At 39.3% G+C, this 107,264-nt stretch overlaps 1 protein-coding gene across 4 annotated transcripts; it reads left to right on the plus strand.

Moving 5' to 3' along the window:
• The first annotated feature begins 202 nt into the window (after positions 1 to 202).
• Positions 203 to 101,017, plus strand: FAM117B (family with sequence similarity 117 member B). 4 transcript variants are annotated; one of them, XM_084998418.1, is made up of 9 exons: positions 203 to 576; positions 855 to 1,032; positions 50,855 to 51,006; positions 62,278 to 62,370; positions 63,611 to 63,724; positions 86,913 to 87,056; positions 88,346 to 88,571; positions 91,303 to 91,423; positions 97,088 to 101,017. In XM_084998418.1, the coding sequence occupies exons 1-9, from the start codon at positions 571 to 573 to the stop codon at positions 97,404 to 97,406; spliced, it is 1,353 nt and encodes a 450-aa protein (XP_084854544.1). In that variant the 5' UTR covers positions 203 to 570; the 3' UTR covers positions 97,407 to 101,017. The 4 variants fall into 4 exon arrangements, with proteins under 4 accessions (XP_084854544.1, XP_084854545.1, XP_084854543.1 ...); XM_084998419.1 differs by having other exon boundaries at positions 203 to 573; XM_084998417.1 differs by having other exon boundaries at positions 203 to 510.
• The last annotated feature ends 6,247 nt before the right edge of the window (positions 101,018 to 107,264 follow it).

Genomic DNA, 107,264 nt, shown 5'->3' on the forward strand with positions numbered 1-107,264 from the left:
TTTCCTCCGCTCCCCCTCCACCCCCGCCCCCCCCCGGGGGGGGCGGGTCTCTTTCTCTTTAAAGAGCAGACGGTCTCCGAGCAAACCCAGGCTCTCTAAGGCCCCGGGGGCCCGGGACCCGAGCTGCTCGCAGCCAATGGGTGCGGTGGAGCGGCTCGAGCGCGGCTGACGCTACACCAATGGGCGCTCGCGGGGGGCGGGGGAAGCGGCGGAGACACTATTGTTGATGAGGAGGAGCAGCGGCGGTGGCGGCTGCACCATCTCTTTGCTGCTGGCCGTGGCCTGGGCACCTCCCGCACCCCGGATTCCGGTTTCGTCACCCCATCGCGGGGGCCTTCCCTCCGGCTTCGAGAATCCTTCCCCCGCAACCCAACAACAACAAAACCCCACGTCTCGCCCAGTCACCGGGGAGGGGGGGGACTATGTCCCAGCGGGTGAGGCGCAATGGGTCCCCCACGCCGGCCGGCTCCCTTGGGGGCGGTGCGGTCACCACGGCCGGGGGATCTGGGAGCCGCCTGCAGCCCATGAGGGCGACGGTTCCGTTCCAGCTGAAGCAGCAGCAGCAGCAACATGGCAGCCCCACGAGGAGCAGCGGCGGCGGCGGCGGCGGCAACAACAACGGCGGCTGCTGTGGTGGCGCCTCAGGCCCCTCGGGCGGCGGCGGCAGCTCCGGCGGCGGGGCCCCGCGCACCGCCTCGCGCAGCACAAGCCCCACGCGGGGCGGTGGGAGTGCGGCCGCGCGCACCAGCCCCACGGTGGCCACGCAGACGGGCGCGTCCGCGACGTCCACGAGAGGCACCAGCCCCACGCGCGGCGCCGCGCCCGGGGCTCGCGGGAGCCCCCCACGACCGCAGCCCCCGCCGCCGCTGCTGGGCACCGTGTCGTCGCCTTGCTCGTCGCCCACCCACCTGTGGACAGGCGAGGTGAGCGCGGCCCCACCCCCAGCCCGCGTTCGGCACCGGAGGAGGTCCCCGGAGCAGAGCCGAAGCTCCCCGGAGAGGAGGAGCCCTAGCGCCCCGGTTTGCAAAGCAGGTACGTGCTGGGGGCCGCGCGGCGAGGGGAAGGGGTCCCGGGCTCCCGCTGCTACCGCGCGGGGACTGCAGCGTTGCCGCGGAGCTGGGGTGGCAGGGGGCGGGGCCGGGGGCGGGGCCCGGGCGGTGCAGCCGCGTCTTCCCGGGCCTTCCCGGCGCCCCCAGCAGCTCCCCTCCCGCCTCTTTGGTCTCTGCGTCGGCCCCGCGTTGGTGTCCGTCAGTGGAGGTGCATTCGCTAACCTTGTGCTTGGGCTGATGCGTTAATGATAAACCTCGGGGTTCTGGTCGCGCGCTGGTTACTCCTTACCCTCCCTGGGGGATGAGGCTCGGAATGGTTTGTCACTTTAGTGACATGGCTAATGTTAGTATAGCACATCTCTGTGGTTGAGTATTTCCGTTTGACAAAACAGTTTGAGATTTGGGGGCCTTGAATGCTTTAGTATAGCAGGTTTGGTTGGGTCTCTGAAGAGGGAGTGGGTTGTTTCCTAAGACTTGTTAAGTGGGTAGCAAGAAGTGAAAAATAAGTAAGATTCTTTTGGAAGGTTTTTGGGCTTTGAGGGTCTGAGTGTTTTCTGATATACTGATTTTGTGGTTAAGATGTAAAACCGTTAAAAAAAAAGATCCAAGGTTTGTCTCCTTGTTACTATTTTAGCGATCAGAAATTTGTTTTTCTTTAGATCTGGGAGCTTTTTTGGGAAAGGTTCTGAATGGAGCCGTTGGGTTCCACAGGAGTCAGTCATAAAGAGTAACTCAAAAGAGAAATTCACATTGTAGAAGTGAAAAGAGATAAAAATTATCATCTGATTGCCTTCCTGTTGGAATCTAGTGAAAAGAGAAATGGGTGGTTTTTAGCTTATGTATTAATACTGCCAACATATGCCTTTGTTTTTCTCTGGGGAATTTCTGTTAGAATCTTTCAGGCTTAATGGCTGGATATTTCAGGAAGCTTAGTACAGTACTTCCTAACCAAATTAAACAGATGAAGTGGTTTCAAGAGGTCATTCAAAAATGCAAGGCATAGGATGTATCTTTTTTATTTATTTTATCAAAGATTTTAGACAATGGATACATTTTTGGGAGAGAATTGTCCTGAAGAATGATCACTAGTGTTTTCTGACTAGAAAAAGAGTACTGTTTTAAACCTTTTGGAAATGCAAAGTGCTTTTTAAAAACTTTGTTCAAAGAAGCCCCTCCCCCTCAAATAATAGCTCTTAGGGAACTCCTATTTATGTGGGTGATTTACCTACAAGATCTCATTTTAACTTTCCCAGTAGGTTTTAGAGAGGTTAAATAACAAGGGGTAGAGTGGATATTTAAACTCTGCTGAGTGGTCCTCCAAAAACATGTTTTTTACATTATATCAAGGAGATAGCTTCATGATAGCTTCATGATGTGTAAGACTAAACCTGGGAAATATATAACACACCAAAATTTATTTATTTGTTTATTTATTTGGGCTGCACCCACAGCATATGGAAGTTCTCAGGCCAGGGACTGAATCTGAGCTACAATTGTGACCTATGCTGTAGCTGCAGACAACACTGGATTCTTAACCCACTGGGCCACAGGAGAACTCCACACGTGCTTAGTTTTTGAAGCAGCTCTTAGAGGTATCTGGTGAACATAATTGCTTCAGTTTGCCTTAACCTTCTGGAGCTGGCAGAGAGTGGCAGGTGGAAGAGGAGAGCTACTTAAGTGAGTGGTAGAGATGGAGGAAGGAGGTGGTGACCCCAGTTTGATAAGAATCTGACTACCCTTTCAACTATTTGACCTTTAAAGAAGCAGCAGCAACCTGATGGGAACCAGGTTAAATTAAGTGTTGGCAATGAGTGGTGGAAGGTGCTCTTATCTCTAGAAGGGCTCTATTTGCTGGAGTCTTGGGTTCTTCATGTGCCTGCTCATCCTGTTGCCCCAAATTTCTTTCTCTCAGGTCTGTCATTACATAGAATATTCATACTGTTAAAATTGACCCTTCTCATTAGCCCTCCCACCTCTACCCAACCCTCCCCTCTCAAAAAAAGAAAACCAGAAAAATAAAAACTCTTTTTTTTTTTCCTCTAATGCAGCATTCACACCTAGGTGTGGAAAGGGATACTGCCTGTTAATCATTAAGTTATGCTGAAATAAATATATGATAGTTTTCTTCCCAGAAATGTTTTCTTTTTTCACTGTAATGAACTTCCATGCAGAATGGGACTCATATTTTGATTGTAATTTTTTTAATAATTTATTTTTTCCATTATAGCTGGTTTACAGTGTTCCGTCAATTTTCTACTGTACAGCAAGGTGACCCAGTCATACATACATGTATACATTCTTTTTTCTCACATTATCATGCTCCATCATAAGTGACTAGACATAGTTCACAGTGCTATAAAGCAGGATCTCATTGCTTATCCGTTCCAAAGGCAATAGTTTGCATCTATTAACCCCAAATTCCCAGTCCATCCCACTCCCTCTCCCTACCCCTTGGCAACCACAAATCTTTTCTCCAAGTATGTGATTTTTTCTGTGGAAAGGTTCATTTGTGCCATATATTAGATTCCAAATATAAGTGATATCATATGGTGTTTGTCTTTCTCTTTCTGACTTGCTTCACTTAGTTTTCTGATTTTAATTAAGTCTTTCTAGCACAAACTAGACCATTTGCTGTTTTTCTCAGACTAAATCTGGGAGAAAAGGGAAAAAGTCTTTTAATCAAAAGATGCCCCTTTAAAATTTATTATCATTATTTTAAAATTGAAGTATAATTGATTTACAGAGTTTCAGGTGTACAGTAGCGACTCCATTTTTGATTAAAAGAAGATTACTGCCAGTTTGCAGCCTCATTGAAATGTAGAAATCCTTATTGGTAGAGGGCAAGGGTCTACCTCATAAGTAAACCTCATGTGACTCAAATTCCAGGGTCCATTTAGATTAGGCTGTCAGCTTCTAGGTGTCTCTCAGGTGAACTGGAAGCCCAAATCTTTGTTAGGAATCCAATATCTGAAAGCCCCTATTTTGAAGGTCTAATGACCTTTAGAGGGGTGTCTCTATTCAGTCAGTTCCTTACCCAGTTGCTTTATCCCCCCAGGGTTAGAGCTAATCATTGATCCAGAAGTTCCTTCTTTTGATTCTATAAAGTAATCCAAGCCCCATCCCTGACAGTTATTTTAAACTTCCCACCTTCAGCGTCTGCTGTCTTCATGGTAGAGTGGTTTGTATTGAGGTACTGAGATGCTTAGAGAAGGTAACTGGGCAACAGTGTTACCTGAAAATAAAATGGTGAAGATGAGGTTTTTGTGCCTTCCCTCCTTTTACCTGACTTTACCTTACTCAATACACTATCAAATAGGTATACTATAATTAGAGAGGTAGCATAAAGAGGTTAGGAACGTAGACTTTGGGTAGACATTCTGGGTTTAATACCTGTGTTCCACCACTTGGAAGCCATGTGATATAGGGAAGTGATTAACTTTCTAACCCTTAACTTTCTCATCTGTAAAACAGGTGATGAGTGTATCTACTTCCTATGGTGGTAAGGAGTAAATGAAAGAAAATTGAAAAATACTCCGCACTGTATCTCAGTATTAAAGTTAGCTATTGCAGGGGTTCCCTTGTGGCTCAGTGGGTTAAAGATCTGGCATTACCACTGCTGTGATACTGGTATCAGCTGTAGTGCCATCTTGATCCCTGACCTGGGAATTTCTACATGCTGGGGGTGCAGCCAAAGAAAAGTTAGCTATTGTGTACCTTACTGGTTTCACTTCTGGTTTTAGTGGGTATAATATAAATTGCCAGCATAGGCATAATTTTCATGGTTGTATGAAATTTCAAGTTAGAATATCCAGGACTGTTTCTCAGAGTATGGTCTGAGGTTCATCTGTATTAAAATCACTTAGGGTCTTTGTTCAAACTGCAAGTTCCCAGGTCCTACTCCAGACCTTGAAAGCATGCCCCCTACTTTGATTTTGCTAAACTCTAAATTTGAAAAAGTCAATAAAAGCATTGAAGAAAAATATTTTGAAAATTCCTCTTTAGAGAAAAGGGCATTGTACAGTATGTATAGAAGTTATTTTTGCAGTGTAGCTGGCTGATATGTAGATAGCAAGCTGTGTTTTTGCTAATTTTTCCTTTACTTTGGATGTTACGTTGTGTATGAATTTGGTTGTTTATTGAGATGGGGGAGTGGCAAGTAGCAACAAGAGATGAACTTCTCTGGATTAACAGGAAGTAGTGTGCCAGAACTTCATATATGCAGCATCTTTAGACTTCTGCTTCCTAGTACTCTGTGAAGTACACGGCTTTCAGAATTCAGTGTCTCTTTAACATTTGGAGGATTGCTGTTAACTTCACACCTCCAGGGGAATCCTTTTGGTTTATAATATATGTATTTTAGAAACATCGAAGATGAGCAAGTAGAATCTTACTGTTCAGCATCTTGGCTAGTAGAATTTATATTAAGTTCAGTTCTGTAAGCTTTGATTGAACTGCTCTATGTGTTAGTAACTGTGCAATAGAAGGATGTAAAAGAGACAACTCCAGAGACTTAGAGACCAGCGGTGCAAGACAAGAACTTAAGTATATGAGATGAGTGCTTTGGGCTCCTAGAGAAGTGAGTAATTCTATAGGGAATGGGTATAGAAATTCTGTCAGAGGAGATGACTGTTGATTTGGGTTGGAAAGAGAAGAACAGAATTTTGCAATTGGGTCATAGAGGTGTGAAAATATATTCAGTCCTGTGTCTTAAAAATGTAGAGTATGGGATGTTGGGGGGGGCGGAAAGAGAGCAAGCAGTTGAAAAAAGACTACAGAAAGGTAAGTTTTCAAAATGGTCTTGAGTAGAATGTTTGCATGAGAATGTATTCCATGGTTAATATCTCTGGAGCCAGACTGTTAGCGTTCAAATCTTGGCATTACCACTTACTTAGCAACTATTTAGGTAATTTATCTCACCTGTAAAAAGGGTACAGTTGACCCTTGGACAAAACATTTGAATTGCCCTGGTCCACTTTATGTGGATTTTTTGGGGTAAATCCAAGGTTAGTTTATGTGCAGATGTGGAAACAGAGGGCTAATTCTTAAGTTATATGCAGATTTTCTACTGTGTAGAGGGTTGGTGGCCCTAACCCCTCATTGTTCAAGAGTTAACTGTTTTACAATGGAGGATTGTTAGAAGGATAAAAATCTTTGTAATCTCTGTGTGGAGATAGGAATGAATCTCTTGAGATTAGCTATTTTCGCATTATTTTTATCATTCTCATCATCCAAGAGTTTAGGCATTAAAAGTTAATTTGTATATTAGTGGTATTTACATTCTTGGCATACATAGAGTTGCTAAATATTTAGGGTGGGTAGACTGAACTTGAGATGGGGAGACTGTAGGATAATATTCACAAAGGCACTGAGCACATGAGTTTAGGTGCAATGGCAGTAGGAATGGCAAGGATATAAGAGATTGAGGAGACTTGGATTTGGTAACCTGTTGGATGTGGGGATTGAGAAAGGGAGAGTTGAGCATAATAGTTTAGATGGTGGTACTAATTGATATAAGCAACGCAGTGAGGAATGCTAGTTTGAAAGGAGAAAAATGAGCTTCATTCTGGACATACTGAATTTGTGCTTTCAGGAAATCCAGATAATTTTCTCAGTTGTGGCAAATACAGTTTTAGAACTTTGGGTATGGTTAGAACTGGGGGCAAAAAATTGGGACTCTTATTTAGACTCAGCAAGCATTCCTTTAACCTAAACTTTGTGCTAGGAGTTCCCGTCATGGTTCAGTGGTTAACGAATCTGACTAGGAACCACGAGGTTGCAGGTTTGATCTCTGGCCTCTCTCAGTGGGTTCGGGATCTGGCGTTGCCGTGAGCGGTGGTGTAGGTTGCAGACGCGGCTCGGATCCTGAGTTGCTGTGGCTCTGACGTAGGCCAGTGGCTACAGCTCCGATTCGACCCCTAGCCTGGGAACCTCCATAAGCCGCTGGAGGGCCCAAAGAAATAGCAAAAAGACAAGATAAATAAATAAATAAACTTTGTGGTAGGCGTTTGCATGTGGTCAGTACTTGAATTGACTAATCACTAGGATGGATAAGATGATAGGAGAATGCTGAGAATAGAACTCTGGGAGAAAATAAGCATTTTAATAAGGGTAGAATGAAAAGCTAGTGAAGAAGCCTGAGAATATGACGGGAGGAGAAATAATAGAAGAGTGTTGAGAAAACCAATACTTGAAAAGATTTGGATTTCAAGGAGAAGATGGTAAAAATTTTCACATTCTGTGATAATAACAAGTAGGCTGAGCCTAGAGAATAGGCTTTTGAATTTGGGGTTTTGGTCTAGCTGCTGATCATTGAGTAGTATGTTGAGGGTGCAAATCAGATTAAAGTGGTCTCTGAGGAAGTAGAGATAATGATTATAAATTACTTTTATAAATTATAATCTTATAATTTATACAGAGTGTAAGTTACTTTTCTGTCATTGTAAGGAAAGAAGGTGACAAAACAGGATGAAGAGTTGAGCTAATAAAGTTCATTTGTTTATAGAATGGGGGAAACTCCAGCATGTTTTATAGGTTTGGGGAAAGGATTCATTCATAGGAGGATGAAAGATTGCAAATTTAAGAGAAGAAAGTAATGATGGAGCAAGGTCGTGGAAAATGTGAGAGGCAGTGGGATTCAGCACGGGTATAGTCTGGAAATCTCAGAAACGACTAAGGATACTTTCTCTGAGGATTGAGTGGAGTTAAGGGTGGGATAAGATGATTGATAACCTAGCAGTAGACAAGAAGGAGGTCGAGAAAGTAAGCTACTTAAAATCTCCTAAATACTGGAAGAAAAATTAGCATGTTTGTCAAATACAGTATTTTAAAATTTATTTTTATCAAAATACATGTACATAATTTGAAATATCAAATAGTGCTAAACTTATAATCAAATAAAGGGTTCCCCTGCCCCATCTCTGTCCACTCCCACTTCTTGCCCTTAGAGACAGCCACTTTCACCTCTTAGTAGCTTCTTCTAGTGTTTACCTACATGTTTCTAAATAACATACCCATACTGCTTCAGGATTCCTCCCCCCTTTTATGTATTGTATAATGACTTCCTACTTTGTAAAATGTAAACTTAGCTCTTTCATTGCTATCCTCCTCAATCCTCCCATTGTAGTTGTAGCACTCTTTCGGTTAAATCATTATCAATGTTTAAATTACTATATCTGTGTAAATACTGTTTACAGCAGAATCTGATGTGTTACATTTCCTTTCTTTATAACTTTTATGCTCCTGAAGTTGAAATTGCTTTTTGTTTGCTTCATTTTCTATGTACCTATCGAGGATTCATCCCCAAACTTTTGATAACAAATTTTCTTTTAGATATCTTAAAACATATCAGGTATTTTGTCAGCTTTACTTTTTTTCTTGGAGATAGCCTTTCTGGAATCTTCCATCCTTCTATTCCATACTGACTCACTGATTTCTAGGTCTGTGGCATGGCTTTTGCCTTGGAACTTCTCTGGGGATTCCTTCACTTCTCTCCTATTTTAGACACCCCGATCTCTGGAACTTGTTTGGCTAGAGCATAACCTCCAAAATTTTTTAAGACCTTGAATGTCTTCTCATATCTGTCTTTGCACTTAATGGTTTAACTGGGTATAGAATTCTAGGTTGGAGCGGTTCTTGCTGTGGCACAGCGGGTTAAGAATCTGACTGAAGTGGCTTGGGTTGCTGCAGAGGTGCAAGTTCAATCCCTGGTCCAGTGGATCCAGTGTTGCTGAAGCTGCAGCATGGTGTCGGGGCTGTGGCATAGGTCAAAGCTGTGGCTCAGATTCAATCCCTGGCCTGGAGAATTTGGCCAGTAAAAAAAAAAAAACAAAAAAGGAATTCTAGGTTGGAAATGATTAAAAAAAAAAAAAGAATTCTAGATTGGAAATAAGTTTTCTTCTGAAGATTGAAAGGACTTATAGGTTCTAGAATTGTTTGAGAAGTCTGGTGCAATTCTCATTGTTAGTCCTCTGTATGTAGTGGACATGCATGTGTTTTTCTCTATGAAGTGTTAAACTGTTCTTTTTTTTTTTTTTGGTCTTTTTGTCTTTTTTGTTGTTGTTGTTGCTATTTCTTGGGCCGCTCCCGCGGCATATGGAGGTTCCCAGGCTAGGGGTTGAATCAGAACTGTAGCCACCCGCCTACGCCAGAGCCACAGCAACTCGGGATCCGAGCCGCGTCTGCAACCTACACCACAGCTCACGGCTACGCTGGATCGTTAACCCACTGAGCAAGGGCAGGGACCGAACCCGCAACCTCATGGTTCCTAGTCGGATTCGTTAACCACTGCGCCACGACGGGAACTCCTAAACTGTTCTGAAATGATTGCCTTTGTGTAGTTTTTTCCCCCCTGTCATTTAGTATGCTGGTTACCCTATGGAATTTTTCAATCTAGAAACTCTTTGTTTCTGAGAAATTTTCTTCTGTCATTTCTCTTTTCTATCATCTTTGTTTTATACTTATGGAATCTTTGTTATGTGAAAGCTGTTGGATTGAACCTATAATTTTCTTCATTCTGTCCTAGTTTCCATCTCTGTATCTTTTTGTTATTCTTACTAGTAGATTTTCTGTCATTTCAATTGATTTTTAAATTTTGGTCATCATATTTTAACTTTTTAAGAGATGCTTACCTTGCTTTCTGATCATTCTTTTTCCTGTCAATGTCATCTAAATTATTCCTTGTCTTGTCACTGTTTTCTAAAAGTATTTAGATAAGGTATAAATACCCCTTCAAAGTTCTTTTTCCTTCTGCATTGTCCTCAGAGCTCTTTTTGTCCTAGCTTTGTCTTTCATGTTGGGAACTTTCCTTAGTTTTCTGTTATTTAAATAAGACCAAAAATTGTTAATTAGATATTTAGTCTGGGTCAGGCCGGTAGACTAGGGCATCTGAAAGTAGAATGATGATGCAAGGTCTCTCAGATGTGGGCTTTTCCCTTCTCTTGGGTCTGTTTCCCCTGGTAAGAGCCCTGCAGTACCATGCCTGAGGATATGTCTGGTGTCCTTAAGTAGAGAGCCTGTCAGGTTAATCTCTCTCAAGCAGTTTCTCCCAGTCTCCTTGCTCTGGGGAAACGCCTGGAATAATTTCCATTTCCCAGGGAACCCTCACATCAGTCATTGGTAAGTGGAGGTACAGTGATAGCGTAACAGTGTCCTTCTGAGTACAGACTGATTTCTCTGTGGATCTTTTTATTTGGCCAATTTATAAGCCTGTTCATTTTGTTTAGTTGTTTTTTTTTTCTTTTTAGGGCTGCACGTGCAGCATATGGAGGTTCCCAGGCTAGGGGTGAATCAGAGCTACAACTGCTGGCCTACACCACAGCGACAGCAATACCAGATCTGAGCCACGTCTGCAACCTACACCATAGCTCATGGCAACACCGGATCCTTAACCCACTGAGGGAGGCCAGGGGTTGAACCTGCAACCTCATGGTTCCTAGTTGGATTTGTTTCTGCTGCACGGGAACTCCCATTTTGTATAGTTTTTAACCTCTCCTCTTATTTGGCAAAAGCATAGGTAAGCTTAGTTTTCTTTTAAATTAATCCCTCTAAATATATTTCTTTTTTTTTTTAAGGCTGCACCTGCGGCATGTGGAAGTTCTTTGACCATGGATCAAACCCATGCCAAAATTGTGACCTGTTCCACGGCTGCAGCAACACTGAATCCTTAACCTGCTGTGCCATTAGGGAACTTTCATTTTTTTTTGTTTCTTTTTTCTTTTTGGCCATGTTCGTGGCATGCAGAAGTTCCTGGGCCAGGGATCAAACTTGCGCCATAGCAGTGACAACACCAGATCCTTAACCTGCTAGGCCACTAGGGAAGTACTCTTTTCATAGATTTAAAAAAAAAAAACAAAACCCATAAGGCAACTACAATTCGTTGTAATTAAATAATTGACTGAAGCCAGGGTGATTTAATTTCTCTAAAGGTAGGCTCAGTAGATTTAATTTAAGTCAGCAAGGTTTTTTTTTTTTACAATATGAAAATGTATTGGCAGGATTGTACAGTAAAGCTATTAATACCATAAGCCAAGATAATATGACAAAAATTTAGCCAGAGACAGTTTTGTATGAGTTTGAAGAAATTGAGTAACATGCAGCCTCAAATATTAGCAGAATTCTTAGGCACATATGTTGATAATCTTGGCCTCATTTATGTAAAAGTGATACTTAAAAAGTGATATTTATACTTAAAAAGTGATATTAAAAAAAAATCTCTTCTAGGTGAAACATGTTCTTGGGGGTTTTGTGTGTGTGTGTCTGTACAAACAGTTCTGAGTTGAACTTAAAATGAGATCACTCACATTTCATTTTTAAATGAACTGAAACATTTTTTTCCTAGCTCTTGATGCTTGTTAAACAAGAAAAAGTTTGCTTGTTAAACAAGAAAAAGTTTGCTTGTTCATATAAAAAGTTGAAAATGCAGCAAATTATTCATTGCTTTCCTGTGAATTACAGATACTTTTCTTTCCACAAAGATCTAGAACTTGTATCAGGGCAGATCAGGAAATCTTAGGTTGAGTTTATCATCAGACTGCCATTAAATTATCACTTATACATCTGCTTTCAAAACTTTGTTGAAATACTTTCCTGCTGTTGCCTCCTTTCCTGTCCGTTGTCCTTGTGAATGAAACCTTTTTATTCTTTGAGTATTATTTTAATTGGAAGTCTTTCTACTCTTTCTGATAAAGGCTTGTGTACAGTCAAGGGTGAAATTACCTATAGTTTATTCAAAAAAAAAATCTGTGTAAATTTTTTTTTTTTCTTTTTTTAGGGCCACCCTTGTGGCATATGGAAGTTCCCAGGCCAGGGGTCAAATTGGAGCTGTAGCTGCTAGTCTACGCCACAGCCACAGCAATGCCAGATCCGAGCTGAGTCTTCAAACTACACCACAACTCATGGCAACACCGGATCCTAGGGATTGAAGCCACTTTCTCATGGATTAAGATACTAGTCGGATTCTTAACCCATTGAGCCACAGCGTTATATAAACGTTCTTATATAACGTTTTTAATTGGCCCGTTCTTATTTATGAGCTAGTATAAAATTCTTTTGGAAGTTAAGGGTTTTTGTAGTTTTAGTTCAAGGAGCTGACTCTGGAATTGTATGTTTTACAGTTTACCTACCAGCCTGTATTCTTTCTTTCTCTTAAACCCTCTTTTTCCCCCCTTCCTTTGCCTCCCTTTCTTTCTCCCCTTCCTCCCTCCCTCCTTCTCTTTCTTTCTATGGGAGTAATATATGCACATGATAAAATTTATAAATGGTAAAAGAAAATACAATAAGCAGTCTTCCCCTGCTTGTGCTTCAAGTTCATTCATCTCAGAGAAATCCAGTTAATTGTTTGTTTTGTTGTACTCCAGGGTTATTCTATGCACATATAAATGTGTGCATATGTGACTACATATAGGTGTATTATGGGCCATATATTATTTTATCATCATTTTATTTTGAACATTTAGGTCATTTCCAGTCTTTTGCTATTAAATGCTTCTTTGTTGAACATTCTTGTTTATTCTTCTTTGTGCACTTATATATGAGCTTATCTGTAGGATACTTTCTTAGAAATGAAATGTCTTGGCTGGAGGTGTACATTTTTATTTCTATTGTAAAGTGTATTTCAGGAGTTGATATCAGTTCAGGCTTGAATTCCAAGAGCCTATTTCTTTTTTCCTATCTTTCTTTGTCTTTTTTTTTTTTTTTTTTTTTTTTTTGTTGCTGTTGTTGTTGTTGTTACTATTTCTTGGGCCGCTCCCGCGGCATATGGAGGTTCCCAGGCTAGGGGTTGAATCGGAGCTGTAGCCACCGGCCTACGCCAGAGCCACAGCAACTCGGGAACCGAGCCGCGTCTGCAACCTACACCACAGCTCACGGCAACGCCGGATCCTCAACCCCCTGAGCAAGGGCAGGGCCCGAACCGCAACCTCATGGTTCCTAGTCGGATTCATTAACCACTGCGCCACGACGGGAACTCCCTATCTTTCTTTGTCTTATTTTTTTATGATTCCATTTTATCTCTGCTATTAGTTAACAGTTACACCTCTTTTCACTACACTCTCAGTGGTTGTGCTGGAACAGCACTGTTTAGGAGAACTTTCTGGAGAAAGACAAATAACATATCACTTATATGTGAAATCTAAAACAGTGTTTTAAAAGAATGTTTTATTGTTTATCATTATTATTTTATTATTTATGATAATAAAACAGTATGTTTTAAAAACAATATGTTTTTTCAATAATGGAATCTAAAACATAAACTTATCTGCCAAACAGAAACAGACATACAGACATAGAGAACACACTTGGGGTTGCCAAGGAGGAGGGAAGGATTGGGACTTTGGGATTAGCAGATGCAAGCTATTATATAAGAATGTATAAATAAGATCCTACTTTATAGCACAGGGAATTATATTCAATATTCTGTGATAAACCAATAATGGAAAATAACACGAAAAAGAATATATATATGTATAACTGAGTCACTTTGCTGTACAGCAGAAATGAACACAACATTGTAAATCAGCTGTACTTCAGTAAATAAAAAAAACTTTCTGCAGTAATGGAAATGTTTTGTGTCTGTGTTATCTAATATTTCATGCCAGAACCTTATATTAATATATTTCCATTTCCTGCCTCACATCTTTTGTGCTATTGTTGTCCAATATTTTGCGTTTTTGTTATAAATCCTGTAGTACTTTGTTAATGTTTTTACATTAGGTGGTTAATTATCCTTTAAAGCATTTAAAAATAAGAACAACATCTTTTATCTTTATTCTCATTTTCACCATTTTTTGGCTGTCTTAATTTTGTGGAATAAGATGGTCATAATGTGAACAGAAAAAGGCTTATTTGAGAAGCAAAAAATTGATAGGACTTGTTAACCGATTAGGTTTGAGGGGTGAAGAAGATGAGAGGGCCTGATTATGGCTGAGATTTATTTATTTGTTTGTTTTTATTACTCAGTGAATTTTATTACATGTATAGGTGTACAGTGATCATCACAACCAAATTTTGTAACATTTCCATCCCAAACCCTCAGTGCATCCCCCCACCCCACAACCTGTCTCATTTGTAAACCATAAGTTTTTCAAAGTGTATGGGTCAGTATCTGTTCTTCAAAGAAGCTCATTGTGTCCTTTTTTTAGATTCCACATGTAAGCGATGGCATTTGATGTTGGCGTTTCATTGTCTGACTGACTTCATTTAGCATGATAATTTCTAGGTCCATCCATCTTGCTGCAAATGCTGTTATTTCTTTCCTTTTAATGGCTATGTAATATTCTGTTGGGTATATGTACCACATCTTCTTGATCCACTCCTCTGTCGATGGGCATTTAGGTTGTTTCCATGTCTTGGCTATTGCACATAGTGCTGCAATGAACATTGGAGTACCTGTGCCTTTTCGAGTCATGGTTTTCTCTGGATAGATGCCCAGGAGTGGGATTGCTGGATCAAATGGTAGTTCTCTTTTTAGTTTTCTGAGGACTCTCCATACTGTTTTCCACAGTGGTTGCACCAGTTTACATTCCCACCAACAGTGTACTAGGGTTCCCTTTTCTCCACACCCTCTCCAGCATTTATTGTTCATAGACTTTCTGATGATGACGATTCTGGCTGGTGTAAGGTGGTACCTCATAGTAGTCTTGAATTGCATTTCTCTAATAATGAGTGATGTTGAACATCTTTTCATGTGTTTTTTTGTCATCTGTATGTCTTCTTTGGAGAATTGTCTGTTTAGATCTTCTGCCCATTTTTTGATGGGGTTTCTTTTTTTGGTATTGAGCTGCAGAAGGTGTTTATAAATTTTGGAGACTAATCCCTTGTCAGTTGCTTCATTTGCAAAGAGTTTCCCCCATTCTGTGGGTTGTCTTTTCGTTTTGTTTAGGGTTTCCTTTGCTGTGCAGAAACTTTGAAGTTTGAGTCCCATTTGTTTGTTTTTATTGTCATTACTCTAGGAGGTGGATCTGAGAAGATACTGCTCTGGTTTATGTTCAGCCTATGTTTTCCTCTAAGAGTTTTATAGTATCTGGTCTTATGTTTAGGTTTTTTAATCCATTTTGAGTTTATTTTTGTGTATGGTGGTAAGAAGTGTTCTAATTTCATTCTTTTACATGTGACTGTCCAGTTTTCCCAGCATCACTTATTGAAGGGGCTGTCTTTTCTCCATTATATATTCTTGCCTTCATTTTCATAGATTGGTTGACTATGTGTGAGTTTAATTCTGGGTTTTCTGTCTGTTCCACTGATCTATGTTTTTGCACCAGTACCATTCCATTTTGATGACTAGCTTTTGTAGTATAGTCTGAAGTCAGGGAGCCTGTTTCCTGCAACTCCTTTTTTCTTTCTCAGGATGGCTTTGGCAATTCTGGGTCTTTTGTGCTTCCAAACAAACTTAAAAGTATTTTTTTCTAGTTCAGTGAAAAATGTCCTTGGTGATTCGATAGGGATTTCATTAAATCTGTAGATCGCCTTTGGTAGTATAGTCATTTTGATAATAGCTCCAGTCCAAGCGCATGGTATGTCTTTCCATCTATTTGTGTCATCTTTGATTTCTTTCATCAGAATCTTAGAGTTTTCAGAGTACAGGTCTTTTGTCTCTTTAGGTAGGTTTGTTCCTAAGTATTTTATTCTTTTTGATGTGATGGTAAATGGGATTGTTTCCCTCTTTCTCTTTCTGATCTTTCGCTGTCAGTATGTAGAAATGCAGTTGTTTTCTAGCTCACTCTTGAATGTAATATCTTCAGTAATCCTTGGAAAACCTTCCTTTGGGAATCCCTTTAACACTGGAAAGTTGCATTTTTTTAGTAATGGTTGATGAGATGATCCAGATCCATCTACACACTCTTGTCTGGTATATTTTTGATTAATAGTACACTTTATTTTTTATTTTGTATTAAAGTATAGTTGATTTACAATGTGCTAATTTCTGCTGTACAGCAAAGTGTACAGTCATACACACACACGTATATACACATTCTTTTTTTTTTTTATGTTATCTTTGATCCATGGTCTGTCCCAGGAGATTGGATAAATAAGGTCCTACTCCTGTGCTATAGAGTAGGACCTTATTGTTTATCCATTCTAAATATAATAGTTTTCATCTACTAGCCCCAAACTCCCAGTCCATCCCACTCTCTCTCCCCAATAATATGCTTTTCACTGCTAACTGGGTTTAAGTCTAAGTATAGTAAGAGGTTATCGAACAGTTTCCCCTTTGTAAAGCTCTATAAGTTTTGGCTCTGTAGTATAGTCTGAAGTCTGGGAGCCTGATTCCTCCAGCTCCATTTTTCTTTTTCAGGATGTCTTTGGCTATTCTGGGTCTGTTGTTCTTCCAAACAAACTTTAAAATATTTTGTTTGAGTTCTGTGAGAAATGTCCTTGGTAATTTGATAGGGATTGCATTGAATCTGTAGATTGCCTTAGGTAGTATAGTCATTTTGATCATATTGACTCTTCCAATCCATGAGCATGGTATATCTTTCCATCTATTTGTGTTGTCTTTGATTTCTTTCATCAGTGGCTTGTAGTTTTCAGAGTACAGGTCTTTTGTCTCTTTAGGTAGGTTTATTCCTAGGTATTTTATTCTTTTGGATGCAGTGGTAAGTGGGATTGCTTCTCTAATTTCTTTTTCTCCTCTTTCATTGTTAGTATATAGAAATGCATCAATTTCTGTGTATTGATTTTGTATCCTGCGACTTTGCCAAATTCGTGGATGAGCTTTAACAGTTTTCTGGTAGAGTCTTTAGGATTCTCTAGGTATAGTATCATGTCATCTGCAAATAGGGATAGTTTTACTTCTTCCCTTCCAATTTGGATTCCTTTTATTTCTTTTACTTCTCTGATTGCTGTGGCTAGGACTTCCAGAACTACAAAGCAACAATCATCAAAACCATATGGTACTGGCACAAAGACAGAAATATAGATCAGTGAAACAGGATAGAAAGCCCAGAATTAAACCCACGCACCTACAGCCAACTAATCTATGACAAAGGAGGCAAGGATATACAATGGAGAAAGGACAGTTTGTTCAGTAAGTGGTGCTGGGAAAACTGGACAGCCACATGGAAAAGAATGAAATTAGGACACTCCCTAACACCTTACCCAAAAATAAACTCAAGATGGATTAAAGACCTAGATATAAGAGCAGACAGTATAAAACTCTTAGAGGAAAACATAGGCCAAAAAACACTCTCTGACATAAATGACAGCAGCATCTTCTCAGATCCACCTCTTAGAGTACTGACAACAAAACCAAAAATAAACAAATGGGACCTACTCAAACTTCAAAGTTTCTGCACAGCAAAGGAAACCCTAAACAAAACGAAAAGACAACCCACAGAATGGGGGAAAATCTTTGCAAATGAATCAACTGACAAGGGATTGATCTCCAAAATTTACAAACAACTTCTGCAGCTCAGTACCCAAAAAACAAACAAGCCCATCAAAAAATGGGCAGAAGATCTAAACAGACAATTCTCCAAAGAAGACATACAGATGGCTGAGAAACACATGAAAAGATGTTCAACATCACTCATTATTAGAGAAATGCAAATCAAAACCACTCTGAGGTACCCCCTCACACCAGCCAGAATGGCCATCATCAAGAAGTCTACAAGCAATAAGTGCTGGAGAGAGTGTGGAGAAAAAGGAGCCCTAGTACACTGTTGGTGGGATTGTAAATTGGTGCAACCACTGTGGAAAGCAGTATGGAGATGCCTCAGAAAACTAAAAAGAGAACTACCATTTGATCCAGCAATCCCACTCCTGGGCATCTACCCAGAGAGAACCACGACTCTCAAAGACACATGTACTGCGATGTTCATTGCAGCACTATGTGCAATAGCCAAGACATGGAAACAACCTAAATGTCCATCGACAGAGGAGTGGATCAAGAAGATGTGGTACATATACACAATGGAATATTACTCAGCCATTAAAAAGAACGAAATACCAGCATTTTTTGCAACATGGATGGACCTAGAAAATATCACGCTAAGTGAAGTCAGCCATACAATGAGACACCAACATCAAATGCTTTCACTGACATGTGGAATCTGAAAAAAGGACAGACTGAACTTCTTTGCTGAACAGATGCTGACTCACAGACATTGAAAAACTTATGGTCTCTAGAGGAGACAGTTTGGGGGGTGGGGGGAATGTGCCTGGGCTGTGGGATGGAAATCCTGTGAAATCAGATTATGATCATTATACAACTACAGATGTGATAAAAAATAAATTTTGGCTCAGTTCTTCTTTTTAGTGAACATTTCTTTCTATTTTCCTTCTTATTCAATTTAGAAATAGCTTTGCGCGTGTGTGGTTTGGGGGCTGATTTAAGTGTACATTGATATGTATCCTCTTTAGTGGAAAAAAAAGGCCCCAGGACTGAGCTTACTAAGTTTTAAATAAATTAATGGTTTCTAGGCACTGCTTTCCAAAAATGGTCGAGTCCTTTTACCCTGTCACAGAAAGGAGTGTGTCTGCCTATTGCTGTGAAGCCTTGTCAGATAGACTTCAGGCCTTTCTTTAGTTTTATAAATTCATTGTGTATGGCAGAGTACATCATTGTTTTCATTTTTATTTCCTTATGTATTTTGGGAGGACACAGGGAGTATTTGAGATAATATATTTAATCACGTCATGTAGTAGCCACATAATACCATGTAATAAAAATTACTAGCTGTTAATGGATTTGAATTATTTATTTATTTATTTATTTTGTCTTTTTTTGCTATTTCTTGGGCTGCTCCCGTGGCATATGGAGGTTCCCAGGCTAGGGGTCTAATCGGAACTGTAGCTGCCAGCCTACGTCAGAGCCACAGCAACGCAGGATCCCAGCTGTGTCTGCAACCTACACCACAGCTCACGGCAACGCTGGATCGTTAACCCACTGAGCAAGGCCAGGGATCGAACCCACAACCTCGTGGTTCCTAGTCGGATTCGTTAACCACTGCGCCACGATGGGAACTCCTGAATTATTTTTTTAAATGCTCGTTCACTGTTTACATGAAGTCTGTTAATTCTCTTTGTATCTGTTGACTAATCATTTTACTCATTGAGGATGTAACTCACTTTTTTAGGTTTGCCTCATTTGGGCAGGTGTATGGGGTATCAGGTTTATTGAGGAATAATTTATATACACTAAAATTAATCCTTTTTGACATACCGTTGTATGAATTTCTTTGACAAAGAACAAGGTTGTATAATCGCAGCCACAGTCAAGGTACAGAACATTTTTATCACCTGTAAAGTTTCCTCATGCATTTTGAAGTCATTTCCTTCAGTGGTTGCTGGTATTATCCTCTAAGTACTTTTTTCAGAGTAGCATGAGTTGTACAGAACTTAGCCTCTTTATTTATTTTTAATTTTTTTGGCTGTGCTTGCAGCCAAAAGCAGAAATTCTTTTGCAGAAGTTCTCAGGTCAGGGATCAAACCTGAGCCACAGCAGTGACAATGCTGAATCTTCAACCTCTAGGCCGCCAGGGAACTCCCAGTACTTAGTCTTTTTAGTCTGGCTTCATTTGCTTAGTGTAGTGCATTTGAGATTCATTTATCTTATTGCATGTATCCGCAGTTCATTACCTTTTTTTTTTTTTTTTCCTTTCTTTTTTTCTTTTTAGGACCACACCTGCAGCATATGGAGGTTCCCAGGCTATGGGTCAAATTGGAGCTGCATCTGCTGGCCTGCACCACAGCCAAATGGGATCTGAGCCGCATCTATGATTACACCACAGCTCACAGCAACACTGGATCCTTAACCCACTGAACAGGGCCAGGGATCAAACCCACATCCTTATGGATTCTCGTTGGGTTCGTTAACCGCTCAGCCACGAAGGGAACTCCAATAGTTCATTACTTTTTATTTCTGAATAGTATTCTGTAGTATAGCTGTATCTCAGTTGATTTATTCATTCACCAGTTGAAGGATATTTGGGGGTTTTCATTCTTGATATTGGAAATTTTGTAATTTTTCTTTTTTTCTTAGTCTGACTAGAAGTTTATCATTTTTATGGATCTTGTCCAAGGACTAGCATTTACTTTCATCACATCATTACATTTCTGTTTTATTGATTTTTGCCCCTATTTTTATTATTGTCTTTGTTCCATTTGCTTTCGGTTCAGTTTGTTCTTTTTCTGGTTTCAGTGTTGTATATTTTCTCTGAACAGTTGTTTAGCTACATCCCACAAAATTTAATGTGTTTTTTTTTGGTTTTGGTTTTTTTGTTTTTTTGTTTTTTTTTTTCCAGCCATGTTGGCAGCATGTAGAAGTTCCTGGGCTATGGATTGAACCCTTGCCACAGCAATAACCCTTGCCACAGCAGTGACCATGTCAGATCCTTAACTTGCTGTGCCACCAGGGAACAATTCATTCAAGCTACTTTCTAATTTCCTTAAGGCTTCTTCTTTGACTTATAGATTGTTTAGAAAGATTTTGTTCATGGATTTCCTAGTATGATAATCTCTAGATCCATCCTAGAGAATTGCTGCAGATGGCATTATTTTATTCTTATTTATGGCTGAGTAATATTCCATTGTATATTTATGCCACGTCTTTTTTATCCAATCTTCTGTTGGTGGACATTTAGATTGCTTCCATGTCTTGGCTATTGTAAACAGTGCTGTGATGAACATTGGGGTGTGTGTATCTTTTTGAATTATGGTGTTCTCCAGATATATGCTCAGAGTGATCATATGATAGCTCTATATTTAGTTTTTTAAGGAACATCCATACTGTTCTCTGTAGTGGTTGTACCAGCTTACCTTCTCACCAACAGTGTTGGAGGGTTCTCTTTTCTCCACACCCTCTCCAGCATTTATTGTTTTTAGACTTTTTGATGATTGCTATTCTGACTGGTGTGATGTGATAGCTCTTCGTAGTTCTGATCTGCATTTTGCTAATAAGTAGTGATGTTGAGCATCTTTTCATGTGCTTTTTGGTCATCTGTCTTGTCTTCTTTGGAGAAATGGCCTGTTTAGATCTTCTGATCATAATTTTTGTCTTTTTTTTTTTTTTTTTTTTGTATCTGTCTTGTTACCAGGGTGATGGTGGCCTCATAGAATGAGTTTGGGAGTGTTATTTTCTTGGCCCTTTTTTGAAAGAGTTTGAGGATAGGCATCAGTTCTACTCTAAATGTTTGATAGAATTCGCTGGGAGGCCATCAGGTCCTGGACCTTGTTTTTTGGAAGTTTTAAAATTACAGTTTCAATTTCAGTACTTGTGACTGGTCTGTTTTTATTTTCTATTTCTTCCTGGTTCAGTCTTGGAAGATTGTACCTTGGAAGACTGTTAACCACCAGGATTTGTTCTAGGCCTCTATTTGGGCTCTTTTGGTGAATTCTTTCTTTCTTTTTTTTTTTGTCTTTTGTCTTTTTGTCTGTTGTTGTTGTTGATGTTGTTGTTGCTATTTCTTGGGCCGCTCCCGCGGCATATGGAGATTCCCAGGCTAGGGGTTGAATCGGAGCTGTAGCCACCGGCCTACGCCAGAGCCACAGCAACGCGGGAACCGAGCCGCGTCTGCAACCTACACCACAGCTCACGGCAACGCTGGATCGTTAACCCACTGAGCAAAGGCAGGGACCGAACCCGCAACCTCATGGTTCCTAGTTGGACTCGTTAACCACTGCGCCATGACAGGAACTCCCAATTCTTTCTTTTTAATATGGTTCTGAGTAAGCTGCTTCTGTGTGTATTCTCAGTTTTCATAGGACAAATGATACTCTGTTCTTGGTTCCAGTTATAATGATGAAGGAAATAGTTACTTCCAACAGCTGTGTCAAGCTGCCTTTGGGTGGTATTCCTTGTGTTATGTTTTTTTTTTTTTGTCTTTTTGCTATTTCTTGGGCCGCTCCCGCAGCATATGGAGGTTCCCAGGCTAGGGGTTTAATGGGAGCTGTAGCCACCAGCCTATGCCAGAGCCACAGCAACTCGGGATCCGAGCCGCGTCTGCAACCTACACCACAGCTCACGGCAACGCCGGATGGTTAACCCACTGAGCAAGGGCAGGGACCGAACCCGCAACCTCATGGTTCCTAGTCGGATTCGTTAACCACTGCGCCACGACGGGAACTCCCTTTGTGTTATGTTTTAGACCACTGTCAGGGTGAACCTTAGCCATTGGGCTCCTCTAGATTATTTAGGGATTTAAGCTGAATTAAATCGCTTCAGCTGGGTTATATAATGAAGTGGTATGCTGGCTGTGTTTATTTCTGCTAGGTTTCAGTCTTTTGAGGCCTTGGGAATAGTGGCTGGTGAGGAAGCAGTAGATATATAGTGAAGTGGACATCTGGCATGGCTGACCCACAGAACAGAGTAGTGCATAACGTTATAGAATAATAGTAGGGAGATAGTAGTAGAATAATTTAGAAGCAAAATGATTGTCAAATCAGCAAATACATGCCTGGTCAAAACAAGCGGGTCCTAAAACTTTTATTGCAAAACACTCGTCACTTCAGTAAGTAGAACTACCCTACATGCATAAACTTTGATTTATCTAGAGTTAAAATGTACAAAGTACAGTTTTTTTGGAGTTCCTGTTGTGGCGCAGTGGAAATGAATCCGATTATTATCCATGAGGATGTGGGTTTGATCTCTGACCTTGCTGAGTGGGTTGGGGACTTGGCGTTGCTATGAGCTGTGGTGTAGGTTGCAGATGCAGCTCCGATGTTGTGTTGCTGTGACTGTGGTATAGGCCAGTGGCCACAGCTCCAATTCGACCCCTAGCCTGGGAACCTCCATATGACACGGGTGTAGCCCTAAAAAAAAAAAAAAAAAAAAAATAAATAAATAAATAAATAAATAAAAAACTTAAGGAAGTATAATTTTAAAAAAGATTCTGTTTTATCATTTTAAAGAGAGAGTAGTAATAGTAATTCTCTTCTGACATAGGATCTATTTTAAAGAATACTATCTAATGTTTAGTATATAGCAGTGAATCCAATTTTCATTATTTGCTGTATCACCACAAAAAGAAAGCAAAGGAACCAATGTTTGAGTTCATGCATCATGCACTGGATACATGCCTTAAAATTAGGCTGTGTTTTTTTTTCCCATTTCATAAATGAGATTAATCAGGCCCAGAAAGTTAAGTAATTTAGTATTTAAGAGAGTTACTAAATGTGGGACTTCGATTTATGGCTATTTAGTATTGAGGCCTGTGTTTTTTAAATCGTGTCACAATATTATATAATATTACTTACATATTTACTCAGCATTTGAAACCTGTTATGAATAGTTATCGTACTAAGCTAGATGGTTTGAAAGAATGCAAACGTAAGGCGTAAGGCATAGCATATACTAGAAGTTCCTCCTTTCTTGCTTCTAGTTAGAGTGTCTGGTAGAGCCTGCCTGGTATAGTCTTGCCTTTTGTCTTAAGGGAAGCATAGAGAACAAATATACTGATAAATCAGTGGGTAGAGTGATCTGGGAAAATTGGTAAAACAGCTTGGAAAGTAGGACATTTTAAGTAGAAATATTTTTCAACCTTTTTAAACCCTTACCTTGGTTTGGTAAACACAAATATTACGCTGTGATGTTAGAACTTTCAATACAAAAATGATTTAAAAAATGAAGCAGTGGTGAGTCTTAGAGAAAAAAAATAATTTCTAAAAAAAACCCATACCTCTCTATGTCAGTCATGTAATGTTAGTAAAGATGGGTCTGTTTACTTGCCAGGAGGCTTGTCAATCCCACATAGTGTAGAATCTGAGGTGTTTTTTGTTTGTTTGCTTTTTTTTTTTTTGGCTGCACCTATGGCATGCAGAAGTTCCCAGGCCAGGAATTGAACCCACACCACAGCAGTGACCTGAGCTGCAGTGACAGTGCTGGATCCTTAACCTGCTGAGCCAACAGGAACTCCCAGAGTTTTTTTTATTTATGGAAATCTGATTTTATTGCCAGAAGTACAATAAAAAAATCTCAGCTTTTCAAAATATATAATCAAGAGGATAAAGTGCTTATTTGGGTGGGGGTGAATTAGGAGATGTTTTACCCTGAAATTCTCCAGATTATTTTTTGAAAATTACTTTAACTAAGTCAAGCTTAGGTTATAAACACTATCCTTGGAGATATTTTGGCCACAAGGGAATGTAACTAACAGAAATGCTCCTCACATTGTTTCAAATGGAATTTTCAAACATGTCATTGTGAAAGTATTTCCTTAAATCATCCTTCAAAAAAAAAATGCTAGATAAGTATTGCTTTTTTTTTCTTTGAAAACTTTATTGAGTGCTTCATTGGGTCAAAAATATTAAAGCACCAATTTGATATATCCAGTTTTTGAATTTTTCCTTTATTTGCTTGTGGTAGTATTTTTTTTAGACTTTTGGTTGTAAATGACAACCCACCTTAAACCAAGCAGAATGACAAGAGAATTGGTGAAATTCTGAATAAACAAGACCTTGGATAGATCTATCCACAAGGATGAAGTGCTGTCAGGATATATTTTCATAGTCCTTTAATTTTTCATCTGTATCTGTTAAATTCATTCTGTCCTGCTGTCTGAAATCCATAGGCATTTATTGACTGTCTATTTTGTGCTAGGCAACGATTTAACTTGCCAAAGAAACAGGCGATGAAATAAGACAAACTAAGTCTGTGTCCTGAAGGAGCATTCTTTCTAGGGCAGAAACTTGTTCTGCATGCAGGGAACAAGGCCAGAGACCATTACAAACTTTATTTTCATCTGCAAGACCTGTTAGGCAAGAGGGCTTCTTCCCCACCAACTCTAGCTAGAAGAATTCTAGGGAAGGACTCAGGTTGTATGCCTATTCTAGAATCAGTTACTGCACCCAAGACGGATAAAATATTATTAACTCAACCTGGGTCATTCACACACAGTGTTCAGGGACCAGAGTCTGTTACCAATAATAGAAGGGAAGGGATGGGGGAGCGTGTATACACAACAGGTGAAGATAAAAGCTCTTCCTTGGAGTTTGTATTTTATTTTTATTTTATTTAAATTTTATTTATTTATTTACTTTTTCCACTGTACAACATGGGGACCAAGTTATATATACATGTATACATAATTTTTCTACGCATTGTTGTGTTGTAAGTATCTAGACATAATTCTCAGTGCTACACAGCAGGATCTCATTGTAAATCCAGTCCAAGAGCAATAGTTTGCATCTCTTAACCCCAAGCTCCCCATCTCTCCCATCCCCCCCACCCCCACCCCTGGCAACCATAAGTCTATTCTCCAAGTCCATAATTCTCTTTTCTGTGGAAAGGTTCATTTGTGCTGTATGTTAGGTTCCAGATATAAGTGATATCATATGGTATTTGTCTTTGTCTTTCTGACTTATTTCACTCAGTATGAGAGTCTCTAGTTCCATCCATGTTGCTGTGAATGGCATTATGTCGTTCTTTTTTATGGCTGAGTAGTATTCCATTGTGTATATATACCACATCTTCCTAATACAGTCATCTATTGATGGACATTTGGGTTGTTTCCATGTCTTGACTATTGTGAATATAGCTGCAATGAACATGCGGGTGCATGTATCTTTTTTAAGAAAAGTTTTGTCCAGATATATGCCCAAGAATAGGACTGCTGGGTCATATGATAGTTCAATGTATAGATTTCTAAGGTACCTCCATACTGTTCTCCATAGTGGCTGTACCAGTTTACATTTCCACCAACAGTGCAGGAAGCTTCCCTTTTCTCCACAACCCCTCTAGCACTTGTTATTTGTGACTTATTAATGATGGCCATTCTGACTGGTGTGAGGTGGTATCTCATGGTTGTTTTGATTTGCATTTCTCTTATAATCAGCCATGTTGAGCATTTTTTCATGTGCTTGTTGGCCATCTGTATATCTTCTGTGGAGAAATGTCTATTCAGGTCTTTTGCTCCTTTTTCCATTGGGTTGTTGGCTTTTTTGCTGTTGAGTTGTGTAAGTTGCTTGTATATTCTAGAGATTAAGCCCTTTTCCGTTGCATCGTTTGAAACTATTTTCTCCCATTCTGTAAGTTGTCTTTTTGTTTTCTTTTTGGTTTCCTTTGCTCTGCAAATCTTGTCAATTTGCTTAGGTCCCATTGGTTTATTTTTGTTTTTATTTCTGTTGCTTTGGGAAACTGACCTGAGAAAATATTCATAAGGTTGATGTCAGAGAATGTTTTGCCTATGTTCTCTTCCAGGAGTTTGATGGTGTCTTGTCTTATATGTCTTTCAGCCATTTTGAGTTTATTTTTGTGCATGGTGTGAGGGTGTGTTCTAGTTTCATTGCTTTGCATGCAGCTGTCCAGGTTTCCCAGCAATTCTTGCTGAATAGACTTTCCCATTTTATGTTCTTGCCTCCTTTGTCAAAGATTAGTTGATCATAGGTGTCAGGGTTTATTTCTGGGTTCTCTGTTCTGTTCCATTGGTCTGTGTGTCTGGTTTGATACCAGTACCACACTGTTTTGATGACTGTGGCTTTGTAATATTGCTTGAAGTCTGGGAGAGTTATGCCTCCTGCTTGGTTTTTGTTTCTCAGGATTGTGTTTGGCAATTCTGGGTCTTTTGTGGCTCCATATAAATGTTTGGAGTGTTTGTTGAAGTTCTGTGAAAAATGTCATGGGTAACTTGATAGGGATTGCATTGAATCTGTAGATTGCTTTGGGTAGTACGGCCATTTTTACAATATTAATTTTTCCAGTCCAGGAACATGGAATATCTTTCCATTTCTTTAAGTCTTCCTTAATTTCCTTGATTAATGTTTTATAGTTCTCGGCATATAAGTCCTTTACCTCCTTGGTCAGGTGTATTCCGAGGTATTTGACTTTGTGAGGTGCAATTTTAAAAGGTGTTGTATTTCTGTATTCCTTTTCCAATATTTCACTGTTGGTATACAGAAATGTGACTGATTTCTGAATGTTAATCTTATATCCTGCTACTTTGCTGAATTTGTTAATCAGTTCAGGTAGTTGTTGGGTTGAGTCCTTAGGGTTTTCTGTGTATAGTATCATGTCATCTGCATACAGTGACAGTTTTATCTCTTCTCTTCCTATTTGGATACCTTTTCTTTCTTTTGTTTTTCTAATTGCTGTGGCTAGGACTTACAGATACTATGTTGAATAGCAGTGGTGAGAGTGGGCATCCCTATCTTGTTCCAGATTTGAGTGAGAAGGCTTTCAGTTTTTCTCCATTGAGTATTATATTTGCTGTGAGTTTGTCATAAATGGCTTTGATTATGTTAAGGAATGTTCCCTCTATACCTACTTTGGTGAGAGTTTTTATCATAAATGGATGTTGGACTTTGTCAAATGCTTTTTCTGCATCTATTGAGATGATCATATAGGTTTTGACTTTTGTTAATGTGGTATATGATGTTGATTGATTTGCATATGTTGAACCATCCTTGTACACCTGGGATGAATCCTACCTGGTCATGGTGTACGATCTTTTTGATATGTTGTTGGATTCGGTTGGCTAGAATTTTATTGAGAATTTTTGTGTCTATATTCATCAAAGATATTGGCGGATAGTTTTCTTTTTTGGTGGTGTCTTTATCTGGTTTTGGAATTAGGGTGATGGTGGCATCATGGAATGTCTTTGGGAGTGTTTCTTCTTCAACCTTTTGGAGTTTGCATTTTAAAGTTTGATTTCCTGCATTTAATGCTTCAGATAAACTTAGCACATATGCCAGCTTTAGTAATTTTGAAAACTTAAAAATCTTGGTCTTTCTCCTCATTTCTAAATCTAAGGTAATTGTGATCTTCAGCTTGATATGAAAAAAGCGAGACAAACGATTTAATGACTTAATATATTGCTTCCCACATAATTTGCCATGTTGATAGGAAAGTTGTAATCTTATAGATTTTAAAGACGTAGTTTTGAAAGTTAATGTTGTATGGTGTTTTACTTCAGGTTTTTCCAAAAGACGATCTGGACACAAGGACTTCTTTGGCTGATTCTGAAGTAGTGAAGAGATAGGGAAGGGACAGAAGCCAATAAGAATGTGTTATCAAGTATACTGAAATGGACAGGTGGAGCTAAGTCCTGCGAAGCACCTCTGATAGATCATGTAGGACATACCTTAGGATTGTCTTATTGAGGGAATGAGGAAACTAGGGCATTTATTTGCCATCTCTTGTCCCTCAGTGGTTAAAGGTTTTAGAGATGTTAACTCCATACCACTTCCTGCTTGCCCTCCTGCCTAATTGAGCATGCTCCTTCAGTTAGAGAAAACTCTTAGGCAGAGGGACAGTTGCTTGAGAAATGTCCATAGAAACTTCAGTGCTCTCCACAGTGGCTATGAATGGATATGGGTAGATTATTGATAGATTCAGCTATAAATGGTGAAAGGTACTGTATATCCTCAAAATAGGTAGGCTTTTCCTTTGATTTTTCACCAAAATTCCCATGTAGTGCTAGAACAATGTAAGTACCTACATTTACCTCCCACCCCAGTTCAGCTCATTTGCTCTACATTATGGTGGTTGACACTGTCTGCTGAAATACACCCCAGAAATTTCAGTGACCTAACACATCAAAGGTTTATCATGGCCAGTATAGGTTTGGTGGCTTTTTGGCAGAACTTTCCTCCCAACAGTTACTCAGACCCAAGCTGCAATTCCACTATCCTAGAGTCCTTTCTGTTTACCATGTGGACAGGAGAAAGCAGGGAGAAGGACCCTACCTGTTTTTACGTCAGCTTTGAACATGTTGCTTCAGTCATAGCTTATGCCAGAACCAGTCTCATGGCTTTGGCTTAACTGGAAGGAAGGCATTGTCTCATACCCATTTGGCAAAGAAGAATTTTTACTCAGTTGTCAAGATTTCATTAATTATTTTTTCTTTTTAGGCTTGCACTCACAGCATATGTAAGTTCCCAGGCTAGGGGTCAAATCAGAGCTATAGCTGCAAGCCTACACCGCAACCACAGCAATGCCAAATCCGAGCAATATCTGTGACCTACACCGCAGCTCACTGCAATACAGGATCCTTATGCACTGAGTGGGGCCAGGGATCGAACCTGCCTCGTCATGGATACTAGTTGGGTTTGTTACCACTGAGCCACAACCAAACACCAAGATTTTATTAATTTTAGCTGTGGTCTCTAAGACCTATACATCACATTTCTTCTTCCTTAACTGTATGTGGAACATATATAATCAATTATTGTTTCTTTTATTGGTGAACACACAAACAGTAAAAATAAAGAGCAGTTACTTAGTTTTTCACAAAATTGAAGATTCATTATCTAAGTCATTAATTTGGCATCTAGCAAAGAAATACAGCAGAATCTCTTAATTTTCTCTTTAAATAAAGTTTTGGAACCACTTGGTTTATAAGTTTTCAAAAGTATTGTTCCAGTGACTAATTTATTCAACATGATTAAAAGTACCGTTTTATATAAAACTTTTATCAGTTTTCATGGATCCCAATATATTCTCTAATCCAGTCTAACATTTCTTTTTAAAATAAGGTTTGCATTAGTTTCATCATGAGAGTTTAGATAAAGGGGGCCTGCCTGCTTAGCATTTTCAAACACAATGCTGAGGAATTGAACACCTCACTTTAGTTTTACATACATGAAAATCCTCCTTAGTTTCAGCTGAAAAAAAATGACTTCAGAAAAGCCGCCTTTAGAGGAGGACCTGTTGAACATGAGGCTTTAGCCCAGGATACATTTCTGTGTTTCTTTTTAGTTGACTTCAACATCACATATTATTTTGAATGAAAGATTTTCCATTCAAAATAGAAAATGTTTATAATTATGTTAAGAAAATATAAACTGTCAAGATTTTAGTTTCTGTAGGAGACTATGCTATATAAATGATAGATATTTATCGTATATTTTAATTACAGTATACATTACTACTGAAGAAATTCAGATATTCCCCACCACATTCAACTTTCGAATTACGGAGGTAATAGGGATACTGTGCCAGGCATTAGGCTTCCCAGGAGTGGGTAAACCTTTTCTGGAATGGGCCAGATAGTAGATTTCTTGGATTTGTGATCCATATACAGTCTCTGTCACAACAAATCATCTCTGCCATTAGAACAGGGAAGCAGCTCTGGATGAGAATATAAATAAATGAGAGTGGCTGTGTTTTAATGAAACTGTTGACAGACATTGAAATTTGCAGTTTATATTGTTTTCATGTGTCACAAACTATTCTTTTGTTTTTTTCCCCCAAACTTTCTAGAAATGTAAGTACCCCTTCTTTAGCTAGGTGGCCCACGGGTTATAGTTTACTGACCTCTGTAGTACATTATAGATAAAATGACAAAGGACACATAGGATCCCTCTATTCAAGGATGTTACAGGCTATTGTGAGAGACAAAGGGGCAAGTTCAGTAGACTCTGTGCCAAGTGCTAAAGCGTATACACAGCCTGCTGGGAACATAAAAATGTATTTGTCCCAGAGACTTGGAGAAACCTTCTTGGATATGATACTTAAATTGGTGTTAAGAGTTGGTAGGCCTTCATCAGGATAAGAAGAAAGGAAGTTAGCCATAGACTCTCTCTGTCTGTGTGTCCTGGTCATATTGACCATATTACAGTTTCTGAGTAAAGGCGCCCTTTTTGGCCTCAGGTCGTTGGCTTGAAGAGCTCCTCCTACCCCCAGATAATTCACGTCATGCTCGTTCTTCAGGTCTCAACTTGATGGTACATAAGCTTTGTAGCAATCTGTACTTTTCCTTTCTTAAGACTCATTAGGCTTCTGATTGCTATTTGGAACCTGCCTGTCCCGTTAAGGATATATAAGTAAGCAAAGGGCCTGGCATATTTTTGTTTCAAATAGTTTTTTTTTTTTTTTCTTTTTTGCTTTTTAGGGCCTCACCTGAGGCATATGGAGGTTCCCAGGCTAGGGGTCTAATCGGAGCTACAGCTGCCGGCCTCCACCAGAGCCACAGTAATGCCAGATCCGAGCCATGTCTGCCACCTACATCACAGCTCATGGCAATGCTGGATTCTTAACCCACTGAGTGAGGCCAGAAATCAAACCCTCAGCCTCATGGTTCTTAGTCGGATTCGTTTCCTCTGTGCCACAATGAGAACTCCCTCAAATAATTTTTAATTAAAAAATTGGGGGGGGCATACTTATGGCATGCAGAAGTTCCTTGGCCAGGGATCAGACTTGTGCCATAGCAGTAACCTAAGCCACAGCAGTGACAGTGCCAAATCCTTAACTTTCTAGGCCGCCAAGGAACTCCTTTTTAATTTTGAAAAACAAAAATAATACGTGTACATGCTAAAAAGAAGTTCATGCCTTTCAGAAGGATTTAAAATGGAAAGTAAATACTCTTCTCTGTGGCTCCTATTAACAGCTTTTTGGATATTGTTGTAGAATTAATTTATAGTGATAAAGACACACGTCCCCCCTATGTATTTGATAACGTTTGACAAGTTTAGTAGAATATTACCGTACTACACACAAAGTTACACCTATTTTTATTGTTAGACTTGGAAAGGTTTATATAGAGAGCTACCTCTTTATTGGAAGGACTGTATGTTTAACCTTTTTTGAGATGTAACTTATGTAAAGTAAACCTCACTCATTTTACTGAGATGGTATTTCATATGTAGATGTAACATAATTTAATAAATGTCTATTGAATGTATAAGATAGGTGGTGGCAGGAGAGGTATATATGTAGATTTAATATTTGAAATTATTTTTTTGAAATTATTACAAAATATGTGTAATATGTCAAGGATGATTCTTTTTTTGAGATGCTGCTGTAGAAACCAATATTTATATATTTATTTTTTGAGAGCTCTTAAAATCATTTTTATTTTTTCCATTATAGTTGGTTTACAGTGTTCTGTCAATTTACTGCTATACAGCAAAGTGACCCAGTCACACATACATACATACATTCTTTTTCTCACATTATCCTCCATCATGCTCCATCATAAGCGACTAGTTATAGTTCCCAGTGCTATACAGCAGGATCTCATTGCTTATCCATAAGGATGATTCTAACTGCTCTACACAGATTTTTTTATTTTATTTTTTATTTTTATTTTTTTCTTTTCAGGGACGCACCTGCAGCATATGGAAGTTCCCAGGCTAGGGGTCCAATCGGAGCTGTAGCTGCCGGCCTACGCCACAGCCACAGCAATTCGGGATCCGACCTACGCCTGTGACCTACACTACAGCTCATGGCAATGCCGGATCCAGGACCCCCTGAGCGAGGCCAGAGATCAAACCTATGTCCTCATGGATACTAGTCAGACTCATTTCTGCTAGGCTGTGATGGGAACTCCTGCATAGATTTTAAAAAACAATCCTCACAGCTCTTAAAAGGAGTATCATAATTATCTTCATTTTATAAATGGGGAAACTGCAAGCACAGAGATGTAAGTAACATGGAAAACCATGTATCTAGCAAATGATGGATCATGATTTTTTATCCAGTCTTATGATAGAGCCTCTGTTTTACAAACAGTAAGAGGAAATATTTTATAGTAAAGCAAGGGCTTAGCCCTCCAGCACTCACTAAGTGTGAGTATCTTGCTGGCTCTTTGTAGAAGCACTAGGAAAAATAGGAAATACAGGCTTGGGCAAATTTGGAAGTTTTCAAATGTCAGATAATGGTTTTATTCAGGGCGTACTTGTGGAATAATTGAAAACCTTTGAGGGAAGTAGTAATATGAACAAATGGTAGCAGAGTGTAGGATGGGGTTGGGGAAGGGAGAAGCCAAAGGCAGATTAGATTGATGTAATTGTCAAAGCATGAAGTGATGAAGCCTGACGTTTGGACGGTAAAAATGGGTATAGAAAGGAAGGAAGGATTAGAATGGTGTTGTCTTGGTGAATCTTGTGGTTTTGGTTTGGTAAAGTTTACAGGCGAGAAAAAGGTTAAGTGGTTTTGGGAGGCCAATAGTGCTTCTACCTCCAGGCTTTTTCAAAAGTTACTCTTCTTTCCAGCTGAATCACTCCTCAAATACTCTTTCCTTTCTCCTGTGTCTGTTCAAAGGTCTCTAGTCAAATGTCACCTGACCAGAAAGACATTCCGTGACTTCTGTATAGAATGGCAACCTCATATGGTATGCTCCCCAGTTCCTTTGCTCTACTTTTTCTCTGTTATTAGCACCTAACACAATGTTGGTTTTATAGTCTCCCTTTCTCTATTAGAAACATATTAGAATATAAGTTTTCCAATAGCAGAGACCTTTCTCTTGTTCATTCCTATATCTATAATAGGTACTCAGCAAATATTTGTTAAATGAATGCTGTGGAATGTAGGCAGCACAGGAGGATGAATAGAGAAGGTAATAGAAATGATAGATTTAGAATTGCATTGTAGCTAACCTCTAGACATATATGGCAGACAGTTCTAAATTTATATCTTAAGCAAGAGACAGAGAGTCAAAGCTGATGGTGTAGGTGTTAACAACGTGATGTACTGATTGGTATTAAAATTCCTAGTACCTTTTGAAATAGGAAACTTTAAGTTCTATTTACTTTTTTGTATTTTATTCCTTTATTGTTGCTCTTTAAATATTGATATTAACAAGTGTTTATTGGTTGCAAAAGGATCTATTTTACTGTTTTCTTTTTATGGCCACACCTGCAGCATATGGAAATTCCCAGGCCAGGGGTCCAAGTGGAGCTGCAGCTTTGGCCTATGCCATGGCCACTGCAATACCCCCCAGGCTGCATCTGTGACCTATGCTACAGCTTGTGACAATGCTGTATCCTTAACCCACTGAGTAAGGCCAGGGATTAAATCTGCATCCTCAAAGAGACAATGTCGGGTCCTTCACCCACTAAGCCACAACAGGAACTCCAGGACGTGTTTATTTTAGGGTTTTTTTGTGTTTGTTTTTTAAATTGTTTTTAAGAAAAGTGTGAGACTGGAGTGGAAGCCCAGAAGGGAGCTGAGGCATACTTATGAACTAAGGTAGCATGAACTTTGGTTATAGCTGGCTGATGTTGTCAGTGCTGGAGGGCTAAGTCCTTGCTTCACTATAAAGTATTTCCTCTTATTGTTTGTTTTGGACTTGGATTTAATGTAAAAAAGTTGTTAGTGCCTGCTTCAGAGTGATGAATTAAAGGCTATTTATTGCTTCTACCACATTTCTTAAAGCTTCTACTTTCTATCCCTTTATGAGGAACCTTCTTTAAAGGGTCGCATCTACTCACTTCCTCTTCATGCCTCAGCCTGTCCGGTGTGACTTCTGTCTGTTGATTTTATTGACACAGCTCTTGAAAAGGGAGTGCAGTGTCCTCTACATGCTAGAAGTTTTATGTATTTTTTCTGGTTGATCCTCACAACAATTCAGAGGCAGCCTCTTTTCCAAGCTTCTTTTTTTTGGCCAGTCCCTGAAATCTTCTTGTTTCCCAAGACTCCATTCAGTACCCACTTCTCTTATGCTTCATCAGCTGTTTGTGCACCAATGGCTTTAACCTGTTTATACACACATAACTTCTAAATTTCTCCTTCTGACATAGAACTCTAGACACAACTCTTGTGCACACACATGTGAATAAAACTGCCTATTCCTTGCCATTAGCTGTGGTGTAGGTCGTAGACTTGGCTCAGATCTGGCATTGCTGTGTCTGTGTCTGTGGCCAGCAGGATTGGCCCTCAGGCTGGGAACTTCCACATGTGGTGGGTGTGGCCCTAAAACAACAAACAAACAAAAAAACACAAAGGATCCTGTCGCCATTAAAGCATCAGCAACTATCATTGCCCTGACTGTGCACCCTGAGGATACTCAGGATGGGAAAGAACAGGATACTGGCCCTAGAGAGAGGTGCCTATCAAAGGGATGATTTAAGTGAGCCCAGATGCTGGCATTGCCCCACACATAGAAAAGCCCTAAATTCCTTAACTTCACATGTTTGGTTTTCCTTCATTAACAGTAATCTTTTCATGTTCTGACTACCTGGCTTTTGTTGCAAAACTCCTATATATCCCAGCTCCTCCCTTACTTCTTGGGAGGAGTCCCTTAGAGCCACCTGAGAGGCTGCCTCCCAGGCTTGAGTCCTCAGCAAGTCCTCTGAATAATATGTAATTCTCAAAACCAAAAAACCCTAAAACTGCCTATGAGGTCTCACTTTAATATCCTACAGTTTTATCAAACTTGAGTAGGTTTGGAACTGAATTATATCCTAGTCACCTATGCCTGAAAGGTGGGGAGGTCATAATGATGCTAGATGCTATTTACTGTGTTTGGGCTTTGTATATAAACATTCTCATTTAATCTTCACAACAACCTTATTTATTTTACAGATGCATTAAGAGAGATTTGGAATAGTTAAGGAATTTAACCAGGTGGCAGTACAACAGATGGAGTTGGATTTAAACAGAATTTGTGTAGTGGGCAAACTCTGTGCTCATCAGTTCTGCTGCACTTCTGTCCCTCTCCCTTCAACATGAATACAGCACAAATAGACACCCCTATGAGAACTTAGTACTATTGACCTCTTGAGTTGCTCTGAAATATTTCCTGATCCTCAATTCCGGTTGTCTTACTCACTTGGATTATTGGAATAGCCACTTGCTAGATCTTTTTGACTGAAGTTTTTTTACGTGAACACTGCTGTCAAAAGTTTTTTTCTAAATTGCAAATCTAATTATGTCATTTCCCTTATTGCCTTCAGGATAAAATACAGAATTCTTGGCATAGTATTCAAGACCTTCTGTGGTCAATTCATGGTCATGTGGTATAGTTCTTTTGCTTTAGCCATTATAAGGTACATGTAGGTCCTAGAGCTGTATTTCACCATTCTTTCTTGTTCTTTTGGCATGCCCTTTCCTTGTTCCATCACCGTCAAATTCCCATTTTTAAGAGTCGGACCAAGTGCCACCTCTTTCACAAAACCTCTGCTCTAATAGGCTTTCCTCTCTTCTTGGGTATCTGTCATTTGTGATCACTGGTACCATGCTCAGACCTCTTAGAGGTATGACCTCTTGTAGGTAGGCAGCCTCCAAGATTCACTGGTCCCACTTCCTGGTGTTCCTGCCCTTGTATAATGTCCTCACTGTGAGTGTGATCTAGACCTAGTGACTCAATTCTAACAAAAGAATACAGCAAAAGATATGAGATAACACTTGCGAGATTAAGTTACCAGAAGATTGTCACGTGTATTTTGCTCTCCCATCACTTGCTTGTTCTCAGTTTGTTGGGGTAGCTACTTGCTGTATGTAAGTAGTCGTATGGAGAGGCTCAGGTGGCAAAAAAATGATGTCTCTGGCCAACAGTAGCCAGCAAGGACCTGAGGTCTGCCATTAGTTAGATGAATGAGCTTAGAAGTAGAGCCTCCTCTACTTGAGCTTGGTATTTACACCCCAGGTGACACCTTGATTGCATTCATATGAGAGATCTTGAGTCAGAGATACCCAATTAAATCACGCCTGGATTTCTGACCCAGAGAACTTATGGGATAATGTTTGTTGTGTTAAGCCACTAGGTTTTAGAGTAATTTGTTATGCAGCATATTTTGGTACATCTAAGTGGGTGCTACCATAACAAATATGTACAAAGAGTGACTTTGGAACCAGGTGGTGGGTGGAGGTTGGAAAGTTTTGTAATTGATGATGGAGAAATTTCCTTGAACAGACTATATCGGACTGTTCAAATTTGGGCTTTGAGGAAGCTGTAAGCGAGGGCTTAAAAGGAAATGAAAAGGGTATTATTGAAGCTGGAGAAAGGGAGATCCTTGTTTTGTTGAGACAGAAAACTTAGCAACACTCTTGACAGTAGTTGAGTGGAAAGTACGAATTGTGCCTAATGAACTGGATGATCTAGGAGATCTAAGGGGATTTCTAAACAAAGTGTTGAAGGTACCAACAGGTTTCTTCTTGCTGCTTATAGCAAAATATGTGAGGTGCCCATGAGTCCTCCTCTTACATGGACCTACCACTCTTCTATTTCTTTTTTTCTTTTTTTTTTTTTTTTTTAGTTTTTGGTGTAATTTTATTTTATTAAAATTTTTTTTTGATTTTTTTTTGTTTTTTGTCTTTTTAGGGCTGCATCCATAGCATTTGGAGGTTCCCAGGCTAGGGGCTGAGTTAGAGCTACGGCTGCTGGCCTATGCCACAGCCACAGCAACGTGGGATCCAAGCCGTGTCTGCGACCTACACCATAGCTCATGGCAATGCTGGATCCTTAACCACTAGGCTAGCAGGGAACTCCTTCTGCCTATTTTTTGATTGGGTTGTGAGTTTTTGTTACTGAGTTTTATGAGCTGTTTGTATATTTTGGAAATTAAGCCTTTGTCGGTCTCATTATTTGTAAATATTTCTCTGAGACTGTAGGTCATCTTTTTGTTTTATTTATGGTTTCCTTTCTGGGCCCATAAGTTTGATTAGGTCCCATCTTCTAATATTTATCTACTATGTTGTATACACTTTATCTATATTTCTGACTTGTCTGTGAGTTCTGGAGGCCTTCTAATATGATAGTTTACCTCTTGCTAAGAGTCTAGTTTTAAAGGGATCTACACTCAAGCCTTGGCTCTACCTTTTACTGTGTAATGGAAACAAGTTACTTACCTTTTCTGAATCTCAGTTTTCTCATCTGGAGGATGGGATTAATAATATACTCCTAAAGATTGTGCATTTGGAGTTTTGTGCTCACTACTGTATCACCAGTACCTAGAGGAGTAGGGACCCATAACAGGTCCTTAATAAGGATATATTGAATTAATGAATTGAATAATCTATACCTCAGAATGTTATTCTGTATTATAAATGAAGTATTGCATGGAGAGCAGTTAGCACAATGCCTAATAAATATTACTTGCTCAGTGCTGTTTTTATTTAGGCGTTGCATTTTTTTCTCATTATTTTTCATTTTCATTTTTTCCTCATTAAGTTTATAATTCTATATGCATCGTAAACTGTTTCGTACATAAAATGACTCCTAAGCAATAGATTTATTTGTAGTCCTAGATCATACATCAGGAATCACTTGAGTTTAAAGTGCGATTACTTGGACATGAAGTGACTTCTGCTCCTGGCCATAAGGAGAAGCAGTCTCTGAACTTAACCTGTTATGGTAAACGATGAGCAAATAGGACAAAGGATATAAAATATTTTTAGATATTGGACAACAGGTAGTGTGAGAATGTGATTCTTAAGAAAAAGGAAACAGGTAAAGTGAGTGCTATAATTACCCTGGATTTCTGCTAAGAGACATTTCAGACCATGGTATAGGCAGGGGGAAAATCTTGGTCAGGGCATGATGACTTGTTTAATTGGTGAGATAGAGAATGTAGTTCAGAGAGGTCGAAATGGCTAAAAATTGCTGACAGAGATTCAGGGAAGAGGGAACTGAGTAGAAAAAAATTCTTGAAGTTGCATAGGGGTTTTCTTTAGCCTTTGCTAAGAGTGTGTAGAATGTCTGTATATAAAATGAAACTCTGTGAGACTGGGCAAGGACTGACTGGGGAGCCACAAGTTGAGTAATTTCCAGAGCTAGGGAGTTGCTCAGGCACTGGCTATGGCTAGACAAAGTGGTGAGATCTTTTTGATCATCCAAGATGTTTAGTTAGCGACCCCCAAATGTCCATACCTTGGTGGTAGGGCTAACCTAGCCTGAAGTAAAGTCCATTCCCGGTTTGTCCTAAAACATAGCAAACTTCGAAGATCAAGCTGATGCACAAGTTTCTTAATTGACTTTCAAAACAAAGCTCAACAATCTTTAAAGGAAAATAACAAAACCCAGACACTTAAATGAATAACACTGCACAGCATCCAGTGAAAAATTATTAGAATTTGGAAAATGGAACACCAGGGGAAAACTTAAGGCAGGGAAAATAGATTAAGAATAACAAAGATGATAGAATTAGCAAAAGCTATTATTTATTTATTAATTTTGCCTTTTAGAGCCATGCCCATGGCATATGGAGGTTTCCAGGCTAGGGATGAATCAGAGCTGTAGCTGCCAGCTTACACCACAGCCACAGCAGGGCCAGATCTGAGTTGCATCTGTGATCTATACCACAGCTCACAGCAACTCCACATCCTAAACCCACTGAGCGAGGCTAGAGATTGAACCTGCATCCTCATGGATACTAGTCAGCTTTGTTTCCACTGAGCTACAATGGGAACTCCAGCAAAAAATTTTAAATGGGCATTATAAATATGTTCAGAGGAGTTCCTTTTGTGGCACAGAAGAAACAAATCAGACTGGTAGCCATGGGGTTTTGGGTTTGGTCCCTGGCCTTGTTTGGTGGGTTCAGGATCTGGCATTGCCATGAGCTGTGGTGTGACTTATGGACTTGACTCGGATCCTGTGTTGCTGTGGCTATGCGTGGGCCAGTGGCTCTAGCTCCAGTTTGACCCCTAGCCTGGGAACCTCCATGTGCTGCAAGTGTGGTCCTAGAGAGCAAAAAAAAAAAAAAAAAAAAAGTTCAGAATGCTCAAAGATTTAAAGGAAAACATGAATCCAGTGAGAAGAAAATCAAAATATTAAAAACAAAATGGAATATATAGAGATGAGAAATAGAATAAACGAAATAAAAATTTTACTGATCGAGATTAACAGATAACAGCAGTTTCTTATTTGATGAAAAGGTCAGTGAACTTGAAGACTTAGCAATAGAATCTACCCAAAATTAAACACAGAGAAAAGAATGACTTAAAAAAAAAAAAAAGTGAATAGAACTTTTGTGATCTAGGAGGCAGTGGTGGGTATAATTCTACTCCCAGAAAAAAGGAGAGGGGGAAAAAAGTTCAAAGAAGTAGTGACTGAAATTTTTCCTAATTTTATAAAAACTGTAAACCTACTGATCCAAGAGGTTTAGTAATTTCAAGCAAAATAAACAAAAAAAATGGCCATACTAAGTTGCATTATAATCACATGGCTGAAACCAGTGCTAGAGGAAAAAAATTTAAAGCAGCTAGAAAAAATATTTTATATACAGAGGAGCAAAAACTGATGGCAGCTTTCTTGCTTGAAATAATATATAACAGAATTTAATGGAAGGACTTCGTTGAAGTACTAAAACATAAAATTGTAGACCCAGACAGAATTTTATACCCAGCAAAAATCTCTTAAAATGAAGGCCAAATGTTTTTTCACACAAAATCTGAGAGAATTCTTTGCCAGCAGATTTAGACCATAAGAAATGTTTATGCAGTTCTTCCTGTGGAAGGAAAATTATATCAGATCAAAACTTGCATCTACACAAAGGAATAAAGAGCACCAGAGAGGAGTTCCCTTTGTGGCTTACTGGTAACAAACCTGACTGGTATCTATGAAGACACTGATTGGATCCCTGACCTTGCTCAGTGGGTTAAGGATCCTGTGTTGCCATGAGCTGTGGTGTAGGTCATAGATGCACTCAGATCCTATGTGGCTGTGGCTGTGGTGTAGGCTGGCAGCTGCAGCTCCCATATGACCCCTAGCTTGGGAACTTCCATATGCCATGTGTGGCCCTAAAAAGACCAGGAAAAAAAAAAAAAAAAAAGGCACCAGAAATAGTAAATGAGTTTTAAATGAGACTTTTAAAAGTCATTTGCTTCCTTTAGAAGATAATTGCTTAAAGCTAAATAGTAACAACATTTGAGTTTTAAATATATGCATAAACAATATGACAACAGTAGCACAAAGGATAGGAGGCAGCAACCCACCCTGCTGCAATGACAACAGTGGATCCTTAACTTCCTGTGCCACAGGAGAACTCCTGATTACTATTTAAAGTTGACTTAAGTTCCCGTCGTGGGACGAAGCGGAAACGAATCTGACCAGGAACCATGAGGTTGTGGGTTCGATCCCTGGCCTTGCTCAGTGTTGCCGTGAGCTGTGGTGTAGGGCTGTGGTGTAGGTCATAGACGCAGCTTGGATCTGGCATTGCTGTGGCTGCGGTGAAGGCCGACGGTTGGTTGTAGCTCCAGTAAGACCCCTAGCCTGGGAACCTCCATATGCTGCAGGAGTGGCCCTAAAAAGAAAAAAGCCAAAAAAAAGAAAAAAAGGTTGGGGGGGATTTCCTGTTGTAGCTCAGCGGGTTAAGAATCTAGCTAGTATCTACGAGGATGCGGATTTGATCCCTGGTCTCTCTCTCTCAGTGGGTTAAGGATCTGGTGAGCTATGGCATAATTTGTGGATGTGGCTCAGATCTGGCCTTGCTGTAGCTGTGGTGTAGGCTGGTGGCTATGGCTCCAATTCAGCCCCTAACCTAGGAACTTCATTATGCCATGCATGCGGCCCTAAAAAGACAAAAAAGAGGGTAGGGGAGGAGTTTCTGTTGTGGCTCAGTGGTAACCAACCAGACTAGTATTCATGAGGATACAGGTTCAATCTCTGTTCTTGCTCAATGGTTTAAGGATCCGGCGTTGTCGTGAACTGCAGTATAGGTTGCAGACTCAGCTTGGATCTTGCATTGCTGTGGCTGTGGTGCAGGCTGGCAGCTGCAGCTCTGATTTGACCCCTGGGAACTTCCATGTGCCGTGGGTGCAGACCTAAAGAAAGGGGAGGGGGAGAGACATTTCATAATGACAGGGGAGTCAGCTCATCAACAATGTATATTCTAAGAACATATTCTTTCTTTAGTAAAGCTTCAGAATTCATGAAACAAGGTTAACATTCCTTTCCCATAATTGAGAGTACAAGTAGACAGAAAATTAGTAAGCAGTTTGAAGACTTAAGCAGTGTTAGCAACAAATATAACCTAATTTGCATTTATGGAACACTCAACAACCGCGCATTCTTTCAGCTGCACATGGAACATTCTCTGAAATAAACAATATGCTGAGACATAAAATAGTCTCATTAATGTTAACAGGAATGAAAGCATATTGAATATGCTTTCTAAGTATGAGTGTGAAATTAGAAATCAGTAGCAGAAAGATATATGGAAACTCTCCAAAATATTTGGAAATAAAAAAATTTCTGAATAATCCATGGGTAAAAGAATCACAAAGGAAATTGGAAAATATTTTGAACTGAATGGTAATGGAAATACACCATAAATTTTGTGGGCTATAGCTAAGGAAAATGTATAGCTTTGAAAGGTGCTTTATATTAGAAAGGAAAAAAAGTCCAAAAACCAGTAATTTTCTAAGCTTCTACCTTAAGAAGATAGAACAAGAGGAGCAAATTAAACCCCAGGTAAGTAGAAGTAAAGAAGTAAAGGTAAGAGCAGAAATCAGTGAATTTAGAAATCTGTTAAAACAATTGAGAAAATCAGTGAAATCAATAGCTGGTTTTTTGAAAGGATAAATAAAAATGAGAAACCTCTAGTTAGATTGATTAGGTGAAAAACATAAAAATTACAAATGGAATGAAAGAGGAGAGGAGATATTATTAGAGATACTGTATAAATTAAAAGCATAATTAGGGGTCATTGGTGGACTTTTGCCAGTAAGTTCAGCAACTTAGACGAAGTAGACAAATTCCTTAAAAGAGACAACCAAAAGAAGAAATGGAAAATCTGAATGTCCATTTCTCCCTGTATCTAGTTATATAAATTGAAAAACCTTCTCATAAAGAAAATTCCAGGCCAGATGGCTACATTGGTGAATTCTCTCAAGCTTTTAAGAAGTAAATAATACTTACTGTAATAATACAAATCCAGCTAGTATCCATGAGGATGCGGGATCCATCCCTGTCCTCAATCAGTATGTTAAGGATCTGGTATTACCATGAGCTGTAGTGTGGGTCGCAGATGTGGCTCCAATCCCATTTTGCTATGACTGTGATGTAGGCGAGCAGCTGCAGCTCAAATTTGCCCCTATCCTGGGAACTTCCATGTGCCACTAGTATAGGCCTAGAAAAAAGCAGGAAGAAAAAAAAAAATCTAATAAATGGGTTAAAGATCTAAATTTGAAAACTGAAAATGTTAAATGTCTAGATGAAAAATAGGAAGATATCCTGATCTTTGGGTAGGCAGAGATTTCATAAGACACAAAAACTGTTAACACACAGTTAACAGAAGTAGTTTATAAATTGTATAATATTAAAATTAAAAATTTCTTTTCAAAAATCATTATTAAAACGAAAACATATTTCTGACTAGGTGCAAATGTTCATATATATTTGACAAAGGATTTCTATCCAGAATACATGAATCCAACTTTTAAAAAATTTCATTTATTTTTATTTTATTTTTGTCTTTTTAGGGCTGTACCTGCGGCATATGGATGTTCCCAGGCTAGGGGTCAAGTCAGAGCTGTAGCTGCTGGCCTACACCACAGCTCATGGCAACACCACATCTTTAACCTATGGAGTGAGACCAGGGATCGAACCTTTGTCCTCATGGATGTTAGTTGGGTTTGTTATCGCTGAACCACAACGGGAACTCCCCGTGAATGCAACTTAATAAGACAAATCACCAAATTAAAAAATGGATGATGGATTTGATCAAACACCATACCAAAGAAGATAAATGAATGGCCAAAAAGCACTTAAAAGTCTTAAAAGTGCTCAATGCCTTTAGTTATTGGGAAGTGTAAATTAAGCTACAATGAAGAGTTTCATTCTTGGGAGGGCAAAATGCTTTCTGGTGGAAGGCAATTTGCCAGTACTTAAAATTTTAATGTGTGTGTATCCTTGGATATACAGTTTGATATCTAGAACCTTTTTCATAAATAATTAAATAAGTATAGAAAGATTTATATTTGCCACTGAAAAAGTCAGTCAATGTGGGATTAAGTTATGATGTATCCATAAGTTATATATAGTATCCAATAGGATGCTATACAGCTATTAAAGATGGTGTTGTATTGTGGATTCATATTTATTGCAATGGAAATAAGTCCTTGACTTGCCTTTTTTATTTCTCAACAATAAGTAATAGCATGCCTTAAAGGACCTCATTTACACAAAATTGTGCTTGTAAGTGTAGACAGATTTCTGGAAATATTCATTAGAATGGTTATCTCTGAGTGGTGGCCTATTGGGATTTTGTGGGTTTTTTTTTTTTTTTTTTTTTTTTTTGTACTGCTAGGTTTCTTTATACTAATATTTATCATTTTTATACCTGAAAAAGGAAGGATTTTTCCCCCCTTTCTGAACAAATGTACATGAGTAGTTTATCCCTTCTGCTTGTTAAATGATTTTGTAGATAACAAGAAGTACAGTTTTTTGGTTTTTTTTGTTTTTTTTTTTGGGGTCTTTTTGCCATTTCTTGGACCGCTCCTGCGGCATATGGAAGGTTCCCAGGCTAGGGGTCTGATTGGAGCTGTAGCCGCCAGTTTACGCCAGAGCCACAACAACGCGGGATCCGAGCCGCATCTGCAACCTACACCACAGCTCACGGCAACGCTGGATCGTTAACCCACTGAGCAAGGGCAGGGATCGAACCCACAACCTCATGGTTCCTAGTTGGATTCGTTAACCACTGCGCCACGACGGGAACTCCCAAGAAGTACAGTTTTTAAGCTAGCACCTCATCAAGTTCTGTGAATACCTAAACCTAATGAGGTCTGTAGAACCTTTGTAATGTAATTCTTTTTTTTATTAAAAAAAATTCTTTTTTCCCACTGTACAGCATGGGGACCAAGTTACTCTTACATGTATACATTTTTTTTCACCTTTTGTTCTGTTGCAATATGAGTATCTAGACATAGTTCTTGATGCTACTCGGCAGGATCTCCATGTAAATCCATTCCAAGTTGTATCTGATAACCCCAAGCTCCCGATCCCTCCCACTCCCTCCCTCTCCCATCAGGCAGCCACAAGTCTATCCTCCAAGTCCATGATTTTCTTTTCTGTGGAAAGGTTCATTTGTGCTGTATATTAGATTCTAGTTATAAGTGATATCATATGGTATTTGTCTTTGTCTTTCTGACTTATTTCACTCAGTATAAGAGTCTCTAGTTCCATCCATGTTGCCATAAATGGCATTATGTCGTTCTTTTTTATGGCTGAGTAGTATTCCATTGTGTATATATACCACATCTTCCAAATCCAATCATCTGTCAATGGACATTTGGGTTGTTTCCATGTCCTGGCTATTGTGAATAGTGCTGCAATGAACATGCGGGTGCATGTGTTTCTTTTAAGAAAAGTTTTGTCTGGATATATACCCAAGAGTGGGATTGTGGGGTCATATGGAAGTTCTATGTATAGATTTCTAAGGTACCTCTATACTGTTCTCCATAGTGGCTGTACCAGTTTACATTCCTACCAGCAGTGCAGGAAGCTTCCCTTTTCTCCACAACCCCCCCAGCACTTGTTATTTGTGGACTTATTAATGATGGCCATTCTGACTGGTGTGAGGTCGTATCTCATGGTAGTTTTGATTTGCATTTCTCTTATAATCAGCCATGTTGAGCATTTTTTCATGTGCTTGTTGGCCATCTGTATATCTTCCTTGGAGAACAGTCTATTCAGGTCTTTTGCCCATTTTTCCATTGGTTAATTGGCTTTTTTGCTGTTGAGTTGTATAAGTTGCTTGTATATTCTAGAGATTAAGCCCTTTTCCGTTGCATCGTTTGAAACTATTTTCTCCCATTCTGTAAGTTGTCTTTTTGTTTTCTTTTTGGTTTCCTTTGCTGTGCAAAAGCTTTTCAGTTTGATTAGGTCCCATTGGTTTATTTTTGCTCTTATTTCTGTTGCTTTGGGAGATGTAATGTAATTCTAAGGTTGGGGATCCTCCATTGCTGCCACTGAAGTTACTCAGGAACTAGTTGAAGTGGTGTGGACAGTTGGGGAACTCTGAACTCCAGAGCCCAGGACACTGACTGAAGTTTTTAATGCCACACACCTCCTGTAGTTAACATCTTTAAAGACTTGGCTTTTAAGAATAAAGTCAGGTTTGGACCTTTGCTTTGTTGTTTTCATTTGCTTTGTTTTTCTCAGCTTTGTTTAGGTATAATTGATAAAATTGTAAAATATTTAAAGCTTACCTCATAATGATTTTTTTTTTTTGCCTGCACCTGTGGCGTATGGACGTTCTTGGGCCAGGGATTGAATCCAAGCCCCTGAAGTGACAACACTGGATGCTTAACCTGCTAACTCACAAGGAAACTCCCTCATAATGATTTGATCTGTGTGTATGTTGTGAAAAGATTCCTCCCATCTAGTTCATAAACAGATCCTCCACCTCACATATTTATTGCATATGTGTGTGTGTGTGTGAGAGAGAGAGAGAGCATTATATTCTACTCTCTTAGCACATTCCTTTTTTTTTTTTTTCTTTTTGGCTGTGCCTGCAGCATGCGGAAGTTCCCTGGCCACAGCAGTCACCTGAGCCACAGCAATGAATATGTTGGATCCTTAACCTACTCACCACCAGGGAACTCCACAGATTTCACTTATACAGTATAGTGTTAGCAGCTATAGTCGACCATGCCTTATTTGTTCCTCTTACACCTGAAAGCTTATACCCTTTCATCGTCTTCTCCCTATTTCCCGCATGCCCCTAGCGACCACTTTTCTACCCTATTTTTGAATTTGACTTAAAAAAAAAAAAAGATTTATGTATTAGTGATACTATGCAGCATGCAGTATTTTTTTTTTTTATTTACTTTGGATTGACGAAAGAGTATCTGAATTTATTGCGCCTACCTGCCCTTGTATATAGAAGATAGTAACATTAGAAGTCATTCTCTTCTCTGCTTATGTCAGGTATTATTTTAATCATTGGGTGGGTGGGGGGAATAAAATCCTACCCTCCAAAATTTCACTCTCTACTAGAGCCCTGGGATAGCCAAGAGACCGTTTGGATGAACCATGCTATGGCAGCACACAGGAGGGCTTTTGATTTAGATGTTGATGTGTTTTTTGGGCTTGGGTGGCTGTTCAAGGAAGATTTTCCAGAGGAAACACTGAACCGAATTTTGAACTTCACTTCAGGCATCTGAATCGAAGTTTGCAATGTTAAGTGTGAGTTAGCCAAACCAAAGAAAGGAATATGAGGTAATGTAGGTAGACAAAAGCAAATATGAATTACCCAAACCAAAGAAAGGGATATGAAGGTAACAGGTAGACAAAAGCCTGGAGGCATGCAGGGCATGGCACATGTAGGAAACTGCAAGTCATTGAGCGTGGTTGGGATTTTAGGCAGTGTGGGCAAGAAAGGGAGGCTGGAGAGGCCAGATCATGAAGGATCTTGTTAGCTGTCAAAGACTCTCTTCCTCTGGTCTTCCTTGTAAATACAGCCTTTGTTCACAGAAGCTGGGAATCTTTGAGTCATCTTTGACTCTTGAGGCCTCCTCCTTTCCCTTAAACTCCCACATAATTAGGCACCAAATCTTGTCCGTTTGGGGAGCTTGGGTTGAAATGGTGTAATGACAAGCTGGCTGTAGACTCTGTTCTCCATGGCGGGCTGTAACGTTAATTTCTAGGGCTTAATGCTGGCTCACAGACCCTTAGTAAATGTTTAAGTGAAGAGTTCAAAAGAGAAAATGTTTATGAGTATTTTTACATGCAACCATTCTATTTTCCATTTTCTTATAGAAAATTTAATAATCTTAGGTGACCTAGTTGAAAAGTCAACACTTAGATAACTAAAAATCTTCAAAACAGAATCAGACCCAATTAGTAAGATCTAATGGTGGGTGACTGAAGCAATATCATAGTTGGGGGAGAAAAGTGCCAGACAGCTTTTAGCAATTTGATTATAATGAGTATACACTAGTAGAGATTAATTTCTTAGGGGAAAAATCGTGAACGTTATTTATTGCTTTCACTTGTTTCAATTAATAATGTTGGTACATGCGTCCTTGAACTTATGGATATGTACTGTATTTATTTTGTGTTTAACTATAAAAGGAAGACTGCATGCAGAGATGGTTAGTGTTTGCAACAATTAGGCACCGTTTTAGTGAAATAATTGTGCCATTTTGAAAACAAATTATGTATCTGAGACATATCTTGTGAAGCAACTTTTATGATTTTCAGCAACACAGCTGCTGAAGCTATTAGTGGAATTGAATCTTTTGTTATTTGGGTCATACAACCAGCAACTGAACTTTTATATTTGTAACTAATAAGAACCTTATTTAGACATAAGATAGTATAAATAGAAGAGAGGTTCTTCTTATGGCCTTAAGAAGAACAAGGTAAGGGAATAGAAGGACTGGAGCTCAACTTCTTTCCTAAAATCAACAAAATTCACAACTAAAGTCTGAGCAGTCTTCACCCAACTGGACCGGAAACCTTAAAAAAGATACCCTACTCCAGAAGAAAAAGAGGAGGCCACATCAAGAGGTAGGAGGGGCAATTTCACGATATAAACAACCCCATACCTCCGTGGTGGGAAGCTCCACAGACTGAAAACTAACTGGTTCACAGAGACTCACCTACAGGAGTGAGAGTTCTGAGCCCCACATCAAACCCTCACGTGCGGGGATCTGGCATTGGGAAAAAGAGCCCCTGGAGCATCTGGCATGGAAGGCCAGTGGGGCTTGTGTGCAGGAGCTCCACGGGACTGGGGGAGACAGAGACCCCATTCTTAAAAGGCGCACACAAACTTTCACATGCACTGGGTCCCAGGGCAGAGCGAGGTCTCCATAGGAGTCTGGGTCAGGCCTGACTGCAGTTCTTGGAGGACATCCTGGGAAAACAGGGGTGAACGTGGCTTGTTGTGAGGGAAGGATATTGAAAGCAAAGCTCTCGGGAATATTCAGCAGCCTGCCTTTCTCTGGAGGTGGCCATTTTGGGGAAATCTGACCCCACCCGTCAGTCAGTGCTGAGAAGCCCCAGGGCGAACAACAATCCAGATGGGATCACAGCCCCACCCCTCAGTAAACAGGCTACCTAAAGAACCCTCAGGCACACAGCTGCCTCTAATCCCATCCAGAGACTAAGCCCCACCCACCAGAGGAATTAGAATTGGCTCCACCTACCAGGGAGCAGGCATCAGCCTCTCCCATCAGGAAGCCTACAGCAAGCCCCCATACTGACTTCAGCCACAAGGAGGGCAGACATTGGAAGTAAGAGAGGCTACAACTCTATTATCTGTAAAAGTTCACCACACCAAAAACCTATAAAAATGAAAAGACAGAGGACTGTAACTCAGATGAGGGAGAAAGGAAAAACCCCAGAAAAACAGCTAAGTGATGAGGAGATTCTCAGCCTCCAGGAAAAAGACTTTAGATTGTTGATGCTGAAGATGATGCAAGACATTGGAAATAAACTGGAGGCAAAGATGGATAACTTACAGGAAATACTGACCAAAGAGATACAAGATATAAAACTTAAGCAAGAAGAGATGCAAAATCCAATCACCGAAATAAAAAATTCACTAGAAGCAGCTAACGGCAGAATACAGGAGTCAGAAGAACGGCAGAATACAGGAGTCAGAAGAACAAATAAGCAAGGTGGAGGACAGATTAGTGGAAATTATGGATGCAGAACAGAAAAGAGAAAAAAGATTGAAAACAAATGAAGAGCGTCTCAGAGAACTCTGGGACAACATCCGTATTATAGGGGTGCCAGAAGGAGAAGGGAGAGAGAAGGGGACAGGAAAAATATTCCAAGAGATAATAGCCGAAAACTTCCCTAACATAGGAAAGGAATCACTCACTCAAATCTAGGAAGCACAACGAGTACCATATAAAATAAACCCAAGGAGGAACACCCCAAGACACATATTAATCAAACTGACCAAAATTAAAGACAAAGAGAAAATCTTGAAAGCAGCTAGGGAAAAGAAACAAGTAACATACAAGGGAACCCCGATAAGGCTATCAGCAGGTTTTTCAACAGAAACTCTGCAGGCCAGAAGGGAGTGGCATGATATACTTAATGTGATGAAAGAAAAAAACCTCCAACCAAGCTTACTCTACCCAGCAAGGTTCTCGTTCAGATTTGAAGGAGAAATCAAAATCTTCACAGATAAGCAAAAGCTGAGAGAATTCAGCAAACTAAACCAGCCTTACAACAAATACTAAAGGAACTTGTCTATGCAGAAAAGAAAAGGCCACAACAGGAAACAAAAACTCCACAAATGACAAGGCTCACCAGTAAAGTAAAGGTATATATACAGTAAAGATACGAAATCATCCATGCACAATTATACCACCAAAATCAGAAATCATGAGAAGAGGTGGGTACAAATGCTGGACACTGGAGATGAACTTTGCAATTAAGAGAACAACAACTAAAAACAATTTCATATACATATAGACTCTTATATCAAAACTTTAGAATAACTGCAAACCAAAAATCTACAATTGATACACAAACAAGGAATCTCTGGAGAAGAAATATATCTCATAGTAAATAAGTGCATAATCCACCATGAAGGGGGTCATTTGACAACATTCTTGGAATGCTGAAGTCTTCTTAGATCTGATTCTGATTTCCTCTCCATCAAAGAATTTATGATAATTATAACATTTTTAAGTGGGTAGATTTTATGTTTGTCTTATATTCTATTTTTTGTGGAGATAATTGCAATGTAAGAAATAACACAAAGAGATCTTTTATATACTTTGCCCAGTTTCCCCCAGTGATAACACTTTGTAGACCTCTGTAGTATTTTGTCAGTGTATGATCCACTACACTTACTCACATTTCTTCAGTTTTACTTTGCTCATTTGTATACTTGTGTTGATTCTGTACTGCTTATTCTCCTTGGTATGTTTGTATATATCCTACCACAGTCAAGAGTAAATAGTTCTCTATCACAAGGGTCCCTTGTGTTGCCCTTTTATAACACCTGCTTCTCTTCTGCCGCTTTACTTTCCCTCCCCTATCTCTGACCCTGGCAACCACTAATCTTTTTTCCATTTCTAAAATTCTGTCATTTAAAAAATGTTATACAAATGAAATCATATAGCATGTAACCATTTGAAAGTGACTGTTTTAACTCAGTATAATTCCCTGGAGATTTGTGTAATAGCTTATTCCTTTTTGTTACTCACATTTTATAAGTTAGAGAACCTCTGCATAGTTAAAAACTTAGTTTCTATTTTGTTTCCCTCCTAATCTATTTTTTTACAATAAGTGTTTTTATCTTAAATCTAGGTGACAAAACGAGACCGCCTTCCTCCAGCCCCTCTAGCATCATCCGCCGCACCTCCTCCCTGGATACACTCGCTGCTCCCTACCTTGCAGGGCACTGGCCCCGTGATGGTCATGGGCAAGCTGCTCCTTGCATGAAGGACAAGGCTACACAGGTAGGTTCATTACCGTTCTTACCCCGAAGTGTTTCACTCTGAAACCATTTCTTTGTTCTACTCTGTGCTCAAATTCTTAAAACTTTAGTAAGTGTGTTAGAATAATCCAAGAAGCTTATCAGAAGTGCAGATTCCCAGGCCTGGCCATCAGATATTCTATAGTAGGTTTTGGTTGAGGCTTGTTGAGCCTTGAGAAATGTTCGTTTTAAACAGTTCCAAAGGGTTTCCTGATACATACAGATAATCTATGAACGTACTTTTCTCCCACTCATTCTTTATACTTGAGAACATCACAATATATTTAATATATGGAATTTGGACTTAAAAATCTGTAACAGTAAGAATTTCTTTACTTGGAGTTCCTGTTGTGGTGCAGCGGAAATGAATCCGACTAGGAACCATGAGGTTGTGGGTTTGATCCCTGGCCTCTCTCAGTGGGTTAAGGATCCGGCATTGCCGTGAGCTGTGGTGTAGGTCACAGACGAAGCTTGGATCTGGCATTGCTATGGTTGTGGTGTAGGCTGGCAGCTGTAGCTGATTAGACCCCTAGCCTGGGAACCTCCATATGCCGTGGGAGTGGCCCTAAAAAGCAAAAAAACAACAAAAAAACCCAAGAATTACTTTACTTTCCATCCAACCTTGTATTTTTGTGTCAAAAATCTTCATGTGTTGTGAGATGAGGATTATATTACATTGCTGGTATAATCTGTAAATGTAAATATCCTGACAAAGTGACTCTGGAAAGTTTTATACTTTTAGATTTATAAAAAGTTTTAATTAAAAGGATCTTAAGAGATCATTTGATCTACCTCCTAGTTTTACAAATGAGGAAACTGAAGTCAAAGATCATAAAGCCAAATGATGACTTCGTCTTAGTTGAGTGTAGTTTTTGTTATAGCACTTATCAGAATTATAATTAATGTTTTCTAATCATTTATTTAATGCTTTTCATATTCATTAGATGGGGAGCTCACGAAGGCAGGAACTGTGTCTGGCTCGTCCATTTTTGTATTTTCATCCCTAGGACTTAGTACTGTACCTGATGGAATAAACACTCAAGGAGCATTTACAAAGGATTGAGTGAGCAGAACAGTTAAAGCTTTATGGCTAGTGAGGATGAAAATCACTTAAAGAGTTAATTTCTTGGAGCTCCCATTGTGGTGCAGTGGAAACAAATCTGACTAGTAACCATGAGGTTGATGGGTGCAGCCCTAAAAAGCAAAATAATAATATCTATTCTTTAAGGTTAAAATGAGATTAACAGGGAAATAGATGTAAAACACTTAGAAGTGTCTGGCACATAGTAAGCATTCAATAAATGCTAGCTGTTATAATTATTACCTTTGATTGTTGTCAGATTAGAACAAAGATGGCATGTAAGTTTCATCTCCTGTGCAGTTTGTCAGTTGCTGTTAACTTCCTAGAAGGTTATGTTGAGAAAGATTCAAGCTAAAGAATCTTGGGATTGATAAACAATCTTTGCCCCTGTTAAGGCATCCTGGGCACTTCTGGACCTGTGATCTAGACGGTACTACAGTAGATAATATGATAGAAATAATTTATCTTATGTTGTAGATGAGTGGTTCCAGAAAGCTGCTTTAGACAAGACATATTGTATCACCACTCTGAGCCTTGATTTCTTCATTTAAAAAAATTTGTGTATGGGAGTTCCTCCTATGGCATAGTAGGTTAAGACTCCAACTGCAGGGGCTTGGGTCACTGCAGATGTGCAGGTTTAACTCACTGGCCCAGCACAGTGAGTTAAAGGATCCAACGTTGTTGCAGCTATGGTGTAGGTTGCAGCTGTAGTCGGATTCAGTCCCTGGCCTGGGAACTTCCATGTGCCATGGGTGCAGCCATTAAAAAAAATAGTGTGTATGACTCTTTAAGATCCTTCTCAGTGGCCGATGAAGGAGTAGGAATGGGAGAAGGAGGTTCCGGAAAATATAGAAAAAGGCAGCATTAGAAAATTAGGAATATTGGATTTCCCGTTGTGGCTCTGTAGTTAGCGAACCCGACTAGCATCTCTGAGGGCTTGGATTCGATCCCTGGCCTCGCTCAGTGGGTTAAGGATCTGGAGTTGCCCATGAGCTGTGGTGCAGGTCACAGACACAGCTGGTATCCCACATTGCTGTGGCTCTGGCATAGGCCAATGGCTATAGCTCCAATTAGACCCCTACCCCAGGAACTTCCATATGCCACAAGTGTTGGCCCTAAAAGACAACAAGACCAAAAAAAAAAAAAAAAAAAAAGGAATATAGGAAAATGATTTTCCCTCTTGACCCACCCCGTCATTGGTTTTGGTCATGAGAATGAAGGAATGATTAAGATTTTACTATACCTGGGAGTTCCCGTTGTGGCACAATGGTTAACGAATCTGACTAGGAACCATGAGGTTGCGGGTTCCATTCCTGGCCTTGCTCAGTGGGTTAAGGATCTGGAGTTGCCATGAGCTGTGGTGTAGGTTGCAGATGCGGCTCGGATCCCGCGTTGCTGTGGCTGTGGCGTAGGCTGGTGGCTACGGCTCCAATTAGACCCCTAGCCTGAGAATCTCCATATGCCGCGGAAGCGGCCCTAGAAAAGTCAAAAAGACCAAAAAAAAAAAAAAAAAAAAAAAGATTTTACTATACCTGATTATTTATCATCCTAATAACTTGACACAAAGGTAGCTAAAATGTGGCATTATTCTTATTTTTTTTTTCCCCTTTGTTTCTTCAGAAGACATTGTTCCTTCCCTGTGATCTCAAATAGCCAGTCATTCCTTAACCCATACTCTTGCCAGTGGAGCAGGGGTGGTCTATGAGACTGATTGTCTATATATGCTGATTTAGAGTTTAGTACAGCATTTAATACTACATTGTCACCAATCTCTGCTTCCTGTCCCCTCTCCTCCCATGTTCTTTTCTTTGTTTTTTTAGAATTTTATTTGGTCCATGGCCATGGCATGCGGAACTTCCCAGGCCAGGGATGGAACCTGCACCACAGCATTACAATGCCAGATCCTTAACCTGCTGAGCCATGAGGGAACTCCTCCTCCCATGTTCTTTTAAAACTGAATGTTTACCAGTTTGTCCTCCAAAAATGTTAGCCTACCGTGTGCTTTGTATTTCTAGTGTTATTTAACAGTGTTTCAGTTCCATTAATTTAATCTTCCTAATCTCCAGGGGGTGTGTTTTGTATTTTTTGTCTATACTACTTTAGAGGGAGAAAATGTAATGTGTCTAGTTGGATTACTTGACATTCTTTTGACTCAAAGGTATTATCTTCCAAATTTTCCTAACTTCCTAGGCTTCTTTACCTTACAGGCTTCCTTTACCTGTTTTAATGTGTGAACTTGTAACTTGCAATTGGTGTCTGATTTTATTTGTTTTCTTTATTGTATAAACTAGTCATCTTTTGCTCTTAATAATCTTACATTATTATTTTTCTCTTAAAACTCCTGCATTTATTTCAGAGGCCATTTTTTCCTCTTCAGAGGTTGATTTTGATAAATAACTTATTAAATTGTTTTATTTCCAGTTTATGCATTGATTGAAATTGTGGTCTGAATTCAGAAACTTTTGGAGTTCCCTTCATGGCTCAGCAGTTAGCAAACCCGAATAGCATCTGTGAGGACTCGGGTTCGATCCCTGGCCCTTGCTTGGTGGGTGAAGGATCCAGCGTTGCCATGAGCTGTGGTGTGGGTCACAGATGTGGCTTGGATCCCACGTTGCTGTGGCTGTGGTGTAGGCCGGCAGCTACAGTTCCGATTCGACCCCCAGCCTGGGAAACTCCATATACCACCGGTGCAGCCCTTAAAAAAAAAAAAAAAAAGAAGAAAGAAAAGAAACTTTGTAAAATGGGCTGTGGTTAAATGAAACCTAGTAATAGAGGCTAAAATAATGTTGAATTACTTAAGGTAGCTGTTTATAAATCTACAGACCTATTTAGAAGTTGTTTCTTTTTCTGGAAGGATAATTGGAATGTATGGCAGAAATAGAAATAACTGTTTTATGTGTTTCATATAAGCAACACTAACAATTATTAGTGTTGTTTGAAATAAAAGTACTGAAGAGGCAGATGAGCATTTTAAAAAATTGTTTTTTGAGTTACTTTTGCTATTGAATGAAAGCTTGGTCCACCAGTTAAAATTGGAGTGTAATATTAAGAGGAAAGGAAAATGTTAAAATCTTTTTTTTTCCAGATCTAACTCTAATGACCTCAGTACAAGTGCCTCTGAATAACTTTGGCTTCATGGGTAAGCCCAGGATTCTGGAATAACCTAGATTTCTAGATACTTTACACTTGACTAGTGTTCCTGTCTTTTCTTTGGAATGCTTTCCCAACATTTGCCTAATAACTTGTACTCTAATACTCACAGCAGCCTCCTCTGATCCCATAAAATCTTGCCTACCTACTTTCCCTGACCTTCCAGTTCTGGGTTAGGTGCCTTTCTTTTCCTTCCTTCCTTCCCTCCCTCCCTCCATTCCTCTCTTTTCTTTCTTTCTGTGGCTGCTCTGACAGCAAATGTAAGTTTCTGGGCCAGGGGGTTGATTCCAAGCCACAGCTCCGACTTACAGAACAGCTGAGGCAATGCTGGATCCTTGAACCCACTGCCAGGGCGGGGATCGAACCCCCATTTCTGCAACACCTAAGCTGCTGCAGTTGAATTCTTAACCCACTGCTCGACAGCAGGAACTCCGTAGGTGTCTTTCTTAGGGGACCTCAATCACATAATATCATTATTGACTGTTTATTCCTTCTCTCCTAGAAAAAGATCTTTGAGAATAAAAAATGTATTTCCTCTCTAACTCCAGTACCTACTCCAGTGCTTGATACACTGGAAGATGCATAATAGCTTTCCAGTACACAATGCAGGATTGAACAAAATTGAAATGTAATTAAAACTCAATTTTACTTTTTTTACTAATAGTTAGGAGTGTCTTATAATAAAGGTACAGTTTCTTAGTTGAACAAAGAAAGCAATTATTTTTTGAATTAGAAGTTTAAGTAGAAGTTCCGTTGTGGTGAAGCGGAAACGAATCCGACTAGGAATCATCAGGTTGCGGGTTCGATCCCTGGCCTTGCTCAGTGGGTTAAGGATCCGGCGTTGCCGTGAGCTGTGGTGTAGGTCACAGACTCGGCTCAGATCTGGCGTGGCTGTGGTGTAGGCTGGCAGCTGTAGCTCTGATTAGATCCCTAGCCTGGTAACTTCCATATGCTCTGGGTACAGCCCTAAAAAGCAAAAAAAAAAAAAAAAAAAAAAGGGTGAAGTAAAATTAATGACTTTTGCAGAGTATTTTTTCCTGCCTGCATATCTTATTGCTGAAATTAGCAAAGCTGTCTCTTGCTCTTTATGCTTATTTTTATTTGTCTTAGCAGTTAATACTCTCATTCTCATCTTTAATTTGCTCTTAAATCTATAGGGAATTTTATATTCCTTTACTTTTCCTTGAACGTTTATACTTAAAATTAATATCTTTAGTAATTTCCCTAATTTAACTTTTTATTTTAAAAAAGTCTCAGAGTAAACATTGCACTGGCTCCTGCAGGATACCAAGGGCCAGAAGAAAATTCAGCAGCCCTGCAGGGAGAGCCTACACTGACTGCTCCAGCCCCCGCTATACTAGGTCCTGTGCTGGTTCTTGCAAGAAGGTCAATTTCCAAAACTACCTTCCCCAAGGTCCCTTCCACCCCTGCAAGTGCCCTCCCCATCAGCTCCCCAAAAACCCCATCCATCTACTCCTCCTCCCGAAATTTACACTCCTTCCCCTCTTGTGATATGTCTTTGGAGGTTTGCTCATTTCCTGTTCTTTTTCCATATTATTTATGGTGTACTTTATGTTTTAAGAATAAAATTAGGAAGTTGGGGAAAAAAATAAAAAAAATAAAGAAGTCTTGGAGTTCCCATTGTGACTCAGTGGAAACGAACCTGACTAGTAATCATGAGGATGTGGGTTTGATCCCTGGACTCGCTTGTTGGGTTAAGGATCCAGCATTGTGTAAGCTGTGGTATAGGTCCCAGATGCGGTTCTGATCTGGTGTTGCTGTGGCTATAGTGTAGGTTGGCAGCTGTAGCTCCAATTTTGAGCCCTAGCCTGCGTCCATATGCCACCCCTGCAACCCTAAAGAAAAATAAAAGATAAAAAGTCTCAAGTTTATAGAAAAGTCACAAGAGTAAGAGATTGAACACCAGTATACTCTTCACCTATATTTATCAGTAAACATTTTTCCATATATTGTTTTATTTCTTTGTGTATAATTTTTATTATTACTGTTATATTTGCTAATCATTAGTAATTTACAGACATTCTGAGTCTTCTCAAATAATTAAGGATGTATATGAACAGAGACTTTAAAAATATTACCAACAAGAAGTTCTTATTGTGGCACAGTGGAAGTGAATCCAACTGGTATCCGTGAGGATGTGGGTTTGATCCCTGGCCTTGCTCAGTGGGTTAATGATCCAGCATTGCTGTGAGCTGTTGTGTTGGTTGCAAATGCAACTCGAATTCAACGTGGCTGTGGCTGTGGTTGTGGCTGTGGCTGTGGTATAGGCTGACTGCTGTAGCTCCGATTTGACTCCTAGCCTGGGAACCTCCATGTGCCTCGAGTGTGGCCTAAAAGGCAAAAAAAAAAAAAAAAAAAAAAAAGAAGAAGCCAATATAATTACCAAATTCAGGAAATTTAGCATTGATAGAAGGCTATTATTTAATGTGATACATAAACACATTTTTTTTCAGTTTCCCCAGTGATAGTCTTGGTTTTCTCCCGTAAGCTAAGATCCAGTCAAGGAGCACACGTGGCATTTAGGTGTCATGCTTTTTTAGAATCCTTTAATCTGGAACAGTTCCTCAGCTTTTCTTTTTCTTTTGTGACATTAATATTTTTTAAGAGTTCCTGCTGTATAGCACTGGGAACTATATCTAGTCACTTATGGAGCATGATGGAGAATAATGTGAAAAAAGAATGTATACATGTGTGTGTGACTGGGTCATCTTGTTGTATAGTAGCAAATTAACAGAACACCATAAACCAGCTATAATGTAAAAAATAAAAATCACTTAAAAAATTAATCTGGGATTTACAAAAAATATTTTTTAAGAGTGCAAGCTGGTATTTTTATTGAATATTCTCAACCTGGGTTTTTCCGTTTCTGTTGTTTTTTTTTTTTTTTTTTTTTTTTTTATACAATTGGATTCAGTGATAACTTTTGGCAGAGATACGCTGTGTAATGTGTGTTCCTCTCTGTGCACATGAATCAGGAGGCACAGGTTTCAATAATGTTACCTTTGACCTGCCAGATTCCCTTTATAATGGTACACATATAACCTGTGGGGAAATACCATGTTCCCCAAACTTCCCCCCATTGCTTTTTAGCATTTGTTGATGAGTCTTGCTTAAATCCACAATTACTGTAGTAGTTCTGATAATTTTTTAACTGTGTTGTCATTCTTCCGGCATTTATTTGTTGGTCTAATACTTTTTTTTTTTTTTTTGGTCTTTTTGTCTTTTCTAGGACTGCACCCACAGCATATGGAGGTTCCCAGGCTAGGGGTCTAATAGGAGCTATAGCCGCTGGCCTACACCACAGCCACAGCAACGCCAAATCTGAGCTGCATCTGTGACCTACACCACAGCTCGTGGCAACACCGGATCCTTAAACCCACTGAGGGAGGCCAGGGATTGAACCCGCAACCTCATGGTTCCTAGTCGGATTCGTTAACCACTGCACCATGAAGGGAACTCCAGTTGGTCTAATACTTTTTTGGTAGACGTATTGCTTTATGGAATTGTCCTAAATGGATTTTATAAGATGTCAGTTGATATCACTTAAGATTCTATTTTTTTCTCTTTTAACTTTTTGCTAAGAAAATGTTCAACATACAAAAAAATTGGAAGGATATTACAGCTGTCGTTATATTCAACAGTTTTAAACATTGTCCATATTTGCTTTACCAGTCTTTATCTTTGTATGTGTGTATGTTTGCTATACTTTCTGAACGTGTGTTGCAGATATCACTTTATCCCTAAATCCTTCAGCATGTATCATCTAAGAATAAGAAGATTTCCTGTATAACCACAGTGGCATTAGCTCACCTAGGAGAATTAATAATTATGTAATATCATGTAATATCTAGTTCATGTTAAAGTTTGCCCAAGATTTCTTCCTTTTTTTTTTGAACCAGGATCCAGTCTGATATTCATGATTGTACTTGGTTTCTCTTCGTTCCTTTTAATTTAGAACAGTTAATTCCCATCCTTTGTTTTGGTTTTAATAACATTGTTATTTTATGAATTATCCTACTTTATAATTGGAGATACTTTATTTTTTTTCAATTAGCAAGTAACTGTGGAGAACTTTTTTGCATCGTATGAATATTCTGTTCCCTGGTAACTTTTCACCTAATGATTTTAGTGTCCATTGATACTTGCCCAAATCAGTTACTTCCCTGGAGGTTGCCCCCAAAAGGTGATTTTTTTCCCTTCAACACAAGATAGCATATTCTATACATTCTTCTGCAGCTTTGTTTTCATTTAAGGACATCACTCTATTCACTTAGAAATACCTCTTAAAATTTTTTTCTGGCGTTCCCTGGTGGCTCAGTGGATTAAGGACCTGGCATTGTCCCTGCTGTGGCTTGGGTTTGATCCCTGGCCTGGGAACTTCTGCATGCCACTGACAAGGCCAATAAAAGATTTCCTCAAAAAATGTTTTTTTGTAAAGTTTTTTTCCACTTTATATATAAGTATTATTTTTCAATAGTTTATACTTTCATTCATGTAGTACAAAATTCATATAGAATGGTATACAGTGGAGGCTCTTTTTCCCATGAGGCAGACCCTGATATCAGTTTCTTTTGTACCATATGTATTCTTCCAGAGATACTTTACATAGGTATATATTCTTTCTAGCAGTCCTGTATATAAAGGTAGTTGCTATACATACTGTATGGAGCCTTGAGTTTTTCAGTTAACAACATCTCATGGAAATTATTTTGTATTAGTAAGTCGTAGATTTCTTTATTCATTTTTCATAGCTGCATAGTATTCTGTTGTAAAGAAAGATCTAATTTAAGTAGCTAGTCCTCTATTTTTCTAATCTTTTACTTATAAAAAACAGTACAGGAGTTCCTTCGTGGCGCAGTGGTTAACGAATCCGACTAGGAACCATGAGGTTGCAGGTTCGGTCCCTGCCCTTGTTCAGTGGGTTAACAATCTGGCGTTGCCGTGAGCTGTGGTGTAGGTTGCAGACGCGGCTCGGATCCCACGTTGCTGTGGCTCTGGCGTAGGCCGGTGGCTACAGCTCTGATTGGACCCCTAGCCTGGGAATCTCCACATGCTGCAGGAGCGGCCCAAGAAATAGCAAAAAGACAAAAAAACAAACAAACAAAAAAAAAGTACAGTAGGAAATAATATGTTATTTTGTGCATAAAGATATAAATTTTGTATGTCTGCACTATAAATATCAAAAGATGGATTGTTGTGTTAAATGATATATACACTTGCAACTTTGACAATAAGTGCCAAATTCTCTTCTATAAAGGCTGTACTAATTTTACATTCCCACCAGCAACCTAGGAGAGGTTATGTGATGAAATTGTCAGAGTTCCCATTGTGGCTCAGCAGAAACAAATCTGACTAGTATCCATGAGAACACAGGTTCAATCCCTGGCCTTGCTCAGTGGTGTAAGGATCCGGCATTGCCCTGAGCTGTGTTGTAGGTTGCAGATGCGGCTCAGACCCCATGTTGCTGTGTCTGTGGTGTAGGCCTGCAGCTGCAACTCTGATTGGACCCATAGCTTGGGAACCTCCATATGCCACGGGTATAGCCCTAAAAAGACAAAACAGAACAAAATTGCCCAGTCTCACTGACGTTTTTACTCATATTACTTTTACTATTGGTGAGGTTGAGCATATTTTCATGTTCTGAGAACTAATTTTTTTCTGATAATGATGTTTTTAAGCACTGGATTTTGTGTAACCACTAAGAATTTAACATTTTTGAGGCTATGTTCTGCAGACATTTAAAGCAAGAAAAGATACAATTTAGAAGTTAATGGGAGTTCCTGTCATGGCTCAGTGGTTCACGAATCCAACTAGAAACCGTGACGTTTTGGGTTCTATCTCTAGCCTTGCCCAGTGGCGTATGAATTCGATGTTGCCCTGAGCTGTGGTCTACATCACAGACGCATCTCGGATCTGGTGTGGCTGTGGCTGTGTCGTAGGCTGGAAGCTGTAGCTCCGCTTGGACCACTAGCCTGGGAACCTCCATATGCCGTGGGTGGAGTCCTAGAAGAGACAAAAAACAAAAAACTAAGATTAGAAACTCTAGGGTCTTAGATTTATATCTTTGGTCCTGCAACTTCCTAGCTATGAGACCTTAGGCAAGTTGTCACATCTTCTTTATCTGCAGAACTTGTAGAACTTTTTATATATGTTAAATCAGATAATACGGTAGAGACCTTTTAATGTGCTTTCATAAAACACAGTGCCTAACACATAATAAGATCATAGAAATATCAGTTATCATTAGTATGCATTTGTTCAATACAATAAAGGCCATAATTAAAAAATAATTTTTATTAGTAAAAGAAATTAGAGAAATAGGCTAAAATACTGCAGTTAAGTAACTGGTGCTGGGAGAATTGTGGGTAATTTGTGTTATTTTAAATATTTTCTATTTAATTTTTTTCTGTAATGTGAATGCATTTTGTAATAGAAATATGATATACATTTTTTTCAGAAACGAACTTTTTTCAGGTTTATTGAGATGTATAACTGACATACTGTGTAAGTTTAAGATATGAGCATAATGACTTGACATATAAATATTATAAGATGAGCACCACACTAAATTTAGTTAACATCTATCACTTCATAGAGTTAACAAAAGAAAATATTTTTCCTTGTGATAATTTTTAGATCTATTGTTCTTAAGTAACACCATTCAAATTCACCATATTGCAGTGTTAACTGTAGCTGTTATATATTACATATCTAATACTTATTTATCTTATAACTCAAAATTTATACTTTTTGTCCACTTTCATCCAGTTTCCCCTCTTCAGCCCCGGGCTCTGGTAAACACAAATCTGATCTCTTTTTCTATGAGTTTGGCTTTCTTTTTTAGATTCCACGTGTGAGATCATACAGTATTTATCTTTCTCTCTCTTATTTCATTAGTGTAATATACTCAAGGTCCATCCATGTTGTCGCAAATGTGGTATTCATTTTTGTTAAATGATTAACTGCTTTATTAAAACCTCTTCCTTCTTTTTCCTATTATAGACAGAGAGTGCGTGGGCTGAAGAATATTCTGAAAAGAAGAAGGGCTCTCACAAGCGGTCAGCATCCTGGGGCAGCACAGATCAACTTAAGGAGGTCAGAAGAATGGTTCCCAGGAAGTGTGTATGGAAATTTGATCCTTTCGTTGGCTAGTTTCTTGAAGCTGTGGCCAGCAAGGATTTGTTAATTTCCTGTGTGTGTGTTTTGTGGTTGTGTTTTTTGTTTTTTGTTTTTAACTGAAGAAATAGCAACAGAAAAACAGTTACTGGGTTGATCAGATAAAGATTTGGAGGGAAATGTTCACATAACTTAACCTGGTTCTCTGTGTTTTTTAGGGAGTCCATAGCTGTTAATATAAATAGCAGATGTATAAGATTGTAGTGATACAACAAATTCACACCTATTATTTCTATATACAGTGGTAGTATTTCTGAAATTCAGGAACCTAGTGTAACCAAGTTGATTATGGCCTTGTGCTGTGATTACTATTTTCTGTGCCTATAATTATGACATTTGCATTTTACACATAATATATAAATAAAACAAAAGTTCGTTTAAGAATAATAAGGGATATTGATTGAAACTGTATTTGTTATTTAAAGATTGTATCTGAGAGTGTATTTCATGGCTCGAATTGATTTTATTTTTATTTTTTGTCTTTTTAGGGTCTCACCCATAGCATAGGAAGTTCTCAGGCTAGGAGTCGAATCCCACTGCAGCTGCCGGCCTACATCACAGCCACAGCAACACGGGATCCAAGCTGTATCTGCTACCTACACCAGAGCTCACAGCAATGCCAGTTCCTTAACCCACTGAGTGAGGCCAGGGATCAAACCCACATCCTAATGGATACTAGTTGGGTTCGTACCAATGAGCCACAAGGGGAACTCCCTTGAATTGATTTTTAAATAATACTGTTTACTTTTTGGAGCTGTTGAAGGTTAGGTGTTTGATAAAGAAATCTAACTCTAAATAAAATGTGACTCATAAGGGCAGTAAGAGAGTAATTATCATTATTTTTGAATTCTTTGTGAGAGCTATAATGTATAATGTAATTTATCCTAAATGCCAGAAACTTCATTTGTTTAGTACTTGGGAAGCTTAAAGTCTCAGAACAGTGTTGGAACATAATTTTTTTCTTTAAAAGAAAGCTGTACATTTATGCGTATACAGATGTGTTACATATATAAACTTTGTACAGTAAATCATATTTTTGTAGTATAGTTTAAAAACTCAAAAGATTTATTAAGACTGAATTTGACTTGTTCTTATTAAGCAAGGATGTTTATGTAATGTGGAAAACATTCTGACACACTTGTTATTTTTCTCCTTTCAGATTGCAAAATTACGCCAGCAGTTGCAGAGAAGTAAACACAGCAGTCGGCATCATCGAGATAAAGAAAGACAGTCTCCATTTCATGGCAACCATGCAGCTATTAACCAGTGTCAGGTAAGAGCAGAGATAGACCTCCAAGTCCAGACAAGGGATTTGTTGTTTTTCTGGTGATATGTTATTTCACAGGTAGCTCTTTAGGATAAAAATGTCCAAAAGCATATTTCAAATAGTAATTAAATACTGAATCACAGTCTTCATTAAAAAAACAAACAGAATATTAAGTTGACAAAATGATTTTTTGCTTTTAGTGATCTGCGGTATAACTTATAAGAGGTGTAGCTTGTTACATATTTTGGTTTATTGTATCTTTATGTATCCTTACCAGTTTAGTATAGTGGAGGCAGAGTAGTATAGAGAGATAAGCATTGGCTATGGAATCAGACCCTGCATGAGTAACCTGTTCTAAGGCTCAGTTTCCTTATGTGAAGATAGAGGATAATGATGATACCTGTCACATAAAGTCTTTTAGTGTGGAAAACCTTTAACTGCTTTGATTCCTTAATAAAATCCTTTGAACTGCTCTTAATGGCTTACCCAGCGAGCTTTTCTCTTTAACTGAATTACTATTGGATGGGGTCCCTTAATAAGGAGAAAGCAAGAAAAAGTTTGTCAGCCCCTTTTTATAGGTTGATAGCTTCTGATGGTTGTCATGTATATGTGGATTGTTTTCAAGAGAAAATAGGAGTGAGGTGTGTGTGTGTGTGTGTGTGTGTGTGTGTGTGTGTGTGTATTATAAACAGATTGTGTCCTAAAAGATTGACGTATAGGTCAAATTTGATTTCATAACTTATAGTTTGATTGTAGTTTCTGATAGCTTTTTTCCACATTTAAGGCATTTTAATTAAAATACGAATATACACTAATACATTTAAAAATCTAAACAAACTGGATTTGTATTTGGGGAAATAGAAAATGTGAAACTGACAAAGTAAGAAATGAAAAATTTGGAGTTCCCATGGTGGCACACGGGAACCAGACATTGTCTCTGTGAGCAATTAAAGCATAGTACAATGATCCAAAACTTTCTTCTTTTTTTTTTTCCCCCTTACAAGTTGAATTTGCTTAATAAAGATTATGGGAATTTGAATGAACTTCGTTTGTCTAATGCTAAAATACCTCTCTGTGGAGAAAGTAAGGACTAGAAAATATAGTAAGTTGAAAAATAACTTAGTGTAGCTTGACTTTTATACATTTGACACCCCAAACATCTTGACTAGTCAACTTGCTTTATTGAATGTTAATAGCTAATCAGACAGGCTACCTATGCATCATGATAGGTATGGCAGTAGTATTCATATTTAATTGAAACTTTCAGACTATGAACATGAAGATATTGTTTATTAAGTCATGGATATTGTTTTGGTTAGTGGGTTCTCTTTCTCTCGTGCAGAAAAGTATCAATTTGAAATATGTATACTTTTTTGGGGGGAGGGGGAGTAAAGGAGAAAAAGATAGCTTTATTGCTTTGCCAGGCAAAGGAGGCCATAGCAGGGTAATGCCTTAAAGACTGTGCCCCAAATATGTGTACTTTTGAGGCCTTTCCTCATCCATGCAACACTTGTTAAATATCTGCCATATGACTGGTACTGTGGTACTCATTAGACGATGCAGTGATAATTGAGTGTTCAGAGTGCTTCAGAAGGGGTATTATCCTTGGCCTGGCTATGAGTAATCTGGAAAGTAGATATTTAAATGACACCTGAAGCATAAGTAGAATTTAGCCAGGTTTCTGGAGGTAGAAGAAATCATGGCTCCAGGTAGGGGTGGTAGTAAGAGATTAGGCTGGAGGGGTAAATAGCAGCCAGACCTGAAAGTCTTCCTCTCTCAGCTAAGAAATTTGAACTTTTTCCTAGAAGCACCAGAGAATTATTATCTAAAATGCCAGGGGTTGATGGGTGCTCAGATATGCATTTTGTAATGACTGTTATGAGTTCAGAGGTGAGAATAAATTTGGAAAAGATTAGAGGCAGGAAAATCATTTGAGAATAGATTTATAATCCACGTAAGACATAATGGTGACCTAAAGTGAGGTAGAAGCAGTGGAGCTGGAGAGAATGGACAAAACTAAGTGATTTTTAGAAAGTAGTAATTGATAGTTGAACTAAGTACTTAGAATATGGGAAGTATTCTACTCAGCTTTTGTATGTATTATTATCATTTAATCCTTGTCTTTGAGAAAGAGATGGGAATGATGGTGACATAGGAGTAAATGATAAGGCCAATTCTATTTAAATTATATATCCACCTACCTTACACCATGTACAGAAATAACTTAAAATGGATCAAAAACCTAAACATAAGAGCTAAAACTGAAAGCTGTTACATGAAAACATAGGCATAAATGTGATGTTGGATTAGGCAGTAGTTTGTTAGATATAACACCAAAAGACAAGCAGGAATAAAAAAAGTAGGTAAATTGGACTTTATCAAAATTAAAAAAGTGCTTCAGAGGACATCTTCAAAAAAGTGAAAAGACAACCCACAAAGCAGGCAGAAATATATACAAATCATATATCTGATACAGCATTTGCATCTAAAATGTATAAAGACCTCTCAGAGTTCCTGCTGTGACACAGCAGGGTAAGGATCTGGCATTGTCTCTGCAGCAGCTCAGGTCACTGCTGAGGCACAGGTTTGATCCCCAGCCTGGACAAGTGGGTTAAGGATCTGGCATTGCCACAGCTGTGGTGTAGATTGAAGCTGTGGCTTGGAGTTAATCCCTGGCCCAGGAACTTCCATGTGCCTTGGTGCAGCCAAAAAAAAAAAAAAAAAAAAAAAAAAGTATAAAGAACTCTTATAACTCAGTAATAAAAAGACAGCCCAATTTAAAAATAAGTGAAGACTCTAAATAGAGAGTTCTCCAAGGAGGATACACAAATAGCTGGTAAGCATGTGAAAAAGATATTCAAGTATCATTTGTTAATAAGGAAATGTATAAAAATTCCAGTTGAATACTACCTCATACCCACTAGGACAGCTAAAATTAAAAAGACAGGTAACAAGTGTTAGCAAGCATGTGGAGAAATTGAAATATATATATATATAAATAATAGGAATGTAAAATGGTACAGTCACTTTGGAAGACAGCCTGGCAGTTCTTCAAAAGTCTAAATAAACACAGAGTTACCATATATCTCAGCACTTCCTCTCCAGGTTATATACCCAAGATAATTGAAAACTTATGTTCACATAAAAACTTGTACACCAATATTCATAGCAGCGTGGCTCATAACAAGCCAAAATTTGGAAACAAACCAAATGTCCATCAGCCGAAGAGTGGATAAGTAAAATGCAGTATATCCATATAAGGGAATATTATTCGGTCATGAAAAGGAGTGGTGTACTGACGCATGCCTAAGTGAACCTTGAAAACATTATGCTTAGGGAGTTCCCGTCATGGCTCAGTGGTTAGTGAATCTGACTAGAAACCATGAGGTTGCAGGTTTGATCCCTGGCCCTGCTCAGTGGGTTAAGGTTCTGGTGTTGCTGTGAGCTATGATGTAGGATGAAGATGCGGCTCAGATCCCAGGTTTCTGTGGCTCTGGTGTAAGCCGGTGGCTACAGCTCTGATTCGACCCCTAGCCTGGGAACCTCTATATGCTGCGGGTGCGGCCCTAGAAAAGACAAAAAACAAACAAACAAAAATTATGCTTAGTAAAAGCAGCTAGACACAAAAGAGCACATATTCTATGATTCCACTATTATGAAATGTCCAGAATAGGCAAACTAGTAGAGATATAGATTGGTGGTTGCCTAGTAGAGCTGGGAAAGTCAGAAATGGGGAGTTATGGAGTTCCCATCGTGGCGCAGTGGTTAACGAATCCGACTAGGAACCATGAGGTTGCGGGTTCGGTCCCTGCCCTTGCTCAGTGGGTTAACGATCCAGCGTTGCCGTGAGCTGTGGTGTAGGTTGCAGACGCGGCTCGGATCCCACGTTGCTGTGGCTCTGGCGTAGGCCGGTGGCTACAGCTCCAATTCAACCCCTAGCCTGGGAACCTCCATATGCCGCGGGAGCGGCCCAAGAAATAGCAACAACAACAACAACAAAAAAAAAGAAATGGGGAGTTACTGCAAATGGGTGAGAGTTTTTTTTGGGTGTGATTTTAAAATAGTAATTGTGGTTATGGTTGCACAACTCTGTTCAATAGCCATTCAAAAGTAAAAGTTGTACACTTTATTTTTGCTTATTTTAGGGCCGCATAGGCGGCATATGGATGTTTCTCGGCTAGGGGTCAAATCGGAGCTGCAGTTGCCGGCCTACACCACAGCCGCAGCAACTTGGGATCCCAGCCACATCTGCAACCTATGGCAACACTGGATCTTTAACCCACTGGGCAAGGCCAGAGATTGAACCTGCATCCTCATGGATACCAGTCAGGTTTTTAACCTGCTGAGCCACAAGGGGAACTCCCAAAAGTTGTACACTTTAAACGAGTGAATTGTATGGTATTGTAAATTACTATTTTTTAAATAAGCTATTAGCAAAAACAAATATACCAACCAACATAATATTGAATAGGTAAAATACAAATATAATTGTCTGGAAGAAATAGATTAGATAGTAGCAGGTAACCCAGAAGTAACCTGGGAGGTCATGTGCCTGGAGAGGATGAGCACAGGTGCTCTGAGATCAGACTGTTTAGTGAAAGATCTGGGTCCTGCTTTTCTAGAAGACACTGGATAAAGTTTCTCACGTTCTCTGTCTTTTAACCCCTGTTTGTTGTGTTGTCCCGAGAATTAAATGAGATAGAATGTTATAAAACAGTTAATGCACTTCTTGGCACATAATAATTACGCAGTAAATCTAAAAGAAGTAAACCAGTTGGGTTTTTCACTAGACTCTCTGCCAGTTCCATATTGAACTTATATTCTAAAGCTTTTGTTGTCATAAAAATATTTACATACTTATTACAAAAATTTTAGAAACTAAAAATTCAAATAGAAAAAGTATATCTTAACTAAGCTGTTATTTTTTTTTTAAATCAGATAGAAAAAACAATCATCTAGAGCCTCACCTTCTGAAGACAGCTATTCATAACATTTTTTTCTTCTGTTTTCTTCCTTTTTCATTCCTTGGTGAGATCAAAATATATGTTATTTATATGTACTTTTAATTTATTTAACGTGGAAAATGTTTATCTTATTACAGATGCTTCAGAAAAAATTTTAATGTTTCAAATTCTGTAGAGCATTTCCTGAATTTTGGCCATTTCATTGGGTCCAGTCCCTGTGGGCTTAAAGCTTTTTCTATGCATATAATTTTCTAGAGATAGATTTTCCATTATTTGGTTAAGAAGTTTGAATATTTGGTGGACTCTTTGACTTTTTTCCTCACAGGCTTTCCAAGTTTTTTGTTTGTTTGGTTGGTTGCTTTGGAGTACACAATATGTAGGTTATTTTTCTTAGGAAATTCCTTTAGTATCCCTTATCAAGCAAGAAACAGCTCTGTTCTGCTGATAGTGGTATAATCATAACCACAAGTTAACAAAAGATCTTTTTCTTGGGCTTAACCATTAGAAAAGAATTCTCACATAATTTTGAGTGGTTCTGGAAATTCAGAGGGGGAACTTGTTATGAAGGAAAAATGCTGCCAAATTACTTAGAGAATCTCTTCATGTCAGTGGTTTCCAAAATTGACAAAGCCTTCAGATACATCAGATATATTTTTAGGGAGTGTTTCAAGAAATACTCTTGTTAGAAGAGGTAGCTGACACATCTCAGGATTGTTGAAGGATTCAAGTCAGATTTTAGTGAAATGAGGGAGCTACAAAATCTTATATAGCTGCAGAAGCTAATGCAGAAATGAGTGTGTGTGTGTGTGTATGTATTTGCCTTTTAGGGCCACACCTGCCGTGCATGGAAGTTCCCAGGCTAGGGGTCTAGTTGGAGCTGCAGCTGCTGGACTACACCACAGCCGCAGTAGTGCGAGATCTGAGCCTAATCTGCAGCCTATACCACAGCTCTTAGCAACACCAGATCCTTAACCTACTGACCAGGACCAGGGATCAAACCCACATCCTCATGGATGCTAGTCGGGTTTGTAACCCACTGAGCCATGACGGGAACTCTGGAACTCGAATTTAAAAATCATACAGGTGTTTCTGGCGATTTGTTACAGCCTCAGGCAAGAAAGTCCTCCCATAGAATTACTATATTTTTTCATCTGGACTGGGGGGGGGACATGATAGTTTTGTAGCAGGGTTTGAGACCAGAGGGATAGGGACGTAGAAAAGGGAAAAAACCTGTTTTCATCTGAGGGATGGAAAAGCCGTTGCTCTTGAAAAATGAAAATTGTTGCTCTGCACTGGAATCTTCGTATACCAGTCCAGGACACGATTACTGTTCTTGAAAATTTTAAGAGTTTGCCACTTTAGAATAAAAAAAGTGACCTTTATTATTGGGTATAGCGATAGCTTACAAGAGCTAAGAGAGGGGATACCACATGAGAGGACAGTGATTGCTGGAGGACAGAAATACGTAATGCTGACAGATAGGAGGACAAGGCCATGTGGAGCCTCCCTACAGAAGTTATTCATAGAAGAGGTTTTTTCCCATTGCTTTCTCATTTTTTTTAGCCATTCTTAACATCAATTTTGACCTCCCTTTTGTTATATTAGGGTTTCTGGCTCATACTTCCCTCATAGATCTCAGGTGAATTGCTGGACAGACCTTTTCCCATCCTAGTTGCCTAGCAAGGCCCATTTTTCTTTCTTTGAAAATTTAACTCTGTATTTCTTTTCCCTGCTCAGTGACTGATTCAGTAAGTATTCTTCCCATCTTTCCTGATTCTATATGTCACACCATACCACAGTGTTACCCCACTACTCATGGAAACTGACTTCTAATGAACCTTCTCTTGGGATTCTTTCTCTGTTGGTTAATTCTCAGCTTCTATGCAGAATTTGATCTGTAAGCTGTAGTATATACAGATACATGGAAAATGTAAACAGAAAAAGAAAACTTTAGGAGTTCCCATCATGGCTTAGCAGTAACAAACCTGACTAGTATCCATGAGGATGTGGTTTCAATCCCTGATCTTGTTTAGTGGGCTAAGGATCTGGGGTTGCTGTGAGCTGTGGTGTAGGTTGCAGACATGGCTCAAATCCCAAGTTACTCTGGCTGTGATGTAGGCCAGCAGCTGCAGCTTCGATTTGATCCCTAGCCTGGGAACTTCCGTATGCTGCGGGTGTGGCCCTAAAAAGCAAAAAAAAAAAAAAAAAAAGAAAACTTCAAAACAGTGATTCACCTTACTAAAATCTTAATGGACTGAAAAACATTCCATTTGCAGAGAAATAATCAAAACCTGAGAAAATAGGAGATCCTTGTTGCTTCCAAAGGACAGATCTGAGGAGAGAGAGATTTTGCCTTAGTACATTGAAAAACTTTTAATCTTTCAGCACTGTCTGAAGATGACCTCAGTTAATATGACAACCCATTTATATTTTGCATGTACTGATCTGTGTTCAGAAATACAGATTTTATCACAAAAGCCTTTGTAGATATGGGAAAAATAAATTATATATGCATACATTAAGTTCCTTAAGAGCCCTTGAAATAAAGCGTAAAAGTATAATCATTTTTGCTATTTTTAGATATTTTAGAATATAGTTTTATGTATGGAGTAAAATCAAAGGCCTGTTGCCTTTCATTTCTGGAACAACAACAGTGTATTTAATGAATAAAATCTTTCTGGAGCTCATTTCATGGCTCAGCAGGTTAAGAACCCACCATAGTATCCATGAGGATGTGGGTTTGATCCCTGGCCTTGCTCAGGTCATAGGATGTGGCTCAGACCCAGTGTCGCTGTGGCTGTGGTGTAGGCCTGAAGCTGCGGCTCCAGCTGGACCCATGGCCCAGGAACATTAATGTGCCATTGGTGTGGCCATAAAGAGGAAGAAGAAAGAAAAAGGAAAATCTTTCCCATGCAGCTTGGGTAGATTGTTTTTCTTCTAATTATATAACTATTTGCTAATTAGGTGAATTACAGTTGAACCTTTGCTTCATTTACCTGAAATGGTGTGAATGGTGAGTTGAACCTTAAGGGAGTGGCCGCTTTCCTTCAATCTTGGTATAATATTTAGTGATGTATTTTGAGGCTTCTGAGTTCAGTTGATTCAGTGCCTTAATTTTAACAGCTTTCATAGATGAAAAAGATACTTCACAAACATAATGTTGATACAAATGAACCAAGTCTATTATTATACTTAGTTATTGAAATATGATAGTCATATTTCATTCCCCGACACCAATTATGCCAAACTTTTTGTTGAACTACAGACAGGCAGTTCAGTTCAGCTTAATGTCACCTTGATACTGGATTTGGGTTAAAAAAAAAAAGAGGTTAACAAAAGGGTTCAAACTTCATTTGGAAGATGTTAAATAGGGTAGAAAATGATATTTCAATAGTTTTCAAGTTTGCAACTATAATCTTACAGGTGTCCCACTTGTATCATTTTTCAGCCATAGTATCACATACTAATGGAAATATTTCCAAACATGTTTTCCAAATATTTTCCAGAATATCAGTTTCCCCCTAAATTGCTTACTTTCTCATTCACTGTAAAAATGTCCCCTTTACTTTAATATTATGTAAAGAGTAAGTGTGATTATTTTAAAATATCTGCTAAGTAGCACTCTATTGATAGCCTTTTGTCGTCTGTGAAAAGGTCAACACATTTTTGCACTGTCTTTTTGTATATGAAATATTTAATTTGTCTTTAAATTCAACAGCTCCTTTAAGTGCTTTTCAATGAAATAACCAGCAAACTTCTCTTTGGTAGCAAATATTATCGTTGTTATCCCCTATCTCATTACAAAGTCATATAAATATTTGACATCATTTTAAAGGGTTGTGTTCTTATGAAATTACAAATGTCAGTGTTGATGCACTCCTGACTTTGATTTCTCTGATGAAAAATTTGCCTATCAATAATGCAGTTAAGATTTCACATACTGGAGTTCCCTTTGTGGCTCAGCGGTTAACGAACCCGACTAGCATCCATGAGGTTGCGGGTTTGATCCTTGGCCTCACTTAGTGGGTTAAGTAAGGATCCAGTGTTGCCATGAGCTGTAGTGTAGGTTGCAGATGCGGCTGGGATCTGGTGTTGCTGTGGCTGTGGTATAGGCTGGAAGCTACAGCGCTGATTGGACCCCTAGTCTGGGAACCTCCATATGTAGTGGGTGTGGTCCTAAAAAGCAAAACCAAAAAAAAAAAAAGAGATTTCACATATGAAAAATGTTACCTTAGAATCCCTTTTTTATTCATTTTGGAGTATAGTTGACTTATGTTGTATTAGTTTCAGGTGAAAATAGATTATTGATAAATACTTGCTGCCATTTAGATTAAATTTGAGAAAAACTTCTTTCCAGTTGTGTATGTCATGACTTGTTTAGATACCTGTTGCACTGGTGGGTTCCTGTTATGTGCATTTCTCAACATGAAACCCAGAAAACTTAAGCTTTTTGTTCTTTTTTTTTTTTTCTTTTTTTTTGTCTTTTTGCTATTTCTTGGGCCGCTCCCGCGGCATATGGAGGTTCCCAGGCTAGGAGTCCAATCGGAGCTGTAGCCACCGGCCTATGCCAGAGCCACAGCAACGTGGAATCTGAGCGTCTGCAACCTACACCACAGCTCACGGCAACGCCAGATCGTTAACCCACTGAGCAAGTGCAGGGACCGAACCCGCAACCTCATGGTTCCTAGTCGGATTTGTTAACCACTGCCCCACGACAGGAACTCCAGCTTTCTGTTCTTAGCAAGCTTACTAATAGATCTTCCTGGTTCTGAAATCCAGGAAGGTCAACATTTTATAGAAACCTTGACAGATCATCTTTTTCTGTTTATTTTGTAGGGCTGCACCTGCAGCATATGGAAGTTCCCAGGCTAGGGAACCAATCAGAGAACTGCCAGCCTACACCACAGCCACAGCAATGTGGGATCTGTGACCTACACCACAGACACAGCTCAGGGCAATGCCAGATCCTTAACCCACTGAGCGAGGCCAGGGATCGAACCTATGTCTTCATGGATACTAGTTGGGTTCATAACCTGCTGAGTCACCATGGGAACTCCTACAGATCATCTTCTTCCCCTTTAGTTTCCTCCTTCATTTCTATAACTTCACAGATATAAACCAAATGCATATCTTGAAAGCAGCATGAAGATGCCATCCAACCCAAGCTGTTATTTATGTTGTTTTGTGACATTTAGGAGAGAAAATTAAGAATTTAGAATTGAATATCTTTCCCTCAGTATAAAAAAATAAAAATTCTCTTTGTGGTGCATATACCAATTTCTCCTGAGATCTTTCTTAGCCTGTACCCGTTCCCTGTCACCTCATTATTTCCTGACACAGGAAGAGTCCAGGCACAGACTCTTCATCACAGGTAAGATGACTGCCTGACAGATATGTTCTAAATAGGCTCTCCACTGCAGACTGGTGAGGTGTAGGTTTCTTTTAACCCCTGAGTGCTTTAGTCTGAATCAGTTTCCTGTTACCTCCCCATTTTCTTTTCTGTTTTCTATTGCTACTACCTTGAGAAAGGGTTCTTTCCTTCCTTTGACCCATCATGAACCAAAACACAGTCTTATTTTCACTCTCCCACTCTTATCCCTGATGCAACTATATATACAATTGAAAAATTTTTTAGAAAAATTTTTTGTTAGATTACTCTTTGAGATTTTACTTTGTTGCTAAGGAAACAAGATGGTGAGAATAAGTAAAGTTTCCTTCAAGGTGTTATTGACAGCCTGAGGAATGTAAAAGACTGATGAGCAATAGCTGGTTTCAGTGACTCTCTTAGGCGTTATTTCACTGAATTTAAAAGCCGGGAAATGAGGAGCTTGGAATGAGAGTAGGGCGGAGGGTGGAGAATGCAAGTTATTAGAAGAATGGAATGGAGCATTGGCCTTTACTCTTTGCCTTCCTCTTCCTGTTGCATCTTATCACAGTTCTGTCACAGGGTGAGCCAGTGCTAGATTGCTGATGGGGCTTGTGGGAGGAAAGGGAGGTTACTGGCTCTGTTGCACTAAGATGGGAAGATTAAAGAATAGGGTGTCTGAAAGGCAGCTGACTGGACTGGCCGATCCTCTGTTGACCTCACCTAGGATGGATATACCTAACTTTTGAGGGGGACCTAAGTCATTTGTAGACTGCTTTTTAAAAAATATTCATCCTGGAGTTCCCATTCTGGCATATTGGAAACAAATCCGACCAGGAACCATGAGGTTGTGGGTTCGATCCCTGGCCTCACTCAGTGGGTTAATGATCCAGCGCTGGAGTGAGTTGTGGTATAGATTGCATTCGCGGCTTGGATCTGGCGTGGCTGTGGCGTAGGCCAGAAGCTGTAGCTCCAATTAGACCCCTAGCCTGGGAACCTCCATATGCCGTGAGTGCGGCCCTAAAAAGCAAAAAAAAAAAATACACACACACACATATATATATGTGTGTGTATGTATATATACACACACACACACATACACACACTCATATATATACACACACATATATACACACATACACACAATACATACACATATACATACACATATACATACACATATACATACACACATATACACACACGCACACACAATATACACACATGTATATACACACACACACACACACATATACACACACATACACACACATATATATACACACACACACACATATATATATTCTTCCCATTTTTCATCCATTTCTGCATATTGCCCTCTCTAGGCAAAGACCTAAGAAGACAGTATTTGACAGACAAGAACATGATTCAGAATGATCCTGTTAGCTAGTAACTTTTCCTTTTGTTCAATTATCATGTAGTAGAATTAACTTTTTTTTTTCTTGGTTGGCATATAACTACATGAATTTTAATACATGTGTAAATTCATGTAAGCACTCGCCATTGAGTTGGGCTGCTGTGATATAGGATGTTGTGTTAGAACAATGCCATTCCCCTCCTGAAATTTCCTCACGCTATCCCTTTATAGCCACGCACACATCCCTCCCTAAGTTCTTGTCTTTTTTTTTTAATTTTTTTTTTTTGTCTTTTTTTTTTTTGTTTTTTTAGGGCGGCATCCATGGCATATGGAGGTTCCCAGGCCAGGGGTCCAATCGGAGTTGTAGCCGCTGGCCTACATCACAGCCACAGCAACGCAGGATCCGAGCCGCATCTGAGACCTACACCACAGCTCAAGGCAGCACCCATCCTTAACCCACTGAGTGAGACCAGGGATTGAACCCACGTCCTCAGGGATGCTAGTTGTGTTCGTTAACTGCTGAGCCATGACAGGAACTCTTTTTTTTTTTTTTTTTTTTTTTTAATTTAGGGCTGCGCTCCCTGCATATGCAAGGAAGTTCCCAGGGAGGGGGGTCGAATTGAGGTGCAGCTACTGACCTACACCATGGCCACAGCAATGTGGGATCTGAGCCATGGCTGCAACCTACACCACAGCTCATGGCAACACCAGATCGTTAACAAATTGAGCAGGGTCAGGGGTAGGATCTGCATCCCCATGGATGCTAGTCAAGTCAGGTTCATTACCATTACCACTGTGCCACCACGGGAACTCCAGCAGCATTTTTTTTTGAATAGGGAAGAATTGGAAACTATTTGTTCAATAACAGATCACTGATTTCTAATACATTTGATACAATGAATACTATGCAGCTATAAAAGTGACTTGGTAAATAAGAGTTGTAAAGCACAAGATGTTAGGGAAATAGGACATAAGAGAATAAATTATAGGAGTTCTCTTTGTGGCTCAGCAGGTTATGAACCTGACTAGTATCCATGAGGATGTGGGTTCGATCCCTGGCCTTGCTCAGTGGATTAAGAATTGGTTGTTGCTGTGATGTTGGCCAGCAGCTGCAGCTCTGATTCATCCCCTAGCCTGGGAAAGTCCATATGCCATGGGTGTGGCCCTAAAAAGCAAAAAAAAAAAAAAAAAAAAAAAAGAATAAATTATAGAATACAAGTTACAGTCTATTTCTGGTTAAAAGTGTATATGAACAGAGGAAAAAGGCTTAGATAGAAGGATATTTATCAAATTAGTAACAATTATCACTAAGTAACTGAATCCCATTTATTTTTCTTTCTTCAATGAATGCTTATTACTTTCACAGTAAGGAAAATAATGCCTGTAAAAATAGTATCTGAGTGAAGTTTTTATGGCAATGTCCATGTTCTTCTCAGGCTACTGCGTCTCAGGGTTATGTTTAAGTAGAGTCTTTAGACTGTTGAAATCTGTAAAAATGAAAAATAAAACTACGAGTTCATGTCGTGGCACGGAGGAAGCGAATCCAACTAGGAACCATGAGGTTTCAGGTTCAGTCCCTGGCCATGCTCAGTGAGTTAAGGATCTGGCGTTGCCATGAGCTGTGGTGTAGGTCACAGACACAGCTCAGATCTGGCGTGGCGTAGGCCGGCAGCTGTAGCTCCCATTAGACCCCTAGCCTAGGAATCTCCGTTTGCCATGGGTGGGGCCCTAAAAAGCACAGGAAAAAAAAAAGAGGGAGACGTAAAACTAAGGGTGAGTGTATCAGTTAGCCTGGGCCCCCATAGTGAAATACCATAAATTTTTGAGCGGCTTAAACAACAGAAATTAATTTTCACGTTCTGGAGAACTGGAGGTCCAAGATCAGGGTGCCAGGGCCAGTGGTAAGCGTCCTCCCCTTAGGCTGCAGACGGCTGCCCTCTCAGCGCTCAGATGGCCTTTCCTTGGTGTATGAGCTCTGCGTCTGCTGTGGGGAAGGGAGGAGGGCACAGCAGGTGAGTTTTCCAGTGCTGCTGCTTAAGGACACCAATCCTCTGGGATGAGGGCCCCATTCTCATGGCCTCATTTAACCTTAATTACTTCCTAACAACCCCCATCCCCAGATATAGCCCCATTGGGGGTTAGGGCGTCAATACCACACCACCACCACTTGTCAAAGTAGGTATCATGTTCTAGACTCTGTGTTAGGCAGTAGCAGTAAGGAGATGAGTGAGACAGTTTTTCTCCTCTCAGGTTGATGGTAGCAAAATAATCTGAAAGAAAAATATATTACCTTTGATTCCTCTACACAAGTATAGCTTACTCTAGACAGTTTGGGAGAATAAGTCTTTTTTTCTGTGTGAAATAAAAATGTACATGTGGTACAGTTTCTATGCATATATTGGCTTTTGGCCAGGTAAACATTCAAAGATAAGGAAGAGCATTCTTTTTTCTTTTTTTTTTTTCCTTTTTTGGCCTTTTTGTCTTTTGAGGGCCGCACCCATGGCATATGGAGGTTCCCAAGCTAGGGGTCTAATTGGAGCTGTAGCTGCCCGCCTACACCACAGCCACAGCAACTCGGGATCCGAACCTCATCTTCGACCTACACCACAGCTCATGGCAATGCTGGATACTTAACCCACTGGGAGATGCCAGGGATTGAACCTGAAACCTCAAGGTTCTAGTCGGAGTCGTTTCCGCTGTGCTACAATGGGAACTCCAGGAAGAGCATTCTTTAATTCCACTTTTGTGCAACATCTGGAATAGATGAGACTTTGTTCCAATAGGTAGAAAAAAGAATGTTGAGAAATCAATTGTGGTTTCTTTCCCCTGAATGTAGTATTTATTATTTTTTTTTTTATTACTCAAATGAATTTATCACATGTGTAGTTGTATAATGATCGTAACAATCTGATTTCACAGGATTTCCATCCCACAGCCCAGGCACATTCCCCCCACCCCCCAAACTGTCTCCTCTAGAGACCGTAAGTTTTTCAATGTCTATGAGTCAGCATCTGTTCTGCAAAGAAGTTCCGTCTGTCCTTTTTTCAGATTCCACATGTCAGTGAAGCATCTGATGTTGGTGTCTCATTGTATGGCTGACTTCACTTAGCGTGATATTTTCTAGGTCCATCCATGTTGCAAAAAATGCTGGTATTTCGTTCTTTTTAATGGCTGAGTAATATTCCATTGTGTGTATGTACCATTTCTTCTTGATCCACTTCTCTGTCGATGGACATTTAGGTTGTTTACATGTCTTTGCTATTGTAAATAGTGCTACAGTGAACATTGGAGTACATGGAGTACATGGAGTCTTTGCGAGTTGTGGTTCTCTCTGGGTAGATGCCCAGGAGTGGGATTGCTGGATCAAATGGTAGTTCTCTGTTTAGTTTTCTAAGGCATCTCCATACTGCTTTCCACAGTGGTTGCACCAATTTACAATCCCACCAACAGTGTACTAGGGCTCCTTTTTCTCCACACCCTCTCCAGCACTTATTGCTTGTAGACTTTTTGATGATGGACATTCTGGCTGGTGTGAGGGGGTACTCAGAGTGGTTTTGATTTGCACTTCTCTAATAATGAGTGATGTTGAACATCTTTTCATGTGTTTCTCAGCCATCTGTATGTCTTCTTTGGAGAATTGTCTGTTTAGATCTTCTGCCCATTTTTTGATGGGCTTGTTTGTTTTTTGGGTACTGAGCTGCAGAAGTTGTTTGTAAATTTTGGAGATCAATCCCTTGTCAGTTGATTCATTTGCAAAGATTTTCCCCCATTCTGTGGGTTGTCTTTTCGTTTTGTTTAGGGTTTCCTTTGCTGTGCAGAAACTTTGAAGTTTGAGTAGGTCCCATTTGTTTATTTTTGGTTTTGTTGTCAGTACTCTAAGAGGTGGATCTGAGAAGATGCTGCTGTCGTTTATGTCAGAGAGTGTTTTTTGGCCTATGTTTTCCTCTAAGAGTTTTATAGTGTCTGCTCTTATATCTAGGTCTTTAATCCATTTTGAGTTTATTTTTGTGTAAGGTGTTAGGGAGTGTCCTAATTTCATTCTTTTCCATGTGGCTGTCCAGTTTTCCCAGCACCACTTACTGAACAAACTGTCCTTTCTCCATTGTATATCCTTGCCTCCTTTGTCATAGATTAGTTGGCTGTAGGTGCGTGGGTTTAATTCTGGGCTTTCTATCCTGTTTCACTGATCTATATTTCTGTCTTTGTGCCAGTACCATGCAGTTTTGACGACTGTTGCCTTGTAGTATAGTCTGAAGTCCAGAAGCCTGATTCCTCCAGCTCCATTTTTCTTTTTCAGGATGTCTTTGGCTATTCTGGGTCTGCTGTTCTTCCAAACAAACTTTAAAATATTTTGTTTGAGTTCTGTGAAAAATGTCCTTGGTAATTTGATAAGGATTGCATTGAATCTGTAGATTGCCTTGGGTAGTATAGTCATTTTGATCATATTAACTCTTCCACTCCACGAGCATGGTATATCTTTCCATCTATTTGTGTTGTCTTTGATTTCTTTCATCAGTGCCTTATAGTTTTCAGAGTACAGGTCTTTTGTCTCTTTAGGTAGGTTTACTCCTAGGTATTTTATTCTTTTGGATGCAAAGGTAAGTGGGATTGCTTCCCTAATTTCCTTTTCTGCTCTTTCATTGTTAGTGTATAGAAATGCCGTCAATTTCTGTGTATTGATTTTGTATCCTGCGACTTTGCCAAATTCGTGGATGAGCTCTAACAGTTTTCTGGTAGAGTCTTTAGGATTCTCTAGGTATAGAATTATGTCATCTGCAAATAGGGATAGTTTTACTTCTTCCCTTCCAATTTGGATTCCTTTTATCTCTTTTACTTCTCTGATTGCTGTGGCTAGGACTTCCAGAACTATGTTGACGAGTAGTGGCAAGAGTGGACATCCTTGTCTTGTTCCTGGTCTCAGTGGGAATTCTTTCAGCTTTTCACTATTGAGAATGATGTTTACTGTGGGTTTGTCGTATATGGCCTTTATCATGTTGAGGTAGGTTCCCATTATGCCCACTTTCTGAAGGGTTTTTATCAGAAATGGGTGTTGGATTTTGTCAAAGGCTTTTTCCGTGTCTATTGAGAGGATCATATGGTTTTTATTCTTTAGTTTGTTAATGTGTATCACACTCATGGATTTGTGGACATTGAAGAACCCTTGCATTCCTGGGATAAATCCCACTTGATCATGATGTACAATCTTTGAATATATTGTTGGATGTGGTTTGCTAGTATTTTGTTGAGGATTTTTGCCTCGATGTTCATCAGTGAAATTGGCCTGTAGTTTTCTTTTTCTGTGGAATCTTTGTCTGCTTTTGGTATCAGGGTGATGGTGGCCACATAGAATGAGTTTGGGAGTATCGCTTCCTCTGCAAATTTTTGAAATAGTTTCAGAAGGATAGGTGTTAGCTCTTCTCTAAATGTTTGATAGAATTTGCCTGTGAAACCATCTGGTCCTGGACTTTTTGTTGTTGGAATTTTTTTAATATCACAGTTTCAATTTCAGTTCTTGTGATGGGTCCATTCATCTTTTCTATTTCATCTTGGTTTAGTCTTGGAAGATTGTACTTTTCTAAGAATTTGTGCATTTCTTCTAGGTTTTCCATTTTATTGGTGTATGGTTGTACATTGTATTCTCTTATGGTCCTTTGTATTTCTGTGATGTCTGTTGTTACCTCTCCTTTTTCATTTCTAATTTTATTGATTTGAGTCCTCTCTCTTTTTTTCTTGATAAGCCTGGCTATGGGTTTATCAATTTGGTTGATCTTTTCAAAGAACCAGCTTTTCATTTCATCGATCTTTTCTATGTTTTCTTTGTTTCTATTTCATTGATTTCTGCTCTGATCTTTCTTTCTTTCTTTCCTTCTACTAACTTTAGGTCTTGTCTGTTCTTCACTCTCAAGCTGCTTTAGATGTAACGTTAGCTTGTTTATTTGGGCTTTTTCTTGTTTCCTGAGGTGGGCTTGTATTGCTATAAGCTTTCCTCTTAGAATGGCTTTTGCTGCATCCCATAGGTTTTGGAGTGTCCTACCTGTGTTATCATTTGCTTCTAGGTATTTTTTAATTTGATTTCTTCAGTGATCCATTGGGTGTTTAGTAGCGTGTTGTTTAGTCTCCACGTGTTTGTGTTTTTTGCAGTTTTTTTCTTGTTGTTGATTTCCAGTCGTATGGTGTTGTGGTCGGAAAAGATGCTTGATATGATTTCAATTTTCTTAAAGTGACCGAGGTTGGATTTGTAGCCCAGGACATGATCCATCTTAGAGAAAGTTCCATGTGCACTTGAGAAGAATGTGTATTCTGTTGCTTTTGGATGGAATGTCCTATAAATATCTATTAAGTCCATCTGGTTTAATGCATCATTCAGGGCCTGTGTTTCCTTATTGATTTTCTGTCTGGATCATCTGTCCATTGCTGTAAGTGGGGCGTTAAAGTCCACCAGTATTATTGTGTTATTGTTGATTTGTCCTTTTAAGATTGTTAGCAGTTGCCTTACATATGGTGGTGAACCTTTGTTGGGTGCGTAGATATTTAAAGTTGTTATATCATCTTCTTGGACTGATCCTTTGATCATTAGGTGGTGACCTTCCTGACCCTTAAAATATTCTTCATTTTAAAATCTATTTTGTCTGATATGAGTATTGTCAGCTACTCCACCTTTCTTTTGATGCAAATATTTCATGCAACTATTTCATGCAAATATTTCCGTTTGCATGAAATATTTTCTTCCATCCTCTCACTTTCAATTTGTATGTGTCCCTAGAAGTGAAGTGGGTCTCTTGAAGAGAGCATATATTTGGGTCTTGTTTTTGTATCCATTCAGCCAGTCTATGTCTTTTGGTTGGGGCGTTTAGTCCATTAACATTTAAGGTAATTATTGACATGTATGTTCTTATTGCCTTTTAATTAATTACTTTGGATTTGTTTTTGTTGCTCTTTTTTTCTTTCCTTCTTCTCTTGTTCTTTTCCGACTATAGAAGTTCTTTAGTATTTGTTGTAAGGCTGGTTTAGTTTGCTGAATTCTCTCAGCTTTTGCTTATCTGTGAAGATTTTGATTTCTCCTTCAAATCTGAACGAGAGCCTTGCTGGGTAGAGTAAGCTTGATTGGAGGTTTTTTTCTTTCATCACATTAAGTATATCATGCCACTCCCTTCTGGCCTGCAGAGTTTCTGTTGAAAAACCTGCTGATAGCCTTATCGGGGTTCCCTTGTATGTTACTTGTTTCTTTTCCCTAGCTGCTTTTAAGATTTTCTCTTTGTCTTTAATTTTGGTCAGTTTGATTAATATGTGTCTTGGGGTGTTCCTCCTTGGGTTTATTTTATATGGTACTCGTTGTGCTTCCTAGATTTGAGTGAGTGATTCCTTTCCTATGTTAGGGAAGTTTTCGGCTATTATCTCTTGGAATATTTTTCCTGTCCCCTTCTCTCTCCCTTCTCCTTCTGGCACCCCTATAATACGGATGTTGTCCCAGAGTTCTCTGAGACGCTCTTCATTTGTTTTCAATCTTTTTTCTCTTTTCTGTTCTGCATCCATAATTTCCACTAATCTGTCCTCCACCTTGCTTATTTGTTCTTCTGACTCCTGTATTCTGCCGTTCTTCTGACTCCTGTATTCTGCCGTTAGCTGCTTCTAGTGAATTTTTTATTTCGGTGATTGGATTTTGCATCTCTTCTTGCTTAAGTTTTATATCTTGTATCTCTTTTGTCAGTGTTTCCTGTAAGTTATCCATCTTTGCCTCCAGTTTATTTCCAATGTCTTGCATCATCTTCAGCATCAACAATCTAAAGTCTTTTTCCTGGAGGCTGAGAATCTCCTCATCACTTAGCTGTTTTTCTGGGGTTTTTCCTTTCTCCCTCATCTGAGTTACAGTCCTCTGTCTTTTCATTTTTATAGGTTTTTGGTGTGGTGAACTTTTACAGATAATAGAGTTGTAGCCTCTCTTACTTCCAATGTCTGCCCTCCTTGTGGCTGAAGTCAGTATGGGGGCTTGCTGTAGGCTTCCTGATGGGAGAGGCTGATGCCTGCTCCCTGGTAGGTGGAGCCAATTCTAATTCCTCTGGTGGGTGGGGCTTAGTCTCTGGATGGGATTAGAGGCAGCTGTGTGCCTGAGGGTTCTTTAGGTAACCTGTTTACTGAGGGGTGGGGCTGTGATCCCATCTGGATTGTTGTTTGCCCTGGGGCTTCTCAGCACTGACTGACGGGTGGGGTCAGATTTCCCCAAAATGGCCCCATCCAGAGAAAGGCAGGCTGCTGAATATTCCCGAGAGCTTTGCTTTCAATATCCTTCCCTCACAACAAGCCACGTTCACCCCTGTTTTCCCAGGATGTCCTCCAAGAACTGTGGTCAGGTTTGACCTAGATTCCCATGGAGTCTTTGCTTTGCCCTGGGACCCAGTGCACGTGAAAATCTGTGTGCGCCTTTTAAGAATGGGGTCTCTGTCTCCCCCAGTCCCGTGGAGCTCCTGCACACAAGCCCCACTGGCCTTCCATGCCAGATGCTCCAGGGGCTCTTTTTCCCAATGCCAGATCCCCGCACGTGAGGGTTTGATGTGGGGCTCAGAACTCTCACTCCTGTAGGTGAGTCTCTGTGAACCAGTTAGTTTTCAGTCTGTGGAGCTTCCCACCCGGGAGGTATGGGGTTGTTTATATCGTGAAATTGCCCCTCCTACCTCTTGATGTGGCCTCCTCTTTTTCTTCTGGAGTAGGGTATCTTTTTTAAGGTTTCCGGTCCAGTTGGGTGAAGACTGCTCAGACTTTAGTTGTGAATTTTGTTGTTTTTAGGAGAGAAGTTGAGCTCCAGTCCTTCTATTCCACCATCTTAATCCCGTCTCCTAATCTAGTATTTCTTGTTCGCAGAGGGCAGAGAGGGCAGTCACGCATCACTTCGGTGGCTGGTAGGAACACCAGCTGCAACCCCTCTGCTGAGGGCGAGTGATCAGCACGCCCTAGAACCCTCAGGGGTTGCGTGGCATGGAGGGGTCTCTCTGAATGTAGTATTTATATTTTTATCTGAAGAGAGGGGGAGGCAAAATAAATATGAGAGTTAAACCTTTGAAGAGAGAGCTTTATATAGGCCAAGTGTTAGTCCCATGATTTTCTGTTTGTAATTTGCAAAATAATTCTCCCATTCACCTTTTAAAAATCTCATCATTTTTACCTTACAGGCCACTCTCTGTTACTTGGAATTTATAGTTTAGCTGACACCAGGTTATATGAAATTTAAATTTTGATAAGTATAGAGTGTCAGTGAGTTAAAGATTGATTTTCTATCTGTACTTGATCTGTGATGCTGTTGTGCTTTAGCAGCATTTAAAGCATCAGGTCGGCTTTATTGTTGTTGTTACCACTTGTGGAAGCTGAAGATGTCTAACGATGACAACTTTTCAGAGTAAAGGAGGTTGGCCAAGAGACTAGATTGGCAAAGATTTCCTCAACAGACAGTTCTAGAAATGGTCTGTCAGTGCCTCAAAGATCTACCCTGTAGAGAATGGCTCAGAGATGTGAATTTGGGAAAGTAAGTTCATTCTATACATTCTCTCTATAAAACAACTATAGAATATCTAAACTTAAGATTTTTCATATTCCTTCCTTTGACACTGTATACTGAGACTAGAAGAGGGGACAGAAGGAAGTGGTGGCAGTGAAAAGGCAATAAATAAAATGGAAAGCTTGAGGGTATGGGAAAAGATTGGGGAACAGAGGAATTAAAAAAGGGAGAAATTAAAAGATACCATATATAGAAAAAAATTAATGGGGAGTTCCAATCATGGCGCAGCGGAAACAAATCCGACTAGGAACCATGAGACTGTGAGTTTGATTCCTGCCCTCGCTCAGTGGGAGGAGGATCCGGCATTGCCTTGACCTGTGGTGTAGGCTGGCAGCTACAGTTCTGACTTGACCTTTAGCCTGGAAACCTCCATATACTGTGAGTGTGGCCCCCCCAAAAAAAAAAAAAAAAGGTATTTGAAAAAATTTGTGAAAAGACAGATTATTTTAAGAATAAAATATAAAATAAGAACTGTAGCTGCTGTTTTCCAAAGACCCATCCATTCTAGGCCAGGCACTGCACCACTGTCCTTCTCAAAACCACTGTCTGAGGTGGGGAGTTGTGTTCTCATATGGGCCTGAGGAAAGTAGCAGCGAAGGGTGCCGCCTCAGCACTCCAGCTTGAGGCTTCCCCTGGGCTTTTTTTTTCCCTCCCAAATTTCTTGCCTTGGTTTCCAAGGATTGTTGTTGTGGTATGCTTTTTTTTTTAATTACAAAGGTGATTTTTTTAAAAAGAATAAAAAGGAGAAATACAGGTTTAATTTTAAGTTCTGTCAGACGATAAAGTTTTCAAATGAAACTAATGGTGACTGATTAGAGGCCCTGTTGCTACCTTCATCTCCTTGCCTCCACCTTTTCTTGAAAGAGAGGTTTTTCAAAGAAACCCCCCTAAATGGAGGATGGATTAATCATATTTCTTTGCCAAACAGTGAGGCGATATAAGATGATCTTCTGGCACACTGTTGCTGTGAACTTTGGCCGATACCCCTGCAAGTCTTGTTTCATAATTTATTTTGAGTATCTTGTGAGGAAACCAAGCGATATCCTGTAATTGTATAATCAGTTGTTTCTTTTCAAAAGTAATATTGTGACAGTGGGAAAAAAAAAATTTTTTTTCAATTAGAGATAGGCTTTGGAAAAAGAAGAAAATGAATTATATCATTTTCTTTCCTGAACAAAACATGTTAAAATCATTACAATGAAAATATAAATGAATTTCACAGGGAAGTTATTCTGTAATCTTGCTGCTATATATGGACTTTGGAAGCGATTTTGTTTTCCCACAAAATTTTTTTTTGATAAATTCCTTTTTGTTTATTTCCTGAAATATAGATAATTATGGCACCTGAGAATTTTAAAGTTATGTTCTGAACTTTGTTATAATCATAAAAGAATATCTCTGGTTGCATTCTTTTAGTGTTTTCCTTTATCCCTGTTCCCTTTATAGTCCCTTATAGATGTGAATCAACTTAGGAATTTCTACCTTGATTGTCTGGGATTTTGTTTTTTTTAGGGCCGCACCCCCAGCAAATTGAAGTTCCCAGGCTAGGGGTCAAATTGGAGCTGTAGCTGCTGGCCTACACCACAGCCACAGCGATGCTAGATCTGAGCTGTGTCTGTGACCTACACCACAGCTCATGGCAACCCCAGATCCTTAATCCACTGAGCAGAGCCGGGGATTGAACTCACGTCCTCATGGATACTAATTGGATTCGTTACCAGTTGAGCCACAATAGGAACTCCACCCTGGGGTTTTGGCTTTAAATTATATTTCATGTATACTAGGCAGCAGGTTTGGTTAGTCATTCTTTTTGTGAGGCCAGTAAACTTTATTTTGATTTATTTTAGAGTTATCCATGTCAAATGGAAATACGCTTCCATCTAGAAAATTTAAAGGTAATATTAAGTGTGTCTTCTCCCCCTCTACCGCTTTTTCTTAAGGCTCCTGTTCCAAAGAGTGCACTTATTCCAGTAATTCCCATCACCAAATCAACAGGCTCCCGATTCCGGAATAGTGTGGAAGGATTGAATCAGGAGATTGAAATAATAATTAAAGAGACAGGGGAAAAGGAAGAACAACTTATAGTAAGTGGGCTTGTATTTTAAAATCATCCTTATACATTAACTCTTCTAATTATTAAAAAATTCACAATTTTGTCTTCTATGTTTACATGGGTTTCTTCCTTATAGCTGAGAATGGAAAGTTTTATCTCTTGAGAAACTTTGACTTTTGCAAGTGAATGGAAGGTTTTTAATTCTTTGCATCTCATAGAGACAACTGATGTGACTTAAATTTGGATCCTTGAAGAGAATCCACATTTATTGTTTTCCTGCATTTAAAAATCACTAGGGTTCTCATTGGCTGTAACTCCATGTAACTAAAGTTTAGCTTACGGGTTTGTTGGGGAGGGAGGGATATGACACAGAATACTTTCCAAGTATGAATCTACCTCTTGCTTGTTTTTTATCAGTTCCCGTTTGGTTAACTCTCATCATGAAGTGCAGTTCTGCTTACTTATGATACATAATAGAATGTGTATTCTTTTCGTGGTGACACACATAAGAATGGGTCACACATAAGACAAAATTTGTATTTAAAACCATGTCACAGAGTATTTTTAAGATTCATTCTTCAGTGAAGAGGAATTGAAGAGTTTTAAGGTGGTATTTTTTTGATACTTAAGATCCTCTCCCTTAAGAATAAGGTTGGTTTAGCTTAGAGAAAAGGCAACAGCCCACACCCTCTCCTCGTCCCCTCCTCACTGCATGATGGTGAAACCTTCCCTGATGCGATAACAGTAAATGTACCAAAGACGTACAGGGAGCTGGTTTCCCTGCTCAGGGAGCCAAACAGGCTTCCCTCTGAATGTTCTCCTTGATTTCCCCCAGTAATTAGCGGGGCTGTGATGAACCTTTCCCTCCCTGAGGGAGGTCTCCTTGAAAACACTGTTTCAGGAGGAAGAGGGGGCGGCAGGGAGCAGGACCTGTGTCATCAGGTATCAGTAATTTACGCAATGGATAATCTTTTCTTCTAGATTTTTCTCCTTTGTTATAATGGCCTGTCTTTATAATCTTAAAAATAATGCTTAGCACATGCTGTTATGAATTCAGTGCAGTTCATCCTTCATCAAGCACTGACCACTCATGTGCCAGACCCTGGGAATATACACTGCTGCTCAGTGTCCTGCGAGGGGCGGTTTAAACGGAGATGTCACTAACAGAGCAGCGCAAAGGCTTCTCTCTCCTTAGGCCTGAGTATGATTCTGATTTTTGAGTTTTGGGGAACAGCAGGGAAAGATTAACATTGGGTTTGCATTTCCAGGTGAATCTCAAAATCAGTGATAAAAATACATGTTTTTAAAATTTTCTAACAGCCGCAAGACATTCCGGATGGCCATCGTGCGCCTCCACCCCTCGTGCAGAGAAGCAGCAGCACACGCAGCATCGACACACAGACCCCCGGCGGGGCAGAGCGGGGAAGCAACAACAGCAGCCGCTCTCAGTCTGTGTCCCCCACGTCCTTTCTCACCATCTCCAACGAGGGGAGCGAAGAGAGCCCTTGTTCAGCCGATGACCTTCTCGTTGATCCCAGGGATAAAGGTACAGTGCAGGAGGAATTGGCTACCCCAGTATTGAGTGAATAGCACCGGTTTTATTGTGCATTCAGTTCATTTTCTAGCAGAGCACACACGTAGGGGTTACTAAGATAATTACCTTGAGATGTGTTCAAAACATAGATTTTAAACAATTGGAATACAAAACAGTAGGTTTTACTGTGGTGCCCAGGTGATGGTCTCGTTGGGTGGATTTGTGAACTTTTGTAATTTTTTCTTTTTTTGCACTTACTAGTACAAGTTCTTTATAGTGAGAAACATTCTTTTTGATATAAATGAGATAAACATTTGATCTGAATAGCATTTATTCTCTGTCACCTTGGTCGTCATTGTTTTTACAAACTTACTGCTTTTTAATTGAATGTGAAACCTTCCCTTCAAGGAAGTGCTTTTTAGGTTTTTTGGGGGGTTTTTTTGCCTTTTTTTTTAGGGCCGCACCTGCAGCATGTGGAGGTCCCCAGGCTAGGGGTCAAAACAGAGCTACAGCTGCCTGATTATGCCACAGCCACACAGTATCTGAGCCTCGTCTGCAACCTACACACACAACACAGCTCATGGCAATGCCGGATCCTTAACCCACTGAGAGAGGTCAGGGATCAAACCCATATCCTCATGGATCCTAGTCAGGTTTGTTAACTGCTGAGCCATGAAGGGAACCCCCTTAGGATCTATATTTGTAGTTGTTCTTTTTTTTTAGGTTTTTTTTTTTTGTTTTAGGGCTGCACCCGCAGCATATGACAGTTCCCAGGCTAAGGGTCAAATCAGAGCTGCAGCTGCCAGCCTACACCACAGCCACAGCAATGCCAGATCCATGCTGCATCTGTGACCTACACCACAGCTCATGGCAACACCAGATCGATAACTGACTGAGCAGGACCAGGGATCAGAACCACATCCTCCTGGATATTAGTCCATGAGCCACAATGGAAACTCCTAGGATCTATATTTGTGATATTTCTGACAAAAATTAAGGTGATTTAGATCAATACAAGACGAATGTTTAAGGCAAGCCTGGAGTAAAAATGGGAGGGGGCTACTAATAGTATTAAACCACTTACGTGACTTAGAAAATAATCAGATACATAGCACTTTGAATATTAATTACTAATAATGTTCTTAGTTTTTCAAACCAAATATGACCTTTCTTCTTTCTGTATCAGGGCAATAAATATTTTGTTAGCCTAATTCGAGTTATTGCTATATGAACTTGAGAGTAACAAGATATTTATTATTACATAAATTCTACAGCCCAATTCAGTAGCCGTTTGTTTAGAACCTCCCACTTGCAATATCTGAATGTCCTAAAACGTTCCATGTCCAATGACTGGTCATTACTGCCAGTCACCTACAGCTTTAAGACAATAGCAAGTGCTGTAGGATTTTAAGATTTTCTGAAGAAGTCACTTCAGACAGTGGGCGGTTGTAAAATGTTATTACTTGGACCCTTTATTGTCAGCTTCTGTGTTACTTAAAACAGCTATTCCAGGCCAACATCCCAGGCTAATTAAACTACACCCCTTAGGCAAGACACAGGCAGCAGTTTTTGGTGTTCCCAGGTAATTCATGTGGACCCAAGTTTGACCCCTACTGGATTAAGTCCTTTGATTGGGCCACGTGTTTCTTTTCAGGAGTTGCCATAATTAACTACTTCTTACACTTATTATCAGGATTAAAATGGATAGTGAATGCAGACTGTTTAGTGCAGCTTCTGGTACTTAGCGCTCAATCAGCTATACCCCTCCCACACAAATGAAACCTTGGCTCTTAAAACCTGCCCCTTGATTTCCCATACTTTGTTCTTTTACTTCAGTAATGTGTAGGCACTCCATATGTTTTGTGTCCTGTTGTATTTGACTTTAGGAGACTAGTGACTGCTTAGCTTCTGTGATTTCTTTTATAAGAAAGGGCTGCTGTGCTGCTGCCAGTAAGGAGTTTGTAGGTGAGTTGACACAGTCACACTGTGCATTTAGGGCACTTAGGTAACATCGCAAGAATTTTAAGTTAATATAGTGGAAACTGAGCACATCAGCACTGAATTAGAGTGCAAGAGTAAAGAAGTGTTCCCTTTAATAGGATTAATTTAGAAAGATTTCAAAAGCTTTGAGCCAGACTTTGAAGGAGGTTTTGGAAAGTGAGCAGAGAAGGACCTCTTAGGTATAGGGAAGTTTGCAGGCAAAAGAGGGTCTTTGGCATACAGTGTGCACATGGCTCTGACTACCTGGAACAGAGATTGTAATCGGAGGAGCAGAGAAATCAAACCGAAGGATTCTGAGGGGCAGGCCAAACACAAATAGTATGTAGCCGGTGAAGAACCATTTCAGTTACTCATTCTGGGAAGATTGGAAGTGGTATTTGAGCCCATTTGCTGTGTGCAAAATAGAAATAACCCCTAAAAAGACAAAAAAAAAAAAAATAGAAATAAGGCAGCAACATAAATCAGTGTTCTCTACCAAGGAGTTAGTGATACGGGCCTAGGCTGTGGCAGTTGTAAGTAGAAAAGAAATTTTAAAATCTCTTGTTTATTCATTTATTTGTCGAACAGTAAGTAGCTCCCGTTTACCTGGAATTGTGTTACATTTTGGGGTGATATGGGTGAATAAAAACACCGTTCCTACCCTCAAATAGTTCATGGTGTGGGGGGAGGCCAAGGACGAGTAAATACAGTATGACTGTGCTTTCACGTACATAGTAGTAATACAGCATCTCATTTATTGCAGAGAATGGGAACAACTCTCCTTTGCCCAAATATGCAACCTCACCAAAACCTAACAACAGCTATATGTTCAAAAGGGAACCTCCTGAGGGCTGTGAAAGGGTCAAAGTCTTTGAGGAATGCTCGTAAGTATCCCCCATCAAACCTCCCCCCAGACCTTTGTAATGGGAATTTTAGAGTAGGCTGAAGAAGAGTACAGTGACCACTCATGGATCTACCACTAGATCCTGTAGTTAACATTTTGCTGTTTGCTTTGTCTCTTGTATGTTGGTGTTAGTTTTTGCTGAGCTGTTTGACAGTAAGTTGCAGACCTTGTGATATTTAACTTTAAATAGAGCTTAATGTTTGTTTCCTAAAAGTAACCACAGTAATAAAAGTAACCACTCCTACATAACCACAGTACCATTGTCACACCAAAGAAAATTACAGTTATGGTCAATGTCAACTAATATCCAGTTGCTCACGTGTCTTCACTTGTCCCAGTGTTTCATCTGTGGTTATTTGTGAACCTGTAAATAGTCAGCATCATATATTGAACTTAGCAGTATATTTATTCAAGCTAGACTATGTATCTCACCCAGGATGGGTTTCCTTCTTTCAAGGATCAGATTCCCTTCAGTTTTTAATGTTCTTGTAGTTTCAGTTCTTTAAACAAATTTTAAAAAATTTTTTCTGCCAATGTGGGGAAGAGACTTCTATGACTTTGCAGAAACATGTTACTGTGCATGAAGAACATGTAACAAGCAGAGTTTAAAATAGTGTCTGTACCCTTGGTAGCAGTCTTCTGTGCTCATATATTTCTCTTGGCTGGTGTTCTAGTCAAGTACCCTTAATTTTAGACTCAAAATCTGCTCAGAAAGTATTGCAGCCTTGTGTTTGCAGTAGTCATGGCTCCTTGCTTTGTAAGTGATGGCCAAGGGTGGTGTGTATGAAACTGAGCTAATTTAGGTGATGATGGTACTTAGACCTTACCTTCCCGTCTCACTATTGCTGCAAGTCTAATAGCTGCCCTCTGCTTCTCCTGTGATACTTCACATACAATGTGGAGATGGTCCAGCCTTGTCTGAGTTACATAATTTTATCTTTTTCTTTCATCATGAACATGTTGGAATAAGGACTGCATCCTTCTGTTCCTCTATATGCCCCTCCTGTCAGTGCTTTCTTCACCTAAATTCTGAATAATTTTGCCACACAAAGAGCCTTGTTTTTGAATCCCTTCACCCTTTCTACTAGGAGAACCCAGCTGTCATTCTTCTATCTGCTTTTGTGACAGTAATTGAACACTGTTTTAGCAACCACTTTCCCCTCCGCCCCCCACCTTGGAAGACTAAAAGCTTTACTGGTGCCAGAGAGTTGAAGCAGTGTTTCTCCAGATCTGCTGCATGTACTCCCTGCATCATCACCTCTGGGGTATTAGTTGAAACTGTAGATTCCCAGGCTCCATCCTAGGCCTAATGAGTAAAAAATATGGAAGTAGGTAGGACCTGGATTATGCATCTTTAACAAACCTCATAGGATTTTTATGCTTATTTTGAAAATATGGCTTAGGCTTTTTCTTGAGAGTTCTTAAGAAATAAAGTCATTCTGTTAAGTAAAAATCAAATGGTTTACATGGATCCTTTTGGAGTTGAGCTCTTTGATTGATTCATTGGTAGTTCAGATGTGCCTGCGTGAAGAGACATGGCTGATCGACTTAAAAAGCAATTTGAGTGGTTCCCTTCATGGCTCAGTTGTTAACAAGCCCAACTAGGATCCGTGAGGATGTGGGTTCAATCCCTGGCCTCGCTCAGTGGGTTACGGAGCTGGTGTTGCCATGAGCTGTGGTGTAGGTCACAGATGTGGCTCGGATCTGGCGTGGCTGTGGCTGTGGCGTAGGCCAGCAGCTGCAGCCCCCATTTGACCCCTAGCCTGGAAACATCCATATGCCATGAGTGCCGCCCTAAAAAGACAAAAGACAAAAAAAAAAAAAAAACAGTAACTCTGACCTGTGACCTGAACCAGGGGATGGAGTTGGGTGAGGGGTTAATTTCTTGTTTCTAGAAATGTATGTTTATTTACCTAAAAGAAGATATGTAGTTGGATTTAGGCCCAGAAAGGGTAAGACTAGATTTTGCTTTTTTTTTGGGGGGGGGTGTACAGCACAGACCATAGCCATGCTGTTGGCACTTAGCAAGTCCTTTTTTTGTGGGTTTTTTTTTTGTTTGTTTTTTAGGGCTGCACTTGCGGCATATAGAAGTTCCTAGACTAGGATTCAAAGCCAAGTTGTAGTTGCCAACCTACACCACAGCCACAGCAGTGCCAGATCCAAACCATTTCTGCACAACTCATGGCAACACAAGATCCTTAACCCACTGAGTGAGGCCAAGGATGGGACCCACATCTTTATGGATACTAGTTGGGTTCTTAACCTGCTTAGCCACAAAAGGAATTCCAGCAAGTCCATTTTAACAAAGTGAAAAATACTGTTTCCTGATCCCAGTTAATGAACTCTTTGACCTTAGTTAAGGTACCTTAGATTTCCTAGATATTACAGCCTCTTTGTGATACAAAGATTTTTTTAAAAATATGTAACATAACTTCCCCTTCCCTTTTTTCCTTTCTTTCCCTCCTTTCCATTGTAACCACCATTTCTTAGTTGATAATTTATGTGTAAGTTTAGAGAGACTATTACATAAGCCTTTAAAAAAAAATGCCAAAGCATTCCTTATATCAGTAGGAAAATATGTGTAATAATTATCCATCCTGACCATCTCTATCTCAGAAAGTCACTAGCAAATGGTTATATCTATTCTGAGATATAATCCTTTTGGAATAACTTCTCAAGGAACAATAAAATGTTTAAGTTGGTTCTGAGGAGCTTAGTGTGTGCGACTGTGTTTTTTGTGTGTGTATGGTTCTTAAAGAAAGCTTTGAAGTAATATTAGTACTTGCAGCTTTTAGTAACATAAGTATGATACTGGTCATAGATCCCAGAGATGAGTAATGAATTTCTTAGAGAATCTGTTCCTAGAAGTTAAGTGGAATAAACAGTGATTCCTTTTGGAGGGTTGGTGTAGTGGCTGAAAGAGGAGGAGGGGGATGTGATGCTTTTTCACTGTTAGTGTTCTGTTTCTTGAACAGGGGTGCCAGTTAGACAGGTTATTATGATCACATGATAAAAAGTATGGTTCTCATCTCTTTCCATGAAATGGAAAAAAGAAAATCCGTGTGCCAAGTCTGCACTAGATTTTTGTGTGAGATCTGTCATAAGTCTGTTTTCATGAAAGTAGAAAGGAAATTACACTGATTTTAGATTCTGTCATTAAAAAATGTCGAAGTCAAAAATTTGTATTTCAGAAGTGGTGAGTTTTTCATCCTCAAAAATCTGTTAGCAATCATATCTTAAGTGATTTTTAACAAGATAACCTTAAATTAATTAACCTAGGCCTCATTTGGAGGAGCATATAAAAATTGATTAGCCCCTTTTCACCTAATATAAGAATGAAAGTTATCTTTAATAATTCTTCAAAAAAAAATTCAAGCATTATTTAATTATAGAAACGTAACCTCAACTTTCAGTCTTCTTTAAGGAATTGAAAACCATCCTCTCAGTAAAAGCAGAGGAGTGTGTGCTCTTCTTATCCTGATTTATCCATATACACATGTGCCTTAAAATTACTCAATGTGGGAGTTCCTGTTATGGCCCAGCAGTAATGAACCTGAGTAGTATACCCATAAGGATGTGAGTTCCATCCCTGGCCTTGCTCAGTGGGTTAAGGATCTGTTGAGCTGTAGTGTAGGTCACAGATGTAGCTTGAATCTGGTGTTGCTCTGGCGGTGGCTGTGGCCAGCAACTGCAGCTCTCATTGGACCCCTAGCCTGGGAACCTCCATATGTTGAGAGTATGGCCCAAAAAAGACAAAAAAAAAAAAAAAAAAAATTACTCAACATATTAAGTTTCCATTGTATCCAAGAAAGAATAGAACACAGCAAAACATGTCAGAGCTGCTTATGGGAGTTCTTAACCTTGCATGTGTATGTGTGTGTGTGTGCGCGCGCGCGCGTGTGTGCGCGCGCGCTGTGGACACCTCTGGCAGTCTGGTAAAGCTTGTGGATGCTTTGAAGTAATCCATAAGTTCTCTGAATAATGTTTGTCAAAGTACATTAAAGATTATAAAGCAGACCTATTATACTGAAATACAGTTCTGCCCCCAGTACCTCCCTCCACACAAAAACTACATATTTACTCTGTCCCTTGTAGATTGTTTCATTTTTGGGTCTCTAGAATGTAGTGCAGACTTAGCACACTCGGATTTTCTTTTTCCATTTCACTAGGAAAGATGAGAACCATACTTTTATCACAATGATCATACTATGTTTTCCCACCTAAATCTTTTTTTTTTTTTTTTAATGTTTTCTAGGGCCACACCATGGCATATGGAGGTTCCCAGGCTAGGGGTCTAATTGGAGCTGTAGCTGCCAGCCTACACCACAGCCACAGCAACTCGGGATCTGAGCCATGTCTGCAACCTACACCACAGCTCACGGCAGTGCTGGATCCTTAACCCACTGAGCGAGGCTAGGGATCGAACCCACAACCTCATGGTTCCTAGTCAAGTTAACCTCTGAGCCACGACGGGAACTCTGACCCACCTGAATCTTGATTTATTTTGGTTCTTCCGCTTTAATTTCTTTTTAATTTTGTGTCACTTCCATCCCATGTTCCTTTAACAGTTTTTTTATATTTTTATTTTCAGAGAATACCATTACCTCTAGTGTCCTATTCCTACTATTTGGGTTAACTTGCGGGAGCAGCTAGGGACAGGCAAAGATTTGGCTTCCATAAGTACTTTCAGAACAAAAGACTGCTATTAGTTTTATTTTGATTTTGTGTTTATGTTGTTATTCAGAAAACCATCATGGTTAACTCACAGGATTGTTTCAATTATTATTATCATTATTTTTATTTTATTTTTTTGTCTTTTTAGGGCCGCACTGAGGCATAGGAAGGTTCCCAGGCTAGGGGTCAAGTCAGAGCTATAGCTGCCGGCCTACACCACAGCTGCAGCAATGCCAGATCCAAAACCCACTGATCAAGGCCAGCGGTCGAACCTGCGTCTTCATGGATGCTAGTCAGATTCGCTTCCACTGAGCCACGGTGATAACTCCTCAAATATTTTTTGGGGGAGCATATGGAAGTTCCCAGGCCAGGGATTGAATCTGTGCCACAGCTGCAACCTGCGCAATGGCTGCAGCAACACTGGATCCTTAACCTACTGCCACACAAGAGAACTTCCCAAAGAGATTTTTAAGTGCACTCGGAGAACTCATGCCCACCAAAGTTTATTCATGCAGGGGGGAGCTCAGCAAAAGATAGACATTGTGCATCATTAGTTTTCTTGCCTTTTCTTCTCAAAATAGTACCAACTTTGGAAAAATCTTAGTGGAATATATTTTTGTCTTTAAATAGCTAGGATTTCTTTGGCTTTAGGAAATTCTCGATTCAAATTGGCTATCTTAGACCTTCACTGAGATGCAGTGGTCTTCACCCTGAGCTACCTGCCTGGTGCCTGGGCTTGCCAGGGCACTGAGAGCAGCAACAAAGACCGGTGTCCTTCCAGCATTCTAAGATACGTGATTCAAATCATGTGTCCTTGGTAGACAGCATTTGAAACTTTGGACATAGCTTTAATTTTGTTTTCTTTTTATGTGTCTTTAAGTTATCTGCTTTAAAAACAAAAAACCAAAAACAAAACTTACTTCTGGTGTTCTGTGGCTTAAAAGTATTGGCTTGTCTATTCTATGTCTAGGCCAAAACAACTTCATGAAATCCCAGCCTTTTACTGTCCTGACAAAAACAAGGTGAATTTCATTCCTAAAAGCGGCTCTGCTTTCTGCCTCGTCAGCATCCTTAAGCCACTCCTCCCCACGCCAGATCTTACCCTCAAGGGCTCCGGCCACAGTCTGACAGTCACCACTGGCATGACGACCACTCTGCTGCAGCCCATCGCCGTGGCCTCCCTGTCTACAAACACAGAGCAAGACCGAGTCTCTCGAGGAACGAGTACAGTCCTTCCACCGGCCTCTCTCCTCCCACCACCAGAACCCATTGAGGAAGCTGAAGGGTAGGTCCCAGTGCTGCGTGGCCATTGTTCCAGGCACCCGAGAACCTCCTCGATCCCTTGGCAGTGACGGCATCGTGCGCTCCCCGTTGGCTGTGATGTGCTCCAGCTTTTCCACAGTGACGTCACAGTGCGGCTTCCGGCAGAGAGCAGCCCCTGATGGCTCTGCTCCCTCGTGAAGGCCGGCCCTCAGCGCTTAGCCTGCTTTTCCTTAAAGCACCGGTTGAAACAAGAAAAAGGTCTCATTGTTTCCTTTTGGAGGGCCGAGATCACATTGTTTTTTTTGTTTTCAAATTAGACTTCTTTGAAAAAAACAAACAAACAACTGATCCCTGCAAACATGATTCCTGAAGGGAGACGTGAATGATGCTGCAAGAACCATCTTTTATATGAAAATGACTATTTTATAATACCAATGTTACATTTTCTGAAACGTAGCAAACAGGATGTTCAAAAGAGTCTTTGGTGGCCTCTGTTTCTTGTTTCCCTTTCTAGATGTGTGCTTTTCTCAGCTGTTTTCAGCTTTGGGACCAAAGGGATTGTTGACATTTCCCCAGCAATCTTAATCTCATGACTATGTTCTTCTCCCAAACAAGAATTGATAGGTAAATGCATTGAACAAGTCTATATATATAAAAAGATAAAAAGCAATATTAGTACATTATGTGATTTATGTTTTTTGATGTCAGAAGTTTGTGCTTTCGGTGAAATATTTGTAAAACTGCTGTTTTCTTCACTAATCCTGTACACATTTCACCATGTGGTCAGAAAAATTACAGTCTGGAGACAAGTGCTTTAATCTGTTCTTACCCATCTTTGGAACTGGGTTTAAAAGTCAGTGAGCCGAAAGGAAACTAACTGCCCAGTGTTGACTGCTGGCTAGGAGTAAGGAGCCCCTTGGGCTTTCTGCGCGATATTTATCACATGAGCTCCCTCCTTTACCACAGGTGTCATTCTACCTTTGCTCATCACTGTATCATAGTCCCAAGAGATCCTAAAATGGCTGTGCATGGATTTCCTCCTTTGCTTTTGTGATGTTGTTGTCTCGTGGATTTGGTCAGGGTTAGTAGTTTGCCAGGAGTGTGATCCATTGAATAGCAGTCCATAGTCACAGAATTTTGCGACTGACATTTTCTTTTTGGTGACTGGCGCTGAGATTTGTTGCCTACAGATTTTGCTGGTTTTCCCTCTGACATTCCACACACTGGGGAAAGCAGGCAAGGATAAACAACAGGAACCTTTGAAGAATCCATCCAGTTTTGGATTTAGGCTCATCCTAATACAGTCACTGCCAGTATCATAGGACAGCAGAATTTCACGTCCGGGTATGTGGTAGTGAAATTCAGGAGCGGCCCTTTCTAAAAGTAAGTCTCAGCAATGTTGATAAAAACCATGCTTGTAAGATCTTCTTCACAAGCTACCTGATGATGCAATAACGTAATGTTCCTATACATACTATAGGGAGAAAAATATTTAAATACTTGTAAAAGGGATATGGTTTAGAAGGTTAATGTCAGTTTGTCCAGATGTATCCCATCAAAGAAAACCTAGTGGCAGCAATAAATCTTCTGAAATGACTTCTTATACTCGTGTACCTTTAAAACATCTAAATAACTAAACATATGCCGTTAAGTTAAAAATGGAAATTTAGGCGAATTCGATAAATTCAAACATTTGAGTATGTCTGTCAGGTTTTAGTTGGTAGGACCAATGAATTTTGCTACTTTTTCCATCCAAAGCTAATGTAACTGGAATGACTATGCTGTGGCTTCGAAATCAGGAAGAGATCAGTTATTTAGGGTCTGAATGTTCTGGTTGGTTGGTTTTTTTGAGAACCTTGATTCTTTGCCTTTGACTTTATCATTTCACTACTGAGAACTTCTCTGTCAGAGGATGGAAGAAAAGGAAAAACTGAAATCAGGTGAGTTCGTGTCAGTGGTAGGAGGAGGAAGTTAAAAACAAGGTTGCAAAAACATCTAAAATCAGTTTTTTGGATTACCTGAATTCTGTTAAATCTGTGTTCTTTTCCTTGCCTTACCCTTGTTTATTTCTCTCTCCACCCGCACCTGTCACATGGGTGTTTGATAACGAGGATGCCCCTTTGCGAACAGTGTTGTCCTCTTATGCCGTTGTGCACGTTTGTCTTAACTCACATCTTTCCGTAGAGTTTCATATATCTTTAATCTAAAGTAATTTAAAATCAGAATGGGAGAACAAGTTTAAGATTTATTATTTATATAGTCTCATAGGCGGAACTTCTAATGTTTGGTTGTAAGGGAGAATGTGATAGCAGGTAAATTAATTGTAGGGCAACCAAACATATTACTTGTGTTTGGGAGAAAGAGAGCCTGAGATTTGAGGGGGAAAAAAAAGGTACAAGGTATAAACAACTTTTAACTGCCAGTGCCAAAGGGCTAACTTTTAAGTGTATGAGCTTTATGCAGTCTTGAAAAAATATTGACCATAGTCCACTCAGTTTTTATTTACCCCTTATTCCACAGGTGGTTGACTTTTTAAAAAAATGGGTCTACTCCAGTAGAATGCATAGTATTGTTTTCTAAAATTACATTCCATAATTACCTTGTTATTCTGTAGAACGCTCTGCAGAAAGTAAATAAATCAGAATAACTTCAATGGGAATATAATTTAAATTTAAAAAAATTTAAATTTACTTCAATTGCAGTAGAAAAAAATTGGTGGCTTTGTATATTTCAGCAAAAGGAGCTATTCTTTGGTTATTCACTTTGTCAGTGTTATTTTTACCTGTAAACAGTTTCTTCCTTGTGATGATAAAAACATAAATTTACTGTTTCGGATCATGACTAAGTCTCTATTGCTTGTCATGGCTTTTGTGAGCAATTATTTTTTTTTAAATACCTGTTTTGCTTCTTTGGCTAATATGGTAAGCATGGATGCCAAAATTATTTTTTAACTGGATTCTTCATCTTGTTTAAAATATTTCTTATACTTGTGATAAGCCAAATCAGCCTTTTAGAAGGTGCTATTGCTAACTGTGGAATAACTGACAAGAAGAAAGGCTTTTTTTTTTTTTTTTTTTTTTTCCTCCTCCTTCTTTTTAATGGTTGGCTTTTACTGGAGGAAGGTATTTAAAAAATAGGAGTTTATAGCCTTCTGTATGTCCAAGATTAGGACTGGGTTGTTAAAGAAAAACTGTCGCTACTGAATTTACTATTCTCAAGTCGTCATTCCTTAATACTTGGAATTTTGATGTCTCAAGACCAGTCCAGTGGAAGTGCTGAATTTGCATTATAAAAGCTAAAATACTTAACTTTGCACTTTAAGTTTCACTCTGTCTAAACTAATGATAAGCAGAGCAGCCCTGACCAATATTTTGTTTATACAATCCTGTTGAAGAATATAATTTATGTTTTTTAAAAGTCTTTATTTTTCACCTCCGTTGAAGCTGTGTAAATCTTTTTAAAAGGCAGTTTTTTAAAGTTTTGTTTTTCTAACAAAATTCTCCCAAAAAAACAGCATTTCCAATGGTGATAAATATTGTTACTGTGTACTTATATATATTCCCTGTATCTGAACACTTGTTGCTGCCTCACAAGAAAATAGAACTTTTATGTTAAAAATAAAGTCTGTTCTTCTTGAGTCTTTTTTGTTTACTTTTATGAAGATTGCTTCAAATTCAAATTTATTTTTCAGACACTTCTAGCTCAAAATAACTTTAGTATATTCTTTTTCACTAATAGAAAAATGAATTTGTGTTAAGTAGCAGGATATATAATATCAGTTATTTACTTCCTTGCTGTCTTGTTCCTGATAAAATACAAGCAAGCATACTGAAAGATAAACATGTTTATAAGCAATTTAGGATGTCACAGTTTGTTAGAAGTTCAGCTGGGGCAGTCACTTAACTTCATTCTGAAATACACATAGAGGTTTTTTTTGTTTGTTTTGGTAATTCATTCTTGCTAATAAGCCAGCCATATTCTTACTTTGTCACCGTGGTTTCTATGGTCAAGATAAAGTTGTTTAGGCTGAGGGCTTTAGTCTGTATGAAGACTGCACGCAGTATATTCATGTCAAAAGCAGGTTCAGTGAAATAAACGTGTCACCACTGCTGTCTGTCATAAAGAGTGGTCACCAAATTGCTTTGTAAAAAATTTTTTTTCTTTTTAGGGCCGCACCTGCAGTATATGGAAGTTCCCAAGCTAGGGGATGAATTGGAGTTGGAGCTGCCAGGCTACGCCACAGCCACAGCAATGCCAGATCTTTAACCCACTGAGTGAGGTCAGGGATCAAACCTGCTGAGCCACAATGGGAACTCTGGAAAAAATTTTTTTTAATTATTTCTGGGGAAGAAATTTAACCAGCATTTGGAGATTTTATATGTGTGTGTACATATATATATATATGTGTGTGTGTGTGTGTATGTATATGTATATATATATTTACAATGTGATTTAACATAGCGTCAAATGCAAAGAGAATCTCTCAAATTGGCATCTCCCATTTTTTTTTCACTTAGTCTCTTTCCCTTAAAGAGGTTGAGAGGAGAAAATTTAGATCTCAGGTTGAGTGTTCCCCTTCCCTCATTTATTTATTTGGCATTGATTCATTAGTTTTAAATATACCCCCTCCTTCCAAAAGTTTTCAGATCTATAATGATCCTTCAATTGCTTTTAAGTGGTTGGGTATGAAATACAGTATACTCTTGTAGGAGTTTCCTTCCAATGTATATCAATATTATTTTTTTTTCTTTGCTAAGAATAGGTTTGCTTTTAAAATATCTTTATTTTTATTTTTTTTAATGGCTGCACCAGGAGTATATGGAAGTTCCCAGGCTAGGAATGGAATCCAAATCCCAGCTGCAATTTATGCTGCAGCTGCAGCAACACTGGATCCTTTAACCCACTGCACCTACCTGAGCCCTTGAAGTTGGATTCTTAATCCACTGTGCCACCGCAGGAACTCCTAAGTATTTTTATTTTAAACATCTACCAGAAAGTGGCATGAGAATATAAGTAGCCTTATATCTCAGTCAGTATTGTTCAAACTGAGTCTTGAAATGAATTAAATGGGTCCAGCCAACATTGTTTTTTAGGAAGCAGAACAAAAAACAAGTATATTCAGAGGTGAAGAGATTTGTATTTGTGTGTAAATCTTTTTATAGATGTAGAGGTACATATGTACTAGGTTGTAAAATATATTTCTTACTATAAGTTGTAATCAAAATGATTAGAAAAATAGTGTTGTAGGAGTTCCTCTTATGGCTCAGCAGATTACAAATCAGACTAGTATCCACAGGGATATGGGTTCGACCCCTGGCCTCGTTCAGTGGGTTAAGGATCTGGCATTGCTGTGAGCTGCAGTGTAGGTCCTAGACATGGCTCAGATCCTGTGCTCCTGTTCTTGTGGTGTAGGCCAGCAGCTGCAGCTCCAATTTGACCCCAAGTTTGGGAACTTCCATATGCCATAGGAGTTGTCCTAAAGAGCAAAAAAAGAAAAACACTGTTGTGTATGTGTTTTGGGGTTGGTCTGGTATCTTAGCATAGAGACTAGAGACTTTCAAGACATTGTTTCTGTTTCCCTTTGGTAAATAGCTCCAAATTGCTGGGTTTATTAAAAATACTTGTCTTTTCAGTGGTTGGCATCTTCATCAAACTGAGAATTTGTATACTCTTTCTTTGTGTGATTTTATTCAGTCTCATGGATTAGTTGTGCTACATCCTTAAGTTTTAGATAAGACTGTCCTGGAGGTGTCACAACTAAAACCCAGGAGTATGACCATTCATCTTAATTCCATGCCTTAAGCAATTACTTTTGAGGTAATTGGGATGACTCAGAGGAGATGTGGGAAAAGCCCAAGATTTAGGGTCACAATTTGGGTACTAGTTCTGCTTCTGCAGCTTAGTGGTCATGGGATGTTAGACAAAGAAGTCACCTTTTTGAACCTGAGTTTCCTTGTTGTGATGAAGGAAATGATAACAGTGCAGTCAGTTAAATGGCTAGTGAATATGAAAGTAATTTACAAAATGGAAAGCAAACACTTATTATCATCTCCTTTCTATTTTGTTAGGTAAGTTTATTCATTCTAAGGAAAGCCAAAAGTTGCTGGCCATGGAAAATGGCCCCATAAAATTCATTTTACCTTGTAAATGAATTTACCTTCAGTAGAGCTGAAATCATAATAAAAATAGTGTTAGTTTTCCAAGTGCCAGGCTTAGCGCTTATAATAATCCCATGAAGCCAGGTCCTATTAGTTAATATCTCATAGATCATTAAGTCAGAATTAGATTAAGTTTAGACTAAGTAATTTATCCATGGTCATACATCTGGGAAATGTCAAAATCTGGCTCTGAACCAAGTCCGACTCTAGATCTCAAACTTAACCGTAAAGCCTTCCTGCTACTTTTCCTGTAATAGTGACAGTAATAAATATAGGTGTTCAGTATCATTGCAGATAATGTGCCCTTGGGTCATTGCCTTGTTTGTTCTTTGTGGTCTTCATTGCTTCCGCTGCTGGCAGCTTGGATCAGAGTGCAAAGAGAAAAGCAAGCTGTTAGACACCAGTTCCTGACCAAGGAAGTTAGTGCTACAAATCCTCAAGCTCTCTGGGTTTTAATGTTGCTATAGCTGCAGAAATTCCAAAGAAATATATAACTTGGGGAGCACATTTTTTTAATTAAAGTATAAGTGATTTACAATGTTTCTTCAGTTTCTGTTGTACAGCAAAGTGACCTAGTCACACACAGTTCCCTGTGCTGTACAGCAGGGCCCCATTACCCATCCATTCCAAATCTAACAGTTTGCATCCAAAGACCTTGAACTGTCCATCCATCCCACTTCCTCTCCCTTACCTCCTGGGAACCACAGGTCTGCTCTCCTTGGCTGTGATCTTTGCTGTTTTGTAGATAGGATCATCTGTGCCTTATTTTAGATTTCACAAATAAGTGATCTCATACGGTATTTTTTTTTTTTATCTGGCTTACTTTGCTTAGTATAAGAATCTCTGGTGCCATCCATGTTGCTGCAAATAGCATTAGTTTTTCTTTTTTTCTTTTTTTTGTCTTTTGACTACCAGCAGCATGTGGAAATTCCCAGGCAGGGGTCGAATTGGAGCTGTAGCTGACAGCATACACCACAGCCACAGCAATGTGAGATCCAAGCTACATCTGTGACCTACACCACAACTCATGGCAATGCTGGATCCTTAACCAATTGAGCGAGGCAATGGATTGAACATGCATCCTCATGGATACTAGTTGGATTTGTCACCAATGAGACATGATGGGAACGCCTAGTTTATCTTTTTTATGGCTGAGTAGTATTCCATTGTATATATGTACCACATCTTCTTAACCCATTCATCTATCTGTGGACATTTAGATTGTTTCCATGTCTTGACTTTTGTAAATAGCAGTGTGATAAACATAGGGGTGCGTGTATCTCTTTGAATGAAAGTTTTGTCTGGATATATGCCCAGGATTGGGATTGCTGAGTCATATGGTAGTTCTCTACTTAGTTTTCTGAGGTACTGCCATACTCTTTTCCATGGTGGTCGTACAACTTACATTCCCATCAGTAGTGAAGGAGGATACCCTTTTTTCCATACCCTCTTCAGTATTTGTTAGGTTCTGTTGGTTTAATTGTGTTTTTATTGTCATTATTCCAGGAGGTGGACTGAACAAGATGTTGTTGTGACTTATGTGAAAGACTGTTCTGCCTATGTTTTCCTCCAGGAATTTTATATTATCTGTCCTTATTAATTAGGTCTCTAATCTGTTTTGAGTTTATTTTTGTGTATGGTGTTAGATAGTGTTCTGTTTTCATTCTTTTGCATGTAGCCTTCCAGTGTTGCCAGCACCATTCATTGCACATTCTCCCACTGAATGTTCCTGCCCCACCTTGTCATAGATTAGTTGACCATGGGTGCTTGGGTTTATTTCTGGGCTTTCTGTCCTATTACATTGATCTATATATCCGTGTTTGTGCCAGTACTATATTGTTTTGATAACTGTAGCTTTGTAGTATTGTTTGAAGTCTGGGAGCTTGATTTCTCCATTTCTGTTTTTCTTTGTCAATATTGCTTTGGTTCTTCAGGGTCTTTTGTGTTTCCATACAGATTTTAAAATATTCTGTTCTAGTTCTGTGAAGAATGTCCTTGGTAATTTGATGGGGATTGCACTGAATCTGTAGATTGCCTTGGGTAGTATATTCATTTTGGCAATATTGATTCTTCCAATTCAAGAGCATGGTATATCTTTCCATCTTTTTGTGTCATTTTTGATTTCTTTCATCAGCATTTTATAGTTTCCAGAGTATAAATCTTTCGTCTCTTTAGGTAGGCTTATTCCTAGGTTTTTTATTCTTTTTAATAGGATGGTAAATGGGATGGTTTCTCTGATTTCTCTTTCTGATATTTCTTGTTAATATATAGAAATGCAATTTATTTCTGTGTGTTAATTTTGTAGCCTGCAACTTTGCCAAATTCATCAATGAGTTCTAACAGTTTTCTGGTGCTGTCTCCACGGTTTTCTAGGTATAGTATCATGTTACCTGCAAACAGTTATAGTTTTGCTTCAAATTTGGATTCCGTTTATTTCTTTTTCTTCTCTGATTGCATTGGCTAGGACTTCCAAAACTATGTTGAATTACAGTGCTGAAAGTGGACATCCTTGTCTTTTTCCTGATCTGAGTGGAAATGTTTTCAATTTTTCACCATTGGAATGATGTTAGCTGTGGGTTCTTCATATATAGTTTTTATTGCATTGTGGCATTTCCCTCTCTGCCCACACTCTGGAGAGTTTTTAATCAGAAATGGTGTTGAATTTTTTTCAAAAGGCTTTTTTGCATCTACTGAGATGATCATATGCTTTTTATTTTTCAGTTTGTTGATGTGGTGTATCACACTGATTGATTTGTAGATATCAAAGAATCCTTGTATCCCTGGGATAAATCCCATTTGATCATGGTGTGTGATTCTTTTTATATTTGGATTCAGTTTGCTAGTAGTTTGTTGAGGATTTTTGTATCTATTTTCATCATTCTGTATTGATCTGTAATTTTCTTTTTTTTATGGTACCCTTGTCTGGTTTTGCTGTCAGGGTGATGGTGGTCTCATAGAATGAGCTTGGGAGTGTTCCCTCCTCTGCAATTTTCTGGAAAAGTTTCAAAATAAGACATGGAGTTTCCATCGTGGTGCAGCGGAAACGAATCCAGCTAGGAACCATGAAGTTGCACATTTGATCCCTGGCCTTGCTCAGTGGTTTAAGGATCTGGCGTTGCCATGAGCTGTGGTGTAGGTCACAGATGTGGCTCAGGTCTGGCATTGCTGTGGTGTAGGCCAGCAACTGTAGCTCCGGTTAGACCCGTAGCCTGGGAACCTCCATATGCCAAAGGTGTGGCCCTAAAAAGCAAACCAAAAAAAAAGAGGTGTTAACTCTTCTCTGAATGTTGGATAGAATTTGCCTGTGAAGCCATCAGGTCCTGGACTTTTGTTTTTTGGAAGGTATTTAAATCACATTTTCTTCCTTTTTTTTGGTCTTTTTGCTATTTCTTGGGCCGCACTCAAGGCATATGGAGGTTCCCAGGCTAGGGGTCTAATCAGAGCTATAGCTGCTAGCCTACACCAGAGCCACAGCAGTGCAGGATCTGAGCTGCATCTGCAACCTACACCACAGCTCATGGCAACGCTGGATCCTTAACCCACTGAGCAAGGCCAGAGATCGAACCTGAAACGTCATGGTTCCTAGTCAGATTCGTTAACCACTGAGCCACGACAGGAACTCCCTTAAATCACATTTTCAATTTCAGTACTTGTGATTGGTCTGTTCATATTTTCAATTTCTTCCTGGTTCAGTCTTGATAGGATATACTTTGTAAGAATCTGTCC

The sequence above is a fragment of the Sus scrofa genome, chromosome 15, assembly GCF_054392235.1.
Source record: "Sus scrofa isolate SSC_HxYL_T2T_F1_AM1 chromosome 15, Sscrofa_HxYL_maternal_Yorkshire_Landrace_v2.0, whole genome shotgun sequence".
NCBI classification, from domain to species: Eukaryota; Metazoa; Chordata; class Mammalia; order Artiodactyla; family Suidae; genus Sus; species Sus scrofa.

Coding starts and splice junctions, on each gene's coding strand:
- FAM117B (XM_003133590.6), top strand. CDS start 423: ATGTCCCAGCGGGTGAGGCGCAATGGGTCCCCCACGCCGGCCGGCTCC. Junction 62,371..63,610: donor GCACAGATCAACTTAAGGAG/GTCAGAAGAATG, acceptor TTCTCCTTTCAG/ATTGCAAAATTACGCCAGCA. Junction 88,572..91,302: donor CGTTGATCCCAGGGATAAAG/GTACAGTGCAGG, acceptor CATTTATTGCAG/AGAATGGGAACAACTCTCCT.